Below are 128,231 nucleotides of genomic sequence, written 5' to 3' on the forward strand. Positions count from 1 at the left end.
TGCAAGATGTTGATTACTAAGTTTAAAACTCTCTTATTCCTTTTCTCTATAATATTTCCCATCACTTTCTCTTATTCCCCTTCACTAATATATCAAGAACATAACACATTATTTAAGAAAACTCTACTATAACATCATTTCCACGCTTTTTCAATAATATCAAACTTAAAAATATATTGAAATCTTGATGTTTTTACATTGTCCTATTAGTTTCAACCTTTAACTTATTTTTCTCTCTCCTCTAGCTTCTCTTTCTTGAATCTAACTTTATATTCTAGCTCCCCATAGTCTCCTTGTTACCTTTCTCTCTTGATGGATATGAAAATTCTTTTGATTTCTAGGTGAAAATGGTGAATTTTTGGTAGAAGGACCAAATTGTAAAGAAAGCAAAACTTTCGTTCTTTCTCTCTTCTTCTCACGTTGGTGCATTGGAAAAATGGTGGGATGGATTCTTCATCTTCCTTTTCTTATATATATACTAAATAAAATAATAATAAAAATAATAATAAAAATATTTAAAAATCAAATAAAAATATTAATAAACTAATATTTATTTATTTAATCTAAAATATCTCCAACATCACCATTGCCTTCTAGATTTCTCTCTCTTCTAATTGATCATTTTGCCCTTTATAATCTTTGAAAATTCCATCCTTGAGTCATCACTTAATTTGGTAAAATTGTGATTTAGTCCCTCAAAATTCTTCACATTTTCAATTTGGTCCTAATTCACCCTTTTTCCTTAGTTTCTAGATTATTCCACCCTTAAAATATTTGCACCATTGGTTCTTCAATTTTTCATATTTACACTTTACCCCCTCAAATTTTGAGTATTTACTCTTAATCAACAAAACTTTTCTCACTTTTGCGATTTAATTCATTCTTGAATTAATATATCATAATATACTTCCCAGTGTTGCTATAACTCAAAATTTCTCTTTTTTTCACTTTATTTCCTTATTTTACTATATCAAGGATATCTACTTTCTTACTGTAGTAATTTTCGGGGTATTATAGTAGTAATTTTCGGGATATTACATATATTTTTGCTCAAATCAGACTCAACCCATAAACAGGTTTACTCAAATTGTTTAATTTGTTTAATTCTATTTTATAGTTGTTTAAACACATATTTGTTATTATATTATATTTGTACTTGTAATTTTTTATTGTTATTGTATCATCCTAGAGAACATATATTTGGATATGCTTAATTGTAACATCATTCACTTAATGATCAGAAAGTTACATAGTTAATTTAAGAATGGTATAAAAAATGAAATGGTTAAAAATGGGTTAAAGTATCTAGGAAGTCCTTGTATTATAGAGACTTTATCAAATTAGTCCTTATACTATTAAAAAGAATCAAACAAATCCAAATTGTAACATAATTAACATTTCCTGTATAGAAAATGCCTTGAAAATGATTCTTTATTCAATTAATATTCAATTTCAAACAAAAGATTTTATTTACAAAACCGTAAAAACTTTGAATATATCAACTCTCTAAACTGTTAGCACTTTTCCAATTTGGTATAGTTTGATTCTTTTTTATAGTACATGAACTGAATTGACCCATTTAATAATAGAGGAACCATTTAAAAATTGTCACCTTGTTGCTTATTATTATTATTATTATTATTATTATTATTATTATTATATTTTATTTGTATTTTATTTCTAATTTCCTGATCTGTATTAACCAAATGTAGGCCATGGACTTGGGCCTAACTGGATTTGGTACTAGATTTGATTGTTTTTGTTTTCTAATTTTATAAATATTTGGTAACCATTTCAATATTTCTCCATAAGCATATTGTCATCACTGAATTTTGCTCGGTTAGGGTTTTGGGCCAGTTTGGTCTCGTATGGGCCCAATGATTGGGCCCATTAGGTTTTAATTTTGGACTTATTTTAGCCTATTTTTAATCTTTGTTTTAAATATTAATAAAATAGTAATAATAAAATTTTGAAAAAAACAAAACAAAATACATTTTAGCCCCAAACTTTTTAAAAATTACATTTTAACCCATATTTTTTAAATTTACATCTTAACCCCTAATAATTTGTAAATTACATTTGGGCCCCTAAACTTTCTAGAAATTACATTTTGGCCCTATATTTTTCCTAAAATTTCACTTTTACCCTAAAAATTTCGCACCTTCTGCAGTTTGGTCCTTCTGGACTTGTCAAATCGGTGCAACCAGCAGGCCAGCTCCAGCAGCCTCCTTAGGCCATGATTGCTCCACTGCCACCTGAAAATAAAGAAGAAGAAGACAAAATTGAAGGATTTAAAAGAAGGAAAAAATAGAAGAAGGAAAAAATAGAAGAAAGGGGGAGATTTGAGCAGTTAAGAAAAAAAACAAAAATTTTAAGCAAAAAACCAAGCAAAAACAGCAGCAAAAAAGAAGGGCCACCGCCGCCGTTGATCTCGCACCACCGCCGCATCACTACCATTCCAACACCCAACAAAGCAACTAGGAAGTAAAAAAAAAAAACAGCAAGGAAAAAAAGAAAAAACAAAGGAAAAAAGAAAAGAAAGGGGAGAAGGAGGAGCACCACCGTGGCCTTCACACCGCCGGGCAGCAAGGCGTCGTCGGCGAAAGCAATGAAAGGGGGCTGAACGGGGATGAAAGAAAGAAAGAAAAAGAGAAAAAAGAAAGAAAAAAGAAAGAAAGAAGAAAGAAGGAAGAAAAAAAGGAGATAAAAAAATAAAAAAAACTAATAGTCCAGTCAAACCGACCCGACCCGATCCACAACAGACCCGCACCAGCAGCCCTAGGCCCGAAAAAAAAGCAAAACTCAAAAAAAATAAAGTAAAAAAAAAGAAGCAGCAGAAATTAATAGCAGGCCTTTTTAACAAGCCCAACAGCAGCCCAAACCCGCTAGACCTAGCAGCCCCAGCGCAGCCCAAACTAGCAGCAACATCGGCCCAGTCTCTTGGAAGCCCAATAAGCAGCAGCCCAACATCAAAAAAAAGAAAGGCCCAAACAGCCCATAACATTGGGTTTGGTAAATTCTTGATTTCTTAATTTTGTCTAAATATATAAATGTTGTTTCATTTTTTAATATTTGTTGCACATTTTTAAGTATTTTTATTTTGTATTTATGTTCTTTTTTTTTTAAATTCGACTAATTTTAACAAATAAGGCAATGAATCGATTTAACATTAAATCGTTGATTTCATCGCTATGTTGAGTGAATATCATTGGTTTGTGTTAAACACGATACGCCATTTTAAAAAAAATTGAAAATATTCTAAAATTCTCGTGTTTTTTTAAATTCTCGTGTTTTAATAGAATCACGATTAAATATTAAGTTGAATCGATTTGGCACTAATTCGATGATTTCATCGCCATGTAAGGATGAATATTATTGATTCGTGTTAAATACAGTACTTCTTAAAAAAATCGTGTTTCAAAAATTTTCGTGTTTTCAAAAAAATTTCTCGTGTTTCAAAAAATTCCTTGTTTTTTAAAAAATTTTCGTGTTTTCAAAAATTCCCATGTTTCAAAAATTTTCGTGTTTTCAAAATTCCAGTGTTTCAAAAATTTTCATGTTTTCAAAATTTCCCGTGTTTTCAAAAATTCCCGTATTTCAAAAAATTTTCTTGTTTTCAAAAAAAAATTCCGTGTTTCATAAATTTCCATATTTTAAAAAAACTCTCGTCTTTCAAAAATTTTTGTGTTTTCAAAAAATTGACCGTGATTCATAAATTTTCGTGTTTCAAAAAAGAATCCTTGTGTTTCGTTTTTTATCAAAATTTTTATGTTTTCAAAAACAAATTTTGTGTTTTAAAAATTTTGTGTTTCAAAAAGAAAATTCGTGTTTTCAAAAAAAAATTCGTATTTAAAAAATTTTCATGTTAAATACGGTACTTCTTAAAAAAAATCGTGTTTCAAAATTTTTGTGTTTTAAAAAAAATTCGTGTTTCTAAAATTCTTGTATTTTTTTAAAAAAATTGTGTTTTCAAAAAAAGAAAAAGTTGTTGTGCTTTAAAATTATCGTGTTTCAATCGGATCACGACGAATATTAAATTGAACACGTATTTTTGAAAATGAAGACAACGCACGTTTAACGAGATACCAATTTTGGGCGTCACGAGAGTGCTAATACCTTCCTCGTGCGTAACCGACTCCCGAACCCTAATTTTTTCTGGATTTTGACGTGGACCTAAAATTGACTCTTTTTTAGAAAATTTGAAAAATAATTTTTCTTTGAAAAAAGAGAATTTATTTGGTGTCCGATCACACCTAGAAAAAAGATCGGTGGCGACTCCCTTTTTAAACAAAATCAAAACTCCGCTTTCAAATTTTTAATGATTACTTCGACTAGCGCCCGTGTAAGAATTTTTAGGTCGCTACAGCTAGCGACTCTAGTGGGGACAGCCTTTGAGAGTCGAGTCTGATGTTAAACGCGTGTTGTCAAAATTTTTAAAATTTCTTATTCAAATTAATTTTTAATTGTGATTTTTGAATTTTATTTTTATTTTTTTTAAAAAATGTCATGCATCTGCATCCGGTTTTCAAATTAATATTTTTCTAACTCGTTTTATTTTTCTTTTTTTTTTCTCAGCTTTAAGTTTTATAGTTTTATAGTTTTTTTTTTAGAAATAATAATTAAAAGGTTTGTGAGTTTCTCCCCACCCACCGTGCACTTGCATTCTTGCATAACATGAGCTCTCTACCCGGGCTCCGTCCATTTAAGTGGAAGTAAACGCTACGCCTTCGTGAGTTAACTCGTCCCTCCGCATAGGCATAAGTAAATGTAATCCCTCGAATTGAACTCGTGAGCCTGTGATGGGTGATGACCGAGGCTCCATACTAACCTTAGTAGGTGACAGTATAGACAATTCGAGTACCTTTCTAGAACCAAAACCACATATAGTGAACCGTACGAGCCACCCAATTAGAGCCATGCCGAATCTCTATCCGTTTGATAGTTACCAAAATAAGTACACGGGAGAAACGCCTCATACCTTTTATTTCTTTTACATTTACGCTTATTTGCAAATGAATTTAGTATGTTTAATAAATTGGGCTGGATAGATTGTCTGATGGTATGTGGGGTAGGTTTCTTGTAAAGCATGTTGGGGCAAAAAAAATGTGGGTCTGTTCCGCCAAATTGCATGATTGAATAGCTTAATTTGTTAAATTTTCCATAGTCTTTATTTTTATTTTTCCTTCTGTTTATATCTGTTGTGATCTCTAACCAAGGTTATTTGTTCTTCATTTTATTTTTCATCGTGCATCGTAGACATCTCATTAGGAAGGTGTTGATTAGAGATTGGTTGCCAAAAACGGGTTTCTGATGGAGGAGTCAATTACATGAGTAACCGAGAAAAATGCTGTAGTCCGAGATTTGTCTTTGAGGACTCAAAAAGCGAAAGTGGACAATTTGAAGGAATGATACACCTCTGATCTTCCCGAGCGCGTGACCTTGAATGTGCGTCAGAATGATCTTGAAGACTTGACAATGATTTGGAAACAGTGGGACTTAGATACTAGAGTCATCTTCACTGGAAAGTATGGGGATATAGCTCACTTGATAGCAATTAATGTGAACGAGCAGTTGATCCAAGCCATGGTTCGATTCTGGAACCCAGCCTATCAGTGCTTCACTTTCAATCAGGAATATATGACTCCGACCATAGAAGAGTATGCTGCCTTGCTTCGCATCGATAATGTGCAACTCAACAAGATATATGTGAAAGAGCCTAAACCAATGACCTTCAAGAAAAAGCTAATGAAGTTGACGGGGATGACTGATACATGGGTTGAAAAACAGATACAGAGGAAGAATGATGTCAGTTGTGTTCCGTAGTTTTCTCTTCGAGAGTTAGTTCAGAATCATCCAGATGTTTTGAAAAGAGTAGATTTGTTTGCCTTGGTCGTTAGCGGACTGGTCGTCTTCCCGAAGGTTCTTGGGCATATTAAAGTTACGGTTGTGGATTTCTTCGAAAAGTTGAGGCAAATAATCAACCCGGTCCCAACCATCTTGGCTGAGACTTTTAGATCTCTAAATACTTGTAGGAGAAAAGGGGAATGACGTTTTATCGGATGCGCTCAATTACTGAATGTTTGGATCTTTAGCCACTTTTAGAAGGTGGAGCGCACGCCTTTCCACATGTTTTCAAAGACATTCGCTCTGTTGGAAGCACACCTTGAAAAAGATTGGCCAAAGGATGTCACTGAACAACACTGGGTCTCAAATTTTCAGAACCTCCGTGCCGAAGATATAATTTGGAGAGCACCTTGGATTCGTCCCTCTGTTTTGTTATACAAGTGTGGAAACCAAGACTGGGTGTCTTTACTAGGATTATAGGGAGGAGTTGGATATGCTCCATTGATGGTTCAAAGACAGTTCGCTTCGCAACAGTTTGTACCAGTTACCGATGGATTGGCACAATCGGAGTTTGCCTTTATGGGTGAGGGTTACATGAAAAAGGTTCGAGATACTGCGAATTCTTAGAGGCAAATCTACCTAATGGAATTGGCTCTCTATGTTGATACTATCACTCTAGACTATGACATATGGAGACAACGACGAGTGAAAAGTCAAATAACCCCACCGATTGATGAAGCTTACCGGAATCCGTTCTCAGAGGAAATCCCATCCGAGCTAGAAATTGCAAGACATGAATTTGAATGTGAAAAAGCCAAACTGTTGCGAGATATTAGTTCTCTCTAGGAGGAGAACTACCAGCTGAAGATTGATGTTGAAATTGAAAAATCCAGAACCGAGAAAGTCCAAAAAGAAGTTGAAGTTACGAGAAAAGATTTAAGGGACCTTCATTTGGAAAACAAGAAATTAAGAGGCACTATAGAAAATAGTGGATTGGGCAAATCATCAGCAGAATGGAAGGAGGAACTAAGTAATATCAAAGGTGGGATGGAATTCTGGAAAGCTAAAGCGAAGAAAGAAGAGGAAAGAGCTACACGTGCTATGATAGAGTTGAGGAAGAAGAATGTTGAATACGAAACTGTGCCTGCAGAACTAACAGCTAGTCAGTCTGAGCATCAAGAGCTAAAACAAAAAATTTGAAGTCTAGAAAGTACACTGCAAGCTCATTAACAACATTTGGATAACCTCTTGAGAGCTTTAGAAGAGAAGGATGGTCAACATGACAGAGACATTCGCGCCTATGAAAAAGCCCTCCAAGAAAATGATATGCATCTTAGCAGTTTGATCAATAAAATTCGTAAAGCGGCTGCTCATGTAGTATAATTATCAAATGAAGCGGAAGTTCTTAGTTGCCAATACCCTCCTAGCCAAAGATCAAGCATATCAGAGTTCTTGGAACGTATAAAGAAACAATACAATGTGGCTAAGAAGTTTGTGTAACTGTTAAAACTAATATGGCAAAACTTTTTGTAACGGACTCTTTTGATAAATGAAACGCCCAAGTATGGGGCCATTTTGGAATCAACACCTATTTTTGCATATTTACGCATGATTAACATTCATTAGTTACTCATTCATTTATTCATTGCATGCTCATATCACCCTAATCATTCGCTAAGGTTAAAACCATCTAATCCACAGTTACTACACTATGAGTTTGGAATCACGTCACTCTTATAGGACACGCTTAAGAGTTAGAGCTATGGATACCAAACTCAATGAAAGGATGGAAAGAACCCAAAGAGAGTTGCAGGAGCAACTGGCCAAGTCGCAACAAGAGGCGAGAGATTTGATGGTGAGATCTCGAGAGGAATCGCTCGAGTAAAGAGATCAAATGGCCAAAATGATGGAAATGATGACGGCCTTGGTCAAATGAAAGAGACCTATGCAGAGCCCTGATATCGTAGAACCGCCTCAGTCAAGAGCTAATCAAGATCCACTTTATCCCCCGGGATTCACCCCACCTCATGTCCACGCAATGCAAAGTGGATACCCCCAAAGAGAACCTATAGGCCTGGAACAACATCCTGCTCCATCTGCTCATTTAGGACAAGGAATGTTTGTATCGAACCCTGGGGCTAATCCTTCAGATCCAATTGTTCCAGACCTAGATGATCCTGTAGAAATAGCAAGGCTGAAAATTGATGACAATAATGCTCAGGATAAGTATAGAATCCTAGAAGAAAGGATCAATGCAGTAGAAGGTGCTGAAGTTTTCTCTGCTTTGAGTGCCAAAGAGCTCAGTTTGGTACTTGATCTGGTTCTACCCCCAAAATTCAAGGTGCTAGATTTTGAGAAGTATGATAGAACAAGGTGTCCAAAGGCGTATCTTATCATGTTTTGCCGAAAGATGACTGGTTACGTGAACGATGATAAGTTATTGGTACACTGCTTTCAATATAGTTTGGTCAGCTCAGCCCTTCGATGGTATAATCAGCTCAGCAGAAAGAGAATCCGATCATGGAAGGATTTAGCATTAGCATTTTGTGAACAATATAGGCATGTATCGGATATGGTACCTGATCGATTAACTTTACAAATGATGGAAAAGAAGCCGACAGAGACTTTTCGGCAATATGCACAAAGATGGAGGGATATATCTGCTCAGGTGGAGCCTCCAGAAACTAAGATAGAGATAACGGTCCTCTTCATTGATACTCTGAAAGCGCCGTTTTACGATAAATTGGTAGGAAGCGCTAGGGGTGAGCATTTTATCGAATCGAATCGAATCGAATCGAAAATTTTCGAGTTAATCGAGTTTTCGAATCTCATTTTATCATCCTAACTTTATTTGAAGTTTTCTCGAATCAAGTCAAGTGAGATGGAATTCGAATCGAATCGAATCGAATATATTTGTTCGAGTTAAATTTTAAAAAATAATTTTGAGTCCTTGTAACCATTGTCACCCATCGTAATAAAATTTATCTACCTTAATCAAATTTTTTATTAACTTTCATCACTTCATAATTTATTTATTAATTTTTTATATATTGGGTAGCTTTTTTGCTTGCTTAGTTGTTTCAATTATCTTCAGATTCTTCTCACTATGAATTTTAGAATTAAAAAATATATTAAATGTAAAAATATGATTTTTTTAATAAAAGCTATTTTAAAAATAAAATGTGAAATTGATACCAATATAAAATTTTAACACGAATATTTTATGGCATAATTAATAATTCAATTTTAATATAAATATTCAATATGACTAAACAATTTAATAATATAAATAATATAAAATGTGAAATTTAATTTAATAATAGAAATAGTAGATATAAATAAATTTATTACTATTTATGTTTAGTGATTTTTTTTGGATAATTTTGATTTTTTATTTGAGAGTAAAGGGTGAGAAGTAAAAGTTTAGGGAAAAAATAAAAAGTTTTGGGAAATAAAAGTTTGAGAGAAAGTAAATAGGGGGAGTAAAATTTTGGAGTGAAAATATTAAAAAAAAATTGGAGGGGGGAGGGTTTGGGATAGATGGGAGGTGGGATGGGAAGGGAATAAAATATTTAAGGGAAAAGTGGGAGGGAGTAAAAATTTTGGGGGAAAATAAAAGGTTTTGAGGGTTTTTGGGAGTAAAATTTTGGTGGAAAATGGATTTTGGGTAGATTGGGGGGTTGGGAGGGGAGGGGAGTAAAAGTTTTGGGGGGAAAGTGGGAAGAAGTAAAAGTTTTGAGGAAAAAGTAAAAAGGTTTGGGAGTTGGGGTAAAAATGTAAAATATTATAGTTTGAAATTCGAATTATTCGAGTTATTCGAATTTGAAAACTCAACTCGATTCGAACTCAAAATTTGAAAAAAAATTCGAGTTGATTCGAATAACTCAATTAACTCGAATAACTAGATTCGTTTAACTCGAAATTCGAATTTTTTTCGATTTTTCGAGTGGAATCGAGTTTTGCTCACCCCTAGGAAGCGCCACAAAGGACTTTGTAGATATTGTAATATCTGGGAGCTTATTGAAAACGCCGTCAAAAGCGGGAGAATGGAGGTCCCCGAGGGTTCGAAGAGGGTAGTACCCGTAAAGAAAAAGGAGGCAGAGGCCCATATGGTTGGAACCGAGAGCCACTGTGCCCCCAATTCGTACCCCGCCCAATCACGACCTCATTATCGCCCACCTTCAAACTTCTACTTTCCTCCTCAAGGTCCCTACTATCAAGCACCCCCGTCTTACCCCGTTTATGCTATGAACAACCAAAGACCATTCACCGTGTTCCCACCAAACACCATGCCTACACAATGCCAACCTAAAAATGAACAAAGGCCAGTAAGACCCAATTCTGAAAGACATCAGTTTACTCCAATTCCTGTATCATATGGAGAATTATACCCGAAACTATTGGAAAAACAATTAATATCCCCACATTACATGGCACCCCTGAAGCCTCTATACCCGAAGTGGTATGTTCCTAACGCTAGTTGCATGTATCACGCTGGAAATCATGGGCATTCTATAAAAAATTGCCTTGCCTTTAAAAGGAGGGTTCAAGGTCTCATTGATTCTGGTATTCTGCGATTCGTTGGTATTAGCAATGTGACGGGAAATCCTTTTCCTAACCATACTGGCGGAAATGTAAATGCGGTGACAAATGAAGACAATTGGCAATCCAAAGGTTATATTGCCGAAGTAAGGACACCTTTGCGGGAGGTGAGGGAAATGATGATTGAAAATGGCTTGCTCTACCCGCCTAGTAGGATTCTCAAAGAAGAAGGTAAAAAATACCAGAGTTTCTGTGATTTTCATGGCATCGAAGGGCATGACATCCAATCTTGCAAGGAATTCAGAAAATTACTTCACGACATGATGGATAACAAGGAGGTCAAAGTTTTTGGTAGGGTGGAAGGGGCCGAAGAAGGAGAAAAATGTGCCTCTAATAATCAATCGATGGCTTTCCTTTATAGCGTCGATAGACCTTTGGTGATTTATTACGAGGCAAAGAAGGAAGAAGTTAGTCGAAAAGTTAAACCAAGTTTGATAATCGAAGTACCTGTTCATTTCTCTTACAAGGACAAGAAGGCAGTGCCGTAGAAGTATGATGTCAATATCGTTGTGCGTGAAGGTGAAAAGTCAAAAGTTATGAATGAAGATGTAGCGGAGTAGGATATTTTACTCACAGTGGAATGTGTTATTCTCCCGAGACGGTTGAACCACAGAAGAAAGTTGCTGGCCCGAGCCAAAAAGGAAAAGCACCAATGTATGAGGTTGAGGATGATGTTGAAACACAACTTGAGTAAGAAGTTTAAAAGGTTGTGAATGAGGAGGAAGCACATGAGTTCTTAGAGTTTATTAAGCACAGTGAATTTAACGTTGTAGAACAATTAAACAAGCAGCCGGCCCGAATCTCGGTACTATCTCTATTGTTGAACTCGGAGCCACATCGAAACGCCTTGCTAAAAGTGTTAAATCAAGCTTATGTGGCAAACAATGTATCTGTGGAAAAGCTTGATAGGTAGGCAAATAATCTGAATTCAGATAATTTCATTTCTTTTAGTGATGACGTAATACCACCAAATGGTAGGGCTCCGTAAAAGCATTGCACATCACAACCAATTGCAAGGGCTACATAGTACCAAATGTGCTCATTGACAATGGATCTGCCCTCAATGTTATGCCTTTGGCCACGCTTTCTAGGATGCCGGTTGATATGTCTTATCTGAGGCCTTGCCATTCTATAGTAAGGGCTTTTGATGGTACACGACGAGAGGTCATGGGAAAGATCCAAATTTCTCTAAAAGTTGGGCCATGTGCATATGATATCGAGTTCCAGGTCATGGATATTACGCCTTTATACAATTGCCTCTTAGGAAGACCTTGGATCCATTCTGCTGGGGTAGTTCCTTCATTTCTCCACCAGAAAGTAAAGTTCATCATGGATAGCCGCTTGATTATTATCGCTGGTGAGGAAGACATCATCGCATCTATCTCTGCTGATACACCCTACATCGAAATAAGCGAAGATGCTGTAGAATGTTCTTTTCGCTCATTGGAATTTATTAATGCTGCATTTGTTGCTGAAGGGAATAAGATCCCCATTCCCAAACTATCGAGAAATACCAAGATGAGAATTAAGCTGACTATGGGAAAAGGAGCTTGAGCGAGGAAAGGCTTGGGAAAATATCAATAAGGGATGGTTAGAGCTTTGAAAACAACGCACCACAAGGGTCGATACGGTTTGGGGTTCAAGCTAGATATACATCAAAGAAGAAAACAATTGCAAAAAGATCGAGAAAGAAGAATCGCGAGAGCTTCAGGCTGAGAATTAGAATGGGAGCCGTTGGCGTATCCTCCTTTGTCAAGAACATTTACATCAGCAGGAGTGATGTACCCAGAGCAAGACAATCTGCAAGTCACATTATTTATTGAAAAGAGTCTTCTGAATATCAGCCTAAGTGCTATTGACAATGAGAATGATGAAATTAAGAATGCTTCAATGATACGCCCTTGTCCTCCTGGATTTGCTTTGAACAACTGGACTGCTGTGGACCTCATTGTAGTTTTTAAGTCCCCTTCAGAGTAATGCCCAATGTTAACCCTTCATTTTGTGTGTCCTTAAACTGTAGGGTTCCTTTTGTAAGAGCTTATGTTTGCTCTTTATCATTTCAATGAACATTAATAAAGATGCATTTTGTTTTATATTGTCGTGTTCTTTTCATTTCCATTAACTTCGTGACTACTCCTTCTATTCATATCCATTTCCGGCATATGTCGCATATCATCTCATATCATTGTGTGTTGATTCCAATACCTCAATGCTCTTCTATAGCTTTTTTTCATTCACCTTTCAGGTGCTCAGATATCAATGGCATGAATAATCCCGTTATGAATCCTGAAATTAATTTTGAGAAGGTTGTTTGTTTAGGAGAATTCGAAGCTGACGAAAATGTTGAAGATTGTATCTCGTCTCTTGACTTACTGAGAATAATAGAACAAGAAGAGAAACAGATCCTACCCTATCAAGAATCTGTTGAGGTAGTGAACTTGGGGAATGAAGAAAAGAAACAAGAAGTGAAGATTGGGACTTCCATTTCAGAAAACACCAGGCTGGATTTGATCACCTTGCTCCATGAGTACAAGGATGTGTTTGCTTGGTCTTATCAGGATATGTCAGGGTTGAACACAGATATTGTGGTCCATAAGCTCCCACTGAAACCAGAATGCAAGCCCGTTCAGCAGAAATTAAGAAGGATGAGACCCGAAATGCTGTTAAAGATAAAAGAAGAAGTTAAGAAATAATTTGACGCTGGCTTCCTACAAGTCTCCAAGTATCCAGAATGGGTAGCTAATATAGTCCCAGCGCCGAAGAAAGATGGCAAGTTGCGAATATGCGTGGATTATCGTGATCTGAATCAAGCAAATTATAACTTTTCTTTACCACATATCGACACTTTGGTGGATAATACGGCAAAGCATTCTCTGTTTTCTTTCATGGATGGCTTCTCAGGTTATAATCAGATAAAGATGGCTCTCGAGGAAATGGGGAAAACTACATTCATAACAATGTGGGGAACCTTCTGCTATAAGGTAATGCCGTTCGAATTAAAGAATGCTGGGGCAACATATCAGAGAGTCATGGTGACGTTGTTCCATGATATGATGCACAAAGAAATAGAAGTTTATGTCGATGATATGATTGAAAAATCTCGGGAAGAAAAATAGCATGTTGGAAATCTCAAGAAGCTGTTCAAAAGGCTAAGAAAGTTCCAATTGAAGCTTAACCCGGCCAAGTGTACGTTTGGGGCTACCTCGGGAAAACTGCTAGGTTTTATTGTCGGTGAGAGAGGTATCGAGGTTGATCCAGACAAGATAAAAGCTATACAAGAACTGCCTCCCCCGCGCACACAGAAAGAAGTCAAAGGATTTTTAGGAAGGTTGAATTACATTGCTCGATTCATTGCTCAACTTACCAATCAGTGCGACCTAATTTTTTAACTCCTTCGAAAACATAACCCGGGAGAATGGAACGAGGAGTGCCAAATGGCCTTCGATAAGATAAAACGGTATTTGTCTAATCCTCCTATGCTAGTATCACCGACCCCTGGAAAACCCTTAATATTGTACCTGACCATGTTTGAGAACTTAATGGGTTACGTACTGGGACAACATGATAAGTCAGGGAAAAGAAAAAAAGCAATTTACTACCTCAGCAAGAAGTTCACAGAATATGAGGCGAAGTACCCTTCAATTGAGAAGTTTTGTTGTGCATTGATTTGGACGGTTCAAAGGCTCAGACAATACATGTTGTATCATACGACATGGTTAATTTCAAAACTGGACCCAATAAAGTACATGATGGAGTCACCTGCACTCTCAAGGAGAATGCCCGATGGCGGATCCTATTGACTGGGTATGACATTGTATATGTGAGCCAAAAGTCGATAAAGGGAAGCGCAATAGCTGACTTCTTGGCAAGTCGAACAACAGAGGAATACGAACCTTTGAGATTTGATTTCCCAGATGAAGATTTGATGTGCATTTCAGAAAAAGAAGGCGAGTCATCAAAAGAGGAATCATGGAAGATGAGCTTTGATGGTGCATCAAATGCATTGGGGCATGGGATCGGAGCAGTCTTAGTGTCACCTGAAGGGGACCATTACCCACTCACTGCTAGATTGAATTTCTTTTGTACCAATAATATAGCGGAGTATGAAGCTTGCATCATGGGACTTCGTGCAGCTATCAGGAGAAAAATCAAAATTTTAGAGGTACACGAGGACTCAGTATTAGTCATTTATCAAATTCGTGGAGATTGGGAAGTGAGAGATCCAAAATTAGTCAAGTACCACGATCTCGTTGCGGAATTGGTCAAAGAATTCAAAGAAGTGACTTTTAACTACTTTCCACGAGAAGAGAACCAACTAGCTGATGCTCTGGCCACATTGGCTTCAATGTTCAAAGCAAACGGAGAAACTGAAATAATGTCTATCCAAATGAGCATATATGAGACCTCCGCACACTGTTTTAGCATTGAGGAGGAGTCAGATGGACGACCATGGTTCCATGATATCTTGGAATACATCAAGAATCAAAGGTACCCCGAGCAAGCAAACGAGTATGACAAAAGAACAATCAGAAGAATGGCTATTGGATTTGTTCTTGAAGGGGATATTCTATACAAAAGGGGAAAAGATCAAGTGCTCCTGAGGTGTGTGGACGCTGTTGAAGCTAGAAAGATACTTGAGGAGGTTCATGAAGGAATTTGTGGAACGCATGCTAGTGGTTTCACCATGGCCAGACAGATTATGAGACTTGGTTATTATTGGCTGACGATGGAAAAGGATTGCATTGGCTACGCACGAAAGTGCCACAAATGTCAAATTTATGGCGATAAAATTCATGCAGCTCTGTCGCCCCTTCATGTCATGACTTCTCCGTAGCCATTTTCTATGTGGGGCATGGATATTATAGGGCCAATTTCCCCGAAAGCTTCCAATGGACATCGATTCATCTTTGTGGTTATAGACTATTTCACAAAATGGGTAGAAGCCACTTCGTTTGCTAATGTGACGAAGGCTGCAGTCTGTAGGTTCTTGAAAAAGGAGATCATATGTCGATATGGTTTGCCTGAAAGAATCATTTCAGATAATGCTTTAAATTTGAACAACAAGATGATGAAAGACTTTCGAGGAAAATCCTCCCGATACAAAAAGACTTTCGAGGAAAATTCCGCGAAGGAGAACTAGTACTAAGAAAAATCCTCCCGATACAAAAAGACTTTCGAGGAAAATGGTCACCAAATTGGGAAGGGCCATATGTTGTAAAAATGGCATTCTCAGGGGGGGCTCTAATTCTCACTGAGATGGATGGGAAAGAATTGTAACACCCCTTACCCTTATTCGGCACCGAAATATGGTACGAGGTATTACCGGAGTTTACTAATTAATTTTCAGACATTTCATTTTTATCTAACATTCATATTTATAACCAATCAAAATCAAAACATTAATGAGCTAATGTTAACCAATTTAACTTATACATGCCATTATAACCAGAATCAATTCATCCAAAATTACAGATAGAACCAATAGATAATGTGATATATCTCCAACAAGTTTCCGATAATCATTTTAAAGCATCTAATAATTATATATATTATCAATAATAATTCAGTTCCAATATAAAACACACACATATATATAATATTCATTACCAAATAGCATTCACTTCAATTGAAATTAAACAAAATATAGTTCATACGAACTTACCAGGTTAAAGTGCAGAAATACCAAAATTTAGGGACATTTTAGAAATTTTCTATTTTTCTCGAATTTCTACCCAATCTTGATCTAAATTAATATTTCATTCAATTTACAAATTTAAATAATAATAAAAAATTCATTTCGTGCAATTTGGTCACTTTTTGACATTTTTACAAATTTACCCTTAAATTTTACTTTCATTCAATTTAGTCCCTGAAACATATAAATTGGTCATTTTTTTAATAAAAACTCATGCTAATTAAATAATCATATATTTTCCTCCTCCTCCTCCTCTCCATTCCACATCCTTAATATATATAACATGCTTATAATCCTTAATATATATAACATGCTTATATGTAACATTATCTATAATTTCACATGTATTTATATTCATTCAAAGCTGTCCACTTGAGTCATAGTCACTAAATTATTTATATCTTGAGCTACAGAACTCCAAATTGATATCCGTTAATTTTATCTGAAACTAGACTCATATATATTCTTACCATAAAATTTTCAGAATTTTTAGTTTAGCCAATAAGTACAGTTTATTCTAAAAAGTCATCCTTGTTCTGTTGTCTGACAGTTCCGACCCTTCTTCACTAAAACTTAATTATCTCCTCATTCAGAATTAAAATGATGTTACTGTTTGTTTTTATTGAAAATAGACTCATTAAATATTTAAAAATATAAATTTAAGCCTCTAATTATTTTTCTCAGATTTTTGATGATTTTCCAAAATCAGAACAGGGGATTTCGAAATCGTTTCGACCCTATCTCACTAAAATTAAAATATCTCAAAATAGAAAATTCTTTTGCTTGCTCTGTTTCTTTTATATGAAAGTAGACTCATTAAGATTTAATTACAAATCTTATTCATATTCTAATTCGATTTCCACAATTTATAGTGATTTTTCAAAGTTAACCTACTGTTGCTGTCCAAAACTATTTTAGTTCAAAATGTTGATTACTAGGTATATAAGTCCCTTTCTCTATAATATTTCCCATCACTTTTACTTATTTTTCTTCACTAATATATCAAAAACATAAGACCATATATAAGAAAACTGTACTATAACATTATTTCCATGCTTTTTCAATAATATCAAACTTAAAAGTAAATTGAAATCTTGATGTTCTTACCTTGTGCTATTGATTTCAATCTTTAACTTGATTTTCTCTCTCCTCCAGCTTCTATTTCTTGAATCTAACTTGATATTCTAGCTCCCCATAGTCTCTTTATCAATTTTCTCTCTTGGTGGCTATGGAAATTTCTTTGATTTCTAAGTGAAAATGGTGAATTTTTGGTGGGAGGACCAAATTGTAAAGAAAGGAAAACTTCTTTCTTTTTCCTCTCTTCTCACGTTAGTTTCATGGAAAATGAGATGATTTCTCATCATCTTTCCTTCCTTTTATACTAATCATTTATTAATAAAATAATACTAAAAACATTAATAAAATAATAAATAATATTTATCTAATTAATTAATTAAAAATATCACCAACATCATCATTACCTTCTAGAATTCTCTTTCCTTCTAATTGATCATTTTGCCCTTCATAATAGTTTGAAACTCCATCCTTGAGTCATCACTTAATTTAGTCCCTCAAAATTCTTCATCTTTTCAATTTGGTCCTAATTCACTCTTGGGCAACAAAACTTTTCTCACTTTTGCGATTTAATCCTTTCTTGATTTAAAATGTCATAATATATCTTCCCATCATAATGCAACCCATGTCAAAATTTTAAAATAATTTTAATTTTTTTTCCTTGTCGGATTTGTGGTCCCAAAACCACTATTCCAACTAGACCCAAAAATTGGGCTGTTACAAGAATTACCTAATCTAATGAACTCAGATGCTGTGAAAAAATATTATGCCTAAAAAAAACAAACAAAACAAAAAAAACAAAAAGGAAAAAGAAAAGGAAAAAAAGAAAAAAAAAAGAAAAATCAAGATGAAAACCCGAAAAGGGCGTCTGGATAAACAAAAAGGATTAGGATGAAAACCCAAAAGGGTGTCCTAATGAAGTGGGCTCGGGCTTAAAGGAGCAAAATGACTTGAACGGGGAGTTGAATGACGAGGTTGCAATATTTGAAGCATTCTCAGAAGCTCGAAATCTTTTACACGAGAAGCTGTGCTCAGAAAAGATCCAGGACGAAGAAACGTGGAGAAGTTCATGCGTTGGATATCTAAAGCATTTGTAGCCATTGGATTCACTTTCTTTTCTTTGTGATGCTTTCTTTATTGAACTATTCATTGTCAATTTTCTTTGTTGCTTTTGAAATAATTTGAATATGAGTTATTTCTTTCATGCCTACTTTGTCATTTTTCATGCATCTCGTGTTTGATTCATTTAACTGATAAATGGTAAGATGACATACTCTAAACAAAAGGAATGTTGAGCATTACTTGGATGAGAATTTAATAAGTATGAGGGCCCCAAAGCAAGAAAAAGTTCAACAGGGGGGCAAGAGAGTGATATACAAAGAAATGTGGATTATTCGCGAAATTTGAAGATGAATACAAAACCTGAGAGAAAAGTCAAGGATTGAAGCAATGAATGCAGCCCCTCACGAAAAGAGAGGGCATGTGGCAAACATGCCCAGGGCGCATGGCATGATCATGTAGGCATAAAAGCATTTAGAGCAAACACGTGCATATCATGATAACATTGTACATGACATATACAGGTATCCCAGTAGAACAAGGAATATTGGGAGAAAGCTGCACATAATCAATGAAGAAGAAGGCTTTTAGTTTCACTTGATGTTTTTTGAAACCCTGTTTTTTCAAGAAATATTTTTCAATTTCTGTTTTGTTTTTAAAATCAATCAACTCATAATGCAAGAGGGGAGTTGAGCCTCGGGTTGCATGCCGAGGTATTCTTTTCAATTTTTACTTTTCAAAAAAATCAACTCATATTGCGAGAGGTGAGTTGGGCCTCGGGTCGTACGCTGAGGTATTTTTCAATTTCTGTTTTTCAAAAAAATCAACTTATAATGCGAGAGGTGAGTTGAGCCTCGGATCACACGCTGAGGTATTTTTCAATTTCTGTTTTTCAAAAAAATCAACTCATATTGCGAGAGCTGAGTTGAGCCTCGGGTTACACACTGAGGTATTTTTTAAATTTCTGTTTTTCAAAAATCAACTCATATTGCGAGAGGTGAGTTGAGCCTTGGGTCGCACACTGAGGTATTTCTTTTAAATTTCTGTTTTCAAAAATCAACTCATATTGCGAGAGGTGAGTTGAGCCTCGAGTCACGTCGAGGTATTTTTCAATTTTTGGTTTTCAAAAAAATCAACTTATATTGCGAGAGGTGAATTAAGCCTTGGGTCATATGCTGAGGTATTTTTCAATTTCTATTTTTCAAAGGTCAACTCATAATTTGAGAAGTAAGTTGAACTTCAGATCGCACACCAAGCTATTTTCAGTTTCAGGCTTTTAAAAAAATATAGACAAAAAATATAATAATTTTGGACAATCGAACAAAATTCAGTGCTTTTAAGTCTTTGCTCTATCCCTGTTTCACAGCGATGAGTAAAGAGAGGCAGCTGTCATCATTGAATTTTGCCCGGTTAGGGTTTTGGGCCGGTTTGGTCTCGTATGGGCCCAATGATTGGGCCCATTAGGTTTTAATTTTAGACTTATTTTAGCCTATTTTTAATCTTTGTTTTAAATATTAATAAAATAGTAATAATAAAATTTAAAAAAAAAACAAAAAAACAAAAAAACAAATTACATTTTAGCCCCCGAACTGTTTAAAAATTACATTTTGACCCCTATTTTTTTAAATTAACATCTTAACCCCTAATAATTTGTAAATTACATTTGGGCCCCTAAAATTTCTAGAAATTACTTTTTGGCCCCATATTTTCCTAAAAGTGCACTTTTACCCAGAAATTTCGCACCTTCTGCAGTTTGGCCCTTCTGGACTTGTCGAATCGCCGCAACCAGCAAGCCAGCTCCAGCAGCCTCCCTAGGCCATGATTGCTCGACTGCCACCTGAAAATAAAGAAGAAGAAGACAAAATTGAAGGATTTAAAAGAAGGAAAAAAGAGGAGAAAGAGGGAGATTTGAGCAGCCAAGAAAAAAAACAAAAATTTTAAGCAAAAAACCAAGCAAAAACAGCAACAAAAAAAGGGCCACCGCCGCCGTCGATCTCGCACCACCGCCGCATCACTACCATCCCATCACCCAACAAAGCAACTAGGAAGTAAAAAAAGAAAAAAAACATCAAGGAAAAAAAGAAAAAAACAAAGGAAAAAAGAAAAGAAAGGGGAGACGGAGGAGCACCACCGTGGCCGTCACACCGCCGGGCAGCAAGGCGTCGTCGGCGAAAGCAATGAAAGGGGGCTGAACGGGGAAGAAAGAAAGAAAGAAAAAGAGAAAAAAGAAAGAAAAAAGAAAGAAGGAAGAAAAAAAAGAGATCAAAAAATTAAAAAAAAAACTAATAGTCCGGTCAAACCGACCCGACCTGGAAGCCGACCTGACCCGATCCACAACAGACCCGCACCAGCAGCCCTAGGCCCGAAAAAAAGAGCAAAACCCCAAAAAAATAAAGTAAAAAAAAGAAGCAGCATAAATTAATAGCAGGCCTTTTTAACAGGCCCAACAGCAGCCCAAACCCGCCAGACCCAGCAGCCCCAGCGCAGCCCAAACCAACAGCAACATCGGCCCAGTCCCTTGGCAGCCCAATAAGCAGCAGCCCAACAGCAAAAAAAAGAAAGGCCCAAACAGCCCATAACATTGGGTTTGGTAAATTCTTGATTTCTTAATTTTGTCTAAATATATAAATGTTGTTTCATTTTTTAATATTTGTTGCACATTTTTAAGTATTTTTATTTTGTATTTATGTTCTTTTTTATTTATTTTATTTTATTTTTTTAAAATTCGAATAATTTCAATAAATAAGGCAACGAATCGGTTTAACATTAAATCGTTGATTTCATCACTATGTTGGGTGAATATCATCGGTTTGTGTTAAACACGATACGCCCTTTAAAAAAAATCAAAAATATTCTAAAATTCTCGTGTTTTTTTAAATTCTCGTGTTTTAATAGAATCACGATTAAATATTAAGTTGAATCGATTTGGCACTAATTCAATGATTTCATCGCCAGGTAAGGATGAATATCATTGATTCGTGTTAAATACGGTACTTCTTAAAAAAATCGTGTTTCAAAAATTTTCGTGTTTTCAAAAAAATTTCCCGTGTTTCAAAAAATTCCTTGTTTTTAAAAAAAAATTTGTGTTTTCAAAAATTCTCATGTTTCAAAAATCTTCGTGTTTTCAAAATTCCAGTGTTTCAAATATTTTCGTGTTTTCAAGATTTCCCGTGTTTTCAAAAATTCCCGTATTTCGAAAATTTTCTTGTTTTCAAAAAAAAAAATTTCGTGTTTCATAAATTTCTGTGTTTTAAAAAAATTCGTCTTTCAAAAATTTTCGTGTTTTCAAAAAATTGACCGTGTTTCATAAATTTTCGTGTTTCAAAAAAAATCCTCGTGTTTTATTTTTAGCAAAATTTTTATGTTTTCAAAAACAAATTTGTGTTTTAAAAATTTTCGTGTTTCAAAAAAAAATTTGTTTTCAAAAAAAAATTTTCGTGTTTCAAAAATTCTCGTGTTAAATACGGTACTTCTTAAAAAAAATCGTGTTTCAAAATTTTCGTGTTTTTTAAAAAAAAATCGTGTTTCTAAAATTTTTGTATTTTAAAAAAATCGTGTTTTCAAAAAAAGAAAAAGTTGTTGTGCTTTAAAATTCTTGTGTTTCAATCGGATCACGACTAATATTAAATTGAACTCGTATTTTTGAAAATGAAGATAACGCGCATTTAACGAGATACCAATTTTGGGCATCGCGAGGGTGCTAATACGTTGCTCGCGCGTAACCGACTCTCGAACCTTAATTTTCTCTGGATTTTGACGTGGACCTAAAATCGACTCTTTTTTAGAAAATTTGAAAAATAATTTTTCTTTAAAAAAAAGAGAATTTATTTGGTGTCCGATCACACCTAGAAAAAAGATCGGTGGCGACTCCCTTTTTAAACAAAATTTTTAGGTCTCTATACATATTTATATAAATTAAATTATAATTACAATTATAAAAAATATATATTTAAATAAATAAAATCAGTATAACTATAAGCAGCATAAATATATACTTTCTCTCATTTTATTTATTTATTTATTCGAATTTCCCATTATTTTTTGTGCAATAAAAATAAAAAAAATCAATTTAAAAAGGTGACAATACCGTTTTTGTTTTGTCCTTAATTTAATCATATTTCATTTTCTGTCCGAAGTTTTACAAGTGGAACATCACTTCAATTAAAATTTTAAATATTTCATATGTAAGTCTTTATGTGTACGGAATTCTAGGGTTTAACTGCAAGTTTCATCTTCTTATTTTATGAAAAGGAATTTAATCTCCATTAATTCAATTATTGAAAAACACGTGAACTTAAATCAGGGGAGAGCATTTGTTGGTTTAAACATTTTAGGTAGCTTTTTCAATTATGGGTTCAATTTTATTGGTTATTTCGATTGGTCATAGACCTGTCCATGGGCCGGGCCGGGTCCACAAAAAATTTTCAGCCCGTTTACTAGGCCCGGGCCCGGCCCGGCCCGAAATATGAGCCTGAGATTTTGCCCAGGCCCGGCCCGAAGAAAAAATATGGGGCCCAAGTCCGGCCCAACCCTGTCCGTTTTTAATTAAAATTAAAATTAAAATTATTTTTTTAATAAAATTAAAACTAATTGTTATTAAAATTAATTGTTAGTAAAATTATCAAATTATTAATTTTTAATTGTATTAATTGTTGTAATAAAATCTAACATTTGATTAGTAAATTTATCAAATTATTAATTGTATTAATTGTTGTAACAAAATCTAACATTTGATTAGTAAAACAAACTTGATGTTTTATTATTATTATTTTATGACACTAGTCAAGGAAATGAAAGTAAATAAACTTAAAATAAAAAATTATTATATTTTAAAAATAAAAAATATATATTTAATATTTTTTCGGGCTGGGCCGGGCCGGGCCCGGGCCAAAAAAATCTTGCCCGAGGCCCGGCCCATTTTTTAAACGGGCCTAAAATTTTGCCCAAGCCCATATTTCGAGCCTATATTTTTACCCAAACCCTCCCATATTTCGGACGGGCCGTCGGGCCGGACCGCCCGGCCCATGGACAGGTCTATTTGGTCATCAGCTTTTGAATTTTAAAATTGGCCTAATCGAAAAAACAGACTAATTTTAATGATTTAAATTCAAGCCCAATAACTAACTAAAAACAACCCAATTAAGTCGATTAACCGACCAAACCTAGAGTTGGTTTGGTTACGTTTGTTCTTAAGCTTTAATTCAATTGGAACCAACCGATAAAACCAAATGCAGTCCCCTTACTTAAACTATAGATTTTTGCTAATTTGGTTGCATTTAAATTGACGAACAATTGATTTTTGCTAATTTTGTGCATATAAGTTGCTAAACTATTGATTTCCCAGATAAACGATTTAATGACACTATTTAACAATGTTACTCAATTGATTTAACTTCTTAATTTTAACACGGTACAAGGATCATATTCTAATAAATTAAAATAAAAAGGATTAAAATTTTAATTTTTAAAAAATAGATAGATGAAATTCATAATTAAACCAAACCCTAAACACCCGATCAGTTGTATTTGAAAATTTGAGGTCGTCTTCCATCCTATTGTCTCGTCGCACGAAATGGAAATCAAGTCCAAGCCTTTGGACTTTAGCCAAACTGAGCTACTAGTGGCCATGTGCCAGCTACAAAGGGTTAATTGCACTAGATGTCCTCAAAACAATAATTGACAGGTTAAATTGGTTTTTGAACTTCAAAACTTCTTAATTGAATCCTTAAGGTACTAGTGTCATATCGATTTGATCCTTTTGTAAGTATAACCATTAGCTTGAATGTTAAATGTTAGTTCAAATTTAACGTAGAGTATATTTAAAACATGAGGATCAAATTATAAATATATGTGTAGCTACCATATGGACAATTTGGACATAACATGTTAAGAAAAATAATTAATCTTGTTAAAACTCATTGACACAATTTTTAATAAGTCAAATTCAAATTGTCCATATGATACACATATACACATATTATACACCACGTTAGATTCGAACTACAATTGATGCCTAAATTGATCGGTAGATTGTTGAAAGGACATTTGATTGATACAATTTGATATTTGATGATTTAATTAGAATATTTTAAAATTTAGGGACCTAACTAAAATTTAAAGATAGTTTGAAAATGTTTGAAGCAATTAACCCTACAATGAAGGCAAAAACGAAGTGCTAGTAAACAATGTGGTTCTCTTACAAACAAGTATTGGGTCTTCAAAAGAATCGGGTTCAAACTTTAGAGAAAATATTGTTAAGAAGAGTAGACATGAACCTCAAAATGATTAGTCTTCATGGGCTTTAACACTAACATAAAAGAAACCTTGGTTCCCCACCAGAATTCTCTTTAAAAAGCTTAAATCACGAATTGGCACTTAAATTATATTTTTTCCACTTTAATATTTTTTTGTTTTATTATAATACATAAACTATCAATTTTATTTATTTTATCCAAAAATTACTGATATTCGATATGAATGTGCTACGTGTTACTAATTTTTTTAAATTTTTGAGTAAATTCATACGGAAATAATAATTCGAAAAAACTCATGAAAAAAAACAAAAACAGGGTTTTAATGTGCACGATCATGTTCCTAAGCTTAGCTTTCGAGGAAAGAAATTAAAATGTATTCTCATCTTTTTGTATGTTGCTCTTTTAATGCTTTAGCGTGGTCATATTCTACATTGAAAATTTTTTATATACTAATCTTTGTTAAATCGAATAGTAAAAAATTTGATGTTTTTTTTTTAAAAAATTTGAGTTTATATATGATTAAAATAGTGCTAAGAATGTTTACTTCTAATTTAAAAGTTCGACCTGAATTATAAATTTAATTATTTTTATTTTTATTTATTAAAAACTAGTACTAGAAATATTAATCAATATGTTGTCATTCTAACAAATTAGAATTTAAAAATTTCATTTAATATTTATATGTATTGTGGATATATGTTCTTTATTTAAATTATCCTATAAGTAATAGCAACTTATAAAATGTAAATTAAATCAACATTGTTAGAGTTGTGTGATTCGAACAGACCCCCATTAAGTATAAAATTGGACTGGGTTGTGATCGGGGGTGCGGAGGTGGTACGGACCATGCCGCACAAGCAGTAGAATCTGTATAGAACTACACTTCTCTATTTGACATTTATTAGAATAGGGTTTTTCAACCTTTAAATAGATGTAGTCGAAACTCCTCTTATATCGTTCGGTTTTCAACATTATTGAATTTCTCCTATTCTGGCCATGGTTTTTTTACCGAAAGGGTTTCCATGTAAAATTTGTGTGTTTTATTTTATTTTTCTTATTGTTTTTCGATCGTTCTATTGTCATTATCGACGTCTATTATAACAAACATAGCCAATTTAGAACATAATGATCAAATTACATAAACTCATTTAAAATTATTTTCACATATGAAGCTGAAAAAGTGTTATTATCATAATAAATAAATATTATTTAATATATTATAATTTAAATTGAATTTTACTATTAAATAAATTAATTAAAAAGTTAAAAGTTCCGTGTAAATAAAGGAATAATGTAAGTAAATACTAAAAGAAAACTAGTGAAAGGGTAGGAAAAAACACGAAAAACATGGTAAAAGTATCACGGAGATTCTTATATTAGGAATTAGATTACATTTTGCTCTCTCTACTAAAAAAATTGAGCAAATTAGTCCCTATATGTTAGATCAAAAGCAAACTAGTCATTCTCTTAAAAATTTCATCCATTACTACTATTAAAAACTGGTCCATGTATTTTAGCATAAGATATACATGGCAGACCATGTATAACTTGTAACACCCCTTACCTGTATCCAACACCGGAATAGGGTACGAGGCATTACCAGAACACATACACTTGTAAACGTATTTAACCGAGATATAAAACTTCATCTAAATTAAATCTTTTATTCAAACATTTATATTTTCACAATTATATCCTCAAAATATTATGATCATAATAATTAGGGCCTACGATACCCAATACATACTCATGTAATTTAATGCTTTATTCTCATTTTATTCAAATCACAATTTCTCATATTCACAATTCAAATCATATCACTAACAATTTATAAAAATATATTACTATATTATTTACACGTAACTTACCAACATGAGTTCATTTATAAACCATTCATAACATTACTTCATGCCAAATCACATGCTAAGTATACCATACGTACGTACTATGAAACTTTAGTTTCCCACCTGAGCTCAAACCATGACCAATATTGCACAAAATATATGCATCATTTCTATTTCATCGTCTATCAATTATAATCGAGCGTATTACCAATTATACACAAATCATTCATATATTTTCCACTTTTTCCTCCTCCTCCTCTCCATTCCACATCCTTAATGTGTATAACACATTTAAACAACATTATCCATACTACCACTATTTTCTTGTATGTAAATTCAAGCTGTCCGTCTGAGTCAGAGTCACTAATTTATTTGTATATCGAGCTACAGAGCTCCAAATTAAGATCCGTTAATTTTCCCTGAAACTAGACTCACATATCTTCTTGCCATAAAATTTTCAGAATTTTTGGTTCAGCCAAATAGTACAGTTTATTCTTTAAAGTTTCTCCTGTTTCACTGCTCGACAGTTCTGACCCCTCTTCATTAAAAATTAATTATCTCATTGTACAGAATTCGAATAACGTTCTCGTTTATTTCTTTTGAAAATAGACTCATTCAATATTCTAAACATATAATTTTATCCCATAATTATTTTTTACAATTTTTAATGATTTCCCAAAGTCAGAACAGGGGAACTCGAAATCATTCTGACCTTGTCTCACAAAATTAATTATATCTCATTATTTTCAATTCCATTTCTTACACCATTTCTTTTATGAGAAACTAGACTCAATAATCTTTAATTTCATATTTTATTCATCTTCTAATTCAATTCCCACAATTTTTGGTGATTTTTCAAAGTTAGACCACTGCTGCTGTCCAAAACTATTTCTTATAACTTATTTTACAATTTAATTCTAACTAAGTTTACTTACTTTCCTAACTCAATTCATACTTTTTTTCTATTCAAATTCCATCCAAACTCAAATTTAACTATTAAATTTTCAGAAAATTTTCCTAACTTCGAATTTTCCTCAATTTAGTCCCTACAACATAAAATTTATAGCTTACTTTTCAATTTAATCCTTTTATCAATTCTAGCTTGAAATTCATTCAATTAAGTCCCTAATTCATGTTTTTGTTCAACATAAACTATACTTGAGAACTCATAAACTTTCAATATGTTAACTTAGTTTCATCAAAACCTTATTTTAAAGCTTCTAAAATATCAAAATTAAAAGAAAAGGACTTGATTGACTTACCAAAATAAGCTCCAAGCTTCAATTCTCTAATTTCCCCCTTGTTCTTTTCTTTCCCTTATTTTCGTTGTTTCTTCTCTGTAACTTTCTTCTTCCTTTTTTTTTTTACTTTATATCTTATATATATATAGTTAATAATAATAAATAGCTATTTACTAAACAATATAAATATTACATTTGTACATTTACATATTATTACACATGTGTTTTATCATTACCATCCACTTGTCATATTTTAATTTATGTCATAATATAATAACAATAATATTAATAATAACAATAATAATAAAATAATAAAATGTCATTTAAAAATCCAATTAAAATATTAATAAACTAATATTTATTTATTTATTTATTCTAAAATATCTCCAACATCATCATTATTTTCTAGATTTCTCTTCAAATTGACCATTTTTCCCTTTAGATCTTTTAAGATTCCATCCTTGGGTCATCACTTAATTTGGTAAAATTATAATTTAGTCCCTCATAATTATTCATTTATTCAATTTGGTCCCAATCCATCCATTTTCCTTAGTTTCTAGATTATTCCACCCTTAAAATATTTACACTATTGGTCCTTCAAATTTTTCATATTTACACTTTAACCCCTCAACTTTTGAGTATTTACTCTTGAGTAACAAAACTTTTCTCACTTTTGCGATTTAATCCTTTCTTGAATTAATATGTCATAATATACTTCCTAATGTTGCCATAACTCAAAATTACCCTTTTTAGCACTTTATTTTCTTATTTTACTATATCAGAGATATTATCTTACTTTCTTTACTGTAGAAATTTTCGGGGTATTGCATAACTATCTGGTTATTCCATAAAAAACACACCAGTTTTTAACAATAGAGATGAATGAACTTTTAATAGAAAAATAATCAATTTACTCTTTGATTGACATTTTTTAAGTAAAAAAATAAAATACAATTTAATTTTTATTATAGAGATCTTTGTGATATTTTTATTCAAAAAAGACAGACAATTTTTATTCGTAATAATTAAATTTAAAATTTACATGTAATTGTATTGTAATTGTAACTTCCGAAAAAAACATAATTGAAAAACTTTTTGAAAAGTCAGAAGATGCTAAATAGGACCAAGTTGAAGTGTTGATGTCTTAGTGTTGAAAGCAATGCTAAATCGTTAGTGATGAGTAGTAATATGATTGATTATTATTAGTGAAAGATAATCATTCGTTTTAGTGGATGTTTTAACAATAAAAAACAAAATAAATTTTTATTTAAACCTCTCAATTTAAAATTTAATATAACTTTTAAATTTTAAATCCTAAATTGAAACTCTATATTTGAAATCCAAGAAAAAAAATACTATATTTATTTATATATTTTTCATTATATTTTTATCCAATAATAATATATGGTGTTATATTATTTGCTAATGGTGTATTAAATATTATTTCAAATTAAATTTTATTGAGGGGAGACTCTACCTCTTTTCCATAGTGTTTTCAAAATATCATCTGTCGAAAGTTGATAAACCTCTTTGTAGATTGGTGTTATCCAGATAAAAATTTTGCTTCCTAACTCTATACAAAACTTGAGTCCCTAATGGTGCAGAGTTCAACAAACGAGAACATAAGCATCGTGCTTTGGTAGGGTTTTGAACTGATGCACCACGCATCGGCGAATTCAATAATTCCCGCAAGACGCTCGAAATTTCGTAAAGTTAGAAAACTAAAATTAATCTTGTGCTGATCCATCGTTCCCCATCAACAAACACTTCAATATCCGAAGGGAATCCATCACTTTTTTTAATAAACTTAAATTATCTCTAGAAATTACAAAATGAGAAAGCTTGTCATTTCATTTCAAACTTGTAAATTCTCGGGGGGAAAATCACTTCAATTATTACAAATAATCCGCAAATACAGTCCCCATACGGTGTCTAATCTTCTTAGTCACTTGTCTAAATCACCCTCTACATGGTTCATTTTTTCCACGACACTGATCAGTTTGGCTACTTCCGGTTTGGCTACCCAGAATTTTCCCCAACAAGAAAAACACCATAGATAATAATTACCATATAAACCCAAACCTTTCTCATTTCGGTTTCTCACCAAATCTTTGTCCTTCAAAAAATCTGGGTTTCCAGTTTTAAATTCATGGCAGCCATTATCATCTTCAAACAAGCTCAGTTCTTACAGTTCCTTTGCTTCTTTCTCATCCTATTTCCTTCTTTAGTACAAGGAGATAGCAACTGTACGTGCGAACCCGAAACTAATGATTCAAATAAAAACTCTTTAGCGACGAGATACAAAATCGTCGCTATTTTTTCGATTCTCTTCGCCGGAGCAATTGGCGTTTGCGTTCCCCTTTTGGGGAAAACCATCGATGCTTTACGTCCCGAAAAAAGACGTTTTCTTCGTAATCAAAGCGTTCGCCGCCGGTGTGATATTGTCTACCGGATTCATCCATGTTCTTCCCGACGCTACCGACAAATTGGCGTGTCATTGCCTCGACGAACATCCTTGGGAAAAGTTCCCCTTCGCCGGATTAGTGGCGATGGCGTCGGCGATTGCTACATTGGTGGTTGATGTTTACGCTACTTCTCATTACACTAAGTCTCACTTTAAGAACCAACCACGGCAGGTTGACGCCGGCAGCGGCGACGATGAAAAGAAAACCGAGGAACGTGATGATGATCAAAGCTACGTACATGTTTATAATCATGGAACGAGTCATGGTTCGGTCTCTATGGTCGAGCCATCGGCTTCGTCTGAGCTTGTTCGACGTTGAGTTATATCTCAGGTACAAAAAATATGGGTTAATTTCATCATATGTCCTCAAATTATTCTCTAGATTTTAAATTAGTCCTAGACTTCAAAGCCTTTCGTCAACTTGATTGTTAATTTTGGTGTTAAATGTTAATTTGGATATTACGTGTATTATATTTAGGACACATGGACCATATTAAAAACATATGTATCTATTGAATGAAAAACATGTTATATGTTAAAAAAGAATAATATTTGTTTCTTTTTTGGTACAAGCAAACAAATACATTATAAAATGAATTCATGCAGGTTTTGCTACTGAGCTATTGATGTGATTGTCCCTATTTGTTTTTTTAACTTGTCAGATCCAAGTTGTTTATGTGGTATGTATACACATATTTGCAATTTGATTCATGTGTTTTAAATATATTCCACGTCATATCTAAATCAGTATTTAATGCTTAAATTGTTGGTTAGACTAATTGATATAATATCAATGCTTTAAGGACTCAATTAGAACGCTTAAGTTTAGAGATCAATTTAAAATTTAGATGATAATGTTATAGTTGAGGTCTTTGGGTGTAAGTAAATCAAATATTATATATATTACACCTGCAATCATAATAAACACGAGCCAATTGAAAATATGTTGATAATGATAAATTTAATCCACTTGTTTTAAATATACTTTGTGTCGTGTCTAAACAAGTATTTAATATCTAAATTGACAGTTAGGCTCATAATTGATAAGATATTGATATTTTGACAATTCGATCATATAACTTGGACATTTAGGGATTAATTTAAAATCTAGGTGATGGTTTGAGGACTTTGAGAGTAATTAACTCATCATATTTATGTTTTTGAAGGTTTTGGAGTTAGGGATAGTGGTGCATTCCGTGATAATAGGGATATCATTGGGAGCTTCTAAAAGTCCAAAGACTATAAAGCCATTGGTGACTGCATTTAGCTTTCATCAGTTCTTTGAAGGCATGGGACTTGGTGGATGCATTTCTCAGGTAATTATAGCATGCATCTTTAATGTCCCTTCCATGGTATAAAATTAATTGATTGTGTGTTTTAATCGAGAGGAAATTTAGTAGTTTTTTAGGGTTAAATATTTTATTGATACCAATATATTGGGACATAAATTTGGTAATTATTCTTATCTTGGGGTTTGAACTTATTTTTGGTCCAAGTTAATCTTTGAACTTAACAATTATTCTCGTATTGGGGTCTGAACTTTTTTTGTTCAAGTTTGTCCTTGATATTTTCTTAAAACCCTAAAGTTCAAACCTCGATGTAAAAACAATTGTCAAGTTCAGGTTTCAATATGAAAACAATTGCCAAGTTCAGAGACTAACTTAGAGAACAAAAACTTCAAGCCCTAATAAGGAACAATTGCCTAGTTCAAGCTCTAATATGGGAACAATTACCAAGTTCAATGATAAACTTGGACCAAATAAAAAGTTCAATTCCAAATGTGGGAGTTGTTGCCAAGTTCAAGTTCCAAATAGTGATCTAACCCTAGTGTTTATATTATGCGTAAGTTGCGTATTTGAAATTTTAGTCAAATGTCATGTCAGCTTACTATTTTTCACATAATACTCAAAAAAAAAAACGCTATTTTAGTTAATAAATTTAACGGTTACTATTAGAGCCAGAATTGAAATTCCAAAAATCAAAATGCATAGGGACTAAAAATGATCAAATTGACTAAATCCACACGTTATGAGACTAATAGCAGAATTTTTGATCAGTTAAGTATTAAAATTTCAAAACTTGAACAAGACTTAAAAAGGACTAAATCACAACTTACAAATAATACATAGACTAATAACAGAATTTAACCTTTAATCAATGATTTCTAATTTTCTACGTTGTTGTTTTATTAGGCACAATTCAAGCTCGGTAGTGTTGCAATAATGGCACTCTTTTTCTCCCTCACAACCCCATTTGGAATCGGCATAGGAATCATCATATCGAAAGGGTACGACGATAGCAACCCGGAAGCTCTCATTGTCGAAGGAGTTTTCAACGCGGCGTCGGCCGGGATTTTAATATACACGGCGCTCGTTGATCTGCTCGCCGCTGATTTTATGAGCCCGAAGTTACAAAGCAACTCCATACTTCAAGCAGGAGCCATTGTTTCTCTTCTACTTGGGGCTGCTTTCATGTCTGTCATGGCTTATTGGGCTTAAAAGCTTGAGGGATCATGAGCCAAATTTGCCCATCAATTTCCAAATAAAATATTGCCCTATTTTGAAAATAGTTAATACCATGTATTTATATTGCACTATTATATTTTATTATATTATAATAATGTTTAAAGTATTTTATATTTAAATATAAATTTGAGATATTAATAATACATATTATAAAATTTTATATATTTATATGTTTTTGTTGTATTTTTTAAAATAAATTTATTCAATTTATTCAAAAAGAAGAAATTTTAATTATCAGTCAAATTTCACTCTCAATCCTGCATCAATTTTTGTTAGGTTAAAATAAGCTTTTAAGTCCCTATACTTTAACTATATATGAAATTTAGTTCCTTTACTTTTATTTTAAGAAATTTAATCCCTTAACTTTTCAAATTTAAAAAATACAAATTCAATTGTTAACACGATTAAAATTCATATTTAATTGCATAGTTAGCAAGTGAGTAAATTTTTTTATTTCAAAATATCACCATCAAGTTTAACAAAAAAAAAGTAACGATATTAACAATTGAACCTGAATTTTAAAATCTGAAAAGTAGAACGATTAAATTCATAAAAATAAAAATAAAATAACTAAATTTTAAATTTATAAAAAGTATAGAGACTTATAACATATTTAATTTTATTAAAATAATATGAAAAAAAAACATATTCATTTAACTTAATTATTTTGTTACATTAATGAAATGAATTAATGTTAAATTTTGGGAGATTATAATTTTAATAAATGTTTCTAACTATTGTAAGATTGTAGCCATTGATCTGCATCAATAAACGACGCCGTAAGAAAGAGAGAAGCCTGCGTATCATTTAGCTTTTGAACATACGGTGCCCTTCCACTCATATTTGCTCCTGCACCCGTACAATTGTATTCTCCATAGAATATGGTCCTGTATCATTAAATTAATTACCAATTTTATCCCAACCCGGAAATTCGATTCAATTAATTAAAATTTAAATTTAAATTCAACTTAACTCGATTTGAACATAAAGATGTCGATTAAATAAATTTACTTAACCTAAACGTAAAATGATCTAAGCTCGGAATAACTTAAATGACCAAAATGAATAAGTTGAAATAATATGGATTTAAGTGTCAAACCTAATTAACCAAACTCAAAACAATCTGAAATTTGGGGCGGAACATAAAAAGAGCTAGAGAGGGACTTGGCCCCCTAAAAAAATTGGAAATTTATAATTAAGTCCTTAAATTTTTGAAAATTCTAATTAAACCTACAAAAGTTATGACGATTTTGATTAAACCCTTTAAAAATCTCATTACTTTTCTCAAAAAAAAAAGATTTCTTAAATTTTTTAAAAATTTTAATGAACTCCTCCAAAACTCAGTGGAACTTTCTGTCACTGTCTGAAATCAGGGACGAAGCCAATGACTTTGGGTTGGGGACCAAGATAAAATTTCAAAAAGAGAAGGGAAGCAAAGCTAGTAAATTTTGTGTTAGATGATTTAAATTAATTAATTAAATAATTTTTGAAAGGGCCAAAAATACAACTTTTTTCATTTGACCAAAACTGAAAAGGATTGACTTGAATTATTAATTTTAAAGAATGATTAAAAGTACAATTATACCAAATTCGATTATCGGAAAGTTTTTAAAATCTAAAATATTATTTTTTTTGAATTTATTAATTATTTGATTTTCGTATACGTACTGGTCTCGTGAAGGGTCATTGAAATCATTCCAACCCTCGGGTGCAATAATATCCGTCATTGACGTCAAAGCGAAAACCACACGAGAATACGGCCGCCATGCACGGCCGAGCCATATTCTTCCTGTACCACCAATACTACAGTTCACGAACGCAAACCCACTGTCTTCATCCGCCGACGCTCTTCCGTGTGCCGTCACTGCTCCGTTTATGGATTTCGATCCCGGTGCCACCTGGTTCGCCATGGATATTAACTGGCAATCCTATTGAAGATTATTGAATCTTAAATTAGTCGGCATATCGACGGTGTTTCTAACTGTTCGCTCAGTAAAACGTTGTAATTACCTCGTAAAGGGACTTTCCGTTCCCGAAAATGAAGTCGATTGAACCTTGTATATAGCAATCCTTGAAGTAATGGCGGCCACGGTCATCGTGGAGGGTGTCTTGAGCTCCGTAGAAACCACAACCCCAGAAAGCTGCTTGGTCGCCGGCGATTCTAATGGCCACTGCTTGTGCTCCGACATCACCTGGACGAGGTAGAGGAGCTACATTCTACCATACATGCATAGGAAAAATTGAATACATCAGATTACATTTGTACTCAATTATATTTCACCTTTTCTATTCAATAAATAAATAAATTAATTCTTCCACGCTAAAAAGTAAATTATTAAAAATTTAATTTAATTATACAAATGACAAAATAACTAGAGAATAACACGTGATGTATAGAGATCAATTGTTAATAAAATTGGTCAAATTTTTAGGAGGACCAAATATAAGAAACTTCTAAAATTATGTCATTCTACTTTACAAAATTGGGAAATTAATCCATTCGTTGGTAGACAGATGAATTTGAATAGTTTACTTTTGCTAATTCATTGCACTAGAATGTTGATTTCTAGGTTAACAAGTAAATCACAATGTTGAACAGTATTGCTTAATTAAATTAACTTTTCAATTTTTATAAATTATGAGTATCTAATTCTTAGGAGTAACTTATTAGTTTTAATCCAGTAGAGGGATGCATTTCATACTTAGACTAATCTTAATTTGTTGTATATTATGTGATTATAAGGGTGTACATTTTTCAATTTTAAATGAATTAAACAATTGAATTGAATTGGCTCAGTTAATCGGTTGGTTATCAAATCTAATTCAGTCAAAGATCATCGGTTAAAATTTTTGAAAATTTCAGTTACTAGTTAATTCGATTCGAAACAAGATAATTAACTGAATTAATCAATTAGCTAAAATTAATAATATATTATAAGCTCGATATATATTATATATATATAGGCTCAATATAGGTCTAATACATTATATAAGCCCAATATATAAAAATTAATGGATTTATAAATATTGTTTAAAAAATATTATGAAAATTTAAAATATTTGAAAAACTATTTTTTTTTTAAAAACAACAAAAAGTAAAAAAAAACAAAAAACAAAGAAAAGTAATATTTTTTACGTAATGCTTGTTATTATGTTTTTAATTTAGTATTGTTATTATGTTATTTGTTGTTTTTTCTTTTCTTTTAAACTTCTTTGAATTAAAAATAAAGGAAAAGTTGTTATGAATTTTTTTTATGATTTAAACTTGTTTAAGAAAAAATATGTTCAAATTTCGATTAATTTAGTTAATCGCCTGAATTAATCGAAATTAATTCAGTCAGTTAATATGTTTAAAAGAAAAAATTTGCTTTAGCTTACTATTAAGAGTTTCAAAGTTTTAATTAATTCAATTAATAATTATTTGATTCGAATGATAATCGAACCGACTATTTTAACTTATTGAATTGTGTATATCTCACCATGAAGCTCATGTTCTTGGCAATAAAATTGGTGGAGAAAACTTGAACCGAGCCACTATAAAAGGTTCCATTTGCAGAATTTGCAGTATCATTCCAAGCTATTGCTGTTGATGTATATCCTTGTCCTTGAAATGTAATATTGGGTTTTGTTTTTGGAATAATCACTTTCTCACTGAAAAAAACACATGTATTTATATTTCCGGTTACATCGTAAGAAAAATTGGATAGATCATTCTAAATTTTTATACTTTTAAATTTTGAAATTTTAGTCTTTATGAAAACTACCGTTGTTAATCCAATAACCAAGTTTTTAGTAAGTAATATGTAGAAATAACAAGCAGACATAATATTATACGTATGATAATATGTTTGCCGCATCATTTTTTGGAAATAACATCATTTAATTGAATGGATTTAACAGTTATCATTTAGTGATGATTGGAATTTTAAATTTTAAAAAGTACGGAGATTAAAAATAATTAATTTAAAATATAGAGACTAAATCTACAAATTTCACAAATTAACATCACGTAAAGATAGAGAACTCACTAGTAAATCCCGGTATTGATCCATATTACGCTTCTTTTCATGTTAAGGTTTGGAACAGCATCGACGGCAGCTTGCACGGTCGTGAAATTACAACACCCGTTCTGATCAACGCAAAGCGTCAACGTCGTGTTGGTTTCCGGAGGTGGTATATTTGGAGGGAAATCATCACAAACGGATACCGGTTTACCCTTATCGGGGTGTTTACGGTGTCGACAAAAGTCACTAAAGTCGAACGGGATGAACTTCATGATGATACATGACGACGATGAAAGGGTTAGACTAGAATCAATTATAATTTTGTGGAAATGTGGGCTTGGATCGATGATAAACCGGGATATGAAAATAGCTAAAATAGCAATAAGAATAGTAAAACAAAGGCTTTTTGGGTTCATTGTATTTTTTTTTATGAAATATGGAGGGTGGCATGTGAGGTGTTTATATATAAATGAAATAATATGCCATAAACATGGACTTGAAGTTTAAGGGTTGATGACATGCCTTGCAAATCACCCTGGTTGGCTTTTGGTAATTTTCTTGGAAGATTTTCTCACCTACCAAACATGAAATGGAAAAAGTTTAGACTTCACTTTTTATCATCCTTTTTTGTTAGGGGTCCACTATTGGGTTCATTTCTTAGACTGGGTTACGTTTTTTAAGGTTTTCAAAGGTGAAATTGTGTTATTAGTCCTTGTATTTGTTTAGGTTGTGGACTTAATCTTTTGTACTCTAATTTAGTCGGTTTTAGCCTTGTACTTTTTGAATTGGTCACTTTCGATCCCTATGCTTTTCGAATTTTTGAAACTTGCTGGTAAATATGTTAGGTCAAATTCTGTTGTTAGTCTTGTAAGTAGTAGATTTAGCCCATATTTGCCAATTTGGTCATTTTTAGCCCCTATATTTTTTCAAAAATTAGTATATCAATTTGATTCAAATGTTAGTTGGTAAATCTATTAACTAAAATAATGTGGCTTTTCTATGTGTATTATTTAGAAATAATAATCTCACTTGGCATTACGTACATATGTGAAAATATGTTTATCGCATAAGATTTTAAAAATAGCATAACTTAACAAATTTAACTAGTACTGTTTCGTCGGGATTAGAATTTTAATATTACCAAATTAAAATGTAAGGACTAAATCATCAACTTAGAGATAGTGCAAGGACTAATATCAAATTTTGACCTTTCTCAAATTACTTCAACAAATTGTCCTTGCTTAAGGTCTTTCGAATTGCGTCACCAATTTGTCCATAGCAGTCTTTTCATTATAAGCTAAAATTGTACCTAAATGCTTTTATATAAAGGAATAAATAATAAATTTAATATTAAATATTTACATATTTATTCAATTCCGTCCTTTTCTTTTATTTGGAGCAATTTTTTCTATTTTATCTGTCATTGTTCGTAATTTTATTTTGTTCAAAAATTTTCTAAATTAATTCGATCTCATTTAAATTATTTTGTGTAGAGGCATTTGAAAAATAAGAATAAAAGAAAAATTTAAGATAAGATTGTTTCAAAACAGTCGGGTCACTTTCAAACAAACTATATTTATCCATAAAAATATTAGTGCAAGGTGGTTAAATAATGCAGCAATGACATCATCCACTCGAGTTTAAAGATGTTCATGAGTCGGCGATTGGTTCATTTTGAATTGGGTTTAAGTTTATATTTTTCAATTTTGATCTGGTTCAACTTGACTCGTTTTATTATTTAAAAATAATAAAAAAAGATTAGTATTTGGTATAGTGACGATTTACTTTTTTTGTTCTACAAGTAACATTAAAAATTGTCATGTTACTCTTTTTTATATTTTACTATATCTTTATGGAACACTTGTCAACCCCCAATTCTACTTGTAAAACTTAAAAACTCCATTAACAATTTATCAAATATTTATCCTATTCAAAACTTTGACTTGGAATTTTTTGAAAATTAAGACTTGATCTGACCTATAAATATCTCTAGCTGAGATCACTCAACCACGAAAATTAAATAATTAAAGACTGAGTTCTTTTAGAATTTTCTAAAAAGTATATAGATATAACTTATATAAATAAACATAGCGGGACTAGGGTGAAGAAAAAAAAACTGAAAATTGAAAATTGACTTGATTCGTGGTGTTTAGATAATTTTTGGAATACAAGTTAAAAATTGAGATTATTTCAATAAAACCAAAGTTTATATTTATTTAATTTATAATTTTTCAAATTTTTTCTATGATGTAAAAATAAATATTTTATATTTAACTTACTGAAACTGATTTAAAAATTACGTGCACAAAATTATTTTCGAAAACTACTATATTAGAGTTATTAATTATTTTTTTATTTTGCTTAAAAAATTATATTTTAAGAAATATTTATGAAAAAAAACTTTAAATATTATCAAATGATATAAAAAAACTATAAAATAAAGCTCGTTTGTAAAAATAAATTTAAAAATCCTTTTAAGGTTGAATTAAGTAAATTATTTGGGACAATACTTCAGCGACTAAGTTTACAATTTAATTATTACATGTGATGTATAATAAATGATTAACTTCTTTTTGTAAATTTGATTATCCGTCATGATTTTTTTTTGAATAATTTTATTATAAGTTTTGATTATATCCGAATTTTTTGGCACAATGTCTAAAATTATCTATAGTCTCTACCCGACCCATAAATAGGAGGACAATGCGCTTCAGTACATTCAAACCACGCTCTTTTACATTGACAATAATATTCATATCAATCATAATTTAAATAAAGTTAATTTATGATTACGATATTAATGTTTTGTAAATTACTTAAACAAATTATCCATTAATTGGACTTTGCTAAGTTGTTTTAATTGCTTAAGTTTCATCATTATTATGTTGACATTAAATCTTTTTGTTAATCATTAATTTTAGCACGTTCTTTCTTGTACACAACATAAGTTCAAATGCCATTGTGATTATCCTTTTTTTTTAAGTCACAATCTAAAAAGTAATTTAGAAAAAAATTAAAATTAATTGAAATATCTCAACTCATAAATAGGAGGATAATACGCTTCAATGCACTCGAACTCACGTCTTCCTGCATTGACAACAATGTTTATATTAATCGAGCTAAGACTCAATCAACATATTATATTAATAATTTACTTAAAAGAAGTTAACAATTTTGTAAGAAAAGAAAAGACTCAATGTATTCCACCACCGGTAAGCTGAATCTTTTAATAAAGATACCGTACACTTAAGACATTCAGCCGATGAACAAGATAATTCATCAAGAACTCTGATGGTATTTTCTAGCTAGAATTTAGCTCTCTCAGGATCATCCTCGGCCGTAGCTCGGAATTCTTCAGCACCGTACTTACGGATCTTATCAATAGGAGGCTTACCAACTCTGATAGGTTATGTACTTTGAGGAATAACGGGAACTGATTGAAGAATAGGAGGGAGTGGAGGTTGTTGAGTAGCCGGGTTTGTTCGTACAAACTCGGTGAACCACTTATTCATCATCTGGAAGAAGGCTTCTTTAGCCTCTCCTTCCCGGCCCTTAGATACAGACCTCGTACCATTCGAAGCTATTCATTAAATGGAGGCTTGAGCATTACTCTCTACTTCATCTGAATCAACTCAGTTGAATGTCATTGCTATATGAAAACATGTTTTAAAACGGTCAAGAGATATCACACAATCACAGGTTAAATAATGACATGGATAGCTAGACTCGTATATGCTATGTTAGTCTGAGAATTGACTAAATCGTAGCTCTGATACCAATAAATGTAACACCCCTAACCTGAATCCGTCACCAGAACAGGGTTGCGAAGCATTACCAAAATTTATAAATCAAACAGATAGAAAATGCAAACATTTCATATCATATAGAATTCATGTCAAAAACCAATCAAAATCATACATATTGTCCCTTATACGAGCCATCAAGGTCCAAAATATACTTTAAAAATAAGTCGGTACTAAATCGAATATTTAAATTTTTTTTTTAGAAAATATTGAAAATTTTCAAAGCTGCAGGGGTCACACGGCCAAGAGACACGCCATTGTCTTAAGCCATATGGACATTCGAAATAGAGACACATGGCCGTGTCTCAACCCGTGTCCGTGCCCGTGTAACTCCTTGACTTGGGTCACACGGCCAAGTCACACGCCCTTGTGCCAGGCTGTGTGAGCATATTGACTTGCACCCTTAAGAAGATACAGGGGACACACGGTCGTGTCACCTGGCCGTGTGTCACACACGGTTGAGACACATGCCCATGTCTCTGCTTGTGTGGACGAAAATATGTCATTTTCCAAGTCACATTTCTCACCCAATTTGACACCAACCTAACTCAACATTTTTTCACATCAACAAGCCATAACAAGACATTCAAAACAAGCCAAAATCAAGTCTTAAACATGAAATATCACCACATACAACCAATATGCCCTTAGGTACCTCAAATGACAACTTAAAAACATGTCAACCAAGTATCCAAACTTACCTAAATAACCAAATACATATATGCATATTCAAACCATATTTTACTTTCATTCATTCTACCATATCAGCACACATCAAATATGATAATGCCACATATATATACATCAAAATATACCAATCACAAGCCATATAAGTGGCTAGCCTCAACAAAACACTTATATGGCAACAATGGCCAAATTAACCTATACATGCCATTATAACCGAAATTAATTAACCAAAAGTATCAAAAGAGCCGATGGATAGTGTGAAATAGCTTTGATAAGCTTCTAACTCGTACGAGCTTCTGAATTACTATAAAACACGAAAAATAACATGGAGTAAGCATTGAAGCTTGTAAGTTCGTATAACAAAGAAATTAACTTACCATTTAATCACATTTAAGGTAATTATAGAAACATATCCAAACCAATTTGGCCAAAAGCCTAAACACATATTCTCAACATGTTAGCCATGTAAAACACATATAATAGTCAATAAACATAGATGAACATAACCATTAAGCAAGTTCCATATACATGTAGCATCCATTTCATGTTTCAATTTATCATGTAATATCATTTCCATGTATTTACCTGTAATAGTTTGTATCGAACTCATATTGTCTCATAATAGAACATTGCCTGTTGAACCATTTAGAATATCATTGGATACTCAAGTAGTACACACGAGGTGTACTGAACTGAAATTCGTCAATTCATGTACAGGTATGCTCATAAGAGCTATGAATCGGTATGCTCTCACGAGCTGTGAATCGGAAGCTCATACGAGCTGAGAATCGGTAAGCTCTCACGAGCTGTAAATTGGTAAGTTCATACGAGCTGTGGTGTGTCCACAACACATGCAGGACCTCAACCAAATCGGTAACCCTAATGACATGTCATTTGTATCCTACGAATTCCTAAGGTTCAAATGAGACTCGGTAATTTGTCGGATATGCAATCGGTATTTATACATGGCAATTATACAAATCACACACATATAATTCAATTTAAAACATATAAATTTACAATTTAATTACACGAACTTACCTCGATAAGTGTACGTAGATACGAAGGCAACTAATTCGATATTTTCTCTTTGCCTCGATCTAACCCTGTACGAGGTTTGACAGGATCTATACAAATGAATTTAACTCATTTCAATATAATTCTCATTCAATTTAATCCAACATGGAATTTTGTTTAATTCTTTTGTAATTTAGTCCCTAGGCTAAAAAATGAATTTAATGCAATTTAATCCTTACTCAAGCCTAGCCAATTTTTATATATATTAAAAGCAGCCCATATGCTTCACAAAATTCACAAATATTACCATAAATTTATCACCTTTTTCAATTTAGCCACTAATTGAGGATTTCATCAAAATTCTCTTTACAAAAGTTGTTTATCTAACAACAACCATTCATTTTCTATCATCAAACTTCAAAACTCAAGTATGTTCATAAATATAAAAACCCTAATACTTTAACAATTTTGCAAATTAATCCCCAGGCTAGCTAGATTAAGCTACAACAATCCCGGAAACAATCATTAAAAACAAGACAAAAATACATAACTAATTGAGTAAAATAAGCTTGCCTAAATTTCAAGCTTCCATGGCTAGGGTTTTTTTTTTAAATTTTGATAGAAGATGATGATAATAGTTTATTTTATTTAATTTATTATAACTTTAATCACTAATTTCCAAAATTAACCTTAATAATTCATTCAAATTTCAATGATGACAAATCCATGCTTATCCACTAACAACCTTAATGGATAATTTCTATATAAGGACCTCCAATTTAAAATTCTATAGCTATTTAATACCTTTAGCTATTAGAACAGAACATGTGCACTTTACGCAATTTAGTCCTTTTTATCAAATTAAGCATGTAAACGGTAAAATTTCTTAACAAAATTTTTATATAGTATTTCTATCATACTGTAGACCATAAAATAATAAAATAAATTTTTTAACTTTAGATTTGTGGTCCCAGAACCACTGTTCCGATTTTACTAAAAACGGGCTGTTACAAATTGGGTCATCTATTCATAAGACGGTTGAAGATAAAGTGTGGAAACTAATTATTTTTGGTAAGAATAGTCCTTCTTTGTCACATATTTTTTTGTTGATAACTTGTTTTTGTTTGCTGAAGTAGATATTGATCAGGTTAAAGTCTTAAAGATTGTTCTCAACATTTTTAGAGCTACCTCAGGACATAAAGTCAATAGACTTAAACCTATTGTGTTCTTTTCTAGCAATATGGATTCCAACCATGCTAATGTTATCTATAGTATTCTTGGTTATTGTCAGAATGATGATTCGGGGATTTACTTGGGACTACCTCTCTTTCACCGACGAATAACAGTGAATACTTTCAAATTCATTGTGGATAAAGTTAGACGAAAGTTGGATAATTGGAATGCCAAAACGCTTTCTGTGGCGGGACAAGTGACTAGCTCAGTCAGTTTTATTGTCGATTCCTAATTACTTTATGCAAACAGTGAAAATTCTATCTAGTATTTGGGTAGAAATTGAGAAAATTGTCTGAAAATTTATTTGGGGGAGTTCTAAAGTCTCTCAGAAACTGACTTTGGTAAAGTGGGGAGATTGCTGTTAACCTTTTCTTAATGGAAGATTGGGTATCTGAAGACTTAAGGAACAAAACGAATCCTTTTTGCTTAAGTTGGGTGTTAATCTCCTAACAAAAGAGCAAGCTCTGTGGGTAAGGGTTCTCCGTTCTAAGTACAAGCTCTTGGAGGAATATCTTGAAGACATTTCTCGAAGCAACTGTTCTTTTGTCTGGAAATCCCTTGTTAAGGTTTGGACACTTTTGCGTCAAAATATTCTTTGGACAATTGGTGATGGGAATCGTATAAAGTTTTGGATTGACAGTTGGATATCTGAGGTGGAGTCGCTTATAAATCATTGTTTGTTTCCCTCTCTGGTTGATGATTCTATTAGGCTCCGTTAGGTTGTGGATATGGAGGGCAATTGGAATTGGGAGTACTTTCAGTGTTTTTTAAATGATGATATTCTATCCTACATCGAAGGAATTTCGACTCCGACTACTCTTGCAGGCTATGTTGATGTTATTTCGAGAATGAGGCTTATAGCAAGCTTACAAATAACTCGTTAAATATGCAGTAAGCAAAATGGAAGATTGTTTGGTCTTTGAATGTCCCACAGCGTGTTGGCCATTTTATTTGGGTAGTGTTAAAGGGACGCCTCTTTACGAATGCGAAAAGGTGTAGGAGAGGACTGTCGGAGAACCCTTCTTGTAAGCTTTGTGGGAATACAAAAGAATCCTGTATTTATGTTATATGAGATTGTCCTAAGGCAAAAGAAGTGTGGATTTAGTTTATTCCCTCAAGAATCTTAGATCGGTTTTTCACTTACTCTTTGGAGGATTGGTTGCCTATTAACTTGGCAAATAAGTTTGAGGTTAATTTTCAGGATGCAGATTGGCCATCCTTGTTTGGGATTGTTTGTTGGAAAATTTAGAAACAAGGGAATGTGTGTGTGTGTTCCAAGATGGCCATTACAACATAGTCAGTTTGATTCATTTTTCATGGTTGTGGGCTAGGTCCATTAAGCAAAGACAAATAAATTCAAAGAGGAGTAATGAAAATCGAAGAACGAACCAAAGATGGGCCCCTCCACTTGTCTGTTTATTTAAAATAAATACTGATAGTGCTTGCAATTTGAATTTGAATTCTACATGGTCGGCATCAGTGGCACGAGATGAGCATGGTAATTGGATGTGGGGAATAGGAACAAGTACTAGAAGATGCGGTGTAGAAGTATTAGAAGATGCAGAATAGAAGTATTAGAAGATGTAGTGTTTTACAAGCTGAGCTTTGGGTCATCTATGATGGCCTTCAATTAGCCTGGGAAGCTAAATGGGCTAATATTATTATTGAGATTGATAGTGCGCAAGCCATTAAAGGGGTTCATGAAGAAGTTCGAGGACATTCTAATAGATATTTGATTGTGCGAATCTAAGAACTATGCCAGTGTGATTGGAAAGTACTTTTTAAATAAGTACCAAGAGAGGTGAACTCGACTACTGAGTGTGATTGGAAAGTACTCTTTAAATAAGTACTAAGAGAGGTGAACTGGACTACTGATATTTTAGCTGGATTGATGAAAGGTTATCCTATAGGCTCGAGAATATTTCATGTTGGCCCTTCTCAGGTTGATGATCAATTGCGAATAGACAGACGAGTTATGCTACCTAACACATATACTATTATTAGCTTGTAATTAAAGCTTTTATATCTTGTCACCAAAAAAAAAAAAGACACCCTAGGTTCCTTGTGGCCACCGGCGCGATCAACTTTGTACCGGCTGTTGTCTGTTTTCTTTTTTTTGCTCTCAGTTTTTCTTTTTATTTAGTTTAGGCCTTTCTCTTTCTTCAACCTTTGATCAGTGATCTAAGAGGCTTTTCTCCAGCCGCCTTGTGGGGTTTCCCTCCTCTTTTGCCTATGGTGTCAAGCTTGGTACTCTTGGCTTCTTATTGAAAACCATGATCTTTTGTTTGGATGGTGTCATTACCATATTGGCCCTCCTTTAGTTAGAGCTTGGGCACCGCACCTGCCTATTCGTCTAGTGACTAAGGTCGCTTCAATTGTTGCAGGTTCTCTTCAATCGTAGGCTCCCAACTAGTTCCTCGATGGTTGACAGTATTCTTTTGGATGGTTGTCGTAGCATGATCTCCTAACAGAAGAGTTCATGTCATCGGTAGGTGCATCCTCCTTCGCCTTCGGCACTCTTTGGCACTCTCTTTTCCAATGACGACGATAGTGTATAGAGACTAAGGTTTGTGGTCTTGTTAGGGTTGGGCTTTTCAAGCCCATTTTAAGCTTGTAATTCCTCTTGACTAAAATACAATGATTAGATGCTTTAACAATCTTCTCTTTGCAATAACTAAATAAAAACCTTAAGGTTAAATTCTACTATTAGCCCTTATATTTTGTAAAAGTTAAGAATTTAGTTCCTATAATTTGATTAACTTTTTAATCCCTATACTTTTCAACTTGGTCAATTTTAATAATTTTTTTTAAAAAATTTAAAAATTTCGTCCTAACCCAAAACAATAATAGGTAACTCTACTTGGTTAAACTATTACTAGTCTCGTACTATGTGTACAGTTTTAGTTATATTCTACAATTAAATTATAAGTCCCTACACTTTTCAAAATTTAAAATTTCAATCTTAGCACAAATGATAATTATTAATCCATTAACTAAATTTTTAATGAGTAATATGCTAAAGTAACAAGATGGCATGGCATTACATATATGATAATATGTTTGCCACATTGAATTTTGAAAATAGCAAAACTTAATAAATTTGACAATTGTTTGATGAGAATTAAAATTTTAAAAGTGTAAAGACTAAAAATGACCAAATAAAAATACAATGATTAAATCCCCAACTTTCGTAAAGTACAAGCACTAATAACATAATTTGATCTACAAATATGTCCATTCGAGAGCTAGCCTTCATTGCAATGAAGAAAATTGTCTTTTTGCCACTAGCTTTTTGTTTATTTATTTACTTTCCATGGTATGCAGTTGGTAAAAGTACCATGGAAGTACTTGTAAGTTGGATTGTATTTTATCTTCTCTACTAAACAAATTGATAAATTAATCCCTATACGTTAGACTAAAGAGCAAATTGGTCATTCTGTTAAGAAATTTATCTATTTTTACTATTAAAATTTAATCCTTGTATGTCAGCATGAGTTACATATGGCACATCGCGTGTAATTATTTGGTTATTTCGTCAGTCGCATCAGTTTTTAACAATAGAAATGGATGAAAATTTTAACAAAAACGATCAATTTGCTCTTTGACATAACGTATGAAGATTAATTTGTCCTTTTTTTAAGTAAAGAGGACAAAATACAATCTATTTCCTAATAAGGGGACCTCTATGGTACTTTTACCATATATAGTGCAAATTAACACGTACTGAGTTCCTTGGTTAAACACAAGCTACATCATATAACTGAAACAAGACATGAAAAAAATTATATGACCAAAATATCTTTGCTACACAAACTACTTTTATTTACAGTTTTGAACAATCCGAGTTCGTGAAAATCCGTTTTTAAGACCACGAAAATAAATTTCTGCTTCCCACTGCAACTGTTTGCACAAAATCAGGTGATGGTAGATAAAATTAATACCAACAAAACAGTTGCAGGGAGGCAGATCTTGAAAGAACAAATGAAGATATGAATAGTAGAGACCGGCATTTACACCACACGTTACTCTTGCTAATGCCATGGAGATATATATATACATATATATATATCAGCCTTCTTCCCAATCTATATCATCCTCGTCATCACCTGCAGATGCCTCCGCTTCAACATTCAAATCATCGACTTTGTAATTATTGGTCGTATTGCCTGAAACTGTATGCAGGAAGATATTACTAATGCAATTTGGCTCCTAATACGGGGCCTTCATGATACTTTTACCCAGTTTTCATGGTCATCAAAGAGAAACTAAGTTATACTGTGAATAAAATGTAAAAAACTAATACGTACTTGAAAAGGGATCTACTTCCCAATTAATATCATCATCTTCCTCATCATTGTCTTCACGTTTAACTTTCATGCCAACTTGACGCTTGGTAGAATCCGAAAGATCAGTTTCTAAAGACGTATCTGCCGGTTCTTGTTTTTTGTTTTCCGCTTCTTCTAGTTCTTGTTGTTTCTTATATAAAGCAGCATAATATGCTTTAAGATACTCATCCTTCCAGTACAGCACGAAAGAAAAAAAAATAAACCGAGTCAAATTCTAGTAAAATGAAAGAAAAATGAATCAAAGAATAATCATACATCTCATTACACATACCTGTATATTCTTCTTATCATCTTCCTGTACATTCTTCTTATCATCATTTCCAATGGTTGACTTTTTGTCGTCTGAAAAATCCGGTTGTGATGAACTGTCTTCTGCCTTCGACTCTTGCTTGACCTCTCCCCGTTGTTCCTTTGTTAGGTTCATTCCTTGCTTTATCATCCAAGGTGGCAAAACTTTCAATGATGTGCTTGCACTCTCGGTTTTGACATCTTCCTTGCTATCAAGACCAGAAAAAGCAACTTCAACCTGTCAAGAACAGGTAAGAAGCTTTAATAATGATCCAAGTTGACGGTAGATTATCCAACATTCGAATTTAAGAAAACCCAAAGCTCAAAATACATTGTGTGCTCAATTTCAGGTTTCCACCAAATTTAAACCTTGAAAATTTTGGAAATGTGACCAGCAAATACCCGGTTCAGAGTACGTAGAAAATTAAACTAACAATAATTTATGCAGATGTAATATGCCAAAGTGTAGCATCAATACTACATAATCATTAGTACATCTTTAGCAGTTGCACTTCATAGTAGACATATAGTTGAAGTAAAGCTTACCTTTGTATCCCCAAGAAATGGCATCGGTGTTCCACCATAACCCTGAGAATTTTTATAAGGATCATTAGAACCAGCACCGTTTAGAGCATGACCAGCAGCACCTACTCGAGTTTCCCATGATAGGAGGGTTCCAAATTCTGGAATAGGCATATCTTTTACTCTGTTGAGTTGTTCCATTAATGGTTTAAGTTGTAGCTGCAATCATTCCATTGTCAACTCTTACGCATCAACTGGATAATGTGTTTCCCATATTAAATCGGCACAAAAGACTAAATAGATCAAATAAAAATGAATATACCTCCATTTTCTGAAGCATGTCCTTCAAATTTTCACGTCGCCGTCGTCTCGCATTGTCATCTCCCTCTCCTACTTCTTCTGCTGCTAACTTGTCACTCTCAGCCACTAATTCTCCGTTACATCTTTCGCAGTGAAAAGATTCATCCTCCAAGGAAATCAATCGCAATGCATCTAAAGCATTGTATCTGAAAACACGATTACAAATTGACTAAAATCATATATGCATTTCAAATGACCCGAGCAAAGAAAAAAAGAGGACGAAAGTGAAAGGGCAGTGACAAACCGTTTTGAACAGCCCGGGCATACATACTCCTGAACGGTATTTTTGTCCTCGAGTTCATCCTTTAGTTTTTTCTTCATACGGTGCAATCTATACCTAACAACATCATATATCTAGAAAACACAATGCTTCAGAGATTTTTCAGATTCAGAAGCCAAAATCTGCTCTGCAAATGATAAGATGGATAAATGGAAAAAGAGGCCTTATGACTTCTTAATCCAATCCATTATGGAGAAATTGATATATGCTGATCAGAATTGGGAAAGTAAAGAAAAAGGAAGAAATAAAATAACAACCTGTGCATAATCCAGACAACAGTAAGAGTGAGTATGTAATTTAACCTTCTCCTCTCCCTCTTTCCCACTTGGTTGACCATCGACCGTCGCAGCAACTGCAGCATTATATAGTTTTGCCCCTTTAGCCGTCTATGACCAAATCAGACATAGAAAAAGAAAGTGAGCTTCAAGAATTTGATATGCTTAGTTTATGTTTATAACAAGACAGTGATGATTCATAACGAATATGAAAGAAAAACTCACATAGAAAACTGAGTGACAACTTAGAAACATCGGTACAGGGGAAGAGAAAAGAGGACTACAGCAAGACTCTAACCTCTTTCCTATATTCACGGGTGATTAATTTTTCTTCCTCAAAGAGCCGTAGAGTCCGCCGAAGTTGCTTTGAATGTAGTTTCAACTCCTTTGCCAAATCTTCTTCCCTAACCCATTGTCTCCTATAACAGAAAGCAAAAGTTGTGAATTACAACAACAGGCATCTCAATCAAGCAGGCACAGTTAGCCTGCAACACAAAACTATTCTCGAGTATATATATATTGGAATCACTATTCATGACATAACTAAACATATCTCTTACCACTAACTGCCTATGGCACGACTTCTAGTTGAACTTAAAAAACACTTGGCAAACTACTCAGCCTAGTCTAATTCTTCAGTTTCACAATATTATACCATAAATATATTCCAATGCCTCACATCAATGTGCTTTCTGTCTAGACAAGATCACAACATCAATGAAAATTCCCTTCCACAATTCAATTTTAATACAATAAAAATGCACCCAACACATCATATTTTCATTTTAATATGCCTTGGTTTCACTTGAAAGGAAAAACTTCAATGTCAACAAACAAAACCATCTTTTCCTACTAAAAAAAAAAAAAGAAACCCATTTTTAGTAGCTTCCAATAGATTAATAAGGAAACATTTACCTTGTAAGAGCATCAAGTACTACAACAGCAATCCCTTTATTATCACCACGACCCATCTTAGGTTGATTTTCTGCTTTTGTCGTCACATTATCATAAAATGCTCGAGCTGCAAGCTTCACCAACCTGGGTGTTTTTTTTTTTTCAAATAATTAAATAGGCAAATAATAATAGCCCAATTTTCTAAAATAATCGTTTTTGCAGTAAATAAAGATCATACCTGTTAAAGGGCTCGATGCTCATCTTGTTACGCGATGGGCATTAAACAATTTAATCGTAATTACCTTCTAAAAAAAACTTGCATCAGCTGATAAAAGAATATGGGTTCTCGATAGCACAGTAAATGAAATCGGTTTATACGATGAATAATTCAATGATCGGAGAAATTACCTGTTAAAAAAGATATAGCGATGGATGGTTGCATTGTTTGCGCCAAAATTTGATAAAAAGGCAAAACATGGCCCAATGTATGTGCTTATTAAATACACCTTGGCTTTGATCAAATGTAGGCTTATATACGGATTTGGATATTTCTTTTTTTCTCGATTTAAAATTTTTTTTTTTAGATATGTGGCTTTTTTCACGATTTTGCTCAAAGTTATACTTTTTTTTTTTCATTTTGATAGTTAATTTATTAATTTCTATCTTATTCAATCATCAAAACTATTAACGTTAGATAAGAATATATCACGTGCAGGGGCGAAACCAGAATAATTTTTTAAGGGCCGAATGAAATTTTAATTTTGTATAGTCTATGTTTTTATAATTTTTAAATGATTAAATTAAATTTTTATAATTTTAGGGGGCCAAAATATAATTTTACCTTTAATAATTTAAAATTAAAAAAATTTAAAGGGCCTAAATAGTAATTTTCTATTTTAGGGGGGCCAGGGCCCCTACCGCCCCCTAGATTTGCCTCTGATCACGTGTTATGTTCTTATAGGCAACTTTTTTAGATAAACTAGAACAAAAACGATAGCTCGTATACCAAAATGCGACAAAAAATATTTAGGTACCAAACTAAGAAAATATATATAATTTAAGGGCTTAAGTTAGTTAAAAATAACTAAATAAAATTATTATAGAGCTAAATTTGGTCTAAGTTTTGCTATTAGTTTCTATTTACTAATTTAGTTCATATATTTTAATTTGGTCATTTTTAATTTATATATTTTGAAATTTTTGAAATTTTAATAATGACTAAATGATAATTGTTAAATTCATACGTTAATTTATTTCAAACCCGAGACACTATAATTTTAATTTTTTAATTTTACCATTTCAACTAAAATAATTATTTGTTATTAATTAATAATTTTTAATTTATTACTTACATTTTTCATCCACTGAAAAAATCTAATATATATATAATAATGTAAATGTTTGATAGGAGTTATATCAAAACATTACTTCATCTTATATATAAAGGTATAATATTAAATTTAACTCTCAATGTTTACATTTTTTTGTCAATTTGGTTCCTTTTTTTAGTTAAATTTAGCTATTAACATTAAAAAAAGAGTCAAATTTGACCATCAACTTTTTAAAAAGAATTGAATTTTCTGTTTTTTAAATGAAAGTATTTAGTAAAACGTTAAATTTTTAAACATGACAACTCGCATGACAATTCATATGTACTTCTTGTTATTTTTTGAATTTTTATGAAATTTTTATAATTTCTTATTGAATTTTATTTTTTTAAAATGTTTTTATAAGTTTTAAATTATTTGTTAATGTGACATAAATGACAAATAGTGCCATGTTAGTATGAAGTACATAAGGACTACCACGTGGGTTGCCATGCCGACTTCATTAAAAACAATATTTTAGTCAATATTTTCATTAAAAAATTTATTTGACTTTTTTTGAAAGCTTGAGGACCAAATTTAGCTTAAAAAATAGAGTTAAATTGACAAAAGATATAAAATTGAGGGCTAAATTTGATATTATGCCTAGATAAAATAATGTAAATGTTTGAAAGTAGTTTGAATAGTTTTGGGCTCCAATTGGCCCATTTAAGTTTTAAAATATCTTTAAATTACGTTTTTAGCCCATTTCTTTACAACCGTCCGATCATCCTAGGGTTAACAAGCGCCGTCTAATATAAACAATATAAATAAACAAACCATTGTCATAGAGAAACCCTAAAACAGAGCTAAAGGGTTCGTTTCTCTTTGCGCCTTTCTTCTCTCAGCCGCAGGTTGCTCTTCTTCTTTAATCTCATTTCTTTCAATTTTTGTTTTCATTTTTGATTGTTATAATTATTTGATATTTTTCCCTTTTAAGCACTGATATTGCAGGTAAGTCATGGTTAAGCATAACAATGTCGTGCCAAATGGGCACTTCAAGAAACACTGGCAGAACTATGTGAAGACTTGGTTCAATCAGCCAGCACGAAAGGCTAGAAGACGAATTGGTGGGGTTTTCACTTCGTTTTTAAAAAATATATTATTTTAGTGGTTGAAATTGTTGTTTAATGATGGGGTTTTTGTGGATTTGCAGCCAGGCAAAAGAAGGCTGTGAGGATCTTTCCAAGGCCAACTGCTGGACCCCTTCGCCCTATTGTCCATGGCCAGACTTTGAAGTATAACATGAAGTTGAGAGCTGGAAAGGGTTTCACCCTCGAAGAGCTTAAGGTTTGCTGTTTTAATTTTTTAATACGATCTTTGGGTTTTGTTTAAAATGCTTTGATTTTTAGGTTTAGTGGTTTTATCCCTCATTAGCTGGATATCACTTGCATGTATGTATTTGTGGATTGGATTGATAAGTATTAGAGAACGATAAATCTTGTTTTAACTGTTAACACTAATTTCGTTTGATTGATTAATATTAGAGAACTATAAATTGAATAAGTTTGTGTAGAAGATGTGTTGTATAATGTGTAATTTCAACCCCGATTTAGTACATATGGGCTTGTATTGAATACCTATATGTATCTAATGAATAGATTTATGATAAATCTCATTTTAATTTTTGACACTAATTTCAATTGATTGAATAGTTTTAGAGAATGATGAATAATAGTTTGTGTAGAAGATATGTTGTATATGTTGAATTTTGACTTTGATTTATGGTTTGTATGTGCTTGTATTGAATCTGATACTCACCTAATTCTCTGACCAGGCTGCTGGTATTTCAAAGAAACTTGCACCGACCATTGGTATCGCTGTTGATCACCGCCGTAAGAACAAATCACTTGAAGGTCTTCAAGCCAATGTTCAGAGGCTTAAGACCTACAAGGCCAAACTTGTTGTCTTCCCAAGGCGTGCTCGCAAGTTCAAGGTAAATTTTAATCAGCCTGTATTTGCATTTCAAAACATTCAATCCTTGTTTTGTATTTTCAATATCGTGTTCTTGTTCCTATAGGCTGGTGATTCACCTGCCGAGGAGCTCGCAACTGCAACCCAAGTCCAAGGACCATACATGCCTATTTCTCGTGAGAAGCCTTCCGTTGAGCTCGTGAAGGTCACCGACGACATGAAATCATTCAAGGCATACAACAAGCTCCGTGTTGAACGTACGAACAAACGTCATATTGGTGCTAGGTTGAAGAAGGCTGCCGAGGCCGAGAAGGAAGACAAGAAGTAAGGTTACCCTTTTGGGGACAGTGTTTTGTTATTTGGCTTGCTAAAAAGACCTTAAATTTTGTATTCATTTTGTCAAGTGAACTGAGACAGCTTTAGAAAACTTTGGTATTATGACAGTAATCCATTTTGTTGAGCATTTTATTAAATTGAGAAGTTTCTTGCAATTAGGCTTTGTGGTATTGGCATTATGAAGAAGTGTTGCTAATGGTTAATTGCTGTGTTTTTCAATGTTGATTGAATTGAGCTGAATTGATCGGTTGGATTGAGAAGTAACTAGTTGCGGTACTGGTTCGGAAAGTGACTTTGAATTGATTGGATCGTGAACTAGTGTGGACCGGTTGAACCAGTTAAAAAACCTTAAATTTTAATAAATTTTAATGATATAGTATATTGAATTTTTATATACCTTTGAATATTCAATCCTGAGTTTCTTTCTTATTTCAACTAGGTTTAAATATTTTAAGTTTTTTTCATTTTGATATTAAAATAATTTCCGAATTCGTTGTACGGATTATAGATTTCTTAATTTAATATTTCCATTTAAATCCTTTCAAATATTTGATAAATTTATGGTTCGACCGTTGCATCTAATTTGAACTTAAGCATGATCACGTATTGAAAGACCCGAACTTTTATGTCTTAAAATTTTTAGAAGGCGTTGGTGGTGTAGCATTTTCGCTCGTTAATGCCCTAATGCTCTCTAAACTTTAGTCTTTTGAGATTTTCGACAAAAACTATCTATTATAATAACCAATTTATTGAAGAATTCATCGGTCTCGAGTATACGAAAATTGAAAGAACAAAAAATCTCTTTAAATCACCATAACACCAAAACTAAAGAAGGATCTCCCATTCCCATATTCTACAACCCATAATTCTTCAGAAACATTGAAACCCATTTTTACTCTAGTCTTTTCATGTTTTCTGGGATTCTAACATCAAAGAATATCAAAAAAACATATTCTCCAGACTTTGAGTAGAAATCAAGCAAAACAAAAGTGCAATAAACCTAAAAAACCCCCCTCCTATTTTCCTCCATTTCCAAGCAAGCATATATTCTAAATTAAAAACAAAATTCTCACCATTTTATTACATCGTTAGCTTTGAATCTTCTTTTAGTTCCCCTCTAATTTCAATTATATTTATACCCCAAAGTGCTGCTCATCTCAGTGCTCTATCAAACTTCTCCTTCTTCTTGCTTACAGCCATGGACTCAATGACTCACTGTTCAAATTTATTCAACTCAGTCCTCTTCATTTCCATTTTGGCCACCATTTTCAGTCATTGTGGTACGTAAAATTATATCTAATTTATGCTTATTTATATGTTTTGTTATTTCTTTTTGTCTTTGTTTTAGGGTGTTTGTACCTAAAAGGTCCCTGAGTTATAGGGACTAGGTTAAATTAGTCCTACTATTATCAAATAGATCATTTTAGTCTATGTACTATTAAAAAGAATTAAACAAGGTCAAATTGGAATAGAGTTAACATTTGTTGTTTAAAAAAATATCATTTGTTGTTTAATAGAGTTAATATTTTTGAATTTTTTATCTTTCTGTAAATGAAATTTTTTATTTAAAATTGATCTACTGAAAAGAATCAATTTTAAGATATTTTTTACACAATAAATGTTAACTTGTTACAATTCAGATTGTAAAAGTATTATGGAGGCCCCTGAATTAGAAGTCAAATTGCTTTTACCCCCTCTTTTAAAAATGGCCAAATTAGTCTCTGTACGTTAGATCAAAGAGCAAAATGGTCCTTCTGTTAAAAGTTCCTTCTATTTCTACTATTAAAAATTGATCTTTGTACATAGGTACACATAGCATACCACGTGTCATTGGATGATTATTCCATTAGCCACGTTAGATTTTAATAGTACAAATTGATGAAATTTTTAACAAAAAAAATCAATTTGCTCTTTGGTCTAACATATAAGGGCTAATTTGAGTAAATGGGGCAAAATGCAATCTGACTCATAGAACAGGGAGTCCATGGTACTTTTACCCCATTTGGACTTATTTGATTTTTTTAATAGTATAAGGAATAAATTGATCCATTTAATAATTAAGGGATTAATTTGATCTTTTCCCTATAATACAGGGACTTCCCAGGTAGTTTAACCCTTTGTTTTATGTACAGATGCCAGATTTATGTTCCATATGTGGAACCAAAAGGGCTCAAATCACCATGAAAGTCCAATTAACAAGCAAAAATTAACCAGTCATTTCGTCTCCAATGTTGATCCGTACACCATCAACTCACCTTTATATCTCCCTCCTTTCGACTCACTGTCACCACTTCCTCAACCTGGGGGCTCTCCGTTCACTCCATGTCCGCCGCCTCCGCCGTCTAGTCACAGCCACGGTTCATCAGCTAATCCACCTAGTATTTTTTTCTCAAGTCCCCCACAACACCAACCTACCCCACCAGAACATGGTTTGACTCCAAGACCCATTTACGGACCCCCAAAGCTGAACCCACCGTCGTCTTTAGTTCCACCGCCTACATCGTCACGTTCCGGCGGCGGCGTTTGGTGTGTGGCTAAACCTACGGTGCCGGACTCGATCATCCAAGCGGCTATGGATTATGCATGTGGGTCTGGTGGGAATTGTAAAGCGATTCAACCCAATGAGCCGTGTTTTCAACCCAATACGTTGATATCACATGCTTCGTTTGCTTTTAATAGCTATTGGTTGAACACGAAGGGGAATGGTGGTACCTGTGATTTTGGTGGTACTGCCATGCTGGTTACAGTCGATCCTAGTAAGTCTCTTCTTTTAGACATAATGAGCTCATAATGTTTAAATTTTTATCAATTTGATCCTTTTTAGCTAAATTTAGTCGTTACTTAGGTGACTCATAATTTTTTTTAAGAGGGTACAGAATTAAATTATAACTTTTGTGTGAGGTTAAAGTGATGAAATCACTTTTGAAAAAGACTAATTAAAATTTATTTAATTTTTGGGAATAAAGTGCAATTTCACTATATAGTAACTTTTAATTCTATAATTTATTAAGGGACTAAAAGATTTTTTTTTTTCATTTGAGAGGCTAAGGCCTAGCCTGCCCTCTCCAAATTCTCTTTCGGCCTTCAACCTTTTAAAAAGAGTCAAATTATTTTTTTACATGACAATTTATATGTACTTTAAGTATTTTTTTTAAATTTTTATGAACATTTTATATTCTTTTTGGAATTTGGAATTTTTTATTATTTTAAAGATATTTATAATTTTAAATTTTTTATCCATTTAGTATATAAGATAAATAGTGACATGTTAACACGAAGCATACATAAAATATCACACCAACATTGTTAAAGAATTACTGCTTTAATTAGCATTTTGTTAATGAGTACCTTTTTTTCTAACTGTATTTTCGGACAAGAAAACATAAATGTAACTGTATTAACGGTTTCTTTGTTTGTAATGAAAATGCGACAGGTTTCAATAAATGCAAGTTTGGCCATGCTTGATCCAGGGAATTATGAAGCAGAGAATCTTATAGGCTTTTACAATATGTATTTTATATAAATTTATAATGGTAATTTAGTATAAAAGGATAGAAAATAATGTGGAGTAGATTTATTCTACATAGATGATCAAATTGCAGCAATTAGCAATGTTCTTTATTATCAGCATTTAAATATAACAGATCAGAGAATTGGATGAGTGCTTTAACAGTTCAAAAAAAAAGTATATATATAAATAAATAACAATATTGGTACAAACACTTTTCAAATTCCATAATATTCATCCAAATTATAAGTATTTGTAAGTTAATATATGTGTTTTACATTATATTTAAGCTGTTTGACGAGAAACTATGATTAATACAATATTAATATTTTTATGACGTTAAAATTTTGGATTTAATTTTTATCTTAATCTTAATTTAAGGGGGTATAATAAAAATTAATCCTATTTTTTTTATGCTGCCAAAGGAGGACGCTGCCATGCAATTCGGTGCATGGAATGAACCGACATATTTTCCAACACATATAAGTCCCAAAAAGTCAATGTAATTTCAATCGGTTTGTCGTTCCTTATTCGACAAACTCTCAATTATTATCTTTCAATTTTAATTTTTTTCGCCTTAAATTATTTTTTGGGATCAAAACTTAGTAATAATTTTAATTTTGAGATTTGAAATCTTTATTTATTCAATTTAGTCTTTGAACTTGATAACTGTTTTTATATTAGGGCTTGAACTGGCAATCATTCCTACATAAGGGTTTGAACATTTTTTTAACCAAAGTCCTTAAACTTGACAATTATTCTCATATTAGAGCTTGAATTTTAGGGTTTTCAAGAAAATATCATGGACAAAGTTTAGACCCCACTGTGAGAACAATTATTAAGTTTAGAGACTAATTAGGCCTAAAAAAATTCAGACTCTAATATAAAAAATAATTACCAAATTCAAAGATTAAATAAGAGAATATATAATGTACTCGAATCCATGCCAATGCCCATACAATAAAACCAAATTCAATCCACTTTTATTTTCTAAAACCATTGGAATTTAGATTGAGCCACATACATTGTTGAAGGTAGGGTGAAAGTGACATTGAAAAAGGAATATATATAATGTGCTAAAATTATGTAACTACGTGGTGGGGTTACTCATTATCTTTAATTTTGACTCTTGATATCGATTGTCTCATTTACGACAATTCACCATCAACCTTTTGATTATTTTAATTTAACCTATTCCACTTGTCATCTTTTTGTACAATCTTGTGTATTACTCCTTTGATTGTGTTAATTTTTAAATTTTTTAATAAATTTTAGTTTAATGTTTAATTTAATTTATGAATTTTGATTTAGGTATATGAAATTTTTATTTTGATTCAATTTTATATATTTAAATGGAATTATTTTCATATTGGATTAATATATATAAATATAAAATTATGTTAATTCGATAATGATGTTATTGATTTTGTGAAATTTTATTTATGAAATCACATAAAAACAAAATTCATGCATGATATTGTACACATGTATAGTTTTGATGTTTGTCCCGACTTGAATTAATCAATGATTGCTTTTGTCTCTTGATTTAAAGTTTTTTTTTTCTTTAAATAGATTTTTATCTTGTATTGATTGTATTTGTCTTTAAGCTTTGTTTTGACTTTTTTTTTAAGAAATTAAAATATGTTTTATGTTTATGTATTTTTTTTTTGTGCATTTTCTACTTATATTTTAAGGAATGGTTAAAATATTTCTCAAATTTTTGTATTTTCTATGCATGTGAAATTTAGTCTCTTTACCTTTATTTCAAGGTGCTTAGTCCATTTACTTTTTGGATTTAAAATTGTAAGTCCAATTATCAACACCGTAAAATTTCTTTTGTTAAATTCAGGTTACAACAATATTTTTTATTACATGGTTACCAAATGAGTTTTTTTTATTTAAAAAAATAACGCCAATAAATTTGACAGAAGATTTTTAACTATGTTTGAAAATTGAACATAAATTTTGAAATATAAAAAAGTAGGACTAAATTACAATTGAACCTTCAGAATTCCGTCTCCTATTTTATAAATTTTAAATTTAAAATCCAATTGTTAATAGTATTAAAAATATCTATTAATTAAACTTAGTCCAATGGTATTCTAAATTTTAAAAAAAAATCTCATTTGATAGTCATGTAATAAAAAAATTATATAATAAATTTAAATTTAACATAAAAAATTTAATAATATAAACAATTAAATTTATATTTTTAAATTGAAAAAATTAAATTTCTTAAAATAAAAATAAAGTAAGTAAATTCCCTATGATAAATATAAAAAGAAAATAAATATCTGTTAGTCCTTGATATTGAGTATTGACAAGTTGATGCATTGTTTAAGACACATGTTCGGTTTGAAATTGTTAATTATATATTTTTATATATATGATAGTGATAATAATTGCTCAAATATAGAGTACTGTAATTTGTACATTTCTTACCGACAATGCTGCCTCCCTCACAGCTCTTATTCAAGAATCTGCTATCGTTTTCAAGTTTAGGGTTTAGTGTAGTAAAAGATATCTGATATAAATATTTTATTTTTAAATTTGATTTAATATAATATTTAGCATTTAAATTTTAATTCGATATATATATTTTGGATTTAATTATTTAAATTTGATATTTTTTTTAATTTAACACCTTTTGGGAAAGGTCGAGAAATATTCAACATAATTATTCTTCATGTAACTCTTGAAAGTCTTTTATCTATAATTATTAATAAAGCATTTCATTAAAATGATTTCTCGAATTGATTGGACATAAACTCTATTGAGGGGAGTCTAAAAAATTATTTATTTTAAAAGAATAATAAATATTATTTTGTGAGTATTTATTGCTTATAATTGTTTATAGGGTAAATTACATTTAAGAATATTAAATTATCAATAAGTTTACATTTTGGTCATTCAACTTTAAAATGGTCGTTGAATTATTTGAAAGTTTTCACTTAAATCATTGAATTATTATAAAGTTTTTATTTAAGTCATGGGTTATGAAGTTTTTTTTTTTTAAATCCTGCTAGCAAGCTCCAAGCGGCAATTTGACAATCAGTACAGTGGATGGATACCCATTGACGAGTAGAAGAACATACATTAGATCCAAGTTAATCTAATGATCAGTGTCAAAAATCAGAAAAGAAAGTGGTTTAGATTTTAGTTCGCGGGTTCATAAAATTTAAAGTTGTTTCATGATAAAGAAAAACTAAACTGCAGGAGGGGAATGAAAGCTTTCAGTTGATGCAGGTAATACAAATAATCACCATTTTAAATAGTTAATAACTTAAATAAAATTTTTTGAATATTTTAATAATTTTTTTGACTTTTTAAAATTAAATGCTTACCTTATTTATACTACAAAATCTTTAAAAAAATCTCAAACATTACCCTCTTCTTTTAGAAAAAAAACACCAAAATACTTACAAAGTTCTACACCACCTAACTTTTCTTGAACTTGACTATTAATCTACTTACAAAGTAGATTGTATTTTATATTTTTACTTAAAAATAGAAAAATTAATTATTCAATGTTAGATTAGAAAATAAACTGATTATTTTTGTTAAAAATTTCACTCATTCTTACGGTTAAAAATTAACAAAATAACTAGATAATTATATGTGATGTACCATGCATTGTACACCTCATTCTAACGTATATTGATAAATTCTTAACAATAAAAATAGATGAAATTTTTAACAAAATGTCTAATTTACCTTTTAATCTAACATATATGAACTAATTTACTCATATTTTGAATAGAGACAATAAAATTTAATCTGACTCTTAATATAAAGATTTTTACAGAGTTGATTGTGACATGAATATTATTACCAATACAAAAGGACGTAGGTTCGAGTATAATGGAATATATTTACGTTTTCCTTAAGAATTAAGGAGGTGATATGAATAATTGTAGATAATCTAAAAAATAGAAATAATGAGAACATATAATCTATAGTAGTTTAACGGATGTAGGGGCAGTACAAACTCTTAAAACAAATGTGAATTCGATTTTCTCTTATCAAACCTTCACTGGCAGGTACGATTGGCTTATTTAGTAAAAAAACAGAAAAGAAAATCGGGGGTGAGATTTGTCGTATTGTAAAAGTTAAAATGTAGAAAGAAAATGGGTGGGTCACAAGGGAGCAAAAGCATCTCCTTTAAAGCCAAGTTTCAAGTCACGGGCTCGACAGTTCACTACATGTTAAAGTTGGACTCTCTCTACCACGCATTACCTCGAAACTCTGAAAAATTCATCCCAAAACCCGTGTTTTTGCACTAAAATAATTAATCATATTTTCCTTTCTTCCCCATTCTTACCCCTCTTTGGTTTATTTACCATCAACCACATCAAGGTTGAGTTGTTTTTGCAAGCGGTAAAATCATTAGGAAGGCTATTGTATTGAAAAATAAATTATATTTTTATTAAAAATTTTATCTATTTATAATATAAAGAATGAGTGGAAATGATAAAATGTGATACGACGTCGGGGTTTTTCGGAAGGCGGATATTTTGGTTAAAGTCAATGAAAGATGCCAAAGGGTCTAATAAATTAATAGGAAAAAGACATTTTGATAATTGATGTTTTGTGGCTTCCATTTGCATGAATGTTGAGTATAAAAACATGGAACGAGTGAAGTATGAAACCAAGCTCCCTAAGCTAAGATATGGGGATGCATAGTTTACCCTATCTAATTGTGTTGTTTTTGAATTTAGGAGCATTGCTCACTTCACTAGGCTGCCCTGAATGTTACCACCACCCATCTCCGCCGCCGAAATGTCCTCCGCCACACTATCCGCCTAAACATCATCATCCTCCCATTGTTAAGCCACCCTATCACCCTAAACCACCAAAACATCATCCTCCAAAGCCACCTAAGCCTCCCGTGGTAAACCCACCATATCACCCTAAACCACCGAAGCCACCGGTGGTGAAGCCACCGTATCACCCTAAACCACCTAAGCCTCCGATGGTGAAACCCCCATATCACCCTAAACCACCAAAACATCCACCGCATCCTCCCAAGCCACCTGTTGTAAAGCCTCCCTATGTACCTAAGCCACCTATTGTAAAGCCTCCACCGTATACACCCAAACCGCCGGTTGTGAAGCCTCCGCCATATACACCCAAACCGCCGGTTGTGAAGCCTCCGCCATATACACCCAAACCGCCGGTTGTGAAGCCTCCGCCATATACACCCAAACCGCCGGTTGTGAAGCCTCCGCCATATGCACCCAAACTGCCGGTTGTGAAGCCTCCGCCATATACACCCAAGCCACCTTACTATCCAATACCGCCGGTCATCTCACCACCAACACTGCCTCCAAAGCCACCAGTCTACCCCAGTCCACCAATAGTGAACCCTCCACCATATACACCCAAACCGCCGGTTGTGAAGCCTCCGCCATATACACCCAAGCCACCTTACTATCCAATACCGCCGGTCATATCACCACCAACACTGCCTCCAAAGCCACCAGTCTACCCCAGTCCACCAATAGTGAACCCACCAACACCGCCGATTCTGCCACCTCCTATTGTGAATCCACCAACACCGCCGATTCTACCACCACCATCACCACCTATTGTGAACCCACCAACGCCTCCTATCGTGAAGCCACCTTCACCGGGAACACCGTGTCCTCCACCACCACCTCCGGCACAACAAACATGCCCCATAGACACTCTCAAGCTAGGTGCATGTGTGGACGTGTTGGGTGGCTTAGTACACATCGGCATAGGTAGCAGCGCCAAAGACACTTGCTGCCCTGTACTACAAGGGCTGTTGGATTTAGACGCTGCCATTTGTCTCTGTACTACGATCAAAGCCAACCTTTTGAATATCAATATTATAATCCCCATAGCTCTTCAGGTCCTCATCGACTGTGGCAAAACTCCACCTCCAGGGTTCCAATGTCCAGCACAATGATGAAAAACATAAAAACCCCATGTTTTTTTTTCTTTCGAAGTAACAAATATTTTCATGTCTTATTATATGTTTCTTTTAATAATTTATGGTGTTTTGCTGGTTCATGAAGATCATAAAGACGTGTCTGAGGTTAGATTATTTTAATAGATGTCGATGAATCCACGAACGAATCAATGTAGTACGATGTTGTGATTTTAGTTAGTTCATAGGATCATATTAATTGTGCGTGTGTGTGTTATTTTTCTTATTTCAAAGCTAAGCTTGTTTTGTATGAACTTTGCTTTATTTTTATTTTTATTTTGTATAATTTCTACTACACTCCAATAATTCTCCAACTTTTAAATAACTCAAATCATTCTAATTGTCAGTATATCATTAATTTATTTTGGTATTGGAAAAAGGAAGAGGTAAAATCACATGCATGCATAAATCATCATCAATCGTACTCGGTCCATACTCATTGTAATTTGTCCCTACTTACATCCTCGTGGGCCAGCATTTGATTCTTAGGGTAAATTATACCTAACGTATTTTTAAGTGTCGGTGATTTAATTTCAAAAATTATAAAATAATTATTGAATCATTCAATAATTATTGGGTTATATATAACCCGTTGTTATATGTTTTTTTTTCGGACCACTTGTATCAATTGAAAGTTCTTTTTGTCTTTTTTTTCTACCATTCATTTTTTTTATAAAATAATTTTGAACGCCATAAATTTACAAACCAAAATTCAATCAGTTTTTTTCTTCGATCTCTAACACTAATCGTCATATCAACTTAGATCTAAGATATATTCTTCTACTTGTTAATGGGAATTGATCCATCACACAGATCGTCCAATAATCGCTTGGAGCTCACTAATAGGACTTTTAAAAAAAAACTTAGCAACCAACGACTTAAATAAAAATATTCAAATAGTTTAGTGACCAAAACATAAACTTACTGATATTTTAATGATCTTGGGTGTAGTTTACCCTTTTTATACTTTATATTTGTTTTACTGATGTTTGAAGTTTGTGGCTGTCCTTCACAATAAAGTTGTCTTTAAAGTTTGAACCTACATTTTTCTCTAAAAATGCAACGTGCTTTATCATTGTACCCCAAACCTTATAAGTTACTATTCTCAATTTTTTATAAATTCATTATTTTTAATATACATTTTTAGTAAGGGAAAAGGGATACGACAGTTTTGAAATTGAATCTAAATCTAATATTAACCGGTTATTTGAACACAATTTTTATCACTTCAAGTATAATTAGCCGACTTAATAGATATATTTTTCTACCAAATCAAGTTACAAATGGAGAAAGGAAAATTATATCAACAGAATTTGAATTCTAATAATCGGAATGTCAATAAGAGACTTCATCTATTAATTGCTCCCTTACGCTGTTAACAACTCAACAAGTGAGTCTACACGGTAGCTCCTGTAGAGCCGGATAAGATGGGTAGCAATGTTTTTAGAATTGAACCAGTGATCGAAACAATCGAGCCACTGATTTTTAGTTCGACCGATTTGTTTGGTTTTTATTAAATAAATTATTGAAAATTCATAAAAAGTATAAAATACGGTCCAATCGTCGATTCAATTGATATTTTTAGCTTAGTTAAATTGTTTTGTATTAATTTATAAATGAATCAATTTTTTACCTTATTCCAGACCAATATACCAATCGATTTTTAATTCAATCGATTGACTTTATCTAATTTCAACTACCTTGAGCTTGGTGAGTAGTATTATTCAGATTGGGCTAATACTAAAACCACCCATTAATTTTCAGACCCAAAATTTCAGAATTGGCCTATCTTTGTAAGACAAAAATAGACAAGGCTGAACGTGATTTATATTTAATCCCTAAAAAGGTGTAAAAGAATATTTAAGGTAAGTTCCATAGGACCCAAATTATAATATCTCTTTATTATATTGAATCTATTTTTACATGCTCAGTTTCTTTTGTAACAAAACCATGATTATATTTTTATTTTCATAATAAAGAAATCAAATTCAAGTAATTGTTTTGGTAAAAAGAAAATCTTTTTAGTTTCTTTTAATGTTTATATTGAGTCAAAAAATTAGAAATAGTTTAATTTCTATCAACTTTAAAGGTGCTTAATTAAGGATAAATAATCACGTCGTTAAATCTTTTCGTCAATTGTACATAATTGTTATTAGTATAATAATAAATTTAGCCCTCAAAATTTACACATTCTGTCAATTTGATTCTGATTTAGCAAAATGAGTAAATGTTGTAGGTTAAACTTGTTGAATCAAAACTAAATTGACAAAATATGTAAACGTTACATGTTAAATTTGTTAATCAAGACCAAATCGAAATATGTAAACATCAAAAACTAAATTTATTATATCAATCAAAATAATATATACATTAAAAAGTTGTGATTAATTATTTTTAATTGTTGATGAGAGGATGAAATTGGTTTACTTACATTCATTGAATTTGAACACACCCAAATAAGGAGATTTATTTATTTTAATTACATTATGATTAACACTAATATAATGATAATCAAAAGTGAAATCCATCATAACAAGTAATGGACAAACCATCATTATTGGAACATTTGGAGACGGGTTTCTTGACTGTTTTTCTACAATTTCCCTTCGTTGCACCAAACTTCTTCAATATTTATTTATAATTCGTTTAGAGGAAAATTAAATTAATTAATTAATAGTGCTCTCTCTTTTTTTTTCTTTACATTAAAATTTGCACAAATATCGAGAACGATATTGCTAGAAGTAATGGATTCCAATCTGAATAGTAAAACGAACACTGATAAAATTAAAATAAATTCAATATAAAATACAATGAATGAAAATCGAAATATATTTAAATCTAAGCTAAAATAGATATGAACAGAACATAAACACAGTAATATAAAAAAACCTAATTATACTGCTAAAACTTCAATTTAAACACCTTAACTATTACAATATAATCAAGTCATAAGAGATTTATATCTTTATTTCTATCCCAATTACAATTATTCCATATAATAAATTGGTAAATAATTTTTTAATCCTTAAAGTGTAAGATATCACTTGCATTAACGCGTGAAGTCCTTCGTATTAATATATCATCTAATCGATAGAAATCAATAATTGAATGAAATTAAATAATTTTCCCTTCCATTTTATATTATTTTCTTGACTTTGCATTGACATACTTTTTGGACCAAATTAGTCATTTGAGGAAACAATATTGCTACACTACCCTCGTAAACATTTCTTCGTTTGACAAAAAATTGCAACAAAACTGTGTTTCATTGTTGTCCTACACTGCATTGCTAGTGTTAGTGACATTGCCATTGCTATTATGGCCATTATTGGGGTGAGATTGAGAACTCTCAATAATAGATGTAATAGCTGCGGCTAGAGCAGCGGCGAAGCTCGGGTCCGTCGCAATGGCTGCCGTGGCCGCATTTACAGTGTCAGCAATTGAATTTTGTTCACCCTGTTGCAACCGATCCAAAGCTTTAGACATTTGTATACCGGAGAATTTGGACTGATTGTCAAGTGCCTGGCCGAAAACTTGAGGCACCAATGCGGCGGTAAACGCTACAGAATTGGCAACGTTGTAAGGCGGCGGAGGGCTCGAAAACGAGGACTGTGTTAAATCCAAGGTAACGCTGGGGAATCGAGTTGAAGCCGATATAGTAGCCATGGTGGAAGAGCAAGGCAGGAGAGTTGTGGTGAGGAGATTCGAGTTCATCAGTCCGTCGGGACTAGACGTTGAACCCGATACCAACATTCGTGCTGCTGATGACGTCGTCGATGCCATCGACATCGCCGATGGAGGCAAAGGGTGGTTGTGATTGCCTTCGTATGTGGTGATAAGAATTGTTCGATCTTCGGCACATCTTTGTACCTATAACATTAACATTAATCGACTATTTAAACGACGGTCACGGACGCATGCATTTTCGATTTTCGGTTTCCAATAGTACCTGTTTTCTAACGGGACAACCGGTAGCCATAGTACATCGATAATATGCTCGTGGACACGGATTTCCCTTCGCCATTTTCTGTCCGTACTTCCTCCATTGACATCCATCCGTAATCTTTCCGACAACGAAAATAATTAACCCGAATTAAAATCAAACACGAACAAAACACCAACAATCCAATATTAATAGCAACATATATACCATCGGAGCGTCTGATCTAGCTCGAACGGAAACTCGTGCTTTTCTCATGGCGGCCTCACTTTGATCAACATCGAATCCCGGACCCTTGTTATCACCACCGGAGCTATCTTCACGCTGGCTCTTGCCTTCCGGAGACGACGGAGACGACTCATGGGCATCGGCGGCGACAGCTAAACCAAGATCTATAAACTGTCTAGGCACTATTATTCCACCATTTCGTTTCTTATTTTCTTCATCTTCTTCTTTAGCTTTTCCACCATTTTTCATCATCAATGAACACAAATGAATCTTCATTGTATTATAGTTCTCAGTTGCCTGAATCAACATCTCCTTTAATCTTTCATTCTCAGCGTTCATTTGTATCAGCTTAGCTCGTAAAACAGCTACCTTTAAAAAAAACAATGGCACAGTATTATATAATATTATCAAATTCACTTTAAAAAAAAAAAGAAGAAGACCCAGTTTTTGTTTTCACCTCATTATTAGCTTTTTTATCTTCCATAGTGGACTGATCGGTACTGGTATTTGCAGTTAACAGATTTAGACCAATCTGAATATAAAAAAACACGCACACAAAAGATTCATCAATTCAATCCATTGAAATACAAATTTAAAAGAGATATCAATGATGGGTAATTAACTCACGTTGACGTTAAGCTCAAGTCCGGCATCGGAAGTGTGCATGGAATCAGCAACATCGACGAGTTTATCGTTTTTTTCAGCGAAAAAATCTAGTTCACCGACGACCCTTCGTTTATCATCATCGGAGGGTAAAAAAGAAGGGAGAGTTTGATCGGAAAAACAGTCGAATTTAACGGGGAACCGATCTACGGTAGATGGCAGAGACATGTTTGCGGGCGTTGTTGTAGTACCAGAAAACATTGTTTTGTTGTTGTTGTTTTTGTTGGTGTCTTTGGGAGTGTATTCGGGGAAAGAATTGAGGACAGGTGGATTGTGAATTAAGAAATAGTTTGGATCAAAATCAATATTGGAGAGTCCACTGGTTTTCGCCATTGATGAAGAAGAAAGAAACAAAGAAAGAGATGAAGAAGAGAGTGTTTGAACGGTGCAGACTGCAGAGGACTCGGCAATTAAAAGGGCGTTAAGACCTTTAGAAGAAAGTGCGAAGTATTTAGTAAAGCATTTAACACTAGTTGTTTTTTTCTTTTTAGTATTATTATTTTTATTAGGTTAAAATATGCCCAGTTATTATACTTTTTCACAAATTCAAAATTTAGTCCTTTTATTTTTAGTTTTAGGAATTATATCTCTACGTTTCAAAATTCAAAATTCAAGTCAAATTATTAACATTGTTAAATTTTTGGTGTGACCTTTCAAAATTAACAAAAAAAAAAGATACTTACTTGATAATAATGTATCAAAAAAATTGACGTTGTAATAAACTTAAATTTAACAAAATAATTTTTACAGTGTTAACAATTAGACTTAAATTCTAAAACTTGAAAAATAAAGAGACTAAGTTCATAAAAACAAAAGTATATAGACTAAATTTCAAATTTATAAAAAGCACACAAACTTATGACATATTTTAACCTTTTAAAAGTTGTATGATGTTTGGAAATTTTGAGAAAATAATTACATTGTTGATTTGATTTGGTCCTTTGATTTCTTCTTATTACTTTCAAAATTTTAAAAACTTGTGTTGTTTGCACTAAAATGGAATATGATCAATAAAAACTATTTAATGTTAAAAAAAATCATGATAAAGTAACACTTATTCTTGAATTTGGTAATTTTTCATCTTAAATTTTAATTTTTTTATTACATTTTCTCAATTTATTCATTAAATTTAGATTTGGTTAAAATGCGATCATGCATCACTTTGGTTGAAATTTAGAATATCACGTTATCATATTTTTAATTATTGTTTGATTTAATTATCGTTTAATTTAATTTGGTAATTTTTCATCTTAACTTTTAATTTTTTATTACATTTTCTCAATTTAGTTATTAAATTTAGATTTAGTTAAAATGTGATGATGCGAGATTTTGGCTGAAATTTAGAACATCACATGATCACGTTTTTAATTATCGTTTGATTTAATTTACCAGGTTAAAAAAAAAGTATCCTTTCCTCTTGCATCTTTAATTTTGATTATCTTTTAAAGCAAAATTGTATATTTATATTATGAAATATTAATTAGAGATTAAAAATTTTGTTTAAATAAAAATAATTATTTAATACATTATCAATAAAAAATTAACTCTAAAAATAAATAAATAAAACACATGTGATTTTTAAATTCTATTTATGAAATTAAAAGAATTTTAATTACAATATATTAAATACCATTATTTAAATAATCGATATTATATATATATATATATCTATACGAACGGTGAATCTAAATAATACATGAAATAAAGGAAATAAACAATAAACAATAAACAATAAAAACACTTGAAAATGATAAAAAAATGATTTTAAAAACTCCATATAATAATATTTAAAAATTACTTTTTAAATTAAAAATTTTCAATGTATAAGCATATATATAACAAAATAGAATTTTGAATAATTTTAGTGATAATTAGTTCCTTTTAAAACATTTATAATTTATTACATATGGATACATTCATATAGTTTGATTTAAATAAACTTATAAAAATAATATCAAACAAATCTAATCAAAGGGGACAGATGGCAAACAAGAAGAGTGGACAAAAATGTAATCCTAGTCAACTCAAAGGTGCTGGGTGAATGGATTGCCCCATTTCATACGCTAAAATCCTATTTTTTGACTTAATTAGTACTCCACGTAGGATTGGTCGTCATGGGGCTGACCGAGGCTAAACGAGTTGACTCTGCAGGCTTCTTTTTTGGACCAATCCCTTACATTCACTTGCTTGACCACTGTATTAAAATATTGGTGCAAGTCGCTAAAAGATCCTTGTATTATAAAGATTGTATCAAATTAGTCCCTTTTATTATTAAATAGATCAATTTAATTCTTATACTATTAAAAAGAACCAAATCAGGTTAAATTAGAATAGATTTAACATTTACTAGTGTTAGAAAAATATATTTTATTGTTTAAAAGAGTTAATATTTTTAAAGTTTTTATGGTTTTGTAAATGAAACCTTTCGTTTGGAATTGAACTTCAATTGAAAAAATAATACTTTTTAAGATATTTTTTATACATTAAAAGTTAACTCTGTTACAATTTGAACTTATTTGACTATTCTCAACAATATAGAGACTAAATTAATCTATTTAACAATAGAGTGACTAATTTGATACAGTCCCTATAATACATGAATCTTTAAAGTACTTTAACCTTAAAATATTAGTATTATTTCATTAGATTTTTCAAATATGACATGGAGCATGTTTAAAATCCATAGACTAAATTGCAAATATGTGTGAACACATTATATAAGAGGGTAGGCAATAGGCCCATAGCCTTGTGCCCCCGCCTTTTTAAAATAAGATTATTCAAAGTTTATGATTCATCTCTAGCCTCTTCAAACAATTATTTTAGCTTCGTCTTAGATTTTACTTATTATTATTTTTAAATAAGATTCACATGCATGCATGCGTATAATTTGAACCATATTTTTAAAACGTTTCATGTCAGATATAAACCGATATTTAACATCTAAATTAAATGCCCGATTAATACAGTATTGTTAAAATGTTTTTGAAGTGTTTATACCAATTATTGAAATATAGTATAAAAAAAACTTAATTATCCAAATTTAAATAATGTAGAAGACGTGAACAATAAGCATATTGGTTGCATTCCATTATAAGTTAAAACAAAGAACAAAAATACAAAGAGTTAGTGAAATGTAAGGAATTTCGGCCGCATTATTTGAAGCTTTAAGTCAAAAAGAGAGACGGTCTCTTCCGTTTGGTCTCTTCTCTCCACCCACCATTTCTTTTTACTTTGCTTCCTCATTTCTACTTATTTTTCTCATTGCTCTTTTTAAAGAAAAAAAAAAAGTGTTAATAAACCTCTTCATCAAATGGTATTATCTTTGGTAAGGATTTTGTCTATTGATATATTATCATTTGGGGCTAGGTGCTGTGTTCAAATCTCGTTAAAAAGCATATGTTGAGATTTCTGTAGTGGGTAACATGTGTGCATGTACTATCCACTTCTTTAGGCATCCAATAAGTTGTTTCCACTCTGTTGAACTTGTAGTTTCTTCAAGCACTTATGCTATCAACAGAGTCGAGAAACAAAACTCCCACCAAAGACAATACCAGACGTTAGTATCAGTTTGGTTCAACTCAATTCGATTCTCGATTTTTCTATATTATTATTATTTTTTTAGAATTTTAGACTTATTTTGACAAAATGAACTTTGTTTCAAGGTTTTTGAATATTATTTTACAAACTCTCATAGCCTTTTTCATGAATATTTCTAAACAATAATTCTTCAAGAACTTTTAAATTGTTTTCACTATTTTAAATATAGAGTATTTACTTTTGTCATAAAATTAAAATTTATTATATATTAAATAAAAAATAAACTTTAATTTCGGAAAACCATAATTTTTAAGCTTACAATCCATTAACCGTCTAAACAACTCTATCTAAGCCGGTTTTCAATTTTTTTATTCAACTGTACCAAATGTATTCAAGAACCTACCGATTTTTGACAAATGACACTTTAAATAGTTCTCTCGAATGAATAAAAAAATGTCGAAAAAGGAAAACTTGGTCTAAAAGGCAAATGATGTTTATAAGAAGACTTAAAAGGAAAACTAATAAAAAGTTCAGAAGGAAGAGTGTAAAGTGAAATGGTGTGGAAAAAATATCAATTTTGAAAAAAAATAAAACGTGATTCATTTGATTAGACCAAATTATAGAAATTAATGTTCTCTAATTTCTTTCTCTTAATGTGAACATGAATTGTAATATATTATTGTGTCATTTTTATGACTATAACATTAATTACTTGGTTATTTAATTATATATATATATTCTTAGACTTATAATTTGATACTTAATTCAGTGTAATTGTACATATAAAATTTTAATTTTGATTCAATCATATACATTCAAAGAAATAAATATATTAATTTATTTTTATATTAGACAAATATAATTATATATATAACAGTACTTTTGAGAATTGAATCAAATTAAATGTTTACATCACAAAATAAGTTAAAGAATAATATTTGATGCATTGGGCTTGACAACACGACACATTAATTATAATTATAATGTTTTCTCAAGTTTTGAGTTTAGAATTTAGGGTTTAATTGGAGGTGGATACAAGAGAGGCGGGTAGGAGCCTTGACCTCAAAATGATCAAATTATAAATCAATATAGGGAAAAATTATGCTTTGACCCCCATAATGAAAAAAGAAAATTTATTCAATCTTTTAAAAAATTACAAAACCATAATTTAATACATGATAAAATATATATTTGATATCTCAAAATTTTGTAATTCAATTTCGACTCCCTAAAAGAAATCTAAATTCGCTCTTGGGTCTAGCGATAATATTGCATTTCGAGTTTAGAGGTAAGATTTTTTTTCGAAATAAAAGTTTAGGATTTAAGGTTTAAAGTTTAGAGTTTATGTTAAAAAAAATCCTAAAATTTCTTGGTATGCTTCTATTTTTATTTAATTTCTTCAGCTTTTCCAATTGGAGTCAAAAGAAGTATATGAAAATGGGAACAGAATCTAAGTTGGGAACTCATTGGTGGTTGACAATTAAAATCCATTTCAGTCTCACAACAAACCGATTAGAATAGAATGTTGTATTAAAAGTGGATTCAATTTATAGTAAAAAACACAAGTGTTAGGTATAGTATAGCATCAGCTATGGCTAATTGTTTTCTTAATAAAATACAAAATAAATTTTTTGGGTTAAAATTAAATTATATATTTTTACGATAGTAAAAATAAATTATACATTTATAATTTTTAAATGATTAAATTAAATTTTTATTATTTTGGAGGATCAAAGTGAAATTTTGCATTATATTTTTTAAATAACAAAAGCAACTTTTCATGTTAAATAATTAGGGGGGCAAAGATACTATTTTTTTAGAGTTCTAAATGAGCTTTTATACCCGAAATTAAAATTTTTGATTCGAGTGCACAAGTTGGAATCTAATTTCGAAGGTTGAGAGAATAAAATCGAGAAACACGTGGATGGGTTTTTTTCGCATGTAAAAAACTCATGGTTAATCAAACCCAATTAAATTTTATTCTGAATTAATTTATAATTATTTTGAAAATTTTTATTATGTAAAATTAATATTTTATATTTAGAATTAGTGAAATAATTTAAAATACTATATAAAAATTATTTTTTCCAAATATACATATTGATTGTTTTTTATTTACTTGAAATTTAAAAAAATATATTTAAAATTTACCGAATAATATTTAAAAATCATCAAAAAAAACTTATTTTTTTCAAAATAAAATTAAAAAATCCCACACTCTAAAATTAATGTGAAAAATTGAGAACTAAGTTCATAAAATTCAAAAAACTGAAAACAACCTAACTCAACCCCAACAATTCACATGTTTGAATTGAATTATGACTTTGAAAAATGTAAATACCAAAATTGACCTAGTTCGGGGATAAAAATTATAGGGTAAAATATACTAATTATCTCTAAATTTTGTTTAAAATTACATTTCGGTTCCAACTTTCAAAAGTTATATAATAGTCACTAACGTTACCAAATTGTTACAATTCTGTCACTTAGTTTATAAGTTTCATTAAAAAGGTAACATTGCATCTTAAGTCAATGGGTTAATAGTTAATTTGGTCCCTGAGTTATAGTTAAAAAAATTATTTTTATGGTTTTAAATTTTTCTTAACAATAATTATAAAAAAAAAAGAGAAAAAAATTAAGAAAGAAGAGGGCAAGAGAGAATGCCAAAATGTTCTATTATACTGATTGGGTTCTTTGATAAGTTTCAATTTTTTGAAATTTGATATATATTTTTTAATTTATAATACAAAGTGCCCAACTTTTCTAAAACCATTATTTCTTTTCTATAACTTCAATACTAAATTGAGTGCGATTTTGAGTAACTTCTAGTTTTAGAATTTGAATTTTTTAAATTTATAATACAAAGTGTTATTCTTCTGCTCTAAACGCACCTTTTCTTCTCTCAAATTTCAAGTCAAGATTTTACTTTTAACTATAAATAAAACATATATATTATTTTTAATGGCCTTGGAAGAACGGAGTTGACGTTGGCAAAGAAAGATGAAAATGAAGAGAGTATAAAACCATAAAGTAAATTAAAAAACAAGTATGATCAAAGTGAATAGGTTTTTAATGTTTTTCTTTGTATGAAAGTTTGAAGATTGTGATTTTTTATGAGATTAGATGTGGAAAAGTTAGCTACAAAAATCTTTGTTTGTTCTTGTTGCAATTGATTTTTATTTATCCTTACATTTTTTTAAAACAATTTTACAATTATTCTTAAGAAAATTTTGAAAATATCAAAATGATTTTTAAACTATAATTCGAAGATTAAATTGACCATTAACCCTTTCATTTAAGATGCAATGTTACTTTTTTAAAAGGAAGTTAACAACCAAGTGATAAAAATGTAACAATTTAAAAACGTTAATGACTATTATGTAATGTTTTAAAATTAGATAACTGAAATGTAATTTTAAATAAAATTTAATATAGTTTATCCCATTTTTTAATGATAAGTGTATATATTAGATGCAGAAAATTGGCGCATCATATTTGGGTTCACATTCAACATTCAACAACCAACAATTTTGGTTTTTTATTTAAGAAAAACATGTGACTATTTAACTTCATGTCACCTGTTTATTCTATTTTTATTTATTATTGGTTTAAACCAAGCTTTCAATCAATTGGCATTTTAATTTAAATATATACAATCTGTTTTTAATTCAAATTTATGATGTCTTTTGTAACCAAAATTATTCATTTTTTATTTTTCTAAAATATAATAATAAAGAATATATTTCATTTAAAATATAAAAAAATTAATATTTAATTCACTAACCATATAAAATGTGTAGTAATAAAGAAAAAAAAAACTTAGGAAATGTGAAATAAGATTGCCCAATAATTAATTGGGCTGAGTGGAACTCAATTCCACCATATGCGAATGGGGGTTATGTTATCATCGTAGTGGATTTTTATATTGTACTTATAACTGTAAGTCTGTAACTTTAAAAAGATCAAAATAAAAACCTTGAAAAAAATATTAATTTAAAACCATGTGAAAAGTTGTAGTTTAATTATACGTAATTAATATAAAGCTGGTAAATGTTCCATTTATATCATGCATGTTGAAAACGGGATTAGAATTAAATTATATATTTTTATGATAATAAAAATATAATTTTATTATTTTAATAGTCTATATCTTTATAATCTTTAGAAGATTAAGTCAAATTTTTTATCATTTTTAGGGGACTAAAGTGTAATTTTATCATTATTAATTTAAATTTTATAAATTATAAAGAGCCTAAATAAAAAGTTTTTCATTTTAGAGATCGCCTTGCCAATCTCTCTTAAATCTACCCCTGGTTTTCAAGTTTTTACATTTGACTTTTTTTTTGGATTAATGGTACAATTATAATATTAAGTACAAAAATGAAAATTTAAATATATCTAAACTCAAATAAGAATAAATTTAAAATAAAAATTCACATAATATATAATAAAATTCAAACTTAAAAGCTTAAAAATTAATATGTATTATAGATATAATATCAATGCGTTTAAAAGATACTACGTAGTTAAAAGAAAACATATCTTGCCATATGTTAAGCTGTTAATTAAATTAATGTCATGAATCAATTACACATTAATAGTTAAAATACTTAATTAATTAATAGTTAAAATACTATTGCTTTACAAATTAAATTATATTACTTTAAAGGTATTTTTATTTTTATTTTATATATTTATATAAAAGGAAAAATGAATACATATACTAAAATTTAAACTCAATTCCTCTACCATTTCAATCAAAATCTCATTTATTTTTATATTATTTTTTAATAAATATATATTTATTACATAATTTCGTTTTTCACCCACATTGCGAATATGAACGCCATGATCTAATATTTATTATATCATTTTAATATGCTTATGGATATTTGTACTCATATGATCATTAATCCAACTTTTAGTAATAAAAGTACTATGAAGGCCCCTATATTAAGAGTAAGAATCGAATTGCATTTTTTTTTCGTCTATTAAAACTGAACAAATTATCCGTTAAATCAAAAAATAAATCAATCTTTCTATTAAAAATTCAATCCATTTCTATTATTAAAAACTAGTCCTTGTACGTCAACATAATAGACACATAGTACGTTTTTTAACACTACAAATGAAAAAAAATTAATAGATAGAACCAAATTGCCATTTAAACTAACATGGTCTAATTGACCAATTTGCCATGACACTTCTATCACTTTTAACTGAACCAAAAAAAAGTCTAGAAAAGAAATTGAAAGACCCAAAAAACAATATTTGCTAAACTAAATTAGTTTTATAAACTTTAAATTTTTTAAACAATTCATGTTTTAAGCAATTTGGATGTAAAATTTCAAATCCATCATTAATTAAAAGCATTTTACACCCAACAAATAATTAAACATTTACCTGAAAAAGCAATTTAACAAGATCCTAAAAGAAGAAAAAGACATTTTAAAATTCAATAATTGTTTCACCACACATTCAACTAAATAATCAAGGAAGAACAGATTGAACAAAAGGCAACAACGACCACCACAGGATACAAGAAATAATACAGATAAGTAGACCAATCAATGCTACAATACAAGGCAAACAACCAAGATCCAATAATATAATAATAAAACTTGAGAGAGGGGCAAAAAAATGGCTGCCAATCATTTAGAAAGTTAGCTACATTCATCTACTTTAGTAGGTACTGAAAGATTGGTTTCTAACATAAATGATAGATCATGCATTTGTGACATCAATACCTCTATTTCTTCAGCTTTTGAACCTCCTGTTGTTGCATTGGAGAAATCTTCATCAGCCATCCTGAAACATGTGAAAGCAAATATGAGAAATCTCCTCAGATTTTCAGATCTTCCCATATTCGTGGAGTCGTCACCCCGTACCTTAGAAAAAAAAGGGATAAATATAAAAACTGTACATGAACTTTAAACCAAAGTGCATTGTCATACATGAACTTTGATTTTGTGCAATTTTATACATGAAATTTTAATTTGATTTAATTTTCACAAATCACAAATAATATTATTGAATTAGAACCATTTTATGTTGATATATTACATTCACAAACAATTATATTAATCCTGCATGAAAATAAATGAATGTATTCATTTTTTTAAATGTGTACAATTGAATCGAGATCAAAATTTCATGTATATAATTGCACCAAAATCAAAATTCATGTATCAAATTACACATTGAACCATAGTTCATGTATAAATTTGATATTTATCCCTAGAAAAAATAAGAGTCCAGTCACCATATAAAACTAACAAAACATGTCCTCTTAACCATTTTCAACATCCATAATTTTTATTATTGGATTTGGCCTCTAAATTATACACGTTCTCTCACCTTGATATCTAAACTTTTTTTGTCCAACTTTGGTACTTGAAACTAGAACTTTCGTCTCAATTTACCCCTAAAAATTAAAAGGTTGCCAATAAGAACTTGACAAGTGACACATTCTTATTGGATGCAAATAATTTTTGGGATAAAATGAGACAAATGAAAGTTCAAGTACAAGAAAAGGAATATAGTTCAAGAGTTAAATCGTGAGTTAAAAGCCTTTTTTTTTTTTTTAAGAAGTTAGATCAGCATTTAGCAAGATACTCAGAATCTATTTCTAATTTGGCTTTGAGAAAATAATCATTCTAGTTACTCTCTAGAGTTCTACCTGTTTTGCATTGTTTGTTCTTCCCAATATATTCCCTCAAATATTCCAAATAACCATAAAATAATTGAGCAAAAACTAATCATTTGTAATTACCACAATGAAATAGAATGTTCAGTTTAGGGTAATGACACAAAACAGTTTAGTAGGATACTTTAAATATTTCAGTTCTGTAGGAAGGAAACTGACAAAGCAAACATACGTACCTGGCTGAAATAGGAGCTTCAGGCCAGATGATATCGATGTCGGTTGAGCAATTCTGATTACTGAATGCCCCTGAAAACAAATCAGTTTGTTTTGAAGAATTACTCGAAGGGTCTTTTGCATCAGTTGAGCTAGTAAAATCATTCCAGGCAGACAAGTTGTTGTTATTATCATCAATAGTAACGGCTTGTTTTGAAGAATCACTGAGAGGATCTTGCTTAGTAGTTGAGCTTTTGAAATCAGACCAATCACTGAACAAATTGTCTGTTTCCTCAATCGATTTTTCATCAGGTGCCTTCTTGTTGCCTGTTAGCAATTGATCATCTGGAAACCAGTTAACATCGATGGAGGAAGAATTATGAACACTATTAGCTTTTCCGGAATCCATGATATCACCAGTTGCACCCAAGTTTTCAGCTTGATGAGTTAACTTTGAGCTCGAATTACTCCATAGATCATCCTGAAACCAGCTGTTTGCATTAGACGCGTTGGAGCTATCTTTTGCTTTCATGTCAAATAAATCATTTCCAGATGCAAAAACCGTATCAATGTGATCAGAAAGACCGAGTGAGGAACCTACAAAAGGATCAGATGCTATGGGTCCCACACGATTATTTTTAGAATTAGCAGATTGGAAGTCAGTGTCCCATCCCGAAAAGGGGTCACTATTCTTTTCTTCAGTAGAACTAGTATGGATGCCATGTTCTTTCGAAGAACTTATTGAAGAATTAAGGATGCTCGAACTTTTAAAATCATTCCAAGCTCCAAACAAATCTTCATCATTGGTTACACTATTTATATTTGCTAATATCTCACCATCCTTATTACCCACATTCTTGTTGAATTGCTCAGTATGATGAACCGTCTTTGAGGTGGAATTACTCCATAGATCATCCTGAAACCAATTACTACTGTGGGATGAAGTTGTGTTATCTACTGGTTTTCCCTGAAACGAGTCTCCTGTTCCAAAGACACTATCCATGTGAGTAGAAAGATCGGCAGAAGAACCTGCAAAATGATCAAAAGATTTGGATACCTCATGGTGAGTTTCAAAAATAGTAGATTCAGAGCCAGCCTCCAATCCAGAAAAAGAATCACCACCTTTTTCATTCATTGACTTCAAACCATCGGCATCCTGGTCCGAAGAACCTTGTGCATTAGTGGAACCCGTAAAATCATTCCAATCATCATCGTCATTAATAGTTCTTTCACCAAGGGTATTGCTGATGCTGCTTTGAGCTTGATCACCCGAAGTGAAATTACTCTTCAAATCACCTTGAAACCAGTCAGTCGTTTTGGATTCCGATGAAGTTTGATTGCGTTTATCTTTTCCATCAAATAAATTCGTACCCTGCCCGACAACCGCATCATCAATATCGGAAGAAATATCTTTCGAAGAACTTGCAACAGGATCAAACGACACGGTGCTAATAGCACCGTGATCATCCGACTGAAATTCAGCCTGCCAACCGGAGACAGCACCACGCGATTCAAGCACATTACTTCCAGTAAAACCGGTCCCTTTCTTTACCGCCGACGTCCCTTCCGAGGGAATTGAAGCAGAACCCTCTTTTCTTTCAACTAAAAAATCATCCTCAACATCAAATCCAGCCAAATTCAAAGTATTACTCTTTCTCAAACCAGATTCAAATCCCTTAAACTCTACATCATTCCACTTTATTTCTAATCCCAAAATATCAGATAAGGCAAACTCCTCTCCACTTCCTTTATCCTTTCCATCCCCATCTAAAGGCTCCCCCACATTTTCCTACAATACCCAAATTTCACCCAATAAAAGAAAATCCAAAAAACAACTAAAACAATAAAACCCATCATTCTATTACAATTAAATAACATAAACAAATAAAAAAATCAATAGAAAACAGTGACTTACAGATCCATCCAAGTTAAGTGAGTGAAGGAACCATCGGTACCCAGAAGTAGACTGGAATTTGATCGGCGGAGGCGGTGTCTCGGTGGGGCGTTTGCCGCAGAAAATACAAAGGATGGAATCGGAGCCTCGGAGGAGACGAGATTTGCAGTGGATGCAACGGCGGCGAGGTGAATCGCTGGTCGAGTGAAACAAAGGGAGACCGGGAAGCGATGGGTCGGTCGGATCATATGAAGGTACGTTGGCTTGCTTGCGAAGTGAGATCTGGAGTTGGGTTATTAAATCTTTGGGGATTTCAATAGCCATTTTTTTTTAACGATCTTCTTCTAGTTCTCTCAGTTTTGTTGTGTAATGTCTGATCTCATCGGCATCGATTTTTTTTCATTTCAATGGTGAGCCGATGTATAATGAACCGGTGGTGCGGGAGATTCGGTTCTTAACGTAACGGTGTCGTTTTTCAAAACAGTTTTTTTTTCCTAGTCTTGGGGTTGTATTAGGGTTTCTAGGAACGGCCCAATTTCGAGTTGGATCTTACAAATAAAATGTTTTAAATTTTAGTCTAATTTTATTGGATATTAATAGGGTAAATTACACTAGTAGTCACTCAATTATTAGTAAATTTCTTTTTAATCATCTAACTATGAAAAGTTACAAAATAGTCATTCAACTATTTAAATTTATGGTTACAACTTCAGACTGACAAACAATAATAACTTTAACCCTTAATATTTATACATTGTATTAATTTAGTCTTGATTCTAAAAAATCAAATCCTCGTCATTTATCTGTTAATCAACAAGGTTAAGGATAGTCCAAGTTTTGACTCAATTTTAGTTCAAGTTTTTTATTCGATTAATTTCACATTTTTATCAATACTTAGGTTTAAATTCAACATAGCTTTAGCAATAATGATTTATTTAAGTCTTTAACTTAAAAAAATTATTTTATCTCTTCATTTAACTTTTTTTCTTTATCTTTTTTAATCGTTGAACTTGCGTTGTTTGTCAAATCATCCTAAAATGGATGGAAATGTTAATATCTATTATATTTTGCTGACATGGCATCCATGTGTATGCCACATAAATGGTTAATTAATTTTTTAAAATAAAATATTAAAAATTACTAAAATTATTTAAAAACATAAAAGTTGTAAAATTTATTTAATAATATTCTATAATTTTTAGAATGTTTATATGATATACACATACGCTATCACGTGAATAAAGTTAACAAACGTTAATTTTTCATTTATTTCAAAATACTTTGACAAAAAATATTAATTTAAAGACTAAAAAAGACGAAAAATTAATAAAAAATTAAAATAATTTTATCTGTAAAATTAATTAAAGGATGAAATAAATTTTATGGTGAAATTCGAGTAAATGGGATCGATTGTTCAAGGTAAAGGCCGTATTTACTTACCGTAAGACAGGCTTGTCGGTGCACGGCCCATGCCAGCCATGACCCTACGCGTTTAAGCCACAACAGTTTCGTACTCTCTTTAATGCAAAAACAACTGTCAAAACATCGTTGAATAATAACTAGTAATCAAAGTCCAAAACAAATCAACTTTCGATAACCTTTTTCTTAACCTCAAATCGATCTCTGAATCTATACAAAAAAAACTAACCAAAATCTATCTCCATTTCAATTTCGCACTGAACCCAAAAAAACCAGAGTCCCTTTCTCAGAAAAGAGATGGCAATGAACCATGCGGCAGCGGTGAAGGTGGGGTTAGGTTTACTAGGTCTATGTTTATTCGGCTACATAGTTGGTCCACCACTATACTGGCATCTCATGGAAGGCTTGGCTGCCGTCAGCCGTACTTCCAACACTTGCCCCCCGTGTCTTTGTGATTGTTCTTCTCAGCCACTTCTCACACTCCCTGAAGGTATATCTCCAGATCTGGGTTCGATCTCGTTTCTTCAACCATTTTTTTCTCTTCTTTTCAAATTTTATTTGATTTATCCTGGATTTCATCAATTTCCCAAGCTCGAAATTTACACCTATGGTAGTATAACAACATAGTTTGGTCGATCTGAAATCAAATTTTCTTAAAGAATATTTTATCAAAGGAAAGATCTTTTTAACTTAACACACTATTGTTTTTGTATTAGCATTCATCGTGTTACTTGCTCTGCAATTATATTGTTTATTTTCTTTTTTTTTTATTGGTCCAAATCTATGCTAATTTTGTGATTTCTGTCTTTAATTTGTGCAGGACTGAGCAATGCTTCCTTTGCAGGTTAGTTTCCACTTTCTATAGCCACAAGGGCTTAGGTTGAAGTCAAACTGAGTTGGACCTAGGGGTGTAATCAAGCCGAATCGAGCTCAAATACTGGCAGCTTAAAAGTTTGATATTCGGCTTGAACTTGATTGAACATTTAGCTCAAGCACTCTGCTTGAGATATAATCAAGTTTGATTATCAATTTTCGTACTAAAGTCCAAATTTGAGCTCGATTAAGCTCTTAGCTTGATAAGACTCGTGAGTTGTTTGTTCTAAGCATTACTAGCTCAAATTTGATTTCATTGATGATAACTCAAGTTCAGCTTGATAATTACCAAATTGAGTTCTTAGTTTTTTCTGAAGTTGAACTTGAATAACTTATTAGCACCAATATCTCATTTCCATCCTAATCGGACCCCATTTCAAGGGCAAACTCTCACGTAGCTGTTTTGTTTTTCAATTCATAAGTTTTAAGTTGAAAGCTTTACTTAAAAGAATATCAAATTTCTTGCCACTTGCATTTTTTTTCCTTTGATATGATTGAATGCAAGAGTAACATTGTCCTATATATGATCAATTCGTGGTGCTGCTATGTTTTATGAGATTACCGTTTTCTTGTGCTAATTAAAGAAATGTGTGAACTACAAAGTAAACGATTTATCCTAGGTGATATTGGTACATTTAGATTCTTTTATATGGTCAGTGAATTGAAGGTTGAATTTAAATATTCTACAGATTGCGCAAAGCATGACCCGGAAGTGACCGAGGATACTGAGAAGAACTCTGCAGAACTTTTAATGGAGGAACTGAAGCTAAGAGAAGCTGAAGCTTTGGAAAGTCAGCGACGGGCCGACATGGCATTACTTGAGGCTAAGAAGATAGCATCACAGTACCAAAAGGAAGCAGACAAGTGCAATTCAGGTATGGAAACATGTGAAGAAGCAAGGGAGAAAGCCGAAGCAGCACTGGTAGCTCAGAAGAAATTGACAGCAATGTGGGAAACACGAGCTCGTCAAAAAGGGTGGAGAGAAGGGGTTGCCAAATCTCATACAGACTCGTAAGGTAACATTCAAGCTGTCCAAATGACCCGTCATTGCCTCGTAAAAGAATTTCAAACAAGAATTCCAGAGTCAATCCTATAGGTAGTCTTAAGTATAGTTACCCTTGTTTTCTACGGAGCCAAACATCGTCATCCATTAAAAAGCCCAAACCTGTTCGTGTTCTCAGTGAGCTGTTGCTCTTGTAAGATCATTTTTAATTCTTTCGGCACTCCTGTAGACTCTTGAAAATTATTGTGATTCTTCTTATGGAGAAAAGAAAAGTTGAACTACAAAACTTGTTTATGGTTCTATTGGAAATTTTCTTGAACACTACATTCCAATGCAGAATCATAATATACAATAATCACAATCACGAGTTATATAGGGTAAAGTACCGTGTAGGTTCCCATGCGAGGAGCCAGATTGCATTTTGTCTCCTCTATTCAAAAAATAGGTTAATTAATCCCTACACATAAGATCAAGGAATAAATTAGTCTTTTAACATACAGGGACTAATTTGATCATTTATTGAGTTGAGAGGGACCTCTGTGGTACTTTTACCATTATATAGCAATTATATCAAAATTCATGTAGTTAAAGTTCCAACAATAGGCAAAACCCTCCCATCAATGCTAGATATAAATCATTATGTGGCAAAATCAACATAGTTTTGAAAGAATATTGGGATCGTGAGGTACAGAGCATCAAAGATTTTAAGCAACTCTACGTAGAAGTATGAACAAAATCAGGGTTACAACACTTTCAGAAGCCCCAGCAATTCAGTTGTTGCTGAGCTACTGGATTTAAACAAATATTATTTTACAAGCAGTAATAGTTTTGAGAGATGATCTAAAATCGACTCAGTAATGTGCTTACCTTAGTGAGGAATTTGTATACCGAGATCATCCATGTCGGGGCGACCATGGATGCGCAGTCCATGCTCGTTGGCCAAATGTAGCAAGCATATGAAACACAGATGAGGGGAGATTTCCTCGGTTGTTGCAGCAGCTTTGCAATCAGCAGGAAAGTTTGCCAAGAGATGCTTGAATGATGTTTCTTCAGGGCTCTTTACAAAAGAAAACATGTTTAAAGTTAGAATTCTTCAGGGCTCGAAAGTTATATTCCAACACGATAACAATGCGGAGAGTGCCTCAAGTTCTCATTTAATGACCAACAATCAATCGAATCCGAAAACATCAATGGCAGGTAACAGTCAGTGAAAGAAATCAAATTTCTAAGGAATCAGACAAGTTCTCATTTCATTATCAGTAATTTCAGTGTTTGCACTGCCAATGGTGCAAAGAACACAGATGAATTTAACTGCCTACAGGTGCAGGCAAAGCCAATTCGGGGAGATTCTAACTGCTTAGCATGTAAGGAATATAACGATAGTAAGAATGTTACAAAAAGGTAAAGAAAATTGATACCTGAAATGATGTTTCAGGAGTTTGTTGCATATGGTCCCAAAGAGTTTCTTTCAAAGCTTGAACATCGACTTGTTTAGAGGTCTTATCATACTGAACTTCAATCTTACTAACCTGAAAATGAGATAAGAAAAATGAGAACCATAAAAAACTAGCAATGAACTACACATTTAATGTATGAGATAATTCAGGGCCTATTATCTAAACCCTCAAAGCAGTAGTTGAGGTTGTAATAACTAAAAATAAAAAATACAGTCCCTACAACTACTTGTTTCACTCTAGAAGGCACCATCAAGGGCTAGCATGGAGAAACCCATAAATAAAGGCTAAATGAACAACCTGTCGAGGCTGAGAAACAAGCATGCCGGAGTCATCAACATCGCTATGATCAACTTCATTGTCAAAACCACCAAATGCACTTTGTTCATCCCAGGATGGCTGTGGACCATAATCATCAGACTGTTCCCTTGATTCATCTGAAAATCAAGAAAGGTTTGAAGATAAAAACTACACCATAGCATATCAGTAAATGTTTTACATTTTATCATCAAGATCCCTTTTTTTTTTCTGGCCGCAAGCCGCAAGGCAATATGTAATAATCTATTAAAAACAAAACAAGACGAAACCATTAACATGAACATTTTGAAAAAGCAAGGAAAAAATTCTGAGTATGCATTACTAGACTGCTTGGCTGTTCATAAACATTCAAGAAAAACACTACCTATTTGAGAAGTATCAATGAGAGAATTACCTGACAACTTCCTTCGCCTCCTCCTACCAAGGCACTGCAAAAGAATGTCTCTAATTAAAACCAAGTAAAATAATGAGAAGAACATTGAACAAGTCAGATTTTAGTAGCAAACTTGTGGTCAAACATTACCATCACATTGGGTAAAAGAAACAATTTCACAAGATCCTCAGGTTGATAGTGGCAATCTTCAGGAAGCTTTGTATTACAAGGTGCTCTGTTAGAAGGTAGCAGTAATGATTTCAGATTTTTGGGAGGAGCAAATATGTCTAGCAATTCATCATCCAAGGCTTTTGTGAAATCAATATCGGGCTCAGTTTGTTTCTTATTTCTGGCTTTCTTTGTTGACGCTACTGTATTTTCTTCATTAGGGACATCCTCGGAACCTATGGTATTCGACGCTCAAAATTATGTTATTGAACTATGAAAGGTAAAAATGTTGATAAAATATAGCACTTGCCACTAGCTCCATGACATGTACCTTTAGTTTTTCGATATTTCCAATGATCAGGACCGGCCCAAGCATTTTGTTTCAAAGGAAACCCCAAGCTCAAAAACAAATATTCATCAACCTCTTCAAATTTGTCATCTGCATCAGGATTGTTGAAAGAAAGTTGCTCTGTATCCTGTGGATTTCAATAACAATCTATGAATGATAAGCACACAATTCTATTCTTAACCAATGCAAACTATTAAGAGAAGGAAATATGTTAACCTTGTGATAACTCGTAAAAGTTGGCTCCACTCCATTAAATTCCTCATCAACAATGCTTGGCTGGTCATCATGATCAAAACCATCAGTTTCAAAACTCTCAAATGCAATACCACTAAACTCATTTTTATTTGTAGTATCAGCTTGGTCTTCTGATCTCTGACTGCAGGAAAAGTTATCCAGTGGCCTTCTGTTATCTTCATCAAATTGATTGACTATGTTCTTGAGAGTCGGTGAAATCTCATCTTTTGCTTGCATGTTCGATACCATACGCTCAATGTATTCTGTAAATAGATCAAAGAATGATGGTAATAACAAACCCACTTTTCTCAAATAAAGATGTCAAAACACACCAAGGAAAACCAAAAGCATACCTTCAGCAAAAGATAGATCAATTGTTTCAGATACATCGTATTGATGTGAGCAAGGAATTTCCTTCCCTGGCACTTCAAATGAATCAAAGAGAACCCTACATCCAGCATAAACACCAAGATTGTTCAACAAAAGACCTTTGGCTCCACCTTCATCAAATTGTGCAGATGTTTGATGATATAGAGGATCCACAGCAAAGGCCACTGAAAACAAAAAAGATGGTGTTATAATCAAAGCTTGTAACTCATTCTGGAATCAACATTGTTGGTATATGTGATTACCATCAAATTTCTTTACATTAAGAGCCTCAAAAGAAGATTCCAAAGTTGATAAAGGTGACATCTGCATACATAGACAACCCTTAATGTATAGTTTTGAGTTATAAATTCTTTAAATTCTAAGACCACAAACCTTTTTCTCCGTCTCTTTCTTTGCATTGACTTTCTGTGCGGTTTCAGCATTGTTATCCTCTGTCAGAGAATCTGGCATTGCAACATAACATCACATTTAGCTAAAATCTTGCAGGATAAAGCTGAGCACGTCAAAAGATGAGAAAATTCTGACCATAACCTATTCATACTTTCCATGAAAAAACTTAATGATTAGTCTGCATCAGTTGAGGTTGGTTCAAATCCAATCTTATGTAATCATTATAGAACTTTGCATCATTATGTTAGACTTAAAGTAGATTTTCCTTTTTTGGCTAATCAGACCTGAACTAGATGAAACAGAGGGAAATCAGAAACCTTGAAGTAAATGAATGTCTTAGATAGCATAGGTGGATTAACTGTGTCTATTTATTTGCTATCTGCTATCTGCTACATAGTTTATAACCATAGAATATAGAGTTTATCAACAACAATTCCAACAACACTAAAATCTTCAACAATAGCATGGCTTTGTACAGCCTCTTGCATGTCATGCTGTGCAATAGAGAACATTATGCCCTTACCATGGTTTATTCCTTTATTTAATAGGTTTGGAAAACCGAGAAGCTAATCTGATGACAAGCAAATGCAATAAAGAGCTTACATTGATAAATATCATCGGACATACAAACAGTGACGGAGAGAAATAAGGTATCAGCTTAAAAGAAACCTAACCTTGCTCATTTTCATGACCTGCTCTGTTTATCCCACCCAGAACCTTGTATGCTTCTGAATGAACCGAATCCACCCTCAATGAGTAAATCTTAACACCAGCTTCCAGAGTACAACTGGCCTGTACAAAATTAAATGTAACTCAATCATTAAACATGGAGAAACGATGATAACATTATCAAACATAATCAATCAGTCAATCCATGATTTGTTCGACAGTTTTTGTCCAAACATTTCTAACAATTTTGGCTTTCTCGATTATGAGCTGACTCATCAATATTAGACAGGACATGAATACAGAAATATCTCTAAATCTATACAAATTAGTAATGTATCGAAATTCATATAAATATAAAATAGCGTAAATACAATTAAGAAACGACAAAATACAATGTTAATATGATACAGGTGTTGTCAAGTCTAGTAATAACCAACGGCTTCAGCTCAACATTTGCATCGGAAATGGATAAAAAACAACATATCTCAAAAAACTTCTTGTTTCAGACTTTCAGTATTAGCATCAATTTAATTCGGTAGGATTGCTATAACATTATCCGTAACTAAAAGAAAATGCCTTCTCCAATAAATAAGCAACAGCGATGCAACATTCTTTACTCTAGTCTAAACCACCTAATATAGTTCGTCTATAAACAAACCTTTTGAAAGTTCGTCTCCACATCATTTTCTCCTTCAACCTTGATAATATCGCGAAGATGATCAATTAAATTCAGCTCCCAAGTATTCTTTTGATTAATTTTCTGCACCCAAAAAAGAGAGAGAAAATAAATTAAGTACACATAAAACGACATCGGAACAATTCAACCGCCACCACTTACAAATTTCTTGATTTCAAAAAAAGAAAAGAAAGCACAGACTTAAAATGTATTTACTTAAGTCTCAAAAAAAAAAAAAAAGAACCGTCATCTTCCTATAAAAAAATTGTGAGAGAGAGAGAGAGAACTGAAATTAGATACATTTTCACTGGCCAATTTGATGCAATTTTGGAACAACTCGAGAATCTGGTCTTTAGCGAGGCAAGGATCGGGATCAGTAGGCGGCTGAGCAAGGGGAGTTACAGGCTTACGGCGGATGGCTGCGGCTCGTGCGGCTCGAGCCTGCGCACGCTCGAGTTTGTCATCATTAGAGCCTAAGAAGAAGGGACTTGTGGGGGATTGGATGCGAACAGCCATAGGGATCCTTGGCCTAGGGTTAGGGCTTAGTGCTTCGGCCATTGGCTTTTCTTCTTCAACGGTTCACCGGAGCCTGGTTTCGAGATTCTGTATTTGAAATTAGGCGAAAAGAGAACAACAATAAAGAATGAGTTTTTTCTTCTCTCTTTCTTTATCAATAAAATAATTTATTTTATATCTTCTTTTCTTTTTCCCTCCAATTTATGGTTTGAATCTGAAAGGGTAACGGGCAATTTTACGGTGTGGTTCTACGTTGCGTGCGATGTCAGAGATCAATGAATCAAGACCGTTCGTTTATATTACCTTAAGCTCTCTACTAAGGTAGTACCGCACGATATGGTTTGATTTAAAAGTAGCATTTTAAATGTATCGATATTTTTAGAAAATATTGAAAGTCAAAATTTACTTTAAGGATAAATGGATTTTAAATAAAACAACAAATTTTACCCTTTATTAGTTATTTTTATATCTTTTAACTTTCATATCCAATAAATTTTAATTAAAAATAATAAAATTTTAATTAGTTATAAAAACATTTTAATGATTATAAATTGTAATATATTTTAATACAATACCTAGAACTATCTATAGTCCCTCCCTAACCCTTAAATAGGAGAATAATGCGCTTCAGCGCACTCGAACCCATAACTCCCTGCACTGGCAACAATGCCAATGTCAATTGAGTTAAGGCTCCATTTATTTCACTAAAAATGGCTTCCGAAAAATGACTTCTAAAAAATAACTTACTTTTCTGGAAAAACTAATATTTTTGATGTTTGAATAAACCTGTGTAAAATATTTTATGTTGTTTGGCATATTTCCTGAAAATATTTCATAAAAGCTATTTCAAATTAAATAAACATACATTTGAGATTTTATTATCTTTTCATTATTTAATTGAGTTTATTTTATATATATAAATTTATATTTTACATTGTTTTTGCATATATTAAAATTATTTTGTTAAATTAATGTTCATTACAACATTATTTTTTAGTTATATAACTACTAAGTGAGTATTTTTATTTAAAAATGTGTCATCAACAAAATTGACAAAAAAATTAACAATGTTAACATTTGGACTTGATTTTTAAATTTGAAAAGTAGAGGGATTAAATTCTTGAAAATAAAAGTATAGGGACTAACTAAATTCTTAAAAATAAAAGTATAAGGACTAAATTCTAAATTTGTAAAGAGTACATGGACTTATGACATATTTTAACCTTTATACTACAAAACATTTATTATTATTTTTTGAAAATACAAAAAATTTATTAATATATCTATAATTGTAATAAATTTCAATAATTAAATATGTATGTTTAATAATATTTAAAATTATAATAATTTATATTGATATATTAATAATTTTAGATATTTTAAAAATAAAAATAATTTTTATTATCAATATAATAATATTAAGCTTTATTTAAGTTAATTTCTATATAAAAATAAAATTACCCATAAAATGGTTATTTTGTTATTTGTTAAAAAATAACTTACGCTTTTCAAAAGGGTAAGTCATTTTACAAGAAAAAAGACTTATTTTCTGTTGACTTATAAATCATTTTTCATTGACCAAGTTGTTTTCTGCGAAACAAACATGGCAAAATGCATAAAACATTTTCCATAAATCATTTTACATTGAAACAAATGGAACCTAAGAGTCTACTAGCAACTGTAATAAGAATTAAACACTACAAAGCATAATAAGATTAATGATTAAAATTGTTATACATTAATAACCTGAGACCCGAACCCTAGAAAAGATCCAAGTCTCCGACCCATGACCCGACCACGAAAAGACAACAATGCGAACCGGATCGCAAAGTAAGGCAACAAACCCAGCTTGCAGGAACCTTGCGCAAGCTCATATGGCAAGATAGCAGGTACAACTTATAGAACCAGCTTGCAAGATAATGTTACAGACCTAGTTCGCGGGGACCTAGGGAAGGTTGCAATCTTACCTCGTATGTACCTAAGGAACTTGCAGAAAATGCCACATGTTCCATAGGCCACCCAGGTACATGTCCAGTAGGTATAGAGCTTGCCTTGGACGCTAGTCCCAATAGTAAAAAGAACTGCGTGCTCCATAGACACATGCCCAACAAACTTGGAGCTCACAGAGAATGTCAGTATTAGGGACAAAAAATGTCAGTACTGGAGGCAACAAAATCAAGACAAAATAGTGAGGGTCCTATCATGAGCTGTAATAGTATCAGTAACAACATGTATAAATACCCGAATACTCATATTAATAAGACACAGGAAAAATATTACTCAACAATTGGTGCGGTGAGCATGGACTTAATTCCGATCATCAAATTTATTCTAGTTTGATTAAGTTTTCTTTGACAATCGAAGCAAATGGCTCACCCAAGTAAAACTTCCCCTTTCAACCCTTCGTCAGGATAGGGTGGAGCTTCGAGTTCCGATGCCCAACACGATGAGATAGACTCGTTTGCTACATGGTTCGCTGACAGGCCAAAAAATCGCGACAACGCAGTTCGTCGGGGATTTTCCCCTTCGTTGGACCTGAACCTCTCCACAGGTCAAGGACTGTCACTTTCTCTCAACCAAGAGGCACCCCGTAGAAGTTTCTGGCCCTTCAAGAGCAGATGAAGTTCATGAGGAAGCAAATGGCCGCTCAAGAAGAGAGGTTTATAGAACAACATGCCTTCCAATAAGAACAACTGAAATAGAATGAGAAGCTGCGAAGAAAGATGTACGTGGACAACTCTGGTTCCGAGGATAACGTGAATACAGAAGATGAAAACTCGAGCACACAAGTGAAAGAATGGCAAAACGAAATGGATGAGCTATGTCGAGATGTATGAGTGTTACTATTGGGAAATGTGTCCATATTGTAGTAAACATGTAACTGTTTTTTATTTATTTGAACGATGAATAAATAAATAAATAAAGCTAATTTCACATTTCACTATTATGTCTTTTGTATTTTTTGTCTTTCATATTTTGCATGCATAGCGAAATTGTGACAAATAAATATTAACTCATTGATTGTCTAAGTTCAAACTGAAGATAAGCGGCATTGTAAAGAACGTTTGCAAGAAAGACAACTTACTTCAGTAGATAATTTAAATGTGTCCGCAATCCTGTAAAAGAATCAAAGTGAGTATTTGATTCAAATACTGAGAATGATTATTATATCGTCTACAATTCCAATTAGGGAGATGGCTAGTCTTGGTTATCGGAACAGTTGACTCCACGAGTAGACATATATGTATTCATTAGTAGAATGATACATTGGACTAGACCCAAGATGAATTAATTCTAAATCTGTTTGTGAATTAATTCACTTGTGACATTCATGGTGTGATTTACCTAAATCCCGAGTTAGTCACTGACCATGCGTATGCAACTCATGTGCTTTGATATAAGTGAAGCTATGCTCTAAAGATGATCGAGCCCATATCCGGTATGTTAGGTACATGACGTGTGTATGGCATGACTTTACTAGCAACAGTGGAATTCATAGCTAAATTAAAGAGTTAATGATATCCTCTCATTGGCATTGTGTGGATTGATAAATATGGAACATGGCTACATGTTGCTTATTCTTGAAGGAGCAATTTATCATAGTTATTTGTTGACAGTGATCATATTAATCATTAAGAAGACATAATGCTGACAATGAGATGAAATAGGATTGTATTGAGTGAGCGGATTTAACTCAAATGAATCAAGGATATCATATGAGGGTAATACATACATGACGAGGTCATTGGACAAAGCAGTTGGATGAATTGCTTTCATAAAGAGTGTATAATAAGGACTTTTCAATCATGGTACTTCTTGTGGACTTACTTCATGATTAAGTAATTGCGAATTATCAGAACGATGCTTTTAGACATAATTGCAATTACTAGAGCCTAATTGTATATGTCCGATTGGTCCCTCCGCTAGCTCAACAAAAGGTCGATCAGACTGCATTTGAATCAGTAAAAAATTCTACGACTTTGAGAATAATTTAATTGAGTTGATTTATTCGATGTTGAATTAAATTAGGTGGTCGTGAGAATTGTTCAACTGGAGATTAAATAATTTTCTTAAAAAATTAATTTGGAAAATATAAGTGATTTTTGGAAAAAATAATTTTGATCAAGTAAAATTAAATTAATAAAATCAATTAAAATTGGTATGATATTTTTGGAAGTTAATTTCCAAGTCAGACAATTGGCCCAATGGGTAATTGAACTTGAAAATTTGATTTGAGATCGTAAATTGGGCCAGGGAGCCCAAAACCGAGATTAAGACCCAAAAATTGGTCAAATAGGGCTCGATATGTAAAAGTGAGCGACGGTCCAATCGGTGGCTAGATCGGACTGGTTGGGTCATGATTGACCCGGATCAAACTGACAGTAGCCAAACCGGCTCCAGGTGCCGTAAGGGTGTCGCACCTACACCACCGGACACAACGGTGCCGGTGGCCAACGACGGTTGCTCATCAGTGGTTGAGTAGTAGAAGTGTTACGCTCCTACTGGGACTCTACCAAAGAATTTGATTTCAAATTAACTTTTCTAAAAATAATATTATTTTAATAGTTTAATATTAAATTAAATTTAATATTTATCTTAATAGTATTTTATTAATTTAATATTAAAGTGATTATCTTAATATTAAATTTAATTTAATGTTTATCTTGTAGACAAACATTCTATTATTTTAATAAGATTTAATATTAAAGTGATTAAGTTTAATCATAGTTGAACTCTCTAAACTCTCCCTATATAAAAAGAGCCTTGAGTCATTATTTACACACACTTGAATTCAAGAGAAAGTTGTAGAGAGAAAATTCTCTAAAGAGATTATTCTAGAAAATTTCTTAAGATATTTTTTTGATTTACAACTTGACCCAAAAGTTTTAAAAAAATTGCAAAATTACCCCATTGATAATTTTTGTGAAAAAATTTCTGATTCAAAGCAAACCCACACTCGGCAGACGTGAGCTTGAGGGTAGTGAAGAAGACTACTCGGTTGAAGCGCTCATTCTAGATGAATCGAAAAGGTACAATTTTGATTAAGTTTTTAGTACTTTAGATATCACAACCAATATCTTGTTTTGGAAAATTTTTTAAAATTCTGGTTTTTCCTAAATTTATTTTCGCTGCGTTTTCCAAACCTATTTTTCCAACAGTTACATCTTAAGTCACACCCTAAACCCTAAACCCTAGATTGTTATACATTAATAACTTGAGACTCGAACCCTAGAAAAGATCCGAGCCTTCGACCCATAACCTGACCACGAAAGGACAATAAGGCAAACTAGATCACAAAGCAACGCAATAGACCCAGCTCACAGGAACCTTACGCGAGCTCATATGGCAAGATTGCAGGTACAACTCACAGAACTAGCTCACAAGATAAAGTTACAGACCCAGCTCACTGGGACCTAGGGAAGGTCGCAGTCTTACCTCGTATGTACCCAAGGAACTCGCAGGAAATGCCATATGTTCCACATGCCACCTAGGCACGTGTCTAGCAAGTACGGAGCTTTCCTGAATGCTAGTCCCAAAAGCAGAAAGGACCACGTGCTCTGTAGATACGTGCCCATAAACCTGGAGCTCGCAGAGAATGTCAGTACTAGAGACGACTGTTCTCGTGATGAATAGGGATGAACTATCCAATTGTTCGTGCCCCTCATCTTCACCATAACTCAAATAAAAGAAGAAAACTAAATTTTTAAAAGAAAAAGCAAGGTTTCTAAAAAAATTACTTGTGTATTGATTGCAGAAAATGATAAAGGTGAAGGATTTAGGGTTCAGAGAGACATCCTTTTAAAGAAGAAGTTCCCTTCCCACCTCTTAGATGATTCATGTGACCAAAGAAAATCAGTAGCCCAGATGCGAACGGACAAAAATGGTTCAATTTTCAACGGCCAGATACGCATACACGAGAACTGCTCGCAAATGTACCTAGTAAGCTGCATTTAATGCTGAAATGATGGACCTAAGGAGCGCCACTTTATGACACCCCTTAGGCCCATTTTAGGGGGAGTAGATTGTTATACGTCAATAACCTAATACCTGAACCCTAGAAAAGATCCGAGCCTCTGACCCATGACCCGACCATGAAAGGACAACAAGGTAAACCAGATCACAAAGTAAGGCAACAAACCCAGCACGCAGGAACCTTGCACGAGCTCATATGGTAAGATCGCAGGTATAGCTCGCAGAATTAGCTCGCAAGATAAGGTTACAGACCCAGCTCGCGAAGACCTAGGGAATGTTGCAGTCTTATCTCGTATGTACCCAAGGAACTCGCAGGAAATGCCATGTGTTCCACTGGCCACCTAGGCACGCATCTAGTAGGTACGGAGATCGCCCTGAACGCCAGTCCTAGGAGCAGAAAAGATCGCGTGCTCCATAGACACATGCTTAGCAAACCTAGAGCTCGTAGAGAATGTTAGTACTAGAGACAGAGAATGTTAGTACTGTTCATAATTGAAATTAATTATACTACATCATACAACAAAATTAGCGTTCCAAAATCACCTGATATTTATAATTTCTTCCCATACATTAATATAAACAATAAAACAATTCATTTACTTCAATTTGGTCATTTTTAATATTTTTACAAAATTACCCCTAAAGTTTCACATTTGTTCAATTTAGTCCCTAAACCTAAAACATGCAAATTAGCTATTTTAAAAATAATCTCATATTATCTGAATAGTCACATATGTTTTTCCTCCTCCTCCATTCCATTCCACATCCTTGGTATATACATAATACCACTATTTACTTGTTTACTCATAACAAGCTGTTCACTTGAGTCATGGTCACTAAATTAATTATATCTTAAGGTATAGAACTCTGAATTGAGATTGTTAATTTTATATAAAACTATACTCACATATATCCTTACCATAAAATTTTCAGAATTTTTGGTTTAGCCAATAAGTACAGTTTATTCTTTAAAGTCATACCTGTTCTGCTGTTTGATAGTTTTGACCTTTCTTCACTAAGAATTAAGTATCTCCTTGTACAGGATTCAGATAATGTTACCGTTTGTTTCTATTGAAAATAGAATCATTCAATATTTTAAACATATAAATTTAAGCCCATAATTTTTTTCTCAAATTTTTTATGATTTTCCAAAGTCAGAATAGGGGAACCCAAAATCATTCTAACATTGTCTCACAAAATTTATTATATCTCATGATTTAAAATTACATTGTTTCTTCTATGAGAAGCTAGACTCAATAAGATTTAATTTCATATTTTATTCATCCTCTAATTCGATTTCTACAATTTTTGGTGATTTTTCAAAGTTAGACTACTGTTGCTGTCCAAAACTGTTTTAATGCAAGATATTGATTACTAAGTTTATAACTTCCTTATTCATTTTCTCTATAATATTTCCCATCAATTTCTCTTATTTCTCTTCACTAATATATCAAGAACATAAGACTTTATTTAAGAAAACTCTACTATAACATCATTTCCATGCTTTTTCAATAATATCAAACTTAAAAATATATTGAAATCTTGGTGTTCTTACATTGTCCTATTAGTTTCAACCTTTAACTTGATTTTCTCTCTTCTCCAGCTTCTCTTTCTTGAATCTAACTTGATATTCTAGCTCCCCATAGTCTCCTTGTTATCTTTCTCTCTTGATAGATATGAAAATTCTTTTGATTTCTAGGTGAAAATGGTGAATTTTTTGTGGAAGGACCCATTTGTAAAGAAAGCAAAACTTTCTTTCTTTCTCTCTTCTTCTCACGTTGGTGCATGGGAAAAATGGTGGGGATGGTGATTCTTCATCTTCCTTTTCTTATATATATACTAAATAAAATAATAAAATACTAAAATACTAAAATATTATTTAAAAATCAAATTAAAATATTAATAAACTAATATTTATTTATTTAATTAATCTAAAATATCTCCAACATCATCATTATCTTCTAGATTTCTCTTTCTTCTAATTGACCATTTTTCCCTTTATGATCTTTTAAAATTTCATCATTGAGTCATCATTTAATTTGATAAAATTACGAATTTAATCCCTCATAATTCTTTCACTTATTTAATTGGTCCTAGTTCATTCATTTTTCCTTAGTTTCTAGATCATTCCACCCTTAAAATATTTGGCTATTGGTCCTTCAAAATTTTTATATATACACTTTAACCCCTCAAATTGTGAGTATTTACTCTTGGGCAACAAAACTTTTCTCATTTTTGCAATTTAATCATTTCTTGAATTAATATGTCATAATATACTTCCTAATGTTGACATAACTCAAAATTACCCTTTTTATCACTTTATTTCTTTATTTTACTATATCAGGGATATCATCTTACTTTCTTACTGTAAAAATTTTTAGGGTATTACAACAAAATAGCGGGGTCCTATCATAAGTTGTAATAGTATCAGTAACAATATGTATAAATACCCGAATACTCATATCAATAAGACACAGGCAAAATATCACTCAACAAAAATATATCCAAACCTATATTAGAATAAATTTATATAGAGTTCACGTAGAGTAGGACATAAATCATAAGTGCTGTCCACTGAAAACTGTATTGAATTAATAAATATGACTTTACTAATTATTATGCTTCGAAAAATAGAATTTAAATATTAAAAATGATATTGAATTAATAAATATTAGATATTATAATTTAATTTTTAAGCAATTGAATTTAAATTTAAAATTGAACTATTATTTTTTATACCAAATTATAATATTAACCTAGAATAAACACAAACACATTTGGAAACCATCAAAACACAACGATAAAATTAAAGGTGTTCATGGGTCGAGTTGGCTCCAGATATAATATTAAAATATTTTATGTGTGTCCAAGTCCGACCCGAAATATGGACCTAAACTTTTGCCTAAGCCTACCCATATTTGTAAATGGCTAACCTAAGCTCATTATAGGTTCACCCATATTATTTTTTTTTAAAAATATAATACATTATTTTTAATCTAATATTTAATATTTTTATTTATTTAAAATTTATATATATTCATCTTTGTTATGAATATCTTATTAAGTGGATGTCCAACAAGATCAATATATGTGTACTCTTTTTCCTTCACTAGAAAATTTTTTTCCCACTGGGTTTTTATCCTAGTAAGGTTTTAACGAGACACATTATCTATCAATGAACATCCAAAGGGGAGTGTTATGAATATCTTATTAAGTGGATGTCCATCAAGATCAAGATAAGTTTTGATATACTTTAAATTCTAATAGTCATTTGAAGTAGATCTCTACTTTATTTATACTTTTTATGTCTATAAATAGAGATTTTGGAGAAGCTTTGTAAATATCCCCATTGATCAATAAAATGCATTCTCTATTGCTTCACATATTTTTTTTGTTCTTTACTCTTTGTCTATTTATTTTATAACACGTCATCAGCATGATTTTAGAATCGTTTAATTGTTTTTCTCCACAAGTCACAAATTTTTTTCCCTTTTTACCAAGCCTTACCCCTTTCAAGTAACAACCAATGCAATAGCTGACCACTCAAATTTGCTACTCAAGTTGTTGTCAATTACCTTCTAAAGCTACTGCTGTTTCAGTCTTTAATTGAGGTTTGCATATTATGAGTAATCATTACGTAAAGAAATTTATATAATCCTTACGTGGTATGTTTTTCTTCTTTGTTAATTAATTTTTGGTAAAATTATTTTATGAAAAATATTATTACTTCAATGTTTCTTTTAAACTAAGATTCTTTTATTAAATTATAGTATGTATGATATTTGAATGATTAAAATTTTTGATGATTAAATTATTGTTATTAAATATGTTTGAAATTATTGTATTATATCTTTTAAATTGAATTTATAAATATTTGATTAGAGCATCATAAGATTTTATAGCATATATGTTGTATTGAAATTTGGTACAATGTGTATAAGATAACTTTGAAGCATCGTACACGAAAATTTTGATTTTGTTTATTAAATACTTTTTTTACTATTAGATTATAAATGTTATTACGAAAACAAAGTTATTTTACTACTTGTAATAGTGCTCGTGATAATAGCCAAAGTGATAATAATGATGTTAAAGAATCTCAGGTATATTTTACTATGGTTTATTTATTATATCATGTTTACTATAGTTGGAGACTAATCATGATAGATAGATTTTGATTTGAAATCCACGCATGTTTTGCGATGGTGATTATGAAATAAAGAATCAATGGAGGCATTTAGAAATTTGTCCTACCAAATTTGTTGCATTCCCCGAAGTGAATACAAACATAAAGAAAATAAAAGATATAATCATGAACTACTAAAAGTGAGAACATAGTAATAAATAAGAGAACAATGAGAGTTCTCAAGATAACTTTTTAAAGGGTAAAGATAACCTATGTTATCAATATGATATGAAAGATTATTGGCCACATATGTGGCGTATGCCCAAATATTTTGTTTTTATTAATATTCTTTGAGGAAGGGTATGAGAATGTAGCAATGAATTCTATCATTATAGATATAAAATATTTATCTTATTTGGTACTAAAACAAACAAACATTATTCCAATATTTGATAGTATAAAATTAGTTGAAAGCTCTAGAAAAGCTAATATATCAATATCTAAAAAGCACAAAATTTGTGATGGTTAATGCATTAGTTTTAAAATATATTCATTATAATGGATATCATATTGGGATTTTGAATCAAGAAAAGTTTATATTTCATATGAATCAAAAGAGGATTGAGTTATTGATTTATATTGATTACTCTTGTTATAAATTGAATTGATCATGACTATCTTTGTGATCTTCTTTTGTCATCATCCCCATTCAGGGGTTGAAAACGAAATATTTGACTGTGACAGATTTATTTATGAGTAATAGAATATGGTAAATCTATTTAAAGCTCGTTATGGTTGGATGCACCTGAAGTTGCAAGTTTTTTTAAAACTGTGAGTATAATTCTACAATATTCAAAATAAGTTCTCAATTAAAATTATGTGGAAAAATATTTTTGATGAGAACCTTGCAATAGAGAACTTATTCAACTTTTCATGATTCCAATGTGCTCCTACGGTAGTAATATCATGAAAAAAAAATATTTATGATTGAGCAAAAGTTTTTAACCACGAAACCAAACCATTCCCTGAACAGAATATAACAAAAAGTAATAAATTCGAAAGACATGATCTTTAACGTGAATGTAGTAAATTAGACTATAATAATAGTCATGGGGGATTGTCGTAATAAATTTTCTCACCACCAGAAGTGGAAAAATGAAGAAAGCAAGAAAAGAACAAGAATTTCCAAGAATTTTTTAAGAAGAGAGATAATTTATTTATGAAGGGTCATTGTTTATGTATCTATTGTGCACTTGGAAAATAAGATCCACTTTCAAAGTGTGCTATTAATAGATTTTGATTGGATTCAAAGTCTACTACTGAAGTTTAATTTGCTTACTTTTTATCATCAAGACTCAACATAGAACAAAAAAAATGCACGTCTCTAAATATTAAATCAACTTGATATATGATTTAAATATTTTGAGATGATCTTCTTTTTAAGTTTTGATTACATGTGTTACATATTGTTTTAAGCATCTCATTTGTTCATGAAAATGAATATTAACTAATTTATTTATATCACTATAGTAGGTTTTATAATCAAATAATATATTTGATTAAAATATATCTAGTATGCAAATTTATGTTAACAAACCAATGAATTTTATGGTTATTCACATTTGATTTTGTTCAAATAATTGTTAATGATAGTAGTTCATACGTTTTATATTATTCCATTTGTTAATTATTTAGAGAAATAAGATAAGCAATTATAAATGAAAAGTTCTATAAGCTTGAATGGTTAAATTTTGAATTAAATTTCATGCATGTTTATGATGATGGTTATGAAAAAAATTGCTAGTTTTTCATTATGTCATATTTTTATATTTGAGATGTGACGTTTATTGATATATTTAGTATAGGCTTGTTTCTATACATGACCTAGGCAAATATTCTTGGTAGTTAACTGATTATGTAAAACTCTTATTAAAAGGGTTTTAAAAGTATTTTGAATCGAACTCAAGACTTCTTGCATCTGAAGCGAGAATCATACCACTAGACCAAATGCCCTGCATTTGAAGATTTTGACATATTCCCTAAAGCGACTATTGCATATAATTATTTGGAAATTATATTTATTGACTTAGTGGCATTATAGACTTCATATTGATTTAGACATTTCCAGTAGTAAATGTCACGATAGTACTTATATGTGGATACAAAGTAAAATGAATGATATTAAAATTATCAATTTGTTTTAATTAGGTACAATAGAAACGCATGTTAAAGTAAACCAGAAGTTTATTGATACAAATGCATTTACTACTTGGCATGACCAGTTAGACCATCCTGGATCATATATGATGTGAAAATTAATTGAGAATTCGTATGGACATTCATTAAAGAACCAGAAGATTCTTTAATTTAAAGAATTCTCATTTGTTTCTTGTTCTCAAAGAAAATTGATTGTAAGAAACTCACTAGCTAAAGTTGAGATTTAATATCCACCACGTGGATGGTTTTGATATTCTATGATTTTGGTAGATGCATCTACAAAATAATCACGTATGTGTTATCAACTTGCAACCTGTCATTTGTAAGGCTGCTTGTTTAAATAATTAATTTCAGATCATGCAATTAAGACAATTCATCTTGCTAATACCGATGAGTTTATATCTTAGTCTTTTATTGATTAAGTTTGAAAAACTTTTGTAAAAGTTTGTTATTTATGCGTATAATGGTTTAGAGAAATTATTGATTGAACGCCTCTGATTAATGTCTAAACCATTACTTATGAGAACTAAACTTCCTATTTCAACATGAGATTATGTTGATTTACGTATTGTACACATCAATCCAATAAGTTATAAATACTCCCCATTACAATTGGTTTTTGATCAAGAGCTAAATAGTTCTCTTCGTTGAATCTTTGTATGTGCGTATATATTCCAATTGCTCCACCACAACGCCCAAAGATGAGTGAATATATATTAATTACAAGTTTCTTCGTATTATTAGATGTTTTGAAGATTCAATTATGACATGATTTGTGATTACAATTTTGATTTGATAGTTTTTCCGACATTAGGGGGATAGAAATAATAACTTGTAATGAGTTAGGAGAAAGTAATTTGAACCTGAAATTCAACAATGATAACTCATTACAAGTTAACTATCAGATGTATTTACAAACTTAATGAGAATAACCAAGTTAATATTTTAATTTGAATCAAAGTGCCAGTAGGACAATCAATTAGAATATATAATAGACTGATCGGTTTCGAAGATGAAAATTCTTCTAGATGGTCATATAGTGGAGGTGGGTGCTCCAAAAGAGACCCAAGACATAACTAACAAGTAAAACTCTAGAAAAGATTTAGGTACCTGAAACTGATGATTAAAATAATGAAAATAAGAGATCTCGATAAGTTATGTCAATTTGAGAAAAATGTGGAACCAAATAATAAAAGCGGTCGATAATGATTTTGCATGCAATATTATTATTGAAATAATGAAATAAAAGGAGGATCTTGAATAAATCTATTGAGAAATATAGATATGGAATAAATTGATCAAAATAGAAAGACGCAACTCAAGTATAATTAAATTCGTGGAGCTTTTGGACCAATAGTCCAAATATCTAAAGGTATAAAGCCAGTGAGGGTGCAAATGAAGTAGTTTTGCAAAAGCGGAATAAAAATATGAAATTTTTTACTAAGTCCTAGCATTGATTATTCATAAAAGATTTAACTTGCGTTTAATGATGAACCACTATTTTTATGAACCACTAAATAGTAAAGTTTATATTAAAATCATTGAAGGATTTAGGATGTTAGAAGCATATTAAAATTCTGGAGAAATTGTTCATTTATATGAATTGAAATAATTTGAATATATGTGGTAAATAGTAGTTGAAAGAGAATTATAAAATGATCCAAAATAACTATTTGTGTTTTTATAGAAGAATCATGATTAAAATTTGCTATGATTATTGTTGAAACTCCTAAAGAGATCAAAATATATTTCCTTTAAAATTTCTCTCACTCATGACTTTCAAAAGAACGGTGGTATAAATGCTTAGCAAATACATTCAAATAGTCATTTGAAAGACTAGTATTCAAGATTGAATATGTAGAATATGAGAAAATATGTGATGTTTTCATGAGGGGGGCAAATACGCGCTGTACTTCTCTCTTTATTGTTGAATTTTTAATATATTTTTAAATTTTTATGAAATAAACGTGAACTGTGACATCATGTTGTTAAAATTAGTACCAAACTACAAAAGAAGTAAACATTATATTTTAATTTAAATAGATCTCTCTTTATTCTTTCAATTTTATTAATACTAATATTTTCTTTTACTTCTCTTTTTTCTTTTTTCATCTTCACTCTTTGTCTTTTTGGATTCTTTCTCTTTAAAAAATGGTAAACTACACTAGTAGTCACTCAATTTTTAGTAATTTTTTTGGTTGCTCAAATATAAAAAGTTATAAAATGGTCATCCAAGTATTAGTGAGTTTCTTTTTTAATCATCCAATTATGAAAAATTACAAAAATGATTACTCAACTATTCAATTTTGTCTTTTCTGATCACCTAACTATCTTGGATTTTTTGATGTTTTCTTTTTTTATATTAACCAACTAGTGATAAAAAAAAGTTAAAATTGAATAACTGGATGACCATTTTGTAACTTTTTATAGTTGTGTGGCTAAAAAAAAATTTATTAATAGTTGGATGACCTTTTGTAACATTTCATTGGGTGACCAAAAGTACTACTAATAATTGGATGACTTCTTTACAATCATACCTTGTTGAGTTTCTTTATCGGACCCATTCTTTTCTTTCTTAAAAAAATATACCTTGCTTTGTTTCTGGGGGTAGAGATACCTTACAAAATTATTTAATTTAGCAAAATTTATAATAGGAATGAATATTATTATTTCATTATGGAACTATTATTTCTCCATAAGGTAAAAACCAAAATTACTTGAAAGCATGAATAAACACTAAAGGAATGATAGTAGCATAATTATATTTTACGATTAAAAATACACGTTTTAAAAAGTAAAGAGACTAGGACTAAATTCACAAAAAATACACAGTACGGGGATTTTCCATAAAATTTTACCTTTAGTTTTATATGTGCATGAAACCTCAAACCATTTTGGGTATAGATTTATTAGACATATATTTGCATTTTTTTACTTTTTATTTTTTTTTAACGTACACGCTTTAACTTCTCTCTTTTTTTTTTGAATTATTCTTTTCTTTCTTAAATAAAAGAAATGATACCTTGCTCTCTTTTTTAAGGCTAAAGATACTTAATTTAGTTAGAAAATTATTCGAAATTAAATATAAAATTAAACAAAATATTTCATAAAATACTCTAACACTTTTTTTCCAATTAAATTATGATATTCTATTATAAATTTAAAATTGCAACATAAGGTGATTTTTTTTATTACTTAACTACTTAAATTGAATAATAAATTAATTAGATTTATTTTCTGAATTTTAATTAAAAAATACAAACATAAAACTCCAACAAGTAACTTCTGGATTCCATCACATTCAATAGTGTATATATAGACCATTGAATTAACAACCATTAGCCATCCACATCAAATCTCAATTGAGAGGCAAATAGAAAAAAGATGGAGCTTCAACAACATTTAGGCCATCCACATCCACTCGTGTTCCACCCAGAGATGAACCATCAAAGTGAGGAGACAATCTGTTGCTTTGGATGCAAGCGAAAGGGGAAGGGTCCAGACTTTAGCTGTTCAGAGTGTGGGTTTTTCCTGCACAAGGGATGTGCTGAAGCTCCTATAGAGATTCAACACCACCCCTTTCATCGAGACCACCCTCTCATTCTTCGTCAACTATCATCCATTGAAGAACAAGGAGGAGATTATTGCAAGGTTTGCCATTGCTACATTGGTGAGCAATTTAGTTATTGTTGTTCTTCTTGTAAAATTGCCTTTCACCTCAAATGTAGTTTGCTTCAACGTGACACTTCCGGGAACTTCATAGAGATCCTCCACCGTACCCATCAACATCCATTGCTTCTCATGGATAATCAAAATTTTCTACTCAAATATCGTGAATGCTTTGGTTGTTCAACCGAATTGGTGAATGATTCATATGGTTGTTTCGATTGTAATATTTTTTTCCACAAAAAATGTGTTGAACTACCCATTAAAATTAGTCACCCTTACCACCGCAAACACCAGCTTATTCTTGAGTCAGACTTTCGCTTTTGCAACCTTTGCCAAGTCAGCCACTCAGGATTGTTTTATCGTTGTTCAATTTGCAATCTTGACTTTCATAGTGAATGTTTGCCACCATCCGTTATTAAAGATAAAAAACATCATGAACACCCATTCACGTTGTTGTTGAGACCAAATTCATTCACTTGTGATGCATGTGACACCCAGGGTGATAATGTTTCCTATATTTGTTCTACATGCAACATTCAAGTTCATAAGGATTGCATTTCATTGCCTCGCTTCATTAGACTTACCCTGCACCATCATCCCCTTTCTCGCAACTTTTTCCTTTCCATTCATTTCCATGATTCTAGAACTTGGGACTGCAGAATCTGTTATAAGAAGATAAATATGGAGCATGGGAGTTATTGTTGTTCTCGACCAAATTGCGAATTTGTTATCCACGTCAAGTGCGCCATTAGTTGGGAGAACAAGTTTTGGTATGATATAACTGAACTTGAGAATCCAGATGAATTCAAGGAACTCGATGAATCTGGGAATTTAATCTTTCGTGTTCTTCGAGGAACCAAAGTTGGGGACAATTTTGTAGCTGCAGAGATAATACATTCTAGTCATGATCAGCACAGCTTGACATTCAACGACGAGATCAACGATAATAAGCATTGTAATGGGTGTATGATGCCTATCTCCTCTTCATTTTACTATTGTTCATGTTGTGATTTCTTTCTCCATAAAGCATGCGCTGAATTACCGAGGAGGACTCTGTTATGGTTCCCGCAAAGTTCCTTCAGACTTCTCACAGATGGAATTTTTAAATGCTGGTTGTGTGACTATGATTGTAGTGGTTTCTCCTACAAAACCGCTAACGGCCTTGTCGTCTGCCTTCGATGTGCAACAACTCCTCACAATTTTACGTATCAAGCAAAGGAACCACATTACCTCTTTTATGATGCGGAAAATGTGAGCAATTGCAGTGCTTGTGGTAGACGTAGAGACCGAAAAGGTTCCTACATATGCAAGGACTGCAACTTTGTTTTGAATTCAGGGTGTGTTACACTGCCAAAAACAGCTCGGCACAACTTTGACGAACATCCTTTGAAGCTTGTTTATGAAGATAACAATGATTATCCACTCCATCATTGGTGTGACATATGCGAAAAAGAAAGAGACTCGAAGTTTTGGTTTTATCATTGTAAAGTTTGTGACAATGCTATGCATCCCAAATGCGTTCTCGGAGAATATCCATTTATCAAATTAGGTAGTAAATATAAATATAAGGGTCATCCGCATCCTCTCAGTTTCATCCAAAAAATTGACTACCACCCTTTATGTGAGAAGTGTAGAGAGCCTTGTCAAGATCTAAGTCTCGAGTGTGAAGAGCATGGTTGCAACTTTGTTGGTCATTGGAAATGCTTACGTGTGTTTAGTGAGGTGTATAGTTACCATCATTAGCAGTGACAATCATGTTTATATTGTTGATCTCTATCAAATTATATTTTGCACAAAATATTAGTCGATCATCCAATGTATTGCTTTCATCTAACATTGCAATGTAAAATTGCACTTCCAAACAACATTACAATAATGAAACTAAGAGATTAAAAAAAAAAACCAACTAAAACAAGGAATTTAACAACAAAGATTAAATATTTAAAATAATAAATAAATAAAGGAAAAAAAATAAAAAGTGAAAGATGGATCGAATAAACCAATGAATATGATGGATAAGTGTCCAATTGAATCATTTGAGATATAAATCCCAACAAACTCAATTAACGACTTTAATCAATCCTCTAAGAAATAATTCTTGACAAATTGAAGGATGAATAATGAATTCTCACGACTCCTTGAAAAAAATCAAAAAGAAAACCACTTGTAAAATTCACAAGAAAGAAATCTTGCACAAAAGTTAACTCTCAAAGTTGGAAATTTCATTAACAACTATATTGAAATTCTAATTGATCTAAATAAGTAGTTTTAAACTAGACTTTTTTGTTTGACTAAGAAACATAAAACTCCTAAATAACTTAAAATACTTAAAAATATTCAAAATTCTGATTAAATAAATAATAAAATAATAATACTTAATAAATACAATTTTGAGATCATACGTAATAAAAATTAAGCCTAAAAATCGAACCCAATATGATTTGAACTTGAATTAAAATCCCGGAACTTGTAATTTTCATAATAATTTTGTCCAAAAATTTTGCTCGCGTAGTCTTTATGAAAACAATTATAACTTGAGCTTCCGAACTCGAAATCGAATGATTCAAAGTGCGTTTCGAAGATAAGAGATACATATTCAAACACTATGAGACATATCAACCCAAAAATGTCTGGATCCCATCCAAAAAGTCACTGCAATTTGATTTATTTTTCAAACTTAAAAATTGATTACTTCGGTGAATAAAATTTAATAAATTTCATCCTATCTGTACATATATCACTAAAAATTTGACCAAACAAATTCAACCAAAACTCAACTTTTACATCTCAAATGAAATGAGAGAAGTGATCAAGCCTCAGTTTCAAGAAATCTTTTATTAGATCTACTTACTCACCCATATATACAAATTTACTTCTAAAGTCTAAAACTGATAGTCAATCCTTTATGTACTCTAACTAGCTAGAAAAAATAGAACTAAAAAAATGACTAATAATAATCTACCTGTTTCATCATTGGAATTCCCAGAGATCTTCCAATGAACCACTGTTATCAAGTATGTGACTCCCTTGTCCCTATTGTTCCAAACATTAGGTACCCTTCCTTTTCAATAACTGATTGTTCCATAGCTGAGTTGTTGATGAAACTCGACGGTCCGATAGAATCCGAGTCCATCGAGTTATTTTGGTCCAAGCACTGGCCAAACTAAACCATAGTACCACTAATAGGGATTGAAGAGTTCATTGAGCAATGCATAGCATTTGATTGATAGAGGGAATTCCATTCTTGAGGAGAACTTGTGATTATTTCCCCTGCATTACAGTTGATCGGGATTGCTTTGCCTCTACTTTGTGTGTGAGCGAGAGGTGAAGGGTTGTTCGTGTTCTTCAAGAAATCAAAGTTGGGGACAATGTTGTAGCTGCAGAGATAATACATTCTAGTCATGATCAGCATAAGTTGACATTCAACGACGAGATCAACGATAATAAGCATTGTAATGGTGTATGATGCCCATCTTTTCTTCATTTTACAATTGTTCATGTTGTGATTTCTTTCTCCATAAAACCTGCGCTGAATTATCAAGGAAGACTCAGCTATGGATCGTGCCAGAGCCTTTCATACTTCTCACAAATGGTATTTTTAAATGTTGGGTATGTGGCTATGATTGTACTGGTTTCTCTTACAAACAAGGAGGTATAGATGATGGCATTGTCATCTGCCTTCGATGTGCAACAACTCCTCACAGTTCTACGTATCAAGCAAAGGAATCACATTACCTCTTCTATGATGCGGAAAATAGAAGTGTTTGCAGCGCTTCTGGTAGATGTAGAGACGAAAAAGGTTCCTACATATGCAAGGATTGTGACTTTGGTTTGAATTCTGAGTGTGCTACATTGCCAAAAACTATTCCGCATAACTGTGATGAACATCCTTTGAAGCTTGTTTATGGAGATAGCAATGACTATTCACTCCATCTTTGGTGTGACATATGTGGAAAAAAAAAAAGAGACACAAAGCTTTGGCTTTATCATTGTAAAGTTTTTGACAATGCAATGCATTCTAAATGCGTTTTTAGAGAATATTCATTTATCAAGCTTGGTATTAAATACAAATACAAAGATTATCTGCATCTTCTTACTTTCGTCCAAAAGATTGACTGTCACCCCTATGTGTGTAGAGTGTAGAGAACCTTGCCAAAATCTAACTCTTGAATATGAAGAGCATAATTGTAACTTTGTTGATAATTGGAAATGCTTACGCTTGTCTAGGGGTTATATTAGTTACTATTATTAGTAGTGACAATTATGTTTATATGTAACAAATTTTATTTTGTACAAAATGTTAGTCAAATCATCCAATGCATAAGCATTAGAACAATTCGAAAGTGAGAGAAATATGTACAAAAACCTACCTATTGTTTAAGAAAGATTTAAATATAATTATAAAGAAAAAAAAGAGTTAAAATAATTTAAAAAATAATGGGTTCAACTTTGACTATAATATTTTTTTATCCAAATTGTGACCTTTTAAAAAAATAATGTATTAATTTGATGTAAATTCATAATTACTTAATAATATTAGTGATTAATTTTTATTAAATTAATTTATCATAAACCTTAATAAATTCACAACTGTATTTAACAAAATAAACACAAATTAAACAATTCACAATTAATATTAAACTTATTCTATCAACAAAATCATGAAAATTCAATCATAATATAATCACTTATTAAATTCGTGACATGAGGTAACCAAACACCAATTTAATTGTTTCTATAAATTATTTACAATTAATGTATCTCTATTTTGTTTTATAATAAAGTCCCTCTCATTAAGTTAGTGGCACAAGAATACTAATCCAATTAAGAAAATACAAACAAGCCAAAATTTTTTGAAAAAAATAATTAATTTATTGAATTAAGAAAACAAAAAAAAAATCACCCGCTTAACTTTTACCCATAAGTAAAATTTAAATACGTTTAAATTCACGACCTCTTCATTATTACAATAACAATAATATCAATTGAGCAAACAACATAATCAAAATATTATTTACAAAATTAATTACATTTTTTTATCATCTTATCAACTTTGTTTAAATACTATTTTTATTTCTTCAGCCTTCATAGTGGGTGTACCTCAATTATGTGACATGTAGGTCGTGAGTGGAAAAAGATATACAATTAACACCACTTCCAAGGATTGAAAAGATTTTAGTCTTAATGCATGGTTTATTTTTTAATTTTTAAAGTATACTATTTTCCCATTTTACTTATTTGTCAAATTTAAGTTTATTGTCATGTTATTTTAATAACATGACTATTAATTGAGTATTTCTTTTTAACCTCTCCAAAGTGTGTTATTACCGCAAAATTGATATCAAGATATGTTGTGCAGGTAATGATACATGGAAGGAATTTGAGTTTAATAGTCGTAATTAGAGGTGATCATGGGTTGGGCGATCTGGCCCGGCTTGACAGTCTGCCCGATATATGGGAGGGCTCAAGTAAAAATATAAGCCTGAAATATGGGTTTGGACAAAAAACGAGGCTCGTTTAGAAAATGGGCCGGGCATTGGGCAAAACTTTTTTGGCTGGGACCGGCCCGAATATATAATAAATATATATTTTTATTTTTAAAATACATTATCCATTTCCCCATTTCCCATTAGACATTTAGTATTTATATAATAAATATATATTTTTTAATTTAAAGTATTTTTAAAATATTTTTTTATTTTTAAAATACATTTCCGAATATAATAAATTGGTTGTAAAAAGGACGATGATGATGATGTTTCTTTGGTTGCTTTTTAGGATACTTCCTTTCTAATTGTTGAAAATTTAATTTAGCTTACAATTTATATTTTGTTATAAAATTAAATATGTTGATTGGTTAATGTATGGATATTCTAGTTGGTTGATTATATTTTGCAGGTTTTTTTTATACAATTTTGGTGTTTACTAAAAAAAAAGGGACGGGCTGGGCTGGGCTCGGGCTTAGGAAATTTTTTTCGGGCCGGGCCTGGACAAAATTTTAGGCCTATATTTTGGGCCAGACCGGGTTCGGGCCTAGGACGCGGGCCAAAAATTTTTTCTGGACCCTGCTTGAACCCGACCCAGCCCGGCCCATGATCACCTCTAGTCATAATTTCAATGATGATGATTATGCAGTTGATGCCACTTATGTTAATGGAGTTTTCTATTGTGTTTTCTCACGAGGTCAATTGGGTGCTTTCAGTGTTGAACTTAAAAAATGGACTATTCTAGTTAACCCTTGATTCCCAGGATTTCCTTTTGGGAATGCTAGACTCATTGCGGTTGATGACACGGATATTCAACTGTGTAGTGCAAGAGAATCTTTTAAACTCATTAAGCTTTGAATGTATAGGGTTACATTGGGTTTATTAAAAGGAGTTGAATGATCGTGCGTTGTTTATTGCGTTGTTAGAGTTTATTCAACTGTGTAGTGCAAGTGAATCTTTTAAATTCATATAAACTGAACTATAGCACTATTAACATGTACTGAAAAGTTTATTGAAGGGGGCGTTCCATTCTTGAGGAGCACTTATGAATATTACCCCTGAATTAGGTTGATTGAGGTTGGTTCGCCTTGTAAATCTGCATTTGAATCTCGATTGGAAGACGGAGCTATAGGAGCAAAGTCCGATAAAGTATTCCTGTTTTGGAAGCCATCTCTCAAATTACCAAAGCGGCTTGCTAAAAGCTTCCTTGAAACATCAAGGAGTTGCTCGTAACACCAAGAAGCGAATTAACGGAGATGGTTATTCTTGCATCTATTGAACTGCCAGAAACAGGGAAAACAGTTGTAGCATCGGCAGTCAGCAACTCTTCAATGTGGCTAACAAACTCAACCAAATTAACTTTGTGAAACCAATCGGTTTTGGTAAATACCTCCAAGGCTATTTTGATTGCTAATAACTCAGCCACATTAGAGTCAATTACCTGAAGTGGATAAGAAAATAATGCGAAAATAGAACCCTTGTCATTGCTGAGAACACCTCCACATCTATCACATTCGACTGCAATTTTTACAGCTCCATCGACTTTAAATTTTAAAGTGACAGCAGGAGGGGGCACCAAGCTGATTACAATCTTAAAGATTTTGAAACCTCTATGTACCGACAATTAATGGGGTCTTCCTACCAAATAGCTTGCCACATAAACCTAGCTCGGTAGGTGTGTTCAATCTTCCATCTAGAAATTTCCGAGTCTGTTGGGAGACTCTCAACATTTTGTTTTAACTTTCCATTGTTACCAACACTTCCCATCTCTTTTGACCTCGCTGCTATCGGCACGAAGCTTGTCGTGTGTTGGGGTTTTGACAGTAGCAAAAGAAGAGAACAAGGCAGAGAACAAATGAGGAAGAAACAAAAAATAATTTACTTGCTCACAAACGTGCAGCAATGAAGCAATTTGCTTTACACAACCGATATGCTTCCTTATTCAATATGAAAACAATACATTTATAATCAAAATACATCACCAAATATTCAACTAATCCCACTAATCAACATTGGGACTATTAAAACATTGCTTGTACCCATGAATAAGCTGACTTATCAGCTCAATCATCCCATCAAAACATCAACAATTAAGTTCATTTTCAACTAAACTAAATTACATTGCAACTAAAACAGAAAATGTTGCTGCAACATGCACAATTGCCGTAGTATGCATACAAGCTATATGCACTCAACAAAATCATCATAGTAGCATGCACTTTAACAAAAACATTACAGCAGCATGGTTGGCCATTTTCAACACTCCTCCTTGGCCTCCATGCTGCAAATACCAATCATTCATCAAGTTTTTTGAGCTTGACAGTCCTTAAATGCTTTGTTTCAAGCTGACTCTGCTCAAGCAATTCATTTTCAACCTTAGCCTCATTATCAACCAAATCTGACTCACACACTTGACTATCCAAGTCTTTTGCGCCAAAGATTTGTTCATTAAATGGAGTATTCTCCTCCCTTCACAGCCTTGGTTGGCAATTTTCCTTCAAACACATCTTGCCTTATTCCTTTTTTCTTTACAGTCTTGTTTCTTCTTGCACATACTCTCTTATACTGTGGAGTGTCTTCATGCACATACTCCATCAACTCCTCATTCAACTTATTCCAAGTTTGTTTGGGAGTTTCAAAGGGGTGAGCTGTTGCTATCTTTTTTACAAGCAGCCTTCACAAGTAGCCCGCAAAGATGATAGGCTTTAACAGCTTATTGTCTTTGTTAACAAGAAGTAGAAACAAAAACAAGCCCTCAAAGACTTGGGCTCTGACACTATTTGTTGGGGTTTTGATAGCAACAAAAGAAGAGAACAAGACAGAGAACAAAGGAGGAATAAGTATAGAACAATTTACTTGCTCACAAACATGCAGCAAAGAAGCAATCTACTTTACACAACTGATATGCTTGCTTATTCAATATGAAAACAATACATTTATAATCAAAATACATCACCAAATATTCAACTAATCTCACTAATCAACATTGAGACTACTAAAACATTGTTTGTACACATGAATAAGCTGACTTATCAGCTCAATCATCCCATCAAAACATCAACAACTAAGTTCATTTTCAACTAAACTAAATTACATTGTAGCAAAAATAGAAAATATGTTGTTGTAACATGCACAATTGCTGCAGTATGCACTCAACAAAATCATCATAGTAGCATGCACTTTAACAAAAACATAACAGCAGCATGGTTGGCCATTTTCAACATCGTGGCTATCGTTGTTATGTCGATCTTTCCTATCGGATCTCTTTATCCTGACTACATGTTGCCATATCTTGTTTAGCTCTTCAATTTGAACAGGCTTTAACAAATAATCACAAGCTTCATGAGTAATCTTATGGAAAGTCAACATGCTTCATTTCTTCCGAATTTTCTTCTCATTCTTTACCAACAACTATAAAATAATTATAAAAAGATGAAAAAAAATCTTAAAATACCATGTACTTTGAAGGAAAGAGTATATGTTTATTTACTCCACATTACCATTGGTCACATGCTTGGTTTAAATCAAATACATATGCTTGTAAATTATCATTATAAAAGAGAAAATAGACAAAATAAAAGATTAAAACGACATAAATGTATCTCTCTTTATTCTTTTCATTCTTTTATTAATACTAGTTTCTAGTAACTTACATGTGATTTAATATATTTAAGATTTGTAATTTATTACTTTAATTAATTAATGCACGACAAGGGTAAGGAATAAAAAAAAATCATGAACACTCATTTACTTAGATAATGAGATTGGATTCATTCACTTGTGATGCATGTGGGACCCATAGTGAAAATGTTTCTTATATTTGTTCTACATGCAACATTCTAATTCATATGGACTGTATTTCATGGCCTTGCTTTATTAGAATTAATCTACACCGCCTTCCCATTTCCAGCAACTTTTCCTCACCATTCACTGTGACGATTCTAGAAAATGGGACTGCAAAATCTGTTAGAAGAAGGTAAATATAGAACATAAGAGTTATTGTTGTTCTCGATCGGCTTACAATTTCATCATCCATGTAAAGTGTGCCACTTCTTGACTGAGCAACATTTTGTACAGTGTAACTGAGTTTAAGAATTTAGATGAATTTAAGGAACTCGATGAATCTGAGAATTTAATCATTCATTTTCTTCGAGAAACCAAAGTTGGGAACAATGTTGTAGTTGCAAAGATAATACATTCTAGTCATGATCTGCACAGCTTGACATTCAATGATGATATCAATAGTAATAAGCATTGTAATGGGTGTATGCTGCCTATATTTTCTTCATTTTACTATTCTTCATGTTGTGATTTCTTTCTCCACAAAGCTTGTGTTAAACTGCCAAAGAAGACTCGGGTATGTTTCCTCCCATTGCACTTCATGCTTCTTTGTTGGTGTTTGCACATGTAAACTAACGAGAATTGAAACAAAGAACAAATGCAAAGAGAATTTGAACAAGAAGATGACTAAAAATCACTTGTATATTTCATTAAAATGATGAACATATATGTGTGTAACTGCTCCCACTAATACTTGACTAAAACTTAGCTTAAATTACACACAAAAGAAGCTAACATATCAGTTATTACATCACATTGGAAATCATATAAAGTCAGCAACTAATTCTACTAACTCAGTCAAATTACAAAACAACTAAAACAAGTTAAAAATGAACAAAATGTTGCTGCTGCACTAGTTTAGCTTCTATGCTGCTTTCATGCTGGTCTGATGTTGCATTGCAGGCCAAAGTTCAACACTCCTCCTTGGACTGTATGCAACAAACACCAATGCTTCTCCATAAAGTATCAAACCTTGTAGCACTGAGAGACTTAGTTAGAATATCAGCAAACTAATTTTCTGAGCTGCAATGAATCAAATTCATTTCTTTTGATTGTTTAGCCTCTCGAACAAAATGAAATTTAACCTTAAAATGCTTGGTTTTTCCATGAAAAATTATATTTTTAGCTATGGTAACAACTGATTGATTGTCAACTCTAATTTCAGTAGCTTCAACTTGATCTTCATTCAAACCACATAAAAGCTTTCTAAGCCAAATGGCTTAATTAACAGTTGCAGCAGTTGCAATGCACTCTACTTCTGCTGTTGATTGAGCAATGGTTTATTGCTTCTTTGAACTCCAACAAAAGACCCTTGAGCCAAGAGTGAAGACGTAACCAGAAGTACTCTTCATGTCATCAATGGATCCTGCCCAATCACTATTAGAATACCCGATCAACTTGAGCTCTTTTGCCTTCTCAGACTTCACTCCATAATTCAAAGTCTTTTTTATATATCTGAGAACTCTTTTAGCTACTTTAAAGTGAACAACATCACAAAAATGCATGACTCTTTATAGAAGACTAACATCAAACATGATATCAGGCCTTGTAGCTGTCAAGTAGAGCAAACAACCTATTAGGCTTCTATATTCCTTATCATAAACTCTTTCATGATTGCCATTACTAGTCAGTTTTCACCTTAAGCCACAGGTGTGCTAACAATTTTGCAGTTTAACATGCAAAATTTGTTTAGAATCTTCAAAGAAAAGGTTTGCTGACTTATGAAAATAGCTTGGTCAGTATGAATTACTTCAATGCTAAGAAAATAAGTCATTTCTCCCAAGTCAGTCATTTTAAAAAAAATCCTGTATTTTTATTTTGAACTCATCAATCAGCCCCCCTTGCTTCTAGTTACTAACAAGTCATCCACATAAAGTGACACAATCAGCAGAGTTTCATTCTTTGATTTCTTCACATAAAGTGCAGGCTCACTAACACTTTTCTCAAACCCAAGCTTAGACATGTACGTATCAACCCTGTCATACCAGGCCCTTGGTGCCTGTTTCAGACCATACGATGCCTTTTTCAGCTTGTAGATTTTGTCCTCTTTATCAGGAACCTTGAACCCTTCTGGTTGTTCAATGAAAATTTCTTCCTTGAGGAAGCCATTCAAAAAAGTAGACTTGACATCCAACTGATGCACTCTCCAACCCTTTTGAGCCGCTAAGGCAAACAAGAGCCTTATTGTGTCTAACCTAGCAATAGGAGCAAAGGTCTTAATGAAGTTGATCCCATACTGTTGGTTGTATCCCTTCACCACAAGTATTGCCTTGTGTTTGTTTAGAGAGCCAGCAACATTGTATTTGACTCTAAACACCCACTTCACACTAATAACCCTCTTCTGGTTTAGTCTGTCAACCAATTCCCAAGTGTCATTCTTGTGTATCATCTTCATTTCAGCTTCCATGGCCTTTTTCCAACACTTTTCTCTAGCAGCTTCATCAAAATTTGTAGGCTCAAGTATTGCAACATTACATCTTTGATAGATGTCAGTGATGCTTCTTGTGCCTATCACAAGTGCATCACTAAAATCATCATCAATTGACTCTTCTTCAGCAGGTTGCAGATTGTTGTCTTTCTAAACTTCCCCACTTAAGCTTGCATCTGTACCATTCCAATTTCAAACATTTTCCTCATCAAATTTCACATCCCTACACACTATGATCTTCTTTGTAGAGGGATCAAAGATCCTATAGCCTTTCTTTGTGCTACTGTAACCAACAAAGATCCTTGACACAGATATTTTCTCCAATTTGGTTCTCTTTCCAGCTGGAATAAGAGTGTAGCAGACACAACCAAACACTTTTAGGTGTGAAACTGTTGGCTTAAGTCATAACCAATCTTCAAAAGGAGTCTTTTCTTTGACAGCATTAGATGGCAATCTGTTGAGCAGATACACTGAGGTGTTTACAGCCTCAGCCCAAAATTTACTTGGCAACTTGCTCTCAAACAATAAACATCTAGCCATATCAAGCATTGTTCGATTCTTTCTTTCACAAACTCCATTTTACTGAGGAGTATAGATGGTTGCCAGCTGATGATGAATTCCAGCCTACTCACGCAGCTTCTGAAACTTCTCTGATAGATATTCAGTTCCATTTCTTGATCTTAAGGCCTTAATCTTGTAGCCTGATTGATTTTTAACCAGGGCTTTAAACTTGCTGAATGCTTCAAACACTTCAATCTTTTGTTTTAGAAAATAGACCCAGCAGAACCTAGTTAAATCATCTATGAACAATACAAAGTACTCGTTGTCATTCAAAGAAGAAGTCTTCATTGGTCCACAAATGTTAGTAAGGACCAATTTAAGCTTGTCTTGAGTTCTCCATGCCTTGTTAATTGGAAAAGGCAATCTCACTTGCTTCCCAAGCTAGCAAATTTCACAAACACTGTCTTTGACTTCAACCTTGGACATGTCCTCAACAAAGTTCAATTTGTGCAACGAACCAAGTGATTTATAATTAACATGACCTAGCTTTTTGTGCCATAAACTAGCTTTATCAGTAAGACTAGTATAGGCTTTCTTTTCCAGCTGATTCACATTGAGCATAAAGCACTTATTAGTCATAGTCACTGTAACTAGTTCTTGACCAAATGAGTCCTCAATAACACAAAAGTTATTTTTGAAAACAAGTGAATAACCCTTCTCAAATAGCTGGCCAACACTAAGCAAATTTTGGTTTATTTCAGGTACAAAAAGAACATCTGAAATTACTTTGTTACCTGAGTGTGTCTGATCACTACATTTCCTCTGCCTCTGGCCTCAATGAGGTTTCCATTTCCAATCCTGACTTTGGAAGCAAAGCTTCTATCAAGATCCTTGAACAAATCTTCATCAGATGACATATGGTGAGTGCAACCATGATTTACTAACTAGTTCCTTCTAACTTTAGTTGAGGTTGCATAACAGGATGTAGTGAAAACATGCTCCTCATGAGCTTGAAAGCCCTCAGCAGCTTGAGCTTGATTTTGCTACTGAGTTTGTGCCTTTCTTTTGTTATTGCAAACCTTTTCAATATGACCAAACTGTTTGCAACTCCTGCACTGAATATCAAGTCTGTACCAGCAGTACCTCTCTAAATGTGTAGACTTTTTGCAGTGAATGCATAGTGGGAACCTTTTTTCTTTTCCGCATCCTTCTTTGGTTTCTCCTTTTTGTCAAGCCATGGTTTCTTCCTTTTGTAGCTCGAACTTGAGCTTTCTTTAGCTTTTGTTTGGAAAGCTCTTTCAGGATGCTCCTCTAGCCTATTGGCCCTTCTTTTCTCTAGTGTATATAAAGAGTTTATCAACTTAGACAATGAAATGGTTGATAAGTCTCTCGAGTCCTCAAATGAGGAGATTTTTTACTCAAAATTTTTAGGGAGAGTTGTGATGACCTTCTCAACAACTTTGCTCTTACTGAAATCATCTCTAGGGAGCCTAATGTTCTTGACTGTGGCCATTATCCTATCAGAGTACTGCTTAATTGTTTCAGACTCTCTCATATTCAAATTTTCAAAGTTCCTTCTGAGGTTGATTAGCTACAGCTGCCTTGTCTTATCTGACCCCAAAAACTCTTCCTTCAGCTTCTTCCAAGCTTGCTTTGGAGTGTCAAAAGCCATTATTCGAGTGAAGATCGCATCAAACACACCATTTTGCAAGCATGCCGTTGCTTTGTGCTTCTTGGCACACTCTTCACTATGTTGTCTGATTTGTGCAATAGTGGGATTGACCTTTAATGGAGCTAGTTCTGTGTCATTCTCAACCACATTCCAAAAGTCATGTGCTTGCAGGTAAGTTTTCATCTTTACTACCCAAATGTAGTAGTTCTCAACAGCAAAGATAGGAGGTGGTGGTGGTGTAAAACTCATATTGCAGTAACAAAAACAACAGCTTCAGTTTCTTTCTCTTCAAGGTTTCTTTAGAAAGAAAACTACCAACAACAGAGGCCCTCAAAGATGACAGGCTCTGATTACCATTTGTTGGTGTTTGAACATGTAAACCAAGGAGAATTGAAACAAATAACAAATACAAAGAGAATTTGAACAAGAGATGACTGAAAATCACTTGTATATTTCATTGAGATGATGAACATATATGTGATACAAGGCAACCACCTAATGTGTAACTGCTCCCACTAATACTTGACTAAAATTTAACTTAAACTACACACAAAAGAAGCTAACATATCAGCTATTACATCACATTGGAAATCATATAAAGTCAGCAACTAATCCTACTAACTCAAAGTCAAATTACAAAACAACTAAAACAAGTTAAAAATGAACAAAATGTTGCTACTGCACTAGTTTAGCTTCCATGCTGCTTTCATGCTGGTCTGATGTTGCATTGTAGGCCAAAGTTCAACATTCTCACATATGGTATTTTTAAATGTTATCGGTTTTTCCAAGACTTCAATGGTTTCTCCTATAATTCCGACTCTTTCGTTCTCTACCTTCAATGTGCTGCACTTCCTCATAGTTTTACATATCAAGAAAAGGAACCACATTTCCTCTTCTATGATGTAGAAAACGTGAGCAATTGCAGTGCTTGTGGTAGTGACATAAATGTCTTCTACAGATGCAAAGATAGCGATTTTGCTTTGGATGTGAGGTGTGTAACATTACCAAAAACTGCTTAGAATAAGTGTGACCAACATCCTTTGAAACTTGTTTATGGAAATTGCAATCATTGGTGTGACATATATGAAGAAAGAAAAGACCCAAAGCTTTAGTTTTATCATTGTGAAGTTTACGGTCATGTAATGCATCCCGAATATATTCTCGAAAAATATCCATTTATCAAGTTGGATAGTAAATACAAATACAAGGATCATTCACATCTTCTCGCTTTCGTCCAAAAGATTAATTGGCACGTGGATATGAGAAGTGCAGAAAGCCCTGCCAAAATCTAATCCTTGAGTGTGAAGAGCATGATTACAACTTTGTCGGTCATTGGGAATGCTTACGCATGCCGAAATATGATTGTTTTTTGAGTTTTTATTATTTGCAGTAATATTAATGGTGTATTAATCAATTATGTGTTTATTTTGTTGCTGCCTTTGCTTTATCTTTCTACATTAAAACTATTAATGGATTATAATTAGTTACCTGCAAAGTTGATTACTTTGGTTGTTCTACAAAGCTATTGTATTATGCAAGAAAGATGACCCAATACCCTTTCCCCAGGTAATTTACCAGAAAATATATGTAAAAGTATAATCATAATTATTATAAAAAGATGAAGAAAAATCTTGATATACGAGAAAATTTGAAGGACAGAATATATGTTTCGAACTCCAACATTAGCATTGCGGAAAGCAACATAAGAAAATAAGTAAAAACTTTACCGGAAGAAAATGATGGTAAGTGAAATCTAACAATAAACAACATCTTACAGTATGAAGTGAAAACACAGTGAATCAAATTAAGTTAACTAATTAAAAACATTCAATATATAAATTTAGAGTTGAATTAAGCTAAACTTATAAACCTAAAGATGTCTAACACAAAATTTTAAAATTTTGGTTTTTGTTAAAGCAATTTACACGATGAATTTAACAATAATAATTGGCTCAATAAAAGAAAGCTTTTATTGAATCAAAGATAAAATGTTAGCATTTTTGTAAAAGTGAAGTATAATATATAATAAATATATATAAAATAATGAAATAATTATGGTCTTTGAAGCAAATCGCTGAGGCTTCAGATTTTAGACTTAAATTTTTTTTAATGTTTAATTATAATAAACTGTTAATGTTTAATTTTGCAAGCAAAATTTTCCCAATTAAAACTTATAAAAAAATTTAAACGATGAAGTGCTACAATTTTAAAGTGCCATATCATCTTACCTTAATAAAAATTCAAGTTGAACAAAAATACCTTAGGGGCCAAGGTGAAAAAAGTTACCAAATTCAATTACTAAATGTTACTTTATCCCATTTATTTATTATTAATATTATATGGGCACATTCTTGAACAAAATACATATGCTCACAAGTTATTTAAGTTTGATTAAGTTATTCAATCATTATTGAGTTGAACTTGATCTCAAGCAACTTGAGTTACTACTGTGACTAAATTTGAGTACCGTAACACTAGACTTAAATAATTCACCAAAGTCTTGAACTCAAAGACAAACTATATTGAGTATGAAGTTAGTACAAGAACTAAGCTCAATTTTTTTATGAGATAGTCAAGCGAGTTTGAATTGTTCAATTCTTATCCCAAATTAAACTCAAATTGTACTTTAAATGATCATATTATTAAAATACCATCTAAATGAAAATGAATTATTATAGGACAAAACATGTTAGCGAACAAATATAAATATAAATATTTATATTAAATACAAGATCTGAACAAATAATATAAACAAATATTTATATTTATGTAAAAACACCATATCTAAAAAACAATTAAATAAACAAGATCTTGAAAAAACCAGAAATCGAATAAGGGAATTGAGTTTTACTAGATGTTGAGGCATGTTTTCACAGTTTCCTTAAGACAGATTCGATCACTCCTATGGTACTTGGAGAAACATTAGTCGTCTGTCTCCCAAGATATAACAACAAAATGATCGCGATAGTAGTACCTCTACAATGATCAACGAACAAACCTTACCTTCTTCTATCACCGAAATATTTGAAAATTTGCAGAGAAAGGAAAGAATTGTTGAGAGTGAAATAAATTTGTTGTTTGTCTCTAAAACATCTGTAATATTTTTAAAAATTTCCATGAATAAAAATATAAATCAACATTAAAGGAGCCTTGGAAATTTTCATGAATCTTGGAAATTTTAAAGTGCCACCTCATCATACTTTAATAAAAAAATATTTTGTTTCATATTTCGATTAGAATTTTAAACTCATGCGGTAGTCCACATGTAGTTGATACAAATTCAAAAAAAAATCAATAAATTTTAAAAAAAAGTTAATAATTTTTTTAAAAAAAATGATTCATATCAGTGATAAAGTACAAATGACTACCACACAGGCCATCACATCAGTGCCATTGAAGATTGAGGACCAAAGTGAAAAAATGAGTAAATGGTAGGGGCTAATTTTGCCACTATGCCAACACAACTTTAGGGATATGGGTGCTAACTTTTTTACCATCTAATCCCGCAATTTCCCTAAGAGAACAAAGAAGCCCACATTGCTCTAGGAAATGAGAAACCAACACTCACTCACTCATCTTTGCTCACACTGCATCAACAAAGCTGTTTCTACCGTAGATCTTTGCTCACCAAATTCCTAGGTATTAAATTTTTAAAAATAAAAGTATAAAAACTAAATTTCAAATTATAAAGAATACAGTGATCTATGTTATATTTTAACCTAAGCCGTCCCTAACCGAAATTTACCAGCCAAAAGAAAAAACAGTTACAAGGGTAACGAATCAGAAGAGAAGCCATCTTGGTTTCATCATGTTGTTCATTAATTATAATATATAAAAGAAAGCCCCCCCAAAAGTCATGCATCCTTCCAAGAACTAAAGCTTCAATCCATTTGCAGAAAGAAAATCAGTAAGTGGTAAGGCTCCTGCAATCAAGAAACCTTTGTGGCCTTTTCTTGGGGCACTTAGCAGCTTTCCATTTCCAATGGCGGCGAACCCTCCAAACACCGTTAGCTTTCCATTTTCGATGACGCCGAGGCCTCCAACCACCGTTAGCTTTCGATTGGATCATAGACATCGTGTCTACTTATGCTGGAATTGCCAGACCGCCGTCTTCAATGTCCCTCGCTACAACCCCGCTCCACGTGTATGTCTATCAACTCTCTCTCTCTCTCTCTCTCTATATATATATATATATATATATTTGATTCTTGTTCTACTGCTGGAAATCTGGAATTTCAGTTCAAGGGCAATGTAAGCATTAGGTGATGCAAGATTAGAGTTGGTTCAAGGTTCCATTTTAAAGTTATCTTTTTAACTTCAAAACTGAGGTGCAAACCAATAACATGCTTTGAATCAACAGGTACGAGGCGTGGAGATTGATGGACAGGAGGTGGATGGAGTTATCTGTAACACACCGTAAGATATCTCTCTCATTCTGTAATAATTTAATCACATTTTCATTGTGTAATAATAATGCAATTTAATCATTCGTTGATAATGTAGTGTTAATCTGCGGGAGGATCACATAATTACTCGTAGGTTTGTCAATAATTTGCCCGTAGTGAATGTCCATTGCAAAAATTGTAATGAACTCCTTGGCCAGAAATTTGTAAGTTCTTTAAACATACACATACAAATACAAATACATATAATATATATATACATGGTATGTTAAGTGGTGCACTTAGTATTTTTCAGATTTTGGGTGGTCATATTATGAGGACACCTTGGCAACGATTTTATGCGGTTGAAGGACCAGTACTTCTTCATACGTAAGTTTAATTCCCTTTAGAATATTGAATGCAAATAATTATTAGAAAATATATTATTATTTGGTTGAATGAAAATGGTGGGTGCATGCAGGGATGTGATGATATATTGGGATGGAAGGTTTTTGCTTTGGGCTGATAACTACGAGCGAATCGACGAGGGGGAGGAGGAATAGACAAAAATTTCCAAGTCAAACAGAAGTATACTAAGAGTGCAAAACACTAGTAGTGCTGGTCTTGTAATTTTTTTTCAAGTTTCCCTTAATAGTGAGATTGGTGCTACTATAAATGTTCTTTCATAACATAACATCTTTTCATATATAACAATGTTTCTTCGTTTCTAAATTTTTCAAGAAATTTATGTTATTTTCATAAATCAATTCAAAAGTAATTATAATTAAATATAAAAAATCATCGATTCAATTGAATGCAAGGGGTGCGACTTTACTTTAGATGGTAGGTGTGTTACATTGCCAGAAACTGCTCGGATAAACATCCTTTAGACTTTGTTTATGGAAAATGTAATGACTATCCACTCCAATATTATTGTGACATATGTGAAGAAAGAAGAGACCCGAAGCGTAGCAAGATTTGCGACAATGCAATACATTCCACATGAGTTCTCAGATAAATAGAATATCCGTTTATCAAGCTCGATAATAAGTACAAATATAAGGTTGGTCCACATCTTGTGTGCCTTATGTTTATTTGGTTGTCTTAGCATTGAGCTTTGTTGCTTTTTCTTTTATCTTTCTACATTATGTACTAAAATTCTTCTTCAAAGTTTCGCAGTATGCATGAAAGATATTCAATACATTTTCTCACGTAATCTACTGTATAATGCTAGAAAAAGATGATGTAAAATCTTTGAAATACTAAAACAATTGGAAGGGCAGAGAGCATGTTTATTTAATCCAAATTAGCATTTCCAATGGCAGCAAAAGAAGCAATATCTTAAAGGTATGGAGTTGATGCAAAAGAGGGGTGTGGAGTGGCAGAGGTTCAATTTTACCAATTTTTAAATAATTTAACTTGAAAAAGTAAAATTAAATTTTAATAAATAAAAGTAAGGGATTGAATTACTAATGTAAAGAAACTTATGGAAAATGAACAACAAAATTTAGAGTTAAATATAATTATAATGTACCAATACAATATATGATTCTTTATTGAAGTATCAAATTTTTTATAATCTATCATTATAAGAAAAGGGCTAAAGAGAAATAGATGCATCCCTCTTTATTCTCTTCATTGTTTTTATTAATATTTATATTTGTATTGCTCTTTTTTCTTCCACATTCTTTCTCTTTTCGAACTATTCTTTTTTTTTTCTTTTCATTAAAAAATATGACTAAATATAATATTTAATACCTAAATTTGATACTTTTTTTCTAATTTGGTATCTAAATTTGTCAAATGTTATACAAATTAGCCAGAATGCTAACAACTAGGGGTGAGCCATATTCGATCAAATAGAATCGAATTGAGTAGAAAAATTTTAAGTTAGTCAAGTTGACGAGTCCAATTTATCATCCTAACTTGATTTTTTTTTCAAAATCGAGTTGAGCCAAATAATTTTTCAAGTTAAATTAAAAAAATAAAAAAGGTCAAATTAAAATATTGTTGACAATATGACTAATTCCAAGTTAGAGCACATAAATTTGAAATAATATATATATTTAAAAACTCTTTCAAAGTAAAATAAGAACAAAAAAAGGAGATAATTTAGTACGATAAACTTGATTAGATAATTTACTTGTTTAAGGCCTTAAATTTATCATTTTAGAAAAAAAAAATTATAACTTAACATTTTGACATGTATTAGAATTTTATATAGTTTTATTTTTGGAGTTTTAATATTTTTATAAAAATTTAAAAAAGAATTAATAGATATTTTGAATGCTTGAAGATTCTTTTTATTTGCAATTTTGTTTGAAAGGACTCAAGAAATAATTATACAAATTGGTTAACTGAGTTGTAAAATTCAACCCAGCTGAGCTAAAAAACCCAATTGAATAAGTCAAATAAGTCAAATACTAAAAATATTAAATTATCTCTTAAATATATAAAAAAATTCAAATATTGAATTTTAAATGATCCTTTTTAATAATTTGGCTTTAATCTACAACAATTCATTGAACCAAACTTCTTTCATTAAATTATGATTTGCTGTATGCACTTCAACAAGGTCTTCACTCGGTGGTATAATTGATAAGGAAGTAGTCAAAATTTTAAATATTTGTTGAATTTATTTATTTGATTTAAAACTCATTAATTTTATTATCAATGTAATATTTAGTCATAATAATGACTTGTTCTAGATAAAAGCGAAATTATTAAAATGGATCATAAATGAATTAAAATTCAATATTTGATTTTTTTTTATATATATTTAAGAGATGATTTTTGGTTTCCATCACATTCGATAGTGTATATATAGGCCATTGAATTAACAGCCATTAGCCATCCACATCAAGTCTCAATTGAGAGGCAAATGGAAAAAATGGAGCTTCAACAACATATAGGCCATCCGCATCCACTGGTGTTCAACCAAGAGATGAACCATCAAAGTGAGGAGACTTTCTGTTGCTTTGGATGCAATAGAAAGGTGAAGGGTCTAAGCTTTAGCTATTCAGAGTGTGGGTTTTTCCTGCACAAGGGATGTGCCCTTCGTCCTTTGCCTTCGATATGCAGCACTTCCTCTTCTTTGAAGATAACATTAACAGTCATTGCGTGCTTGTGGTAGTTATAGAAATCTCTTTTACAAATGCAAAGATTGTGAATATGCTTTGGATGTGAGGTGTGTAACATTGCCAAAAATTGTTCGGCTTAACTGTGACGAATATCTTTTGAAGCTTGTTTATGGATATGGCAATGACTATTCACTCCATCATTAATTGGTGTGACATATGCGAAAAAGAAAGAGATTTGAAGCTTTGGTTTTATCATTGCGAAGTTTGTGACAACGCAATGCATTCCAAATGTGTTCTTTGAGAATATCCATTTATCAAGCTTGGTAGTAAAAACAAATATAGGGATCATCCACGTCCTCTCACTTTCGTCCAAAAGATTTAAAAAGAATTTTAAGTGATCACATGCCACAGTTTTAAAGTGCCACCATCATTTTACCTTAACAAAAATCCAAGTTCAAAGACCAAAGCGGGAAAAGCTGTTGAGTTTCGAGAATAATGTGAAAAAAAAAATTTAGAGACCAAAGTGAAAAAAGTTATCAAATTCAATTACTAAATGCTACTTTGTTCCATTTATTTATTACTAATATTATATGGATATATTCTTACTTAAATAGAATACATATGCTCGCAGGTTATTCAAGTTTGATTCAATTTTTTTTTATTTAACTATTGTGAAGTTGAACTAGATTTCAAGCAACTCGAGCTACTACCATGACTATATTTGAGTATCCTAAAGTCTGAATTTGAAATTGAAGTCAAACTATAGTTAGTTAAGGAGCGAAGCTCAAATCTTTTACGAGTTGAATTGTTTAGTTTTTATCTCAAAATATACTTGAATTGATCTTATTATTAAAATACCCTCTAAATGAAAATAAAATCTTAAATGGAACATTATAACAAAACAAATTATGTGAACATTAGAAAAGCAAATCATACTGCCCAATAGTATAATCTGAATATATATGCATGACTTACAGAAGAAAAAATTGAAATACCATGTACTTTGACTCCGAACTAACATTGACAATTTCAGCAAAAGAAAATAAAATAGAACTTACTAGAAGAAGTGAAAAAGAAGCATTATTTTAAAGGTTTGATTAAAAACAAATGCAATCATTGTAAGCAACTCAAGCGCTAAATTTAAATATTCTAAGTTTATTTAGTACCGAAGACCAACTGGAATCATTTTTAAGTTGGAAGTTAGTGTGAATTTACTAGATAATCATATGAGCTTGAATTGTTCATTTTATTAAAATACCCTTCAAATGTATGTTTGAAAGAAACCTGAACATGCAACGCTTTATAACAAAGCAAATTATGGTGGGTAATTTTAATCAAATTTGTAATTTTTAATATTTTGTTTCATATTTCGACTAAAATCTTTTGATTGTTTGCTTTTAGTAGTTTCATAATTGGATTTAACTCAACTCACATATTGATACATTTACTCATTTTATCACACTTTCAAAACCTATTTACATTGTCTTTTAGATGAAAAATTTTGATTGACTTTCAAAA

At 31.9% G+C, this 128,231-nt stretch overlaps 11 protein-coding genes and 1 pseudogene across 15 annotated transcripts; 7 read left to right on the forward strand and 5 right to left on the reverse strand.

The window, feature by feature from the left end:
- Window positions 1–29,697: 29,697 nt before the first annotated feature.
- On the forward strand, window positions 29,698–32,599 carry LOC121219382 (zinc transporter 5-like; annotated as a pseudogene).
- A 609-nt stretch (window positions 32,600–33,208) lies between these two features.
- On the reverse strand, window positions 33,209–37,022 carry LOC107937299 (probable pectinesterase 8). Its single transcript, XM_016870162.2, has 5 exons — window positions 36,631–37,022; window positions 36,082–36,253; window positions 34,613–34,819; window positions 34,271–34,530; window positions 33,209–33,489 (listed from the first exon to the last, which is right to left on the reverse strand). Exons 1-5 carry the CDS (start codon window positions 37,020–37,022, stop codon window positions 33,333–33,335), a joined length of 1,188 nt encoding a protein of 395 aa, XP_016725651.2. The 3' UTR covers window positions 33,209–33,332.
- A 10,111-nt stretch (window positions 37,023–47,133) lies between these two features.
- On the reverse strand, window positions 47,134–50,834 carry LOC107953905 (transcription initiation factor IIE subunit alpha). Of its 3 annotated transcripts, none has more exons than XM_041097447.1 (11): window positions 50,720–50,834; window positions 50,550–50,616; window positions 50,333–50,455; window positions 49,716–49,836; window positions 49,400–49,528; window positions 49,107–49,216; window positions 48,825–49,008; window positions 48,527–48,721; window positions 47,964–48,218; window positions 47,654–47,861; window positions 47,134–47,518 (listed from the first exon to the last, which is right to left on the reverse strand). In XM_041097447.1, the coding sequence occupies exons 2-11, from the start codon at window positions 50,570–50,572 to the stop codon at window positions 47,415–47,417; spliced, it is 1,452 nt and encodes a 483-aa protein (XP_040953381.1). In that variant the 5' UTR covers window positions 50,573–50,616; window positions 50,720–50,834; the 3' UTR covers window positions 47,134–47,414. The 3 variants fall into 3 exon arrangements, with proteins under 3 accessions (XP_040953381.1, XP_040953382.1, XP_040953383.1); XM_041097448.1 differs by having other exon boundaries at window positions 50,550–50,613; window positions 50,720–50,810; XM_041097449.1 differs by lacking the exons at window positions 50,333–50,455; window positions 50,550–50,616; window positions 50,720–50,834 and having other exon boundaries at window positions 49,643–49,778.
- Window positions 50,835–52,431: 1,597 nt separating this feature from the next.
- Window positions 52,432–54,080, forward strand: LOC107937314 (60S ribosomal protein L13-1-like). 2 transcript variants are annotated; one of them, XM_041096441.1, is made up of 5 exons: window positions 52,432–52,529; window positions 52,616–52,745; window positions 52,832–52,965; window positions 53,453–53,611; window positions 53,696–54,080. In XM_041096441.1, the coding sequence occupies exons 2-5, from the start codon at window positions 52,637–52,639 to the stop codon at window positions 53,915–53,917; spliced, it is 624 nt and encodes a 207-aa protein (XP_040952375.1). In that variant the 5' UTR covers window positions 52,432–52,529; window positions 52,616–52,636; the 3' UTR covers window positions 53,918–54,080. The 2 variants fall into 2 exon arrangements, with proteins under 2 accessions (XP_040952375.1, NP_001314337.1); NM_001327408.1 differs by having other exon boundaries at window positions 52,477–52,529; window positions 52,630–52,745; window positions 53,696–54,073.
- A 958-nt stretch (window positions 54,081–55,038) lies between these two features.
- Window positions 55,039–57,590, forward strand: LOC121219383 (amyloid beta A4 precursor protein-binding family B member 1-interacting protein). Its single transcript, XM_041097450.1, has 3 exons — window positions 55,039–55,205; window positions 56,058–56,681; window positions 57,359–57,590. Exons 1-3 carry the CDS (start codon window positions 55,124–55,126, stop codon window positions 57,388–57,390), a joined length of 738 nt encoding a protein of 245 aa, XP_040953384.1. The 5' UTR covers window positions 55,039–55,123; the 3' UTR covers window positions 57,391–57,590.
- A 4,429-nt stretch (window positions 57,591–62,019) lies between these two features.
- Window positions 62,020–63,640, forward strand: LOC107937311 (repetitive proline-rich cell wall protein 1). Its single transcript, XM_016870176.2, has one exon. It carries the CDS (start codon window positions 62,103–62,105, stop codon window positions 63,363–63,365), a length of 1,263 nt encoding a protein of 420 aa, XP_016725665.2. The 5' UTR covers window positions 62,020–62,102; the 3' UTR covers window positions 63,366–63,640.
- Window positions 63,641–66,437: 2,797 nt separating this feature from the next.
- LOC121219384 (probable WRKY transcription factor 31) lies at window positions 66,438–68,654 on the reverse strand. The gene is made up of 5 exons (XM_041097451.1): window positions 68,182–68,654; window positions 68,012–68,086; window positions 67,537–67,923; window positions 67,336–67,449; window positions 66,438–67,256 (listed from the first exon to the last, which is right to left on the reverse strand). The coding sequence occupies exons 1-5, from the start codon at window positions 68,548–68,550 to the stop codon at window positions 66,663–66,665; spliced, it is 1,539 nt and encodes a 512-aa protein (XP_040953385.1). The 5' UTR covers window positions 68,551–68,654; the 3' UTR covers window positions 66,438–66,662.
- An 8,681-nt stretch (window positions 68,655–77,335) lies between these two features.
- LOC107953975 (serine-aspartate repeat-containing protein F) lies at window positions 77,336–80,974 on the reverse strand. Of its 2 annotated transcripts, none has more exons than XM_041097452.1 (4): window positions 80,529–80,974; window positions 79,736–80,402; window positions 78,637–79,642; window positions 77,336–77,562 (listed from the first exon to the last, which is right to left on the reverse strand). In XM_041097452.1, the coding sequence occupies exons 1-4, from the start codon at window positions 80,829–80,831 to the stop codon at window positions 77,418–77,420; spliced, it is 2,121 nt and encodes a 706-aa protein (XP_040953386.1). In that variant the 5' UTR covers window positions 80,832–80,974; the 3' UTR covers window positions 77,336–77,417. The 2 variants fall into 2 exon arrangements, with proteins under 2 accessions (XP_040953386.1, XP_040953387.1); XM_041097453.1 differs by having other exon boundaries at window positions 77,336–77,642; window positions 80,529–80,972.
- Window positions 80,975–81,967: 993 nt separating this feature from the next.
- LOC107953974 (uncharacterized) lies at window positions 81,968–84,083 on the forward strand. The gene is made up of 3 exons (XM_041097455.1): window positions 81,968–82,416; window positions 82,747–82,770; window positions 83,489–84,083. The coding sequence occupies exons 1-3, from the start codon at window positions 82,224–82,226 to the stop codon at window positions 83,812–83,814; spliced, it is 543 nt and encodes a 180-aa protein (XP_040953389.1). The 5' UTR covers window positions 81,968–82,223; the 3' UTR covers window positions 83,815–84,083.
- LOC107953972 (condensin complex subunit 2) lies at window positions 84,031–89,488 on the reverse strand. Its single transcript, XM_041097454.1, has 14 exons — window positions 89,124–89,488; window positions 88,806–88,907; window positions 88,153–88,270; window positions 87,461–87,531; window positions 87,331–87,391; window positions 87,052–87,252; window positions 86,681–86,961; window positions 86,447–86,591; window positions 86,098–86,351; window positions 85,969–86,002; window positions 85,557–85,693; window positions 85,221–85,331; window positions 84,670–84,859; window positions 84,031–84,259 (listed from the first exon to the last, which is right to left on the reverse strand). Exons 1-13 carry the CDS (start codon window positions 89,379–89,381, stop codon window positions 84,671–84,673), a joined length of 1,962 nt encoding a protein of 653 aa, XP_040953388.1. The 5' UTR covers window positions 89,382–89,488; the 3' UTR covers window positions 84,031–84,259; window position 84,670.
- Window positions 89,489–105,001: 15,513 nt separating this feature from the next.
- On the forward strand, window positions 105,002–107,085 carry LOC121219385 (uncharacterized). Its single transcript, XM_041097456.1, has one exon. The coding sequence runs from the start codon at window positions 105,040–105,042 to the stop codon at window positions 107,065–107,067; it is 2,028 nt and encodes a 675-aa protein (XP_040953390.1). The 5' UTR covers window positions 105,002–105,039; the 3' UTR covers window positions 107,068–107,085.
- A 15,891-nt stretch (window positions 107,086–122,976) lies between these two features.
- On the forward strand, window positions 122,977–124,365 carry LOC121219386 (uncharacterized). Its single transcript, XM_041097457.1, has 5 exons — window positions 122,977–123,395; window positions 123,612–123,667; window positions 123,755–123,860; window positions 123,950–124,023; window positions 124,115–124,365. Exons 1-5 carry the CDS (start codon window positions 123,234–123,236, stop codon window positions 124,194–124,196), a joined length of 480 nt encoding a protein of 159 aa, XP_040953391.1. The 5' UTR covers window positions 122,977–123,233; the 3' UTR covers window positions 124,197–124,365.
- Window positions 124,366–128,231: the final 3,866 nt, after the last annotated feature.

The sequence above is a fragment of the Gossypium hirsutum genome, chromosome D07 (assembly GCF_007990345.1).
Source record: "Gossypium hirsutum isolate 1008001.06 chromosome D07, Gossypium_hirsutum_v2.1, whole genome shotgun sequence".
Taxonomy (NCBI): Eukaryota; Viridiplantae; Streptophyta; class Magnoliopsida; order Malvales; family Malvaceae; genus Gossypium; species Gossypium hirsutum.

Coding starts and splice junctions, on each gene's coding strand:
- LOC107937299 (XM_016870162.2), bottom strand. CDS start 37,022: ATGAACCCAAAAAGCCTTTGTTTTACTATTCTTATTGCTATTTTAGCT. Junction 36,254..36,630: donor ATCAATACCGGGATTTACTA/GTGAGTTCTCTA, acceptor TGTTTTTTTCAG/TGAGAAAGTGATTATTCCAA. Junction 34,531..34,612: donor ACGGAAAGTCCCTTTACGAG/GTAATTACAACG, acceptor AATCTTCAATAG/GATTGCCAGTTAATATCCAT.
- LOC107953905 (XM_041097447.1), bottom strand. CDS start 50,572: ATGAGCATCGAGCCCTTTAACAG. Junction 49,837..50,332: donor GTACTTGATGCTCTTACAAG/GTAAATGTTTCC, acceptor TTTCTGTTATAG/GAGACAATGGGTTAGGGAAG. Junction 47,519..47,653: donor GGAAGTAGATCCCTTTTCAA/GTACGTATTAGT, acceptor TCCTGCATACAG/TTTCAGGCAATACGACCAAT.
- LOC107937314 (XM_041096441.1), top strand. CDS start 52,637: ATGGTTAAGCATAACAATGTCGTGCCAAATGGGCACTTCAAGAAACAC. Junction 52,966..53,452: donor TCACCCTCGAAGAGCTTAAG/GTTTGCTGTTTT, acceptor TTCTCTGACCAG/GCTGCTGGTATTTCAAAGAA. Junction 53,612..53,695: donor GGCGTGCTCGCAAGTTCAAG/GTAAATTTTAAT, acceptor TTGTTCCTATAG/GCTGGTGATTCACCTGCCGA.
- LOC121219383 (XM_041097450.1), top strand. CDS start 55,124: ATGGACTCAATGACTCACTGTTCAAATTTATTCAACTCAGTCCTCTTC. Junction 55,206..56,057: donor CACCATTTTCAGTCATTGTG/GTACGTAAAATT, acceptor TTTTATGTACAG/ATGCCAGATTTATGTTCCAT. Junction 56,682..57,358: donor GCTGGTTACAGTCGATCCTA/GTAAGTCTCTTC, acceptor AAAATGCGACAG/GTTTCAATAAATGCAAGTTT.
- LOC107937311 (XM_016870176.2), top strand. CDS start 62,103: ATGGGGATGCATAGTTTACCCTATCTAATTGTGTTGTTTTTGAATTTA.
- LOC121219384 (XM_041097451.1), bottom strand. CDS start 68,550: ATGGCGAAAACCAGTGGACTCTCCAATATTGATTTTGATCCAAACTAT. Junction 68,087..68,181: donor GACTTGAGCTTAACGTCAAC/GTGAGTTAATTA, acceptor TTTTATATTCAG/ATTGGTCTAAATCTGTTAAC. Junction 67,450..67,536: donor CTAGATCAGACGCTCCGATG/GTATATATGTTG, acceptor GTTGTCGGAAAG/ATTACGGATGGATGTCAATG.
- LOC107953975 (XM_041097452.1), bottom strand. CDS start 80,831: ATGGCTATTGAAATCCCCAAAGATTTAATAACCCAACTCCAGATCTCA. Junction 79,643..79,735: donor GAAGTCAATGAATGAAAAAG/GTGGTGATTCTT, acceptor ATCATTTTGCAG/GTTCTTCTGCCGATCTTTCT. Junction 77,563..78,636: donor GAAGCTCCTATTTCAGCCAG/GTACGTATGTTT, acceptor CACATGTTTCAG/GATGGCTGATGAAGATTTCT.
- LOC107953974 (XM_041097455.1), top strand. CDS start 82,224: ATGGCAATGAACCATGCGGCAGCGGTGAAGGTGGGGTTAGGTTTACTA. Junction 82,417..82,746: donor ACTTCTCACACTCCCTGAAG/GTATATCTCCAG, acceptor TAATTTGTGCAG/GACTGAGCAATGCTTCCTTT. Junction 82,771..83,488: donor GAGCAATGCTTCCTTTGCAG/GTTAGTTTCCAC, acceptor AATATTCTACAG/ATTGCGCAAAGCATGACCCG.
- LOC107953972 (XM_041097454.1), bottom strand. CDS start 89,381: ATGGCCGAAGCACTAAGCCCTAACCCTAGGCCAAGGATCCCTATGGCT. Junction 88,271..88,805: donor TGGAGACGAACTTTCAAAAG/GTTTGTTTATAG, acceptor AATTTTGTACAG/GCCAGTTGTACTCTGGAAGC. Junction 86,003..86,097: donor TTCTTTTACCCAATGTGATG/GTAATGTTTGAC, acceptor ATTCTTTTGCAG/TGCCTTGGTAGGAGGAGGCG.
- LOC121219385 (XM_041097456.1), top strand. CDS start 105,040: ATGGAGCTTCAACAACATTTAGGCCATCCACATCCACTCGTGTTCCAC.
- LOC121219386 (XM_041097457.1), top strand. CDS start 123,234: ATGGCGGCGAACCCTCCAAACACCGTTAGCTTTCCATTTTCGATGACG. Junction 123,396..123,611: donor GCTACAACCCCGCTCCACGT/GTATGTCTATCA, acceptor TTGAATCAACAG/GTACGAGGCGTGGAGATTGA. Junction 123,861..123,949: donor AACTCCTTGGCCAGAAATTT/GTAAGTTCTTTA, acceptor AGTATTTTTCAG/ATTTTGGGTGGTCATATTAT.